Source organism: Watersipora subatra, chromosome 10, assembly GCF_963576615.1.
Source record: "Watersipora subatra chromosome 10, tzWatSuba1.1, whole genome shotgun sequence".
Lineage (NCBI taxonomy): Eukaryota > Metazoa > Bryozoa > Gymnolaemata > Cheilostomatida > Watersiporidae > Watersipora > Watersipora subatra.
This window is the reverse complement of record NC_088717.1, coordinates 46993205-47137383: the sequence shown is the minus strand read 5'-3', so window position 1 is coordinate 47137383 and position 144179 is coordinate 46993205. Positions and strand designations below refer to the sequence as shown.

The 144179-nt window shown below is 34.4% G+C and overlaps 8 protein-coding genes across 8 annotated transcripts in view; 4 read left to right on the top strand and 4 right to left on the bottom strand.

The window, feature by feature from the left end:
- LOC137405952 (uncharacterized) overlaps window positions 1–18936 on the top strand; it is a 24873-nt gene extending 5937 nt beyond the window's left edge. The window contains exons 5-17 of the mRNA XM_068092434.1: window positions 404–568; window positions 862–908; window positions 4595–4757; window positions 5310–5471; window positions 6230–6412; window positions 8909–9073; window positions 9606–9652; window positions 10534–10693; window positions 11323–11487; window positions 12317–12499; window positions 15735–15902; window positions 16634–16680; window positions 18789–18936. Of these exons, the coding sequence (XP_067948535.1) occupies window positions 404–568; window positions 862–908; window positions 4595–4757; window positions 5310–5471; window positions 6230–6412; window positions 8909–9073; window positions 9606–9652; window positions 10534–10693; window positions 11323–11487; window positions 12317–12499; window positions 15735–15902; window positions 16634–16680; window positions 18789–18857 (1724 nt within the window). The 3' untranslated portion in view covers window positions 18858–18936. The remainder of the gene's footprint in view (window positions 1–403; window positions 569–861; window positions 909–4594; window positions 4758–5309; window positions 5472–6229; window positions 6413–8908; window positions 9074–9605; window positions 9653–10533; window positions 10694–11322; window positions 11488–12316; window positions 12500–15734; window positions 15903–16633; window positions 16681–18788) is intronic.
- Window positions 18937–25064: 6128 nt separating this feature from the next.
- On the top strand, window positions 25065–58027 carry LOC137406265 (uncharacterized). The gene is made up of 17 exons (XM_068092804.1): window positions 25065–25165; window positions 26562–26689; window positions 27748–27909; window positions 28176–28358; window positions 29638–29805; window positions 30546–30592; window positions 31371–31530; window positions 34537–34698; window positions 37376–37558; window positions 40528–40692; window positions 41097–41143; window positions 43745–43904; window positions 46811–46966; window positions 48656–48838; window positions 52145–52306; window positions 56110–56156; window positions 57784–58027. The coding sequence occupies exons 1-17, from the start codon at window positions 25122–25124 to the stop codon at window positions 57886–57888; spliced, it is 2262 nt and encodes a 753-aa protein (XP_067948905.1). The 5' UTR covers window positions 25065–25121; the 3' UTR covers window positions 57889–58027.
- Window positions 58028–64573: 6546 nt separating this feature from the next.
- On the top strand, window positions 64574–70166 carry LOC137406405 (uncharacterized). Its single transcript, XM_068092979.1, has 5 exons — window positions 64574–64711; window positions 65582–65692; window positions 66917–67027; window positions 67833–67974; window positions 69689–70166. The coding sequence occupies exons 1-5, from the start codon at window positions 64649–64651 to the stop codon at window positions 69769–69771; spliced, it is 510 nt and encodes a 169-aa protein (XP_067949080.1). The 5' UTR covers window positions 64574–64648; the 3' UTR covers window positions 69772–70166.
- Window positions 70167–72558: 2392 nt separating this feature from the next.
- Window positions 72559–79236, bottom strand: LOC137407151 (developmentally-regulated protein kinase 1-like). The gene is made up of 4 exons (XM_068093753.1): window positions 79174–79236; window positions 74350–74610; window positions 73896–74156; window positions 72559–72789 (listed from the first exon to the last, which is right to left on the bottom strand). Exons 1-4 carry the CDS (start codon window positions 79234–79236, stop codon window positions 72559–72561), a joined length of 816 nt encoding a protein of 271 aa, XP_067949854.1.
- Window positions 79237–96526: 17290 nt separating this feature from the next.
- On the top strand, window positions 96527–100081 carry LOC137407150 (snaclec botrocetin subunit beta-like). The gene is made up of 3 exons (XM_068093752.1): window positions 96527–96647; window positions 97871–98071; window positions 99852–100081. The coding sequence occupies exons 1-3, from the start codon at window positions 96527–96529 to the stop codon at window positions 100079–100081; spliced, it is 552 nt and encodes a 183-aa protein (XP_067949853.1).
- Window positions 100082–129567: 29486 nt separating this feature from the next.
- Window positions 129568–130554, bottom strand: LOC137407149 (uncharacterized). Its single transcript, XM_068093750.1, has one exon. It carries the CDS (start codon window positions 130552–130554, stop codon window positions 129568–129570), a length of 987 nt encoding a protein of 328 aa, XP_067949851.1.
- A 36-nt stretch (window positions 130555–130590) lies between these two features.
- LOC137407148 (uncharacterized) lies at window positions 130591–131550 on the bottom strand. The gene has a single exon (XM_068093749.1). The coding sequence runs from the start codon at window positions 131548–131550 to the stop codon at window positions 130591–130593; it is 960 nt and encodes a 319-aa protein (XP_067949850.1).
- A 157-nt stretch (window positions 131551–131707) lies between these two features.
- On the bottom strand, window positions 131708–133177 carry LOC137407147 (uncharacterized). The gene has a single exon (XM_068093748.1). The coding sequence runs from the start codon at window positions 133175–133177 to the stop codon at window positions 131708–131710; it is 1470 nt and encodes a 489-aa protein (XP_067949849.1).
- Between the last annotated feature and the right edge of the window lie 11002 nt (window positions 133178–144179).

Below are 144179 nucleotides of genomic sequence, written 5' to 3'. Positions count from 1 at the left end.
GTGGGCATGGTTTACGCAGGATTTGAAAACTTGTAACTGATCTGAAACTGTGTTTTATCAGTCCTGCATGGTTATATTCCTTCTAAATTCGTTTTCATATGTAAAACTGGTCATCCAATTTTCATAACAAATTAGTTTTTCTGTGCTTCTTGCTGATCGCTTGCTTGCTTATAGAAATATTTAAAGGTTAGCGCTAGAAAATAATTAATAAAATGAAACTTTAGCTAGAAATCAGTAAAATCGATAGCTGCCACTTGTTACTGCAAAACCAGTGCCGCATCTTAAGTGGAATACAGCTAAATGTTGTTTAAAAGTCAAATAGCTTTTCTGTATGCTGATTAGTTCTAAAAATATTGTTACGTTGGTGCTGATGTGAGAGCAGAAGGGTTAATTTGGTTCTCAGGTTCTGGCTTGATCAGCGAGGCAGAGTTTGTCACCTACTGGCGAAATAAAACTTTAGACACCGAAGACAGAGCTAAGCGTATGTTTGGTAAATTAAGTTTTGAGGGAGGAGAACTCGGCAGTGATACAGAGAAGTCAATTCTTTTTAACGCCTTTGATTACGGCAGTAAGTATCTCTACCATTCTTTTATTGATTCTCATTGATTCTTTGAACTTAACTGTTACGTTACGAGTTGGCTGTCAATCGACGTGTTAGATTAAATTGAATGATTATAAATATGAATATCTAAACAATATTGGAGGTATATAGTAGAAAAATGCTGCTAAAATGTCTTGAACATACTGAAATTATCATGGCTATCCCAATGTTTTAAACTTATTTTTAAGATAGCATGCTGTTTTGGTATATGGAGTGTATTGCTAATAACATGTTATTTTAATATACTGAATATATTGTAGACAATAGTCTTGTCAGCAAAGAAGAGTTTGAATTCTCAATGCTTGATGTAAGTTGGTATGTGAGCTGCTCTATGAATCACTCTCAGTCTATCAATTCTTCCATGAGTTACTCTATGCGTTCCACTATGATTTGTGCTATAAATTGGTCTATGGCTTACGCTATACTTTTGTTAAAATTGCCCTTAGTGTACCCTAGTATTATTTAAGGTTGGTCTATATCAGTATAGTAAAATTATAACTGTTTTAAATAAGCTTTGCAGCAAGGGCAAGTAGAAATGTTTACCAGCCATGTCAAAATTACAATAGTGCTCGGTATGCACATCAAATATTAGGTTTTTTTCCGATTTTTGAAAGGTTTAGGATTAAGGTTTTTAAAGTAAAAAAAGAAAGATTTTATATATTTTATATCTATATTGTTTTATTTACTTTGAAGATAAATTTACCAAAGTTTTAGTAAAATCTATCAAAAAACATCAGTATTTTTTCTCCTTTGCAATTGTTTTTTGTGTTTGCCTGGCCTGGCTGGCGAGAGATTCAAAGATTACAGTTGACAAAACTTGATCAAAATTGAAAAGCTCAGAAGCAAAACAGTAAACGTTCTTAAAATGTAAATAATTCATTCCAGGAATGTTTCCGCTATGGGGATTTTACGTAATTCGGACATTGAAATACATGTAAATTGTCTAATTTACTTTAAGATATTTGCAAATGCACCCTTTTACCCAATATAAAAAGCAAAACTAGACTGGACCTTATTTTGTTAGATGTATAGTAACTGCAGAACCACTTGTTTGCTTTGACAAATTGTTTCTTTTTTCTGGTCACCTTCACTTGTTTTTTGGTTCATGATTGGTGCAGTTTCACAATAAATTGAGCACATTTTTAACAATTTTTATAATTTTTATATTTTTATTAGACAGCATGGTCTTTTCTGCAAAAAAACCCATAAAAATATGTTATGTGTCCACAATAAAGTAAAACAGAAATATCTTTTTACAATAATACTCTGTATGTACTTGTCCATCGTTTATCTGTATCTAGGGTGGTCAAGGTTAGAATGAAAAATATCTTTTAACGGTACTCCAACTCGGCATATTCAGATTGGTAGAGCAACAATTTAACATCTGCACCAATTGATCGTCTTTAACACCTGCACCAATTGATTGTCTTTAACACCTGCACCAATTGATTGTCTTTAACACCTGCACCAATTGATCGTCTTTAACACCTGCACCAATTGATTGTCTTTAACACCTGCACCAATTGATCAACTTTAACAGCTGCACCAATTGATCATTTTTAACACCTGCACCAATTGATCGTCTTTACACCAGTTGATCGTTTTTAACACCTGCACCAATTGATCGTCTTTAAGTATTTCTAAACTATTGCGCAGCTACTTATTCTCACTGTTTTTTCGACACGTCTGACAATCCATTACAGCAAAATAAAATTTTTTGGTACTTTTATGTGTAACATAGATAATGGCATACAAAATTCTTTTTGTCTCACAAGTGTGGTGAAATAAAAAAGTGACGGTATAGGAATTTTTTATGATAAAAGTTCTTTTAAAGTGGAATAACAACTATGTGCGCTGGTTGTTTTTAAAAATTCTTGTGCATTGGCGCTGATGTTTAAAGACTAACTACAAAATTATAATTTTTCAAATCAAATTTTAAAACTTGTACTTATTTGACACCTCACGTTATATGAGTTTTTTTATGTATGCAAAGCAAAAACTTCACATAATTTTTTAGATGATTTGAAATTTACGTTGTAGGTTGTGTACGTTATAGGAGTGTCTACTGTATGTGTGAAATGAGGTCACCAGTTGTTATTATTACTATAATTGATATTAGCTATTTTATCATGCTAGTTAAGTTTCAGTGTTACAGGTTCCTTTTTTTGCTGGTTCCTTTGCTAGTATAGACGTCATAAGTATATCTTTGTTTTCTTACAGCCAAATCACAATCAAGTATTACTAATTTTAATTTTGAACCATTTTGGCAATCAAATCACTTCAAACATCAAAATAATCTCAAATGATAAAAAACTGATAATTTTTGATAAAGTTTACTAAAAATTGTGTAAGTTCATTTTCAAACATTCTATAAAAGCCTGTTATAATGTGGTTGACTAATTACTTTATTAGAAGCATTTCCACACCTGCATTCATTGATGATCAAGTTTTCACTTAATTATTTGTCTGACAGGTTTCTATATAAATGAAGAAAACATGGAGTAAACTGATAATACTCGGTGTATTATCAATTCAGAAATATAGGGCTTCATTATACTCTACTATCTTTATAGTGTAGAATTAGAAGTACTTCAGACACAGACCGTTATGTTGACAAACACACTGATTGAGATATGTTGATATATTCCTAGAAAGATCTAACTGAGCTTGTATTTTGCTCTACAACCAGACTTACCTATTCGTTTTCTTTGTTGAACCTCCATCAAATAACGAGGGGAATCTCTCCCCTTTTATAAAATAAAACAAGAAAGGTTCAAAAGATAGCGAAAAAAAAAACACATTTACAATATATTAATACAATATAATATTGGTAGGTCATTTGAACATTTTTGCACATCAGAAAAAATTCTCTCTTTATAATTCTTTGTATTATTCTAACACTTCCACACAGCAGACATTTACTTTTTTCTGTTAATAATCTTTGACTTGTATGCTGCCTCTTCTTTAAAAATTAGGCATATTTTCAACACATGGATACACTATGATATTGTAAGCTTATTGTAAGAAGAGTCCAATGATTGTAAACAGCAGCAACAGAAAAAAACCACTGACTTCATGTCTTTTCATGTCTTTTTGCCTTTTTGTTTCCTCCCTATCTTCTGATTAAAATGTGTTTTTATGTGGATGAGTAAAATTAACAGATAACTTTCAGGAGGAATGGTGTTACGATATATATTTTTGGTGCATAAAATAGATGAATAGTAAATAGTGGAGTGACCAAAGCAAAATATTGTGAGAAAATTTTTTGTGTCTTCACAATTGATTTTTGAACCTGTGTGAACATCGAACTGAGGTGCAAGCCAAACACTAAAACCAAACCACTTAAAGGATGTGAGCGCCGTAATCTGGAAGCCTTTCTCTATGAACGCTAAAAGTACTTAATGTCCTAGTTTTCTAACATCAGTCTCATAGAATTGAAAATTAAACAAACTAACAGCTGAAATAGTTCAAGTGCATTTAACTACTGACATAGGCCTAAGCAGTAAATACAAAGTACCTTCAACAGGTTCACCTAAAACACTAAATAAGACACGTTTTTTTATCTTTACATTTGATTTTTGCACCCTTGCAAACAACAGACTGTGGGTTCGAGCCCTCACCCCATACTCCACACCCCTAAGAAGTGTGGGCACAAAGTGCTCACACCTCATAGGGCCCACAACCCTAAGGAGTGTGAGCACTCCGAAAGTGAAGCCTTTCTCTATAACCGCTGAAAGTATTTAATTCCTTAATTTATCAATATCAGCCTCAAAGAAATAAAAATTAGACAAACTGACAACTAACATAGCTCAAGCAAACATGTCTAATAGCAGTGGTCTAAATATAAAATGCTTGTGGGTAAAAAACGTTTCTTGAGTTATATTAAAGATCACTGTGCAGAAAAGAAGCCTTTATCGTAAGAATTGGAACAGAGTTCTTTTGCTATGAATGTTCTTTCATTCCTCTATACCCGTTATATACACAAACTTGTAGCTCTTCAAGCGAGTGATGGTCGATGTCAATGAACAACTCGTCAGTGAATTTTATAGCCCAAACCTTGACAGAAACGCACTTTTTAGCAGCATTGATATCGATAGCAGCTCCATGATTTCTGCGAATGAGTTTACTCAGCACCGAAGTTCTTCTGACACCAACGGTGAGTCTCTTTTTTAACCTTTAGTTTCGTTGCAGCTTATTGGTGAGTCATGAAAGATTTTAGAACAAACTGGTTCAACCCTTGTTTTAACAGTTTTGACAAGATTTAACAGATTTGACAAGATTTAACATGTTCACACAGCATGTTCACAAATGTTGTGTGAACATCTTCAATAAAGATGTTCACACTGTACCTCATTGGTGTCATATAGCTTTAAAATGTGATACTTTCACAAAAGCTGTTTAGGAACAGCCTATCTGCTTCTTTTGAAATGTCAATGAGTGATAGACGGTTAGTTATCTATCATATAACTGTTTAGCTATGAGGCTATATTTATATAGCTTGGTATAAAGCTGAAGCCTATAGGCTAAATGAGTGTACCAGCAACTGTGGTTTATGTTGAAGTCTGATGAATTGTTGATAGTCTGTTTGTTTAGTTAGAAGGTTTGAGCTATTTAACTAATCGGCTTTCTATTATTTTTAGGTACAAACCTTTTAAGATGGCATCCATATACAATGTATAAGTGATACACAGATCTTCAAATGTTGCAGGTGATGGGATGTTTAGCCTAAATGAATTCGTGGCCTATTTAATGAGCCAGGGCTATAATTTGAGACCAGCTCTCTACCAATTTTTTTTCCTAGACTCTAACAGTGATGGTAAACTTGACTCATCCGAGCTCGCATGGTCCTTTAGTAATGAAGACCAGAATGGTAAGCAATCATTTCTTACTTACTCTTGAGTTGCTTTAATGCTCATTCCCAATGCTGTTCTAGAGTCCTACTACAGTAAATGCTTTCAAACAGTCTAATGCAACTTCGACTGATAGATGAAATTGCAAACAAACTTTTAGTTAATTTAATCAAAAAGTATTAGCATTTTTCTATCATTTGCAATTGTTTCTTATGCTTGAGGTAATCTGACAGCCAGGATGTTTTCAAGATTAAAATTGATAAAGCGTTAACACGAGTAAAATACTTACATCTAGCGCAACTGTGGCTATGACGCTTATAATTGCAAAGAGACTGACCGAATAGAAACGCGAAATGCTGCTCAATTAGAAATCAACCATAACAATAATAGCACTTTGTGAGATCATTTCCAGCGAATTTTCTTGTGGGCGTCTTAATTACTATCAAGTTTTATCAATGTTAATCTCAAAACTTCCTGGCAGTCAGCTCATCTCAAACATAAAAACAATCGTAAATGATTAAAAAATCCAATTCCTTCTGATAACATCTTCAAAAGGTTTGTGTAAGTTTATTTTTATTTTACTTGTTCATTTTTAACAAAGCATAGAGGCCGCGGCATTGTAAAAGCTGCTCTATCTTGCCACCATAACCACTAGTCAATTTTTCAGTAATGATATAATATACAATTATATACAAATATTAGACTCGCTGTGAAAAGATCAAGGGCGTTTTGGTAGCACCCAGTGTCAAACATGTAGTTCCGTTTTTGTATGTTACAGGGGATGGTCAGGTTGACATGGACGAGTTTAACAGAGCTATCAACTATCTTGAAGATGATATTCTGGTAGCAGCTAGAGCGAGTCCACTGATAGAGTCTCTGCTCTCCGCTTCTGATGTTGATGGTGACAATTACTACACTGCTGACGAACTTCGTAGCATCTTTGCTGCTGCTGATCAAGATGGTAAAGTCTATGTGTATTAACACTTTTTTAGTACAACCTTAGTTTGATTTACGGTTTCTTTATATCAGTAGTGCCCATTAAATCAATCGCGACTGGCTGGTCAATCGAAAAGGCAATGCCGGTAGGTCGTATAGCATACAGAAAAAACGTTTAAAAATGGTTGGAAATAATTTTACTAGTACAGTTGATATCAGGTTACACCTAACCTTGGAATCATTTGAAGGTACTTGTAAGTATAGCGCTACTGTGAAAAAAACCAATGGAACTAAATAGTTTTGTGAAACTGAGGTTGTTCTACAACAAATCCGCAGTGCATATATCATTGAAAGTCAACACTTTTCATGTCTATGGTGCATGCTATTCAGCGAGTAGGTTTCGGTTTTTTCTCTCACTTTTTATGACTAGTGCATCAATGCCGCGCCATTTACCATTCAAGTAAGAGATGCAATAAAAATGAGTGAAAATGATAAACCAAGGGAAAACCCGAAGACCTACCACTACCATACAGAATTGAAATATGGTTTTTCTTCACAATGTCAAGTTCAAAGTGCGTTTGACTCATCTTTCAATCTACAGTCGCTTTACCAAAGAAGCAATTGTCCAATATTAGAAAGTAATTTGCTGTACAGGTTTGATGAAATTAAGTGGGTACAAAAGCATATACTGTAAATGTAAAACAAAACTAGCAAAATTTCCGGCGTTGCACAAGTACTAAAATCAACTTGTAAACAGTGAGAGGTAAGGTAGTTGTATGCCACTTTTCATTAACTTGGCAAATTGCCAATGGACAATTTGAGTAACTTTACTAATGAGAGCCATGAGAGTAAGCATTAACTTACGATGCGCCGCAATGTAGAGCAGTAGCGTATTTTCATCCACATAACAATATATCGGTCGCATGATGAATTCATATATTGTAGTGTATTTGCTAAGGCATCTGCCTAACAAACAGAAGGTTCCAAGATCGAATCTTCTGCGATACGAATTTTTCATTCCTACATTTTAATAAATATAGCTGAACAAACGGAACTACGACCAGACAAACTTTAAGATTTGTTTTTATAAATTTTTAATTTATTTATAAATATGTGTTGCATGTTTAATATATGATAAATTATTTTGATTCAGTCATGTCAGAAGTAGCTCTCAGGCTAAAAAGGTGCACCTTACTGTATATAGTGTATTTCACATGAATTGTTGTAATGCCTATGCTTGTATATCTACTACAAAATATTCTAATAATTAGTAAATTTGTAGCGTATATACGTATTACATGTTTCGTGTACAGTAGGTGCTCCTAAATGCAAATTATTCATTCCAGGAATGTTTACGTTGTACGAATTTTATGTTTAAAAATAGTAAAATACATGTATGCAAAATGCATAATATGTTCAAAGATATTTTCAAACTCCCTCTTTTGGCCGTGCAACAAAAAAAACTTGACTTAACGTTTTTAATTTGTGGGCTGCGCCATAACTGCATTAATAATGCTTTGCATCGACAACTTTTTTCTTTTTCATGATCAATCTCTCTGTTTTTATAGACCATGTTTGAGGTATTTTTCTCAAAAATCCAATAGAGAAGGCACATCTTGGGCATTCGTTTATAACGATTTGCTCATTTTTTAAACAGTAAAGTCTAATCTGCAGAGCAAGACTAATAACAAATATTTCATACATATACAATAAAGCAAAACAAGAAAGTAATCCTACAAAAAATCGGTACTACGTGTTCGTGTTCTATCTGTATCTGGTGTTCAAGACTAGGATTAGATAGAACTTTTGATGATACACCAACTCATCACATTTAGAATGGTAGACAGATGCTATACTACCTTCACCGATCTTTTCTATTTGTATTTATGACCAATTGCGCAGCTATCCTACTCTCTGTTTTGTCGAATCATCTGACGATCTATCATGACGAACTAGAACATCGCAAAAGGTATATATATAATGGTTATAACGCTTCCTGCACATCATTTTTTCTTTCACAAATGCAAAAAAATAGAGTAGCATTCAAATCGACTTTAAGAACTTGCCCGTCTTGACATTGCATTATATGGAATTTTTTAACTAGTACAAAACTAAAACTTCACATAAGTTCCTTACGTTGTCTTGAGTTTACATTATAGAGGTATACATTTTAGGAGTGTCTACTGTAATAAGAAGTATACGTTATAGGAGCATCTACTGTAGTTGCTGTTGTGCTATAGTCTTCAATACTATTAAATTACTGTTATAAATAAGACAATGTGAGCTGCCACACCACGTCAGTACACTGCATATTTGGGCTCTCTAAAAATTTGACCTACGATTGGTTGGGTGTTTGCCAATCAGAATCAATTATTTAGGATGCTCACCTAACTAAAAGGATTCCATTTGCTAATCTCATTTTTGTGTGAAGTTGGTTCTTTTTTGAAAAAAATTACTGTCTTACAAGTTTAGAAAACAAGACAAAGTTGGTGTCATTAATGGCTAAAGTATTATTTTTTAGGTGATGGTAACATCCCGAAAGATGACTTTGTTGCATTTTGGTCACAGCACACCGGACTTGATAAGCTGGTTTCTACTCAACTGTTTAGCGCCATTGACGGTGATAAAAATGGCATCAGTTCCTTTGATGAAAGATTGGCAGCTTTTGCTCAATTCGATTCAGACAGTAGGTACTTCAGTGACAAATTTCAGCGAAAATTGAAGTTCCTAGTCTTTGCTGTTGATTTAAAGAACTGAGCAATTTCTTTGCTCTTCGTTATCCAAATATATTTAAAATGAGCTAATTTTGTTTTTTTCTATTTCAAGTACTTGAGTTTTAAGTTGAAGAGTTTTTTTAGCAAAATTGTTTTTGCTGCAATAGCACAGATTATGTTATGCCACACGCCTAGCCATCATTAATTTTTTGTAGGGCCTTTTAGGATTTAAAGCTTATATTACCGCATGTTTGTACTTCGTAATATTTGCATTCAAGTAGCACAGCGTTTGATAGCTTGATTCACTAGATTAAAGTAACACTAAAACAAGGGCTGGTGTTTGCCAACATTTCACAGTAATGATTGACATGGTTTGATAAAAGGAGATCAGGCATTAGACACCCTCGTGTTTCTAATGAGTCATGTATGAGTCTAAATTGGTCATTTTTTATTGACCTGTACTCGCACTATTATCAAATTATTCAACAGAAATGTTCATTGCAGGGAGTGGAACCATATCAGCAGATGAGTTCAGTAGCGGTTTGCTTCTGGTGAGTCCAGTTTGCTCTATTTCAGTTTTAAAGACAACTAGATTTTACTAATTTCTTTCTTCTGCACCCTAAACTCTATATTTTTCAATGCATTTAGCAACTGCATAATGTACTATTCTATTATTCTATTGACTTGTATTTTTTCTCATACCAGTTAATATAATTAAACTTATTGTCTCTCGCCATAAATTGGTTGCCTGACTCTTCTGAAGTTTCTAATACAGAGTGCAAGGAACTATTCTAAGGATCTTTAGTTTATAATTACTATAGAGAAGAATAAAAACACCTATATCTTTATATATATATATATATATATATATATATCTTTAAATATATATATATCTTTAAATATATATATATCTTTAAATATATAAGTTCTATCTGCTAAGAGAATGGATATAAGGTGAACTTTTTAAAATAGTTATTAGTTGTTGCATAAAATATTTTCATATCACGTAAGTTGAAGTGAACTGAAAATCTGTAACTGCCCTGAAAAAAAAGTGAATAGGTCTTGAAGACATTAATTGACATAAACAAATTTAGCAAAAGTAATGTGGGTAGAACAGGAGATTTTCAAAAAGCCTTCACTGAAATAAATATAGTAGAACACGATGTAGGTATTTACTCATTATACATATGAAAAGATCAAACACTCTGTTGAATTAGTTATACAGGATATTCACAGACAGTCATTTAGGCAGCTCATCAACCCAAATTGACTTATGTAATTTCTCGCTCTTTGTTTAATCAACATTTGTAAAAATCATAATAAGTTTCAGTAAGTACATGGGTTCTGATTGTATTTAAGAATGTAATATATGTTTTTGCAAATAACGATAATCTCAAAGCGATAGTTTGAATTTCTGTTTGCATTTATATAGATCTATGCCAGAATCATGCAAGGTAAACTAATACAAACATACCTGACACTTCAAGGCTCTTTTAATGTCACGAGATCATTCTATGACACCGATGTAAACAAGGATAACGTGTTGACAACTGCTGACACCAATATACTCTTCCATGCGCTAGACAAGAACGGTGAGTTGACTTGATATTGTTGGTACCAGTTTATAGTCATGTGCTGGGCTTGCTAATACCACTTTACTTTTTCTTTCATTTTGTTGTATTGTGATTTAATGTAGAATAAAACAAACCAACGAACAAGATTAAAATTGAGAAACTTGATTGCCATTGACATGCCCAGACATGCCTGACACGATCAGATGAACTGAAAAAAGGATTATGACACTTGTAGTTGCAAAGAGGCCAACACAATGGAAAAGCCTAAAGCTAAAATTTGAACGCAATCATCGATGTCAACGATATCAATGATAGCAACTACTGATGACATTTTTATGCATTTTTCTGAGCATTTCAGCCATAATCAGGGTTTGTTGATTTTGTTTTCAAAACATCCTGACAGTTGGATCAGTTCAAACATCAAAAGCAATTTCAAGTGGTAGAACAATATCAATAATTTCCGATTCAACTCTACTGAAATGTTATGTAAGTTTGTCTTCAATAAAATTGTAAAATATTTCAAAGAAAAACTGTTTTAAAAAAACATTTCTTTTTACATGTATCTTTTTAATGTTACATGAAAGTCAGTCAGCGATGTGTTATCTTCCAATGTCACTAGTTTGATTGTTCTAATTCTCGTGTTGTAGCCGATAACCTGATCTCAGCTGGAGAGTTTATCGATGCCTACAACAACTCAGGTCTGCACCCAACAGGAGCCCTCTATCTGTTCTATCGTCTTCTCACAAATCGTTTCGACTTTACCCTCAACCAGACAGCCTTTGATAAAACAATTACTGACTTAGACAGTAATGGTGAGGTTTTGCATTAGCTAGTAAATTGTTCTTTTTTAAGCGTTTGCTTGGAGCACTTTCATCTTGTGATACTTTATCAAATTTATAACATTTTAAAAACTTCAATTCGTGCTTTCGTTGATGGTTCTATTACCAGTTGAGAGTATTCCATAGTTTTTTGTATGTTTACTAAATCAAATTTGAATAATTACTGTCTTTTGCAACTTACACAATGTGTTTTTGAGGGCTGGACTTACCTTTTCACGCAGTGTCGTCTTGAGGTCTGCAATCTACAACCTACGCGATGTCCTTCTGTGAGCATATCAACTAGGGTGTTGTCCTTCTGAGGGCGTACCTCACAATATCCAAATATGCAGACTGTCAGCAAGTTGTGGTGTCAATTTTTGAACTTTTAAGTTTTAATGCTTTGCTGATATTGATAATGAAAAGGTAGTATTTAAAAAATACAATACTTTATTTAAATGTTAAAATGGAGTTATTTTGAAAGTCATTAAAAAGCATAATCAAACGATATGATCAAAAATGGTTTTTAGCCAGCCTGGTTGCGATTTGGAAAAGTGTTATAGTGTATTGAAATACTACCTGTCCTTGGAAGGTTTTAGCCACAACAACCATTTGTATATCTTGACTTATATTTAATCAGTTAATTTTTAGCTGCTTTTTTTGACACTGTCTAAAATCAAATCGCAACTGTCGGTGTTCTCTGTAAAAATAGATATAAACCAACTTAGGTTTGCAGTTCACATTGAGTCCCAAAAAAACCCTTAAACAAAAGAAAAGATAGATCGCCTTGATTTTATGTAAGCTAATAGCAGCATGGCTGTTACAGGTGACGACAGCGTGACCTTGCAAGAGTTCACAGCCAAGTGGGCACTCATCCTTAGAGAACTTGCTGAAGCGAGCTTTACAGGTAGCAGAACTGCTCTGCTTTTCAACAAATATGACACAGACAAAACTGGAAATCTGACATTTGGAGAGTTTAGCAACATCTTCAACATGGCCGACACTAACGGTGAGCAGACGTGTGATATTGGCTAGTAATGAACTTGTGCAATATTCTATTAGATTTTATCAGAAATTATTAGTATTTCTCTGTCATTTATGATTGTATTGGATGTTTGAGGTGATCTCACTGCCAGGAAGTTTTAATGTAACAATCAAAAAAACTTGAACACAATTGAGATGCTCAGACCAAAGTGAAAGTGCAAATATAGTGTCTATACAGTCATATCGCGACATATGAGAAAATTAAGAAACAATTTGAGCAAGCCTTTTCTTAGATACGAGTATTCTTGGAGGTGGAGCATACTAGCGAGCTCTCGACAGTCGCTATATAGTCAAATATGCAAGAGGCCACTTTCGGGAACAACATGTCTGTCTTTTCCCTCGAATCAGTTTGAAAAAAAGTTTGTAAATGGTTGGCTTTAAGTTACAGTGCTTAAAAAGCAAAAGGCAGCAAGCCATAAACGGATAATAAACAATTAAAGTATGTTTAGTAAAATATTGAAACTTGCGTTTAAGTGTGTATTTTGTACGCTAAAATCATTTACCGTATATACTCAATTATAGGACGCACCCTAGTATAAGACGCAGCATAAATTTCAGCCAATTATTGAAAATAAAGGGTAATTCAAGTATAGGACGCACTTCAATTGATTTTTTTCTCACTTTGAGGGCTCAGTTGACTGACAGGTAAGTTTGAACGCTAGAGTAAATTCAACTGAAGTCTGCCGGCAATCAATTTTGTACCGTAATTGGAATCAATAAATCTTTTCACATGCGCTGTTTTTGTGTTGTTTTTGTTCGTCATGAATATATCTTTTGAAAACGAATCTGGTTGTTATTTTCTTGTCAGTCACGTGACTATCTTGGAAGTGAGCAATCATTCTTAATCTTCCTTATAAAGGCGTCCGTTTGACTCAATAATAAAAAGCTACGAAAACGTGAAATAATTCCATTTATTTATCACCTCACTCAGACATAGAAATATGAAATTCATTGCAATTTTTACAAGTAATTGTATACATAATAAAGTGGCAAATGCTTATTTTCAATTGCCGTGGAATTCTTCTTCATCAGATGAATTTTCAAGGCGTTTCTTGGCTTGTTCCTCGGTGAGTACATCATCGTAGATTTCATTTTCGTCATCAGTTTCTTCATTTGTGTCGTTCACTTGATCAGTCTAGAGGATGTCGTCTTCTGTTCCGTCGAGGTTGTTACTGATAGAACATTAATTGAAGGATTTTTCGATCATTGGCGCTTTTTGCTCATCGGCGCATCATCTTACGTTTGTTGACTGAAGACATTTTTGCGAGCAATAAGTGGAGTTAAAAACAGTTAAAATCGCCGCGATTGTCTTCCGTCTACCGAGTGTCCGTCCCCTCTCGTGTACATGGTATACGGTATAGCAGTGGCCTGATAATCGGTGCTGCTTCAAAGAAACACATGGCCCCTCGTGGTATGTTGCGATTATAAGACGCAGGTGAAATGTAGGCCGATTTTCAAGTCAAAAAAGTGCGTCTTATAATTGAGTATATACGGTAAGTTAAATTCAAAGTTTCGGTTATGTAGCGTCACAAAAGTTTGGTGTCTCTCAGAGCGCTGTTGGCCACTATGTCTGTCGCAAAGGTAAAAAATTATTGTAACATTCCTTGTAATGTAGCATCTTATTGCATAGTTCAACAACTTAATAGGTATTTGTAAATTTGTTAGTGTCTGCGCTAAATTATAGCCGTTAAAAGACATTTTCCATTTTTCTATTATTTATGATCATATTTATTATTCTATTTGCTGTTTTATATATTATGGCTGATTAAAATGTATTTAGCTTTTTTATATGAGAAAAATTCTATATAAAAATATTTTATATGGGAAAAAACTCCTCGAAACACAAATTAATTGATTTACAGGCCGAGCCGCAAACCGTATTAAGCTCATATATTCAGGTAATATGACTGTAGTTGCAAAAGAACAGACTGCAGTGGAATACGTAACGCTGCCACCTGAACACAATAGCTGATATTATTAATGAGAGAGACAGGCTGCCATGCAACTAGTGATGTCATTTTGGCACCTATTTTTCGTTTGAACATTTTAACCACAATCTATTTTGGTCGATTTTATTCTTCTTAAAACAACCTGGCAGAAAGATCACCTCAAACTTCGAAAACAATAACAAATGATAAAAGAATACCGTTACATTCTGATGAAATGTACATAAATGTTATGAAAGTCTATCTTTAAAATGTAGTAGTATTCTTCAACGGTAATTTCTACATAACTAGCCTGAGATGTAGAAATCCCCGTTTGTAATGACTGCAACTAAATATAGATACTGGGTATATATTTACATCAACTGCAGATGTGAGGTGTCTGTACCCAAATGCTGTACTTGATGACTAAACTAAATTATATCTCACCGCTCATGTGTGATGATAAACTACTCAACGGTGTTTTACAAGTGTGGCACTTGGCGTGTTACTTGTATGATTTGTCCATGCATGTAACATGCAAAGTACATGTTATTTGTGTGTCTCCCTGCGTGAGGTACGTAGGGAGCCATAAGTCTACAGCTAGCATACCTCCTGTGTATTTCCGCAAGCTGTTTGGCCTGCATGACATCATCCTGCATGCCGAATGTCTGCTAATCCATATTGCAGGCATGTCTGATGTGTGTCAAGGCTGTTGGCATACATAGTTAAGGGCATATGATGGGTGAACCTGCATTCACATGGCATATGCAAATAATTAAGTTGTGTTTATATCATTACTGGATAGGAAAATACACTTTATACATATATAACCAGTTTAGTGATACAGTCCTAACATCTGATTTGTCACTTGTCACATGTCATTATTGGTCTGAAACTTGGCAGATCACTTGCCTCATTAATGTGTGGTTACTGTCCATGTTAATGTGGGGTCACTTGACATGGATGATTTGAGATATCACTAGTGTTATGCCTCTGTAACTTCTCAGTTGAAACACATGGTCTACAAAACATGATGGTTCATGCCTATTGTGTTTTATATCTACCTGCGGAGGATGAACTGGTCAGTGTTGTGTGTTATATCTACCTGCAGTGAATGAACTGATTGGTTTTGTGCGTTATATCTACCTGCAGTAGATGGACTGGTCAGTTTTGTGTATTATATCTACCTACAGCGAATGGCCTGGTCAGCCTTGTGTATTAGACCTACCCGCAGTAAATTGACTGGTCAGTGTTGTGTGCTATATCTCTCTGCAGAGGATGGAGTGGTCAGTCAAGAAGAATTTAAAAAAAACTGGATGAGGGCAACTCTTGAACCAGCTGACAGAACTGTGTTCTTGTTCAACGATATTGACCAAGATAAAGATGGCGTGTTTGGCGATGAGCAAGAGAAACAGACTCTTTTTGATGCGATGGATTACGGAAGTAAATCTATGATTTAACTATGCCTATTAGCTACCTTATAACAACCAACTGTTCTCATGCTTAGGATTAGGCTATGTATAGGCTGATTTATAGTTTGATGGTTCGTTCATTACATTTCTATATAGCTGTCATGAGTCGAAATTTTACATTGTTGAAGATGAAATTGCATAACATTTAGGAGATTTTTATTAGAATTATTGTTTTTTATCATTTGCGATCGCTTTTGTTGTTTGAGATGATTTGATTGCCAGGAAGTTTAAAGATTAACATTGCCAAAACTTGATAACTGTTAAAACACTCAGATTAAGTGAAAGCACAATTATGACGTTACAAAGAAATTGACGGAATAAAGACGTAAAGCTGTAACTTGAGCGCAATAGCTGATATCAACTCTATTAATGATAACAACTTGTGACATACTTTTAGGCGTGTTTTTCTTCAGAGAATTTTAATTGCAATTAAGTGTTGGCTAATTTCATTGTTAGTGCATCCCGGCATTCAGATCATCTCAAACATGAAAAACTATGACAAATGTTAGAAAATTTTTTATATCTACTAAAATGTTGTGTAAGCTCATTTTTACTCCCAAAACAAATGTATGAGGCACTAGCACTCTCTCAAGGAGAATACATCAACAGAATGTGTAGACTGATATTGGCTTGATCGTAATGCAGTTAACACATAGATTGGCTTACCCGCTCAAATTGTAGAGTATTTTTTTACACTTGCAGATAATGACCTGGTTTCTTATGACGAGTTTCAGAACTCCTTACTCAATGTAAGTAGCAGATCATAGTTTCAGCTAACCTGTGGTAATATATTGTTAATATTTGATAACACAAGCATATTTTGTTCAGGATATAGTGGTCTAAAAGAGTCTTGGTGATCAAGTTCTAAAATATCTTTCTACTAATTATATCACAAATATTAAACATACAGTATTTCTCTCAAGCTAATCGCTACTTAAAAATTGTTCTGTTCTTTTTTTGGCATGTCATTTTATCATGTTTAGTTTTTAGTTCATGTTGGTGCTGTGAGATGCTGCCAAACAGATAACTCATTTCCACTAATTACTGGTCAATAGTTTATGTACTCTACACACCATATGTTGTTTAGATCTCTTGTCAGAGTAGCTTTATCTGCGTAAAGGTAAACATAAGTACATGAATGAATACATGCCTCCATAAAAACCTGTATACATACAAATGTATATACATACAAATGTATATACATACAAATGTATATACATACAAATTTGTAATAAAATATACTAACATGTTTTCATAAAATGTGTAGATATACAAACATGTAGACATACTAACGTGTATACACACTAAAGTATACACATACAAATTTTATACATAAAACATTGTATACATAAATGCAAGGTTTTTTAATCAATTGTTTAATAAAATTCTCTGGAGTTGCAAATTTTTCTGTTTAGTGTCTTGCCCTCTTGGCTATATTGTACACTGCTGACCTTATAATAGAAACTATCATCAGCACTAGTGTGATATTCAAACACCTATATCAGGGTACTTGAGAAGCAAATAAGTGTGTTTTCTGAGATCGTCATTAAACCATTTAGAAAATTACTAGGAGACTTCCTGTCTGCTCTTGTCAGAATCATTCTACCAAGTTTGAGACACATATAAAGATGCTAGCTATTTCTATTAGTCAGACCAATTAAATGATGATTATATTGAATGCATTCAATTTAGTTGTCATACCAAATGTTATTGCATGTGCATATGATTTAAATGTAGTAAAAAATTTTTATTTGCTGTGATTAATAACTATTTATACAGTAGATGCTCTTATAACGTATACCTCCTATAACATAAATTCTATATAACGTAAAAATTTAGGTAAAATCTTTGCACCGCACTACTTAAAAACTTTCATATAACGTAAAGTGTCAAGTTGGTGCAAGTTCCCAAATTCTATTTGAGTAAAAAGAATTTTGTAGTTTGTCTTGAAATATTGGTCTGTCTCTCTCCGCAATTTAGAAAGAAAAAACTACACATTCATAGTTTTATCTCTATTATATATAAGTTCCGAAACAGTCTAGTTCGCCATGATGAATCGTCAAATGTTGACAAAACGCTGAGAATAGGTAGCTGCCAAAATGCTCAAAAATATTTTGAGGCAATAGATTGGTGCAGGTGTTACAGCGTTGGTCTACCAATGTAAACGTCACGAGTTTGATTAGCATCAAACGTCGTATTTTATCATAACCTTGATCTCTCAAAACAAATAGACGAAGGAAATTTAGACACCTGTCTCATCATAGTCAAATATATTTTTGTTTTACTTAATTTTAGACGTACGAAATACTTGTTGACGTTTTTTTTACAGAGCAAACATTGATGTCTAAAAAACAAACAAATCATTGTAAATTGATTTGGAGGGGATGCGTTTCCCTTAACCTGTTGTAAAATTGTCGCAATCAATAATGTCGGACAATAAAACGAATGAAAGTAAAAAGGAAAGAAGAACGTTGTCGATACAAACCGATAATATTGCAGTCATGGAACAGTCAATAAATTAAAAGCTTAATTCTAGTTTTTCCCTCTTGTAGAACCAAAGGAGAGAGTTTGGTTGAACCTTAGAAAGAATTAGACAATATACATGTACATGGTGTATTATAGTTCAAATAACATAAAAGTACTATAACGTAAACGTTCTCGGAATGGATTTCTAACATTGTAGGAGTGTTTACTACATTTTTAGTCACTAAATGATTGATAGCTATCAGTACGTACTAGTATTTACCTGTAGCTATTACTATAGTTACCCATAATTGCTGGTTGTTATTGAAAGTTACCCATAGCTACTAATATGTGATAGTTGTGCGTTCGCCTTAATATAACTCTCCTTTCACAGATTTTCGCTGTTTTCGAGAAATCTGAGGGACTACGAAAGAAAGCTGACGCAGTCATCGGATTCTTCTAAGATACACTGACCCGTATCTCTTTACTTCCTTAAACTTTCTTTGTAAATTTAAGCTTAATTTCCAATAAAAGGATTTTATTTGAGGCGAGTCACGCTTTGGTCTTTTTAACACCATTTATTAAAACCTGCATAATAGTAAAACTAATAGCTGATTGCGTTTGCTCAAAGACAACCAAATTTGGTTACCAATCTATTAGTGCAAACCTGAATAGGTAGTTTTTTTTCTGCCAATGGCGATTGATTTGAATCTAGTCTAACACAATTAATAAAACAATACTATAATTCGACTTTTGTTGGTCAGGAAATCTAAACTTAGATATTGTGTTAATATGTGAAATTATATGATTATCTGCTGATGGATGTTTTAAACAGTAATAGCTAATTAAAAAATTTTTTTTGAATTATTGAGTAAAACCGTCTAACTTAGTAAAAAGCTAAAATGTACATTTTCATTCTATTTATGTAGTAAAGCTTTTAAATCTAGAGTGAATGTATGCTAGGATCAACGGTGCTGAGCTAGTTAATTTAAAGTCAAACCACTATGACTTGAGAGATAAAGCTGTGAATGTTTTTATTTAAATCTCTTTAACTAACAACAAGCTATTTGTGAATTTGTCAGTTTTTTATGCTGTGATGTTGAGATGAATTTGTTTTTACGTAGTTATCCGCGCACACAAAAATACACATGATAAAATGTACACAGTTCACATTGATAACAGTTTTATTTAAATCTCATTAACTAACAACAAACTATTTGCGCATTTTTCAAATTTTTACTCCAGAAGGATGAGCTGAATCTTTTGTTACCCTGTTATTCACGCTGAAAGGTACACGGTTCACATGAACAACAGAACTACATACATGACAACAACAAAAGGTTTAATTGCGCTGATAGTATTACTAGCGCATTGGAAACTAGGATTAAAGATGTTGTAAAAATGAGTAGCCAAAAACATTTTCACATAGTTAAAATCTGTGCTACCGATTTTAATGGAATAGTGGACAAAGTAATACAAATGAACTTATGTCAGGTCAGATTTGGATAGCCTTTAAGCACGACCGGTATAGAATACACGTCTGCCAGACATCTAGGTCTTACAAAAAATAGAAATGTCAAGACTCTGGGTTGTGTAGTTCTATACTTGCTCAAAAAAAGCTTAAAATGTTAATTAATTTGTTTCAAGTAAAAATTTAGGTTGCTTTCAGTAAGTTACAATTTATCAGTAGAGAGTAGTGGTTCAGCGTTAGGTAAACTCTTTTGGCAAATTACACCTTAGCACACAAGAGAAAAGCAGCATCAGCTAAGCATTTACCTGCAGTTTACAGTGCTTGGCAAGATAATTGAGTTAACATTGGATCGCAACAAATGCACAGAGGTACTACATCTGTTTCAATAACTCGTGATGTCATACCAAAAATTAATTTCCTAAAAGAGTTGACGGATAACCACCTGCTAAGCACCTGCCAACTACAAGATTAAACGACTATATAAGGAAATGTTTCAGACTGAGTTGGAACCAATATGTTCAGAACCTATTGACAGCATCATCAACACTAGCTTCAGTATGTTGGTGTTTTATCAACACCTTTTCGCATTGCTTTTGTCTGATTGGTCAATAGTAGGCAGGTAGACAGAAATTTCATTGAGTTAGAGCTCAATCGTTAAAAATGTTTAAGATGTTTTAGGGAAATTACAAAATCAATATATATATATACATCTCAATGTTTGCCCATCTATTTGTCCGTGCTTCTGTTTGTCTGGGTATAGTATTAAAGTTTTAAAAATGAGAAATCCAATGCAATTTGCAGCAAACTGGATTGTAACTCCCAACCTCCAGTTCTACAGACCTTTATTTACCCATTACACTACACTGTCCAGCTTGCTACAGGGTGGTATAAATGTGGCACATACTTGGAATACATGCCAATCTTTCATGACTTCACATTAAAAGCTGCAGCTAGCTTTATGTACAAAGCCATACAGATGAACAATCTGTGAAGCCTTCCCAGAAGAGAAATTCATGCTCATAAGGAAAATGCTTAAATTACAGTATATAGCCAACAAGATTATTGCAATCGGTATAGATATGTAGTAGGCACTGCAGCTGGTATGGTATGAATTACACCGAAATAAACACGGTAAACATAAAGAGCACAGTATACATAAATAAACAAACTATTTGATTTAAAAGTTAGAATGGTGAATATTGATGCTGAATATGTGGATTAGAAGTAAATTTTCTGTACACAGATTTTTTTATTGTCCGTGCAATGCACGGCATTTATCTAGTTTACCAAAAACTGTAAAAAAAATAGAAAACGTTCATTTCAAAACCAATTTCATTTTAATTTATTTACTATCTTGATTATTACATTATAAATCACATAATCAAATATTTTAAATGGTAACATTATTATTGAAAATATTTAATTATTATCATAATATTAACCTCATATTATTTCCTATTTCTTTATTTATTTTAAACTTTGCATTCAGTTTGATTTAATATGTGTTTTATATTACTTATTTTTAAAAAAATTTCATAAACACTGCACTAAACATTAAAAATATATCATTTTCATTAGTGTTATTCTTAGTATGATAATTAATACAACTATGAAAGATTGGCTGAAAATAGCTGTCAAGGCACAACCTTAATGGACAATATGCTAATCAGGAATGCATTACCTATTAGAAAAATGAGTTTTTTGACAAAGCGCTGAGCTTGGATGAGTTGACTGTGTAGACACTATCACTATAACACCACATATAGCAACCATGAACATATGTAGCCAGTCCTTTGATTAGATTTTAGGTGCATTTAATAGAACCACTCCTCGAAGTAGCATATATGTGTGTTTTTAGTAGTGACTAGCCATATGCCTGGCATTGCTTGAGTAATAAAACATTCCCCCAATAAACTATTGTAACCTACCTTGTAAGCCAGTAAAGGTAAGCTTACCTTTACTATAACAATTAGCAGTGCTTGTAGACAGCTTAATAATCGTTATGCGTAACTGTTATCGAAACTGTCAGCCATGCTAGTTAATGACCCCAATAGCTTCAAGCGTCACTATTTAACTAATGTAATGAATTTGCTAGCAGCTATAGATAGCTTGGTTATTGTAGTGCAGCGGCTTAGATTGCTGGTCTGCGGACTGAGAGGTTCTGAGATCACATCATCTGGGATGCAAACTTTTCAAACAGCAAAAAATTAGACTGAACAAATGACAGACTGTCTAGGCTGATAACTGGCAGACAAATAATTTTAGAAATTATATATAAGCTTCAATGTAACAATTCCTTGAAGGAGTATGTCCGTGTGTTTTTGGTATCGATTAATCAATAGCTAAAGTGAGTTACCATTGCTTTCTTCTTCAAGAACTGCAAACAAAACTGAGATGAAATACGAAAAAATGATGTCTGTAGCAAGTGTGATTACAAACACATTTCATCCAATGAGAATCATGAAAGTGTTACTCTTCAAGTATGGTAAGAAGTACAAGCTGCTTCGCTCTAGCTAACCAAACTTCAATAGTATCAACGAGCTCAAAAATGGTGCACCACATGCTAATAGGTGAAATAGTTAAAAAGCAAAAAAACGGCTGTTGATGACGACTATTTTATGAATTTTATTATATTATATTTTATGAAATGAGGCTGTATTGGTAACTAAGTGCTTACCGACTTTCTCTCATCTAGCTACATTTATACTTAACGTGAATGCTTCATTTAATTTAAGTCTCTGATAGATGATTAGTTTAGTGAACCAGAGTAAGTATTTTTTTGCAGGGTGTAGATGGATTCAGTCAGATATTAATCCTATAAAATATTCAGTGTAACGATAGTATACCTTTAATTGCTACTGATTTTGGTTAATGGCTGTTAATGGCTGTAGTGAGATATCTTTAAAAGGCCTTTTTTTCTTTGTCAAGTCAAATGTCAGCTGTTAGACTGAAATAAATTGTTTTGAATAGTCAAACTAATCTGTCTGTATTGTCTTCTTCAGTTACTAAAACACCTCTTCACTATAATAAAACCTTCAATATTTATTACTAAATGCTTTTTAAAATAAACACTAGTCTACTGTAACTGCGATATATGACCTTTTGCAACCTGATCTTTGGTAATATGACCTTTTGTGACTCAACCTGTTGTGACCTGATCTTTGGTAATATGACCTTTTGTGACTCAACCTGTTGCGACCTGATCTTTTGTGACTCAACCTTGTGCAGCACAACCTTTTGGAACAACAGCTTTTTAGGTTGAAGTATATTATTGAGAGGATATAGATACTTGTGTAAGAAAGATTTGTGATATTAAATTTGTGTGAAAAAGCCATAATGTTAAAATATACATCTCAAAACTTTGGTAGGTCACTCAGATTATGCGATGTTCCAAGTAAAAAACTGTGAGAGTAAAATCTAGTGTTTTTCCTTACCGCCCACAGAGCACCGACCACAGCCAAACTAGTCTCAGGAATATTAATGGTGTCTCGCAGTTGATCAAGTTTATCAATAAAGCATGCATTACTGACATTTAACGAGAGCCCCAGCATCAGAGACATTCTGGCATTCTGGTGTCTCAACTCTAAGAGATTCATTTTAAAATACCTTCGCGCCTCCGTAATGCTTGGCCTGTCCCTAATCCCTGTTATAGATCTAACAACTTTTCTTTTAACACCTTTTGATAACTCTGTCTGAAATTACAAATTTGGTTCCTTTTATTATGAATAATCTTCTGTAATGCTTCAATCCAAGTCTAATAGTTGCATGCCAAGTACTTTAACGTGTAAGGTACACTTGCTTTTTTAGGTAGATAGAAACATAGGTAAAGCCTTTAACTTGTTTAGATAGCTGCGTCAGAGTCGAGTATAAACTAACTCCAGGCCTGATGTTCAATCACAAAAATAAATCAACAATTAATAAATAAAACTGTAGAAAAAATTGTTATTATAAATCAATTATTTTACTGACCCAACGGTATACGGTATTTATGAAGTTAATTGTTACCACTAATTTTAGCAATTTCATCAATATAATGACGAAACTAATGAACTCACACTTCATTAGTCTTTTGACAATAGTTTGGAGCACATTTAACAATGATCTTACATTATATTATGTACAGAAATCATTCATAACAGTTGGTAATACTAGAGGATGGAAATGAATAAAGTGAAAATTTTATATCTGTGTTCAGCTGCCCTAAATGCAAGTAAACTTGAATAAAAATATACTGTTTTTTACCAAATAAAAATACTTCAGCATCGGCGTTCTATAAATTGGGGTGCTGACTCGTGATGAGTAGGCTAGTGATTCGAGCCGCGCAAGAACTGTTGAGGGTGTTACAAAGGGCATCTAATCCAATTACTTCTGTGCCAAACTTTTAAAAGAGTAGCTAAAATAGATCCTATACCAAGAGGAAAACCATTTTTGGGGGCAGCGCCTAATGAAATTTGACATAAAAAGAAAAAAAGGATTTCAGCAAACTAAGAATGCCTCAAAGACTTTTTTAGGTTTTTTAGATGAGGAAAACATATATTTGCTGTTGGAGAGTTCAGCAAGGCATGTTTGTGTAAAGTTTGAGATGTTAATTAAAATCCACACAACATTCCTTACATAGGTGTTAATCTCTTTTTTACGTAGTATTGAAGGCAAATTTTTTTGACAATCTAAAACTGGAAAAGAACAAATATCTATGCTAATAAATCAGACTTTGCTATTGCATGGTTGCATGTGTGTATATATGTGTGCTCTGTCTGTCTGTGAGTCTGCCTAAGTGTTATGCATTTACACATTTCAAAAAGTGAAAGAAATCCTAGGCATCACCCGACTTATTGCTAATTTAAAGACAAAGCTGTTATCACCAGAACCAGTTTCTTCCTACGCAGTCAGTTAAGAAGAAAAGCCGATTAATTTTTGTCGCAAGCTGACACAAATCAGCAAATTTGAGCGACCAGTACCAAGCCAAGCGCCCCAAACCAAACAGAAGAGATAAGATTACAAAGCATTAGCCAATGCATGACCAAGCATAAGCAAACATCACTTCTTGTTTATCTCTGCAATGAGGCTTTCTTTTGCCTAAAATCTTAACGAATGCGATAAAAGTGAGAGACATTCCTCACTGCCATGAAGCCTGATGTTAACGCTGAGGCTAGGGCTTGCCAACCAAGGGTGTTTTCATTTAACCCATTACTTTATTACAGCAACCCTTGGTGCTCACACCTGCATACACTTGCCCAGCTCGTCAAATAGGGAGCAATGAAGATTTTGATATCCATCTGCACCTTCTTGGTGCTTGCCATGTAAGTGGGTAAAAAGTGTAGAGTACGTAATAAATAACCCTTGATAGTTAAACTAAACATTTATTTACTTGAGATAACCCGCTAATTTTAAAATTAAACTTACATAAAATTTTAACTGATTTTATTCGAAATTATCAATATTTTTCCATCATTTGCGATATTTTTGTTTGAATCTGTTTGATTGTCAGGATGTTTCAAGATTAAATTTAATAAACTTGATTGTAGCCTACATGTATGACGTTTATGAAGTCTATGACAGAATAATTAATATCAACTATCAAATTGATAACAATTAGTGATTTCATTTCACACATGTTTTACTTATGAGCATTATAATCGCAGCCAAGTTTTATTGGTTTTAATCTAGAAACAACTTGGCAGTCATATCATTTCAAGCATAAATAAAATTTCAAATGATAGAATAATATTTAAACTTTCTGACATAATCTACTAAAATTTTGTGAGCTTATTTATAGATTAACCAAAAACTGAAACTGTTGTTCACATATTTTTTAAACTACCCAAAATTCATTTTCGCGTCAGAGGTTTTCTTTAGGCGTTGGTTTAAGTAGCTTCTGCCTCAACATGCTTGCTGATCAATAAATCTGTGATTAGTATATTTCAGAAAAAGCATTATGATAAATATCCCTTATCGTCTCCACAAAGTTATTGGTTTGATTATTCATCAGGAAATATATTGTAATAAGTTTTGCGAGATTAAAAAACTTAGAACTCGTTTTTCAAGTTATTTTTACCTTCTTGCTCACCTTATTTTTGAAGTATTCATCAACAAGTTTTATATATTCCACTTTTTGTAAGCTAAAACATTTGAGTAACGTTAAGTGACTATCACCCCATGGTTTGTATCATAAAAAATTATAAAAATTAATTCTGAATTTTTTTAGTTCATTGCTATATGCTAGGTAAAAAACTTTTTTTAGTTAGGTTTTCAAAGCTATTAAATGTTTAATATTAATTATTAACATTAAATTTTTTTTTAAACATTACCATTAATTATTTGTAACAACTATTAATTGCTACTAAGTTATCAAATTAACTATATCATATTGCATAATTACAAGTAATTAAAAACATTATTAGAATTAAGTTTTTTTGCAGCACTCACAAACTCTCTTCTATTGTTAAATATGATGGCACATTTCCCATAATGACTAGACTGTTAACAAACCTTTCACTATGGAATAATAACTAATAGACTTTTTGGATAATGTATGAAGTATTTTGTTTGCTGAATCTGTGTGAGCTCAAGAATGCATCTGATTGCTCGCTGCACAAAAGTTGCATACCTAGTTAGTTACAAGAGCTATAGGAACCTTGAACAGATTATCTTAAATAAGGTTTTAATACTGAACCAGCCTTTAACTCTCTGTTACAGCTGTCGTGATGCGCTGGCTGGTGTAGACCAGTTTAGAGATGACAGCTTTTCATTAATGGATTCTGACGGCAATAAACTGATCACTAAGGATGAGTTTCTCAGCTTCTTTAGAAAAATGGACTACAGCGGTAAACACTATCACTCTGTACAAATAGAGACCTATCTTGATTATCGTTATAATTATCATTATGTCGATCATATCTCAGTTTTTAGAAAGCTGGACAACAACAGTAAACATCATCATGCAGTTCCAATAGAGACACGACTTGATTAGCGTTGCTGTGCAAGAGTTTGATAAAGGTTTAAAAACTCTGCTTGATTTTTTTTAGAAAGATCAACTTATCCATAACTCTTACTATTTAACTTTTCTTAAATTGAGATGGTTTAGCAAACTAGTTCAGAGATAGTCATTTCAAGAGCAGTGCAAATACGATCCCTAATAAGAAGTATGTAAAGTTTTGTAATAGATTGGCTATAAGCCAACACGATTCTTCATGCCTGACAAACATTGCTGACTAAAAGCAAGATAACATTGTCTTGAGTTTGTTAAGTAGATTTAGATGAATAATGGATGCATTTGTATTAGATCCTGGTATAGCATCTTATAAATATGTTTCTGTAAAGTATTTTAATTTTCATAACTTTTAGCTTAGCATGATCATATAATAAGCCAATTTGATCAAAAATTCAACTGTTACACCTTATTTTAACGGTTTTGGCTAAATCGATCAGACATCATTTTTCGGAAATGCAATCAGTAATTCTAAAATTAAAATTTGAAAACTTAAACCGCAAGTTTATATTTTCATTTTTTTAGATGAAGATACATGAAAAACTTAGACAAACTACTACTGATTCAGAAGATCTCAACTGAATATTACAATTTAGACAGTATTGTCCGTTTTTCTGGGAATAGTTTCCTTGCTGTAAAACCTTTATTCAAGCGATACCTTTATTTGAACACTACCCCTAATAGAATGCCACTACAGAAGAGAGGCTACAAAACACAGCATCACTCTTTAATTGAGTACTTTTTTCAACTTTTCACCACTTTGAAATTTTTTGGTTTTTACGAAACTACCATACCAAAAACCAGAAGAAACACATCCACAAAATTGAACGCCATGGTGTTCAAATAGAGGTTTTACTGTAATTTTCTTCAAGGTCTCCAACTCTATTCATTAAGGTGACACTAAAGTGAATGCTTCCGAGTTCATCAGGGGCTATGAGGAAGCCGGTGCTGACTACTCTGATAGCCTGTACACCTTCTTCCGATTTGATTACACCCATGATAACGAAATCGACAAAGCTGAGCAAGCCCAAATCTTTGCCGTCATGGATGTTGACAGTATGTAAAAATTCTGCTCATAATCTGGGGTTTTAAACATTTCTTCCTAAAGCTGCAAACTATCTGTGTCCAGTTTGTTATCCATTTTAAAGTTTTTCTGAATTAATATGCATGCTTCCACTTGTCTCCACTTGCAATAGTCAGTACAGCCTTTACTGCCGCCCTACTTTACTGCCTTCCCAGTCTACCATTTTGTGTATCTACAGTTACAATGAATATCTCAAGTCTAGCTTTAATTTCTGTTTGTGTTTTTTTTGTAATTACAGAAGACGAGGCACTCAACTATGTTGAATACGCATCAAGTGTAAACACTCTTGGCACGCAGGTGAAATTGATGCAAAGAATTGGCGCTGGCGTAGAAAGAATCTTTGATTCAGCTGACAAAAAGCAAACTGGTTTTCTGACAGCAGACGACATGTTGTCTATTCTTGCTAAGGCCGACACTGATGGTAATATGTCTTGATGCTATTACTGTCAGGATTTGATGATAATAGCTGTTTACCTTCAGATCTATGGTTTTGTCACAAAAGTCACTGATTTTGGTATACTTATATATATATTACCTGCTATCGGTGCCATGTGCTCCGTTACAACATGTTTTATGACACTAAATTTTGGTTCTAGTTGAAAGTTTTACCGCAATAAAATTTTGTCAATTTTAATCTTAATATCATTTTCAGACATCAAAGGCAATTGCAAATGATGAAAAAAATATTTATGCATTTTGATAAAATCTTTTTAAAAGTTATTTTTGTGCAAGTTTATCTATAGAACAGCTTTTGTAACTCATGCTTGCGCTGCAGTCAATCTTCGCAGCTGATCAGCTAGCTGAGCTTTTTTCTGATCACAGTTGTGTCTGTGGGTGGTCACAAGACCACCCACAGACACTACGAGTAAAAAATACATTGCTACTTCTAGCATGCAGAATAGATGATGCCATTCAGGTTGACAGCTACACTGTCTTACAATTCAATAGTTAGTAGCAATAAGTAAATCAATAGCTGACATTGTAGCAGTGATAGTTCAAAGTAAAGATAATGATATGATCAATTCGTACACTCAGCCATAGTAAAAGAGGCTTTTTGCTCATATCCAAAATTATTTTGTCTATAGTGTCACTTAGTGAATCCACTCATGGAATAAGTGGGTGTGGCTTTGCAGCTCTATATCTCAGACTGATGTATCCATCACGGCAGGGGTCAGCATTAGATTCAGCATGTTAGCGCTAGTTTTAGATTCTGTTTGCTTGTGTTACTACATACCTAGAAAATTTTTTTAGTAATAAACATACCTTTTTGACTTGGAAAGTTATGAAAGCAAAAGGACAGACAATAGAATTATTCTGTCTATAAAAATTTAAAAGAGACAAAAGAATATTATTTAATGCATATCCTCTGGGTCAAAGCGTAACCAGCATAAGAGTTATGAGGGTTTAGCTTTTAGAGAAGAATGATAAGTTTGCACACTCGACATGGTTAGTCAGTAACTACTAGCAGACAGTCGGTTGAAGCTGTACCTTTAGTTTTCACTGCTCAATATTCGTCCGGCGGAGAAGTTTTTTCTTATTTTGTGACACAAATTCTTTAGCTACAAATTGTAGGCTTTCATCAAATGATAACCTAACACTCAGTTTTATAAAGGAATTAACTAAACTCAGCTGTTTGTTCACAGGCAAATGAGTGTGTCTGAAGAGTAAACATTTAACACATGTCTGCCTGTTTACTCTAGATAGTGGGCGTATCAGTGAAGAGGAGTTTGTTAGCAACTGGAGGAACGTGACAGGAGACAATGCGGACAGATCTACTAGATTATTCAAAATCATCAATTACAATGCAACAACTGACTTTGGATCTGACGAAGAAAAGAAAGGCCTTTTTGAGGCATTTGACTATAGTCGTGAGTAAATAACTGTATCAATCATATATTATCATTACACTTTGCATTTTTTATGGTTACTATCTGTGGAAACACCACTTACATTCTGCACAGAAGATGAACATACGAGTATAAATGCCTTCATACTCTCTTGCTACCATCATAAAATCACGATGGAACAAGTTCGTAAGACATAAACAGTTCTTTTCTACTGTAACACCAAAAATATGCTAAAAAAGAAACACAACAAAAATTCTCAAAACTTGGCTGCACTGGTTATGGAAAATATAAATTTTCTATACAACTTCGAAATCACTCATAATTACTTTTAAGATTATAGAAGTAACTTCATGAAAAGGCTTTTATCCTGTGTAAGCAGCTTTGACTCTACATCCGAGTGGCTCAAATATGTTTCAGAACATTATTTTTCTCTGTCCGTGTCTACTCGTTACGTTCACAGTAGTAAAAACTGGAATCATAGCAAAACCAAACCATAATATAATTCTCAATTCATCGTTCTTATTTAATTTGTATTTCATCGTTCATTTTGCAAACAGATTTTACTTGTCAAGCCAGAATTCAGATTAATTAATCAGTTTTTTAATAGGAGATGTTTTGCTTTTTAACTCTCTACTGTTTGCGGTTGGATATTACTTGTGTGACTCATCAGGTAAATATACACTTGGTATGGGTCAAAATAATTCTTCTGTCATTCTAGTGATTAGAAGGAAAATCTTAAGTTGGCAGTTTTTTCTTTGCAGATGATGGTGTAGTTACTAGAGTGGAATTTCTAAATGCAATGACAGCCGTGAGTATATGACTTGAGGTCTCATCTTGTCAGAACTTCATCATGTAGATAACACAACTTCAATATTCCATTTCATCAATTCGGCTTTCTTTTCAAAGTATACCACAATTAATTGCAATAATGATATGATAAACTGAATTGAAGTTTAGCTTTGTAATATAAATTCAGGTTTTTCTAAAACCTTTTTGATTCTTGCATGTTTGTTTAAATCTTAGCTGTTATTACACGTTTTTTGTTGAAGGTAAAAACTTTGTGAATGGTTTAATTTAAAATGGGTTAATAATTTTCCATATTACTTAGGTATTCTAACAACTGACACAAATTAAAATCGTGGTTGAAAATCTATTTGTTGAAATGTTCAAAATTGCTTCAATCAATGTTGAAATCATACAACTCGTGCAAGTCGGACAAAACCATGCCATGCGACCTTGGTGAGCTATACTAGTTTAATGCAAAGTTTCATTCAACTCGACTTGGTTTTACAATGCATGTCAATTTAGCATAAGCCCACAGGGTAATATAGTGTGCAGAACAAACAAGTTGAAATTAAAACAAAAGAAGCCAATTGAGGTTAAAAAATTGTTTAATTCCTGTCATAATCACTTGTAACTTGGTCTCATTAGTTGCGACTCGTAAACCTGTTTATCCTCCTCGTTTGTTAATAAGTATTTTTTCAAAATTTCACATAACCCTAACCAACACTTAATCATTTTTTAAATATTTATTTGCTTAAAAATGACCTTGACACAATAAATATGATTACTTTTAAAAATTTCAGATATTTGCAAGAGTGATGGACAGCTATGATACTGATGCATTCACCCAACTGGCCCCATCTAATATTAACCTTACGGTTATTTTTGTTTCTATGGACTCCAATGGTGATGGTATTAGCTTAGAAGAATACATGAATGCTGGCAAACAAGAAGATCTTGATGGTGAGTAATCTTGCACACGCACGTAACCCACCTGATCTTAGACCGCATTCCCAACATCCAATCGACTGTGAAAGTATTTACAATAGCAAAATTCTTAGATAGATTTTGAAGCTCTAAGCTTGTTAATGTCAATTGAAAAGCAAATATAGCAAAAAGTTTTTTTTGGACTTTTTTGAAGATGTGATAATTTAGGAGTACATCGAGTCGGATAGATGGTTTATTTTTTTATAAATAAAAAACCAGCAGTTTCAGTGTGAAGATCATGTTGCTGAAGAGATGCTTTTTAGCTCTATCTACATGTATATTTGACCTACATTATTAAAAACCGCAAATGTGTGTCGGTAGAAACTAATGCTTTGTCGGCAGCCAGTTTTCATTTCTCGGTCGATTAGAAGTGACCTCGGTAACTCAACAAGATCTTAAGAGTTAATAGCCCAAATGAGTTGTGGGTGTGTGATTATACTCAAAAAGTATACCGCGCTAAGCGACAAAAATCTTTTAATTCTATGAAAAGTGGAAGTACAGAAAAAGCAAAAATTTTGTTTACTTAGGTTTAGGATCTAGTGTGATAAAACCTTCTAGATTTGTCCTGAGCCCAGGCTTCAAAGTATTAAATTATCATATGCTGTGGCCCAGACATTTACAAGATATCACAGCTGAAAACCAAAAACTAATACTTCCTGTAATTATATATGCTAACAAAACTGATTGTATGAAGGCCGATGCACACTATCGCTCAAAATAACGTTTAATTGTGCAATCGACGTAACGATTAGCTGTTTAGATGTCATCCCAACGATAAGGTGTACACACTCTGAGCAGTTAATTGTGGGTGATTGCTAACCAACAAATCATGAAAACTACAAAATGGCATTCCTAATATCGCAGGTCCTTTTATTACTTTTTAATTATTTGATTATGTAAATCATCCTGAACATCTTATTTTGCTATGCTTGCTAAATGACATTGGCATCGATCTTCACAATAGTAGAAAATGGTTCCAATGTTTTCCACAACTAGCCAATCCAGATGCCAACAGCTGCGATCATAGGTGTCAAATTTCAAGACGCTGATAGTACATGATAGCTCATAATTGCAGTTCATTCTACAGCTATTTGCCGATTTGAGCAATGGCGTGCATGGTCATTTATTTAAAACTATGTAATGATAAAATGTAAGCTTAAATTTTATTTCTTAAGTTAAATAAATAATAATCAGTACAAAAGGATTTTGTATTAGCAATTTACTTTTGACTAACTTTACGATGTTTCGCTGTAAGGTTAGGGAATATAACTCATTTTACCTTGCTCTACATACACATTATATCAACATAACTCAAGTTGCTTTCTTATAGTCCATCCTTTATTAGTTTTCATCAATTGTTTCATCGCTACTTACCAAATTGCAAAATTTTGAGAAATTGCAGTCTTTGAACGTTTGAGAGAGTTTTGTCTGTTCTGACAAATAGCTGCCGAAATTCTACCAAAAACAAGATTTAACTGTAGCCTACATGTTTTTCTAATAGTTATGCACGATTGCAAATGCAAAACCACATTTGGGGAGTTATCATAAATCTGATAACCGCTTTGGTTAATGGCAAAAGCAAAATTAAATTATCATTGGGTTATAGCGGTTGGTGAAAATATCTCCGTTGGGGTATTTGCTGCTTTGAAATCTACGTCTTAAACAGTATTTGAAAAGGCTCTCGCCACTAAAATCCTAATCATCTCTTTGTTCTACGAGCATTATAATGCTCTGGATTCCAATTGCAAGCTTTCATTGAACTTAGAAACCTTCTCATGAGGTACTTACGTACTCCTAAGTTTTATTAATTTTCTTATATTAATATTTTGGCAGTCGGGTCTCCTCAAACAACACAAACAAACTTAAATGATGTAAAAACTCTGATACTTTTGCATAAATTTTACTAAAATTTGGCCAATGTCCATTTTTAAATGGTTCATTTTCTTTAAATTATACTATACTTGTCACAGGTAGCAAAGTCCAATAAAGAATAATCCTGCCGTCCAATTTTTTTATGAGAGAACTCCTAAGCCTTTGAAAAACAAAAACTGTCAGAGTGGTGTATGGATTTTAAACTAGATAAAAAAAAAATTTCTCTACACAAGCCCCTAATAAGGGTGGATCTTTGGATTAAATACTTTTTATAACTTTATTAGCTTGAAATTCTCCATGAAAATTTCAGTATAACTTTCGTTACTAAAAATAGTTTGGTTGTATGCCGCGTAAAAATATTTCTTTAATTATACTTTTAAAAATCCTGGATGATGTGGTAGATATTTATATTTAAGTATCTACATATATAATCTAAAATATTATATATTCAGATTTAAATTTACAGAATTAACATTAAAAAAAAATTTATAGATCTTATGTAGGAATTTAGAGTTTTAAATGTGTTTAAATATAAAAACCTCTAGATTTAAAGTTTTTTTATTTTAGAACTACTAGACACAGTGACTATGAACAGTTATTTCCAGCAGGTTATAAGATTGCCAAATAACTTGAGCAGATGATTTGTATAAATAAAATAGATATGACAAGCAAAAATTGCTGCCTTATTTCTATAATCTTTGGCAAGCTTTCATTAAAAACCTTAAAAGTAAGGCCTTCGCAGTAATATATCAAAAATGGAATTGAGAGTTGTTTCCTAATGTTTTTATTCAACATCATAACCAAGGTAAACAACTCCTAATTTTGCATGTTGTTTTCAAACTTTTTAAAAATATTTTAAAAACTCACAAGTTGCTGTGTTTAAACTTACGACAAACATTTTTTTCCATTGTTTACAAATAGAATAAAACTAGAATAGAACAAATAATTTAGCTTCAGTTCTATGTAAGGAACTGTCAGGAATTAAAGCTTGTATTAATGAGCAGATCAGCCAAGAGCTGGCTAACCAATCTGTTTAGAACCAACTTTGCAGCTATGTGGCATGAAAGTTGCAACTCGTAATTCTATTGGTATGCTATGTACTGTGTTTAGGTGATGGTTATCTGAACTATACAGAGTTTATGACTCCACAAATACGGAGTGGCATTGCTCCAAAGGCCTCTCTTTTCTCCTTCTTCCATACAGACCTCGATCACAGTGGATCGATAGATGAACATGAGATCAGAACCAGCTATCACGTAATGGATAGAAATTGTGAGTTTTATGGCTGTAATTTAAAACTAGTAACTTTAGCCAAAAGAGTTAAAAGCGATATAGAATAAAAACCGAAGTAGGTTTTTCACCAGAACAGGGGTAAAGCAAAGACTAAAAATTATTGAAACATTGGTCATTTTAGTTTTTTAATTGTGACTGTGTAATGGTACTCGATGCAATATTATTAGTATAGTTTTCTCCACCAGGTTATCTTGCTATTACCTCTAAGCTGGCAATTCAACGAAAAAAATGCATACCTATATGCACATCTACATGTATACACCTCTGTACATCTCCGCACATGTCTGTGCCTATCTATACATAACTAAACATTTCTGCAGCTATGGTCAGGTAGTCAAGAATACTTGACCTACAAGCCACAGGTTGATATTGAATTCCAAAAAAGGCAACTGGTGATGACAAGAATGACATCCAACCTTATATTGCTTTATGCAACTGGGCATGTTTCTAGTCTTTGAGGTTTCCTTGCTACTGGGCACAGATATATCTAGCAAAAATCTCAGAGCCATTGTTTGTGCAACCATGGCTCTTTAAAAAGCACAGACAGTGGGTTGTGCAACCTCTGGCGGCATCATACTTAATATTGCTTTATGGTCCGAATGCATCTATAAATTTCTATACATATCTATCTATCCCTATACAAACTTGTACACATCTCGCCCTTTTCACTTACATTATTCATTTATATGTATTTTAGTTGAATACTCGGGGCCGCTTGGGTAATAAAAAAAAGTTTTTGCACAGAAAACTTATTTTATTGGACACTTACAGCGTTTAGTATTTTAACTTTAATATGAAGCTGTTTATTTATAACTTTTAACATTTGTAGACATACGTCACTACCACACCACCCAAAAAGTAAATGATTGCAGCTTCTTTTTTTGAAGGCGTTAGATTATGTGTAACTTTTTAGAATGACTATATTTAACAGGTTAATTCAAAATAAAACTATAACTGAATATGAAAGTATTTTTGAATTGAATTATTATTAGATCAATGTCTGAAAAAAAGATTAAATGATAGATTAATATTCAAGATGGCAAACTATTTACCTGTAAGAATAATAGTGATAAGGAAGTTAACGGTTTTTAATTTTAAAACACTGTTTTTAAATTATGCTTTAAAATGTTACTGTGAAAAACAAATAATAAACCAAATTTTACGAACTTATATTATAGGCTTCTAAATTCATGAAAATTTTATAAATGTAGTAATTTGCTATTAAATATAAAAAAGTGAGAAAAAGCTGATAATTATAACCTTACATAATAGTAAATTTAATGGTCCTGTAACTATGTTAGTTCTGAAACAAAAAGTTGTAGGATTCAAACGAAAGATGTGTATGCTAATAGACAAGCAAGCAAGCAAGTTCATTACATAATGTAATGAACTTTTGTGATTCAAATGTTTAACAAACTTAATACTAGTATGTTGAGAAAAGGAATTTGTGCATGTTAATATACTATATCCAAATTAAAATTAACATTTAATTAAAAATAGGCAATATTCATACAAATAAAGATGTTTTAAAAAGAAATGTTTGAATATTTAATTTTAATTAAAATAAATAATGTAAAAGCCATAAATAAAAAAACAGCGGATTTTGTTCATATTTAATTAATGAAAGTATGTAATTTATGAAACTAACCTTCAAATTTGTCAATGTCTGAAATTTTATCTACTACATGAATCTGTTTTCCTTTTCACTATAACATACAATGACTAATGATCAACCCCTGCTTTATACGTTATGGAAAAGGTTTCGGCAAATAGCACATCAATAATTTTGCAGTAATCTGTACAGGGACTGCCAATTTTGAATTTGAGAAAAGAAAAAGTTTTATTGATCTTGTTTAACAGAAAAAAAATTTACCCTAATACAACAATGGCTATAAAGCATCGTATTTCATAAAGTTATGCAAAAACATTTTTATAACTCATGCAATTTTTTTAACCTCTGTTATCTCATACATAATTTAGTGTGTGCATTTGAGAAAAGGGTACACAGTATACGGTAAAAGCAATGTAATGGTAAGAACTGTGTAGCCTTTTGGTTAAATGTGCGTGGTTATGAACTTGCGGTTGCTATCTTCGTGAGTTCAAATCCAGCACGAAGGGAACTTTTAATATCTATATTATAGTAGCTATATTTAGACAGACGACAGCTTTGAAAGCTGATAGCCTATTGACCGACGGAAAACTTTAAGACTTATATACATACTATTTTATAATAATATTACTATAGATGTACAATATATATGTTTAATAATATATATACATATTATACAATATATATATATGATGGCTGTCATTGACCTCTTACTATACGCATATTGTTAGAGGTCATGTAAGATGTCAATGACAGGGATCTATTTTTTGGTCATACATTGATGCTGCTGGTTTTATGTCTAACATGTTTGTGTTTGCTAAAACAATTTTGCATATTTTTTGTTTCATCAGCTGACTTAAAAGCTATCTTTTATTTTTGAGAAATTCAATTAATTGATTGATATACTGCTAATGCTTTTGAAAGTTAGCAATTTTGTTTCGTACCAAAAATCTTTGTCTTGTAAAACTGATTTGTATAGTTCAACTTTTAAATCTTAAGATCATTAAATGGTACCATTTAACAAAACGATATTGTTTTTAATTTTAGCGGATAAAAAAGTGACCTTAGCAGAACTAGAGTTCAGCCTGCTGTCCTTCAAATATCTGACAAATCTTGCTGCTGCAGCAGCACCGAGAATACTCGCGATGCTTGCCATTGCTGACCAGAATGGAGATGACATATTAAACGGTGTTGAGACTTGGGCGGTTGTGATGGCAGCTGACAAGAATGGTAGGTTATGAAACTATTATACATGAACAAAGAAAATCAATTTAAAAAAATTAAACTACTAACATAAACCATGAAGTTTTCCTAATTTTGTTTTTTGATTAAATTTAATCTATGATTCTGAATTTATTCGATTATTTTTAAAACATCATCGCTGGCTGCTTCAACAATCTTCAACCTAGAATCTGTTCTCTTAGCAGATAAGAGTATTTTAACCACTGTACATCAAATTATTAATTTGGTTTTATTTGCCAACTGTTGACCTTTTTTATGATTATTGTATGGCATAATTTGAAAAAACCTGTTTGAAATAAAATAATTACCAAAAAATAATATAATGATCATACATATTTTATTAGCTAAATACTAAGTATTGCACTAGCAATAAAAACGTTTTAACACAGAAAATATATTTTCACTTGATATATACGGCATTTAACATTCTAACTTTTAAATTACGGTGAGTGTTTATTTGCGTGTGTGTGCATGCTTGTGCGTATGCGTGTGTGCGTGTGTTTGGCCAATGCATAATTCAAATATTCGAAAGCTTGAGGCATTATTAAAACAGATTGTTGACAAACATGTTTTGCTTCGTATGCTATACATTCATTCAAGATTTAAAGCAGCTTATAAACAGTAGCAGGTAATCTAGTGGGTATTGGCTGTTTCTTTATCTCATGAACTTGAGTAACTTAAGCTAGTAACTTAAAGTAATCTAAATTTTTATTACAATAAAAGTAGCGCCTGAACCTCTGAAGCCAGCATTAGAAAAAAGACTGTTACCTCACAAAAACAAAACCCATACATTTGGCAGATGCACAGTTGTGAAGGCAAGTGCACTACCACTAAACTAAGCAGCTGCTTCACCACGGCTTTGAAAAATTGGGATCATAGTCGTTACTTGTTGAGACCTATCACACAATAATGATTTTGGAGCATTTTTGTAGCAATCAACAGTATTTTCGCAAGCTCTGCCAACATGTATAGTCTAATCGGTATAATAACTGTAGCAAAAATGATTCCCTGGTATGTCTCATAGTATCTGGTTAGTGTAGTGGTTAGCGCCTGTCTGAAAAACGGATGTTTCTTAGTTCAATTCTAATTAAAAGATGGTTTTTTGTGCATAGTTTATTGCTAAAACTAGACACACGACAGACTAAAAGTTAAACAACATTTAGCTAGCAGACAGATGACAAACAAACAATAGATACACAACAGACAGACGACAGACAGACAAAAGAGAGACGACAGACAGGTGACAGACAGATGACAGACAGACAACTGACAGATGACTGACAAACAACAGACAGATGACAGACAACAGATAAACGACAAACAGATGACAGATAGATGACCAACAGACGGCTGACAAACGACTGATAAACAATTGACATGACACAGACAGATGACAGACAGACGACATACAGACAATAGACAGAAGACTGGCAGACGACAGACAGACGATTGACAGACGACAGACAACAAACGGACGACTGACAGACGACAGACAACAAACAGATGGAATACAGACAACAGACATATGACAGGCAGACAGAAGACATATGACAGACAGACGACACACACATGACAGAAAGACGACAGACAAACGCTTGCAGCTGTATATATACAGATAAACTATGTGAGATTGTGTCATGCTAGTAAAGCAGTTGTCTATTATAGAAAAATGGTTACAAATAAAATATTTTACTTTTATGTTGTTTCACACTAAATTTGTTTATTTTAGATACCCTAGGACACTTATATTTTGCTAGTATTTAGTATCGTGAGTAGCATACAGAGTAAACTTTCACTGCAACTTGATTTCGCAACTCTGATGAGTGCGAAAATATAATTATGTAAAAATAAATGCAGTGGAAAAAACACAATTATATTCCTCAGGCTCGCCGGTATGAAAAAAATTTCAATATGAAACTAGTTTGTAATTGTCAACTGCAGGTAGAATTGTATGGCCGAGATCGATAATGCTATTTGATCATTTGCTGCCATTTGTTTCTTGGACTACTGTAGCATGGAATTTAATTATGCTGAAAATTTCAACGTTTTTTGTCACAATTTAACGTGTTTTTATATTAACGTACTTCAATTTTAACGATCAACGGTGTTGTCTATATTAATTTTAACGTTTTCCCAAACACTCAACTGCTGCTAATAATTGCTGAACATCTTTATTACAGTAATTACAAGTTGTATACAAATACATAGATGATACATCTGCTAATAATACTACAGCTACAGATACTAGCACAGTGTACAGTTATTATAACTTCTTCTCTTCCTTTTTTATTAGTGTTATTTATCAGAGCTAACTCTTTCTCTATTGCCTCATCTTCTGAATTATTACAAGTTATTGAAGAGGTGTCAGTAGTGAATCCAAACTTTTCCAGAGCCATGCTGCTTGTGTAGCACTGTGGGTTTCAGTGTGTCTTATTTTCTTTCAACACGCGGTGCTCACTGCATTGATTGGTGTCCCCAACAAACAATAGCGCTACTAATGCGTGTGCACTGGCATCAATTTCCTATCATTATAAATCATTATTAATGGGAAAATAATAACGTAATAAATTTTTACAGTCAAATTATTTTGTTGGTTTATAGTTTATATTTTAACGATGCTATAGTGGTCGATAAAAACGTTAAAATAAATGTCGTTATAAAATTCAATTCTACAGTATCAATGATCAAAGCTATTTAATTCCGCATTTTCGCTTGTTCGTTAAGATAGTTTAGTTTCGCTCATGAAATCTTCGCGAGAGGATGACTCCGCGAAAACGCGAAAGTTAGATGAGACGAATACATAAGTGTCCTAGAGTAGTGACTTACTTAACCCAATTTTATTGATCTTCTGAAATACTGACAACATAGGGTGATTTGAGTCCTTGCGCTACGAATGATAACACTAATTGACAATGGTGAGATATGTAGCAGTAGATCGTTACTATACTGTTTCACAGCTGATGGGGTGCTAGCCAAGGATGAGTTTGCAAAGTACTGGTCAACTAACTCTGGACTTAGTGAAAGAGTTTCTCAAGACCTTTTTGACATTTTTGATGGTAATAGGGATGGCGCTATTGAAGAACCAGAGAGAGCTGCTATTTACCAAATGCTGGACTATGACCGTAAGTTTCTTTCAATTTAAAAAATTAAATGTTAAAACACCTTTGATTTACAATTTAATTCTTTTGCAGTTAATCAGATCTTAAATAGATTTCAAAGTTTATTGATATACATTTGCTCAGATTCACAGTACCAATTGAACATCATGTACTTTAAATATGAATTATCTTGTATCTCAAAACTCTGCCCAATGCAATTGAGTAATCTAATGCTCTCTTGTTTGTCGAAAGATACACAGAATAAAATAATCAGCTGATCATCCGTACTTCTAATAGCTAACAAAGAATAAAATAGAAGAATTAAAGTTACAATTATTAAATAACTGCAACTTTAATTCACAAATTTTTTGGATTAACTTGTAAAAAATGTTGCTTCGTGGATAATTGACTATTATATTCTTTGACAGATGATGGCTTTGTCTCGTTTGACGAATTTATGAACGCTATGTTGTATGTAAGTACATTCTTACACTGTTTTTATGCTGCAGTTAATTTTAATCCTAGTCAATACGATAGGGCTTTGATTTTAGGTTCAATGTATATATTTAAAAAAACTGAAATATAGACAATTTTTAAGCTTTAATCCAAATGATGTCAAAGATAGTACAAAATTTTAAATAATGGCTGTAATAAATAAAAAATTTGAGCAAAATTAGATCACACATCAAATTTATAAAATTAACAACTAAAGAAAACTGTTTAATTTTGTTACAAGCCTGATGTTCTTAAAGGTCTCCATGCAAAACAAACTCTTAACCTTTTAACTGACGACTATTTCATGTCTGTAATTGATACTGAAAAAAGGGATTGATCTCTTTGTTTTGCTTGTTTGAAAGGGAAATGCAGTTATTCGTTAGCGGTATTTATTGCGAGCAAAATTAAATATTGTTTAGCAATATTGATTTAAAGATAGGTGTTTAAACAAAGATTATTCCTGTATAACTGTTGCAATGATAATTTGAAAACTTAAGAACAGTTTTTCGGAAAAAAGATTTTAGACTTTGGTTGGCTCAAGTTCCGATTTAAGAATATATCTGATTTGAGGTTCAGAGTTAGGCTTAGGTTTGGGACTTAAAGGATTTCCTTTTATGGCTGACATGAAAAAATCAGCAGGCATAACTTTTACAAACATTTAAACAGTTGGCCAAAAATTGTTTCAAAATATAACAGTATATTAAAATGTGATAAACTCTGAAAAAGTTTATATTTTGTTTGTTTTGAAAAAAAGACACGAGAATTAACTAACAATGTTCAATGCCTGCTTTTTTGTGGTGAAATTCAGCTGTGAAAATTTTTGTTGTGAAATTGTTGTGAAGGTTTTTTTGTGAAATTCAGCTGAGTACTTATTAATTTATGCACAAAAGATGCATCAGAGTTTTGTTAACTTATACCTTTTACAATGTTTTTCAATTTTTATACGTTACTAGCTTTAAGCCTGGTGTTACCGAAGATTTTTTTCTCTTTTCTCTCACTCGCACAGATCTTTAAAAACAAACACTTTGGCGACTTGAAGTAAGGGGGCAAAGCATATGCGGGTAAAACTTAGATGACATTGGCCAAATAAAAATGCAGTAAGATTTATTAATATAGACCTATCTAGTCTCGTGAAATTTGTAAGTTTGGCAGCTGACTCTAAAAATTTAGTTGGTCATGGTAGAAACTCATAACTCTCTACATGTCCTTCGACAAAACACTATTAAAAAGCTGATAAAAATAATTTCTTTAAAATAGCAAAATGTTTGTTTTTTTAAAGGTTTCATACAAAACATAGGAGGATATGTTTTTTCTGCTAACAAATTTGCTGCGTAGAAAAACTTGTCCAAAAATTTTGATTTTGTTGATAGCTGAATTTATTAAAAAGTATCGGTATTTTTCGATCGTTTGCGACTGTTTTTGACGTTTGAGATAGTCTGACTGTGAAGATATTTTAATATTAGTATCAAAAACCTAATCGCAATAAAAATGCCCAGAATGAGCCAAAGTGTGATTGTGACATCTATAGTTGCAAAGAAACTGAAGAAATAGAACCATGTAGCACTCCAACTTGTACAGAATAATTCATATCAACTATAGCAGTGGTAACAACTAGTTTAATTATTTCACTCACATTTTCTGGAGCAATTACACAGAACAAGTTTTTCCTATTTTATCTTAAAATGTTCCAGAAGTCAGATCATTTCAGACATCAAAAGCAAACAATAAAAAAGCATCAAAACTTTTTGATAAAACCGACAAAATGTTATGCAATTTCATTTAAATAAGTCTTTAAATTACTGAGATTTAAATTATTTAAATTCAAATTTAAATTTATTTAAATTTGAATTTAAATAAATTCTCATGAGAAGAACATAGCGCAGGAAGAGAAAAATAAGGCTAAACCACCACTTGTCAGCGTATAATAACAAAGATGACTTAAAGATGAACTAACACAAAGTATAGGTATTTACTGTCATTTGAGATTGTTTATGATGTTTGAGGTGGTCTGGCTGGCAAAATGTTTTAAAATTAAAATTGACAAAACTTGACTGGTATCAACATATTGGATAATTGATAAATTTGACAAAAGAAATTGTTAAAATGCTCGGAAGAAAACTATGTGTGAGATGATGTCACTAGTTGTTATCGATGTAATAGTTGATTTCGGCTATTGTGTTCAAGTTAAAGCATTAAGTGCCTCTAATCTATCAATATATTTGCAGCTATACACGTCCTAATCACACTTCCGCTTAATATGAGCATTTTAACCATGATCAAATTTAGTCAATTTTAATCTTGAAACATTCGGGCCGTCAGATAACATCAAACATTGAAAGGATTCACCAATGACAGAAAAAATCAATACTTTCCGATAAAATCTACTAAAATTCTGTGCAAGTTTATCTCTAACATAACAGCAGAAAGTGACTCACATCAGCTATTTCATTCGAATTCTGTAGCAGCAGAAGATGTTTTATAAAACTACTAAAATTTGACATAAGAGTTTTTGATATTTTGATGTAGGATATATTATTGATAGTCATGACAGTTTTTAATTTATTGATGTTTGCTCGTTTAGAGCTTTGAGCTCATCACGACAAAAATCTCTGAAGAAATTAGAAACAACATGAGGAGCAAGTTTGACATAAACACAAACTTCGTCTTACTTGACATGGACAACAGCGGATATATAGAAATACAGGAGTATGAGAAAGCATTTGTGTATGTAGATGCAAACCGTAAGTGAACTACAACATAAAGTGAAAACTCAGCTCTCTAGAATCAGGGAAATCGCTTGGTTAGTTAATACCTTGCTTATCATGCTGGCCTAATTTTATTAATAATATACTACTAATATTCATTAATATTGTATTTATTTATAAATTATTATAATCTATAAAAAATATGTAGTAAATTATAACAAATTTATTATTTAATGTATAATAATACATATTTGTTAGTATTAGATATTATTATGTCTTTATAGAGTAATAGCCTTTATATGGTTGCTATGTATAAATGTAATTAATTATCTGTATTAGAACTGGCTTTATTGGGTGTTATGCGTGACAACAGTCAATTTGCTATTGTAAGCGCTATCGATAATTTGCACTTTTGCATCCACCGCAAGACGAAAACAGCAAAAATCTGCACGTCACACAAATTTGGTTACTCGCAAATTTTTATCAAATGTTTGATCCTGGCAAAACACAAAAACTTCATTTAAGAATGATGCGCAAGAAAATGACGCGCGAGCTATTCCATTTTAGGCATTTTTCAACCTTCAGTCAATTCTTCTTCAATTTGACAAGATACAGGTGCTTTGCCAGACCTCTGGCTTAAAATTCCTCATCATATTTATTAAAGTGCCTGTGTTAAACCGAACAATAAAGAGACGTTTAAAAGGCTTTAAGAATGACTAAATTAACTTCAATTACTATCAAAAAGTAATAATTCAGTTCCCAATCCTGTTGCATCAAAAGTTGTGTAGGAACCAATTCATTTCACAATTTTCAATCCAATACAATTCAATTCAATCCTCAATATTTTACCTACACAATTCTCAATGAATCGATTCAATTCAGTTCTTTCAAATAAACAAAGTTAATACTCTATTTATTCTTATCAAAAGTTGACTTGTGGTAATGTATCAAAATAACAATCAACCACAACAACTACCTTACCTACAATGTACAAACATTAGTTTAGTCTCTTAGCTGTTTGTACAGCAAATATCAACTCACTCATCACGGATTTCATTGCTTGATGGAATTAAGTCATGCCAACAATCTTTTGCTGGCATACTCTCAATATTGTTGTTATAAAAACAGATTTTCAGAATATCTGCTCAGTTTCTATCCTGGAACTTTAATTTGATGGCTTTTAAAACCAACAACAAAATTCAACGCTTTCAAGAATCAACGCATTTCACAAGCGAAACAAATGTTTAATACTTTTGTACCTTAGTGAAATTGGCTGCAAAAATAATGCTCTCATTGTTTCAGTTTCAACAAAACGCGAACACACATTGTTTTTTATAAAAATGAGTAGTCAGAACTATCGTAAGTCCTGTGTTGATGAACTTCAGTAAAAGAAATGTGTATGTTTAGCTAGATGTTTAAAAGATTTTTCTTTTCACCAATTCTGAACGGGAAATAAAGTTGGAAGCAGCTGGTTTATGGATTGTTTTCCTAGTAAAGGAAAATATAACATTTTAGTTTTTAGCAGAAGGATAAGTCAAGCTCCTAAATTTATTGTGGCGAAGTTTTTGAGTGAATTAGTTAACTTTGGGATCTTTGATCAGTGTTTTTACATAGAAAATTAAGGCGAGACATTATAAAAGCTTTTCGGCAGATTGAACGATATTCGTGGGCTTAAACATTATAAGCTTATTGTCAGTTTGCAGGCAAACCATGGAGCTTTAATATATTAGTTTGTAGTAAATTTAATTGAACAATAAAATATAACCAGTAATATTGAGCTCATGTGAAAAGGCGTGCCTCTGGCAACGATGGACTACACTTATAATCATTGCTTCGGTGCTCATCAACTAACAGCTTGGGTTTCTTAGGATATCACTGTAGGTAACGAATTTTTCAACAAAACAGTAATAATAATAAAGTCATGATAATAATAAAAAAGCATTTGAGCATTTTGACTTGAGTCGTTATACTTATTGAAAATATAAAATCTAGACAATGTATTTATGGTGACCGTAAAAGGCAAATTCGATTTGTGCTGATCGGAAGTGCTGAGTCCATACGATTTTACAGTAAAGGAAGTACTATACTAGAGAATCAGTTCTAGTCAAATTACTTGTGAGATGAGCCTTAAGACAGTCTCAAACAAGCATGTTAACATGAGTGCCCATCTCTGGCAACATGTGAATGTCAATTAGAACACTATTGCACAGTAACTAAACATGAGCGCAATTCTGAAGCCGCACCATCTACCCAGTGAAACCATAGTGATGGCTTGCCTTAAATGTTGTTCTGTCCAACTGTAACAAGCCACCTACATGCACACCAAACTTTCACTGTTTGGTATAAATATATTTAACCAGTTGTGGTCAAATCAGACTTCTCTGGTTGTTTGTGAATATAGTTAATCAGTCGTGTTAACACTAGCCTTCTGTTATTACAATGTAATAGTGAACAACCAGCACTATTCAATAGCATATTCATCATTCCATCCTGCATATAGTTTATTGGCAAGCATCTGTTAAGCCAAAGTAAATTTTAGCTTAATAAAGATGTACATGTAAGTAGACTACGTAGTGCACATTTTGTGCTCAAAAAACTTGTTCATTGCTGTGAATTCATTGTGCAGCAAGACTAACATCTGAGGCATCAAGTATACTTGATGCCTCAGATGTCGTATACAACACCCCCAATAAAGTACATCAACAAATCATTGATGAATGCTCCATTTTTAAGCTAGTTTGGCTAATTAAGGTGCAGAGTCCAGCTGGCAATCAGTAACAAGGTGTGGCTCTCATGGATAAAAAATAAAAATATAAAATAAAAAGACAGCCCAACGATGCAAAGACTACTTGAGCTTCGACAACAAGAAATACTTAGAGGTCTCCCTAAATATATTAGTAGGGCTAGTATTTGGTAATCTAAAAACCAATTATATTCTCTAGATGACGGGTCTATTGAGTACTATGAAAGTGCAAAGTCTCTTCCGTCGATAAGTCCCAATGGTGCCACCTACCTCTTCTACCTGAATGACCACAATGGAGATGGCAAAATAACAAGAGATGAGTATATCATCGGCTTTGAGTACAGCGATCTTGATGGTGAGCGTTTTGAAGCACAATGGTTCCTTCTAGTTACTAACTTCGGTTGCTACTCCGAAATAATATTTAAACCTAAAGAGGACCTTGCACAAAACTTTAGTAAATGTTATCAGTAGGTTATCAGTATTTTCTCTATTATTCACAATCGTTGTTGATATTTGAGGTGGTCCGACTGCCAGGATGTTTTGAGATTAAAATTCATAACACTTGATTGTGGTTAAATGCTCGAAGAAAACTGCATACCAGAGTGAAATTAATAGTTGCTCAGCTGCCTGTATCTCTTGTTATTAATATCAACTATTGCATTCAAGTCGCAAGATTAAGCCTCTCTACTATGTCGTTATCTTTTGTGTTGGATCCTGCGACCAACACGTAGAGGCGACTAGGTCGGCTTACTCTACCGGTCTGCATTCACTCTTCACAGGGGCTGTGTAAGGGTTGCCCGTGACCAACACGCGGAGGCGACTAGGTCGACTTACACCACCGGTCAACATCAACCACCTTACACCAGGAACTGCTCCCAGAGTGGTGTTATACTAGTTCGACAAGGTCGACCTGAGGTCGACGGGGTCGACAGTGTTTCTGTGGCTTTACTCCCACAGCACAGTCCATAGACTGAGTCTTGGAGTAAAGTAAGTGCTCGGTGTGGTTCTGCTATTGCGCAAGGTAACAGAAGAGTATGGTTCCAAATGCAAGGCATATATTGAACAACGTAAATGAGCCGAGGCTCTGCCTTAAATACAGCTGAATATGCAAATAAGGTAGCAAAGGCCGGCCTCCTTTAGGGGCGTGGTTACATAAATGAAAAGAGAGTACAACTCCAAATGATATAAAAAAAAGGAGATGGCAACATACGTTTCCATCACACTTTGCCACTCTAGACATCATAATCACACTCTTAATTTAATCTGGTAACTTTACCCGAAGTCAAGTTTTGTCCCTTTCAATCTGTCTGTGAGTGTGTCTGCCTGTCCTTCCTAAGCCACGGGTGGATGATAAAGGAAAAGGATTGTGGTGCATAGAATCGAAACTCAAACATTCAGTTTAGCAGCCAGGCACACTGCCACCTGCTAAGAGCACTAAAACATCAACCAGTAAGGGAATTGAGCCGAGCTTGTCAGATTCAAAAGCAAGCGCATAACCATTGCACCAATCGGGCACTTCAGTCTTTACAATATAACTCTCCATACTGATTACCTACAATGCTCTCTCACAGTGCAGGGACTGACAAGCGTACCAGTTACTATAGAAATTGCGGTGTATCTGTCTATCTGTTTGCTTGTTTAAAGCCAGGTCTAAAGGTTAAGATAAAATATTGTTTTTAACAAAACTCTTACTTGTGACATTTCGCTTAATAGACCAAAACTAACACCTGCGCCAATTGGCTGGTTTTAGATAGTTTGAATAATTGTGTAGCTACACGCTTTTTGCGCTTTATCGGGCTGTCTGGCAACCTCTCCTGGGGCACTAGAGTCTTACGAAACAAGTACTAGCTTAGAATAATTTTGCACATTGCTATTGACATTGCTATTGCACACTGCAACTTCTCACAGCGTACCGGACAGTCAGTGTAGCAGTAGCAGTTAAACAGGGAGAGAAAGTCTTTGAGGGAGTTGATGCATACCAGGTAAGTACACTCTTACGATGAAGTGAGTACACTCTGTATGTTGAACTGAATGGTTGTTTTAGATGACAACAGGATGAGCAAACAAGAGCATGAAAAAGTTTGGCAGTCGCTCCTCTACCAGTTCGGGGAGGTCTCTATGGCCCTTGATCGATTTGAAAAACTTTTTGCTGTTGTTGATGCTAACAAGGATAATTTCATTGATGAAAAAGAGCTAACAGCATTTGCCTCCCGTTTGGATACGAATGGTAAGATGCTCAACCAATGCATTTATTTCTTTTGCTAGGTTACAGTGTAATCAGCTATAGCACAGGCTGAGGCAAACAGGAACGTGAGCAAGAATTCGGGTTAAAGTCAATATTGTTAAAATTTAAAAGATTTGTTGTAAATCATAGATATTTTTCTATCATTTCAAGTTCTGTTTAATGTTTCAAGTTAACTTATTGGCAAAATTTGTCAAGATTAAATCAATAAAACTTAATCGCAATAGAAATACTCAGAAAAAAATAGCTTAAACTCTGACAAAAATGATGTCAGCAGTCATGCAAAATCTTATTAGACATAAACAATGATCTAATTGGTATTGTGTGCGCATATGTTTATGCAGAATTTAAAGGAGAACAGTGATACATTTTCTAACTAACCTATCTTTACATGTAAATCATTTAAAAAATCTACATCAAGGTAGTGAAGGCTATATTTCCAGGTTTCTTCTAACATTTATGAGCAAATATAAAATAAAATATTAATTAATAGAGACACGTAACACTGCAACTTAACTGCAGTAGCCTATGTGATAACGAGAGTGACAAACAGAAAGTTCAATTACTAAAGTCATTTTAGAGAAGTTTTTTTTCCTAAACATTTAATCCGTGATCCATTCTTTACCAAACTTAATCTTGACAAAATTTGGCAATCAGACCACCTAAAACCAAAATCCAAATCCGAAATGATGGAAAAAATGTATACCTTTTAATAAAATCTTTCAAATTGAGAGAGTTTGCTATTTAAGGTCAATATTTTCTTGGCTGCGAGATTGGTTTGATTCATGAGCTCATGGGATGCTACTTGTGTTTGTGTTTTATTTCATCAATGAGTAAAAGTTGAGCAAAAGCATTAAAGAAAAGGTTGATACAGCTGCCATTTTGATTGATTGGAAAAATCAATGAAAGCCTAGTTCTTACATATGTGACAGGTCAGGTCATTTTCAATACAAATGAGGTAAGATCACAAAATAGTTTTTTAGCCTAAAATAATAGAGAGATTTCTCAACTTTTCAAAAATGTTTGCGGAATTGAAAACGAAGCAATTCAACCTGAGATACAGGTTTTATCGAAGAAGGTGTATATCATACTTTAATATTATTTAAGTATGAGGCTGACAGGTGCAGTAGCACTACAGCTTGTTAAAGTGCTGAGCCCACAGAAGTTGGCTTAACTTAGCAATGAAGACAAAATTCACTATTTCACAAAAACTAAAAAAGTCGACTTGATTAGTCTCGGCTTAGCAAGCGGCTCTTGCATTCTCTTTTAAAGCTTGACATTTTAGGTGATACTATCGGAAGATTTCTGTTGTGACAGAACTCTAAAAAATAAACAAACACTTTCATTTAAAAGTTAGAATGGGAATGGTGTATATGCTGATTACAAATAAAAGTTTGATGCAAAAAACTTTATTATTACTCGTGCAACACCGTACATTCACCTAGTCTACTGATATAATTATAACCAAGTTTTATAATTGACTTTATTGGCTAACTTTGGCCTACTTTGTTCATGATTCCTGCATGGCTTAATTTGGAAAACATTTCTATTTGAAATGAAATTATTGCTAATAAATTGATATATATATAATATATATAATAAATCCCAACAAAAATTAAGTCATCTGATGGACCAACCAGGGAACAGTCTAACTCTCATTTGTCTAATTCATTTAAGTAAAATGAAATCTTACATCCAAAAATTTACATTCTGTTGCTGAGTCTTAAGTTAATGTTTATTCAAAAACTTGAAAAATGGTGGGAGCTCGACAAAATGATTTTTTAATGATAACTAAATTACGCTGTCTAAGTAACTTTGTAAAAATGACCATGTAATCAGGGCTGCTCGTTATCACGCTATCAACTTAGATCTGACCAATTAAAAACTCATGTAGTGAACACATGTCCATATTACTAAATCCCACTTTTTAATTAATTTGCATGTGTGCGCACATGTGAGCATGTGTGTGTGTGTGTGAGCACGTGTGTGCATGTGTGTGCGTGCATTTGCCTACGTTCGCGCATGTTCGCGCATGTGGATATGGACACATCTGCTGTTAATCGGCCCAAACAGCTTTTCACGTGTTTTGGCTAGTTTCATCCAAACTCCAAAAGCACTTGTTGCTCCGTGTCTTCCACCAAAGTACCAACAACTCTGCCATTAACAATCCATCTGGCTCTCAAGAACCCATCTTTTAGAAACCCAATGATTAGAAAATCAAGATGCACTTTCACACGCAATAAAATCAATTTCCCTCGATAAACTCATTCATGAATTGCTGCCATGAAAACAGTGTAATGATTCGCCGTTAAAAATCTACACACAAACTGCATACTATTTAATTAAGAATACAATTTTTTTAACAAAGAAAAACCTGCCAGTATGTTTGAACTTCTGCAAGTAAACCCATTCAATACTTTTGTTTGCGTGTATCTTTGACATGATGCCATACAGGTCTCTTAAAATTCTGGTAAAATTTGCCTTTTATGCCACTGGAAAAAGTTCACAGTTGAGTCTTGGTAAACTGTCACAGCTAGCTGACAGATGGTCTATGAACATAAATGTTGCTTTTTTATTATATATGTATGGGCCATTGGTAAGGGCTCAGATGAAACAGAATGACTGATACCCTGCCTCATGCGGATTCCATGCTATAATTTTACATTCAGAGACATGAACTGCCATTTTGTTTTTACGAATATGAAATTCTACTTCAATTTAGACATAAACCTTCGCTCCATCTTTGGAAAGATGAACTCCCATTCTATCTTTCGAGATGCAAAATTATAGTTTAATTTAGAGACATGAACTGCCCTTCTACCTTTAGAGACATGAAATGGTAGTTTAATTTTAGGCAAATTTTAGGAACTAACTCCCTAATATTATAAACAAAGATAGAGAAGGTAGCCAGTTTAAAAAAAACTTAATTTACATTTTTTAACAGGTGAATAAAACCTAATTACTTATAAAAATAGATCTTTATTACGCAATGACGACAAGCACGACGCCCCAAATAGCTATGCTAATGCGTACAATGGGGTTATCACTCTTCCAGCTTTTTTTATTTTGCCTAATTCTTTAATTCAATAGTTCTTAATTATTTTTGAAAAAAAATCTAGAATCAGAAATTTTAAAAATCAAATTTTGACATGAATAGCACTTTACTTTTAAATACATTAAGTGCTCGGTATTCGAGTAAAGCATTTTAGTCTTGACATCTTCTTGTCAGACTTTTGTTTGATTATTCAGCTTGAACTCAATAAATTATTTTAAATAATCATTTTCTTGCAGATGACCGAGCGCTAACAACGGATGAGCTGCGAAATGTGATGGTAAGCCAAGTGGGTGTGGCTGAGGAGCGCGCTGATATTCTTGTCAAGATGTATGATACAAATTCGGATGGAAAAATCGATGCCTCAGAGCAAAAGACGGTTTTCGACTCTGTCAGCAAAGGTAAGCGTAGTAAATAGTGCAGTAATTCAGCTCAAAGTTTAACGTTTTTGAGATACCTGTAAAATACTATCAGATACTTTTTGAGATATTTATGACTCTAATGTAAAAATAAATAACTCCAAGGATGGAATATTGTAGCAAAAGTTTTGTTTAAATTATTTTTAAACTTCTTTACTCAAGCTCCAGCTAATCACAAAACAGCGCAAAATATCACCTGATAAAGTTGCCAAAAGCTAAGGTGACATAACTCCAAAACATTAAAATTAGTTTATTTGTAAACAATTTGGAGATATCTATCATCTAAACTAAAACTTGAATTTTGGATAAAATAGTGAGTATAGATAGAGCATAACACATAATAAAAAATTTCTGTCCATATGTCTTGAAAAGGTCTCACAAGCCAATTGGCTAAACCTGCCAACCATTTGAAAAATCCCTGGTAGCTATCTGGCACAAAAACTGTCTGCTAGACAACACGAACCTGTCAGAACTACATAATTATGTAGGTACAATATTATGCAGCTGTGTTGATCATAATTCTAAGAGTTGTAATTGTGACCTTAAAACATAACTATTTCTATTGAGCTAGTAAACACATAAATAAAATAAATACAGATAAAAAACCACATTTTACGTGAGTTTTTGAAAAACGTAAGCGAAATAATATATATCATAACAAAGACTGTATAAGCGGAGTTATAATGCTTAAGGCAGCCGTTTAACCAAAGTACAGTTTGCTTGTACAAAAGTTATTTCAAGTCATAACCGGACACTAGAATAATTATTGGCCACTTTGCTACAATTTTACCTTTCTATGTCTTGAAGTGATGAATTGTCATCGGGTTTTTCGCCAACATCAACTTTGCCCTAGCGAAATTAAATAGCTTAAAACAGCTTTTCATACAACTCTATTTAAAATAATTTTGCTGTTTTTGCTTTAGTTTGTTCATAATTTTATGAAATAATATCTGTCACTGCCTATTTTATTAGAAATCAAAGCCTGCCAAAATAAATTTGAGCAACTGGATGTTGCATTATTTAAAACAATAATAAACAATACATGCTTTGTAAATTTAACATCTAAATGCATTACAAGTGCTCAAACAAACGTCACTTTCAAATGTTTTTTATGTTTTTCAAAACATTGATCAAATTAATTCTTTTGACAATATATGTAAAAATACCTCAATAATAACAAATTATATTATTATTAAATAATGTGCTGTTATCTCTGTTTGTTGGTAAAATATTTACTATAATAAGAGTTGTGATTGTCCATTCACTTTTCCGGTGTCGTCGGGTGTTGGAAAATAAGATTGCGTTATTCAAGATTTAAAATCGTGACATCCAGCTTAGTGCACCGACATTCTAACACCTGCACCAACCAACCACATTTCGAATTAATTATGCAGATCTTTATTACACCTAATGATCTATTCGGGTGTGCTGGCCAGCGGAGGTACTAGTTAAAAGTATGTATATTAATAATAGCAATAATAATAATGATAATAATAGTAATAATATTGATAATAATAATAATGGTACGCTCAACCAAATTCTTTATGAAGATGATTAAAGATGGAAAAAAAGATGAAAGGATATCATATTTTATGACTATCAATGGTATTAATGCAGCTAAAACTGTGCTCGTTAATTAACTAGTAAGCAAACAACTATTTACAGTGTACATTATTGCTATTCCTACGACCAAACAAGCGGAGCGAACGTTCGAGAGTTTCTATGATAAATGCATGTGCACACAACTTACGAAAATTATTCATCAACAACGTCGCAAACCCTTGTTTCGAAATCTCATCAACAAATTTAACCATTGTTTTGTAGAGTCGTTAAAGTATAATAATGATACAAAACACATTTAAGCCTATTTAAATATGTTACCAAGTCTTTGTAAATTGTCGACAGTATCTTAAAACTTACCCATCTGATTGGATTGTACACAAATAGACAGATTAATTTGGCCGAAAATCATTATTAAAACTGGCCAAGCCTTACTTTTATCAAAATTAAAACCGGCAAACGGAAAACCGAGCGACAGAGAATAGAACCATCAAGTCGTGCGCATTTTACGAAAAAGATAATGTGCACATTTTACCAGTCTATAGCATTGTCGAATTGCCGAAGGTTTCTGTAATTAACGTAGATGCACAGAAATCGCTCCTTTTTTGCCGATTTCAAAGTAACTGACATTTTGGAAACTTTTGAGTACTTTGGTATTCTAACTAATGTCCAAAGCAGTGAAAGTAAAGGAAATGACGATGATATTTTTTTAACGATTCTTATGAGATTATTGCAATATTTAATTATAAGTTTGGATGACTTTTGAACTGTAATAGTCACACTAACAACATGGATGATAGGCAATATGTTAGTGTTATTATTTTTTAAATAGTTTTGTTAAATATATTTTCTAAAAATCTATATAAATATCATAACTTATTGATATTGTTAGCTATGACGTTTTGAAATGTAAACAAAATTGTGCATTGGTTTTCTATTATTACTGTATTACTATATTAATAATATTGGTTATTCTAATAATATCAGTGCATTTTACTTCTAATATTGGCCAATATTGCACTCATCCTATTGCAGGGGAGAGATATAAACATATAATCTTTTTTTTCATTATTGATGTTTGTCATGACCAAACACTTTTTTAAATAGCTTTTCTAAAAATCTATATAAATATCACAACTTCTTGATATTGTTAGCTATTACGTTTTGAAATGTAAACAAAATTCTGCATTGGTTTTGTATTATTACTATATTAACAATATTGGCTATTATAATAATATCAGTGCGTTTTACTTCTAATATTGGCCAATATTGAATTTCTCCTATTGCAGGGGGAAAAATATAAACATATAATCTTTTCCTTTCATTATTGCTGTTTGTTGTATATAATAACACCCACAACCAGTACATTACAGCTACCATTGCAATTATCATATTGCACTGCAGTGCACTTTGACTGCTAATATTGCATTTCTCAACCATCAGTACCCTTTCTTTTTTCCAATATAACTTTGGTCGTGGGCTGTATGACAGGGGAATTCTTAGTAGTTATATACCGGTAGACTAAGTATTGTAAACCAACTCAGTAAAAGTTCATAATTTTGTTAGTTTTTTAATATTTTATTTGTTCCTAAAATATGCGCTCTACTTGAGTAACTACTATGAAAGTAACTACTTTCAGAAATGATGAGATATTAAATTCCATAAGCTCATATTTATAATTTTTAATGATTTTTCCAGCCCATGGCTTATAAATTAAACTCTGTGTGTTTCAATTTTATAGCTATCCAAAGGAAGAAGTGATAAAATAGCGTAAGAACATAGTTTTATTAATATTTATCAGAGCAATTTAAGTGATATAGTCAAGAAAATGATTATAAGCGTACAAATAGAATATATGAGTAAAAAATTATTTAACGATAAGTTTTGTACAACTTTTTGTTCCTAGCCGGTTGAGTTTGAAAAAATTGATGATGCGTCAATGTTAAAAAAAATTTCCAAAGCATTTTATTGATGTTCATATTGATGTTTGATTGCAGTTTATATTGATGTTTGATTTATGTTTATATTAATATTTGATAGATGTTTATGTTGATGAATAATTGGTTTGATTGCATTTTAATCCAAATCATCTCTTCTTCTCAAAGACTCATCATATCACTCATTTCATACACTCAAGCTTGGAGCGTGTTGTTCCTCACTAATTAATCCTCATAGCTTTGCATTTGCTGCCACAAGCTGCTAAAGATTTTGTTGGTTTATTTCAGGCAAAGATATGATAACCATGGATGACTTTACTGACGATATTCTCAAGGTGAGTGAAAAGCTTTCTTTTGTAAACTAAGAGTGAGCAAGAATGTTTGATCTATGCGAAAATATTTAGTTAAATCAATTCGGAACTCTTAGCATGCTTTGAGTAGCATGAAAGTTGCATTATTTTATGTTTACAAATAAGAAAAAATACACTAGAAGTACTCATTTGGTCTATGAATACTTTATACACCTGTTGTGCAATTGAAGACATACCACTTTAGTAAAAGGTATGTAAATAAAAAGGTTTTCCCTAAAATATTTGCATAGATTTTGAGCAAGAATCTCAATCATTTTGTTTCACTTTTTTGTGATTTGTTTTTCTCAAATATGTAATTTATTAGTGGGAACTTATTTTTGAATTCGAATTGAGCAAGTTTTACAGAAAGACTGATTTTTCTGTTGGTATTTCTTCAGCTAGTTGGAGCCATGTAAAAATTAAAATGAAGGTAACAGTAACTTTGGAACAAACAATCAATGACTAAAGACAAAAGAAAACTAGGAAATGTAAAAAAAATTGTGGCCAAACTTGGAGTCATTAGAGCTGCTGTAAACACTAGCAAATTTTTATTTTGGTGTATTGACTGATTTGTCATGATGGGTTAAACAATTGTCAAAAGATTTGTTTTGAAACAAAACTCACTAGGTGTATATACTATAAGACTGACTTGAAAACTTGATCTCTTTACAATAAAAAAACATGACCATAAACAATGATTTTTTAAATAATTTCATTAAAAGCTAAAGCTAAAAAGAGTATAAAATTTATATTAAGAACAGTGTAGAAAAATTTGAATTCTACAAATGTCTGGGTCAAAAAGTGTTTTCATGTTTTGGGCCATTAGTGTGCTTTACATAACTGTTGGGGCAAACCTGATGCTAGGACTAACTCTTTACAATTTCTTTTTATCATTTTGGTTTCAGTGTGCGTCATTTTTAAATTTTCGCTTATTGCATATAAAGTGATGACATAATATTCTACCACAAACAAAATTTATAATCAGGCACTAAAAATGTAACATCACAATACTAGTTTCACCATCTTTGTTACAAAATGAGGTTGGAAGGCTTTTGCTTTAATTAGCTGAAATAAGGAAATTTTTTTTTCACATAATGATTTGCAATATTTAGTAATTAAATGGGTTAGCATGGCTATAGCAAAAGTGGAAACATGAAAAAAGGAATGAATTATTTGCTGACCCTGTAATTTCCGACAGAACTAGATGTGGACTGCAGAAGCAACAAACTTTTAGACTCAGTATACTCCCAGCCTTATTTTTTTCCTTCCTGGTTATAGTTGGTGTACTTTTTAGTCAAAAACTTTGCAAAAGATTAAAATCATTTTATTTTTCAAATCTTCTATTGCAAATATTTAAAAAATACTGTTATATTAACTTTCTGTCAATATCACAGTAACTTAGATACCAGCAGGCCAGATAACCTAGATACCAGATATCAGATACGTTATCACTCACCATTTTTATGCTAACTAATTTTAATACTTGGATTATGTTACCAAGACCATGAATTCTATGATAAGAAAATTCAAGTAATGTTGGCCTAAGACTATGTGTTGTGACCTATCTTAAGTTCAACATAACCTTTCATATGAATTGGCTTTTGTTATCCAGAAGTATGGTCAGATCTTTGGACTGCTTGATTATAAGAAGTTAGAGGACACTAAAAAGAAGCATGGTGCCTGGATGAAAGCTCATCCTGATGCAGTAGTTGGCTAGCCTGAGGACGAGTGCCAATCAAAATATTTGCACGTGCTGACTGTATCACGCGATGCTGCTGGTTTAATAACTAGACGGTGCAACACTGCTTGCACCTAATGTTAGCATACTTGCAGCTCCTTTGTGTCGTTCTATATTATGAATTTTGAAATAAAATGTGTTAAAGCTTTCTTTTTCTAAACTTTTGATAACAGGTGCAATTCTTCCACAAGTAGGATGAATAATCACATAATTTTTGGGTTTTAGATCCCAGTCCTAGGCTACTCATATCTTTAAGAAAAATGCGTTAATCTCGTCTAAAATAGACTATGGAACATGATTATAACGTTGAGCAGGGTCTGTTGGCAGAGGGTAAGGGCATTCATAGAAATGTGGCAAAAAAATCTTTAGCCTAAAATCATTATAAGTATTATAGTCTATGATAACCAGACACTTGATTCATATGAATGGGTCGTGTGTATGCTAAAATGTTTCACTAGATTTATTTGTGGCACTTGGTTAGGGTAATTACTACGTTAGCCACATACTGCGGAAAGCTCTCTGGAGAAGATAACTCCAAGTTAATAGATATGGGAAAGACTGAACCAGTACTTATCAAAAAGTTAGGCACGCCTCTTTTTTATCTAGAAGAGAGTGCAAAACCTTCATTAAATGCCGCTCATTTCACCTCAGACCGCTTGTTTTTTTTGTTTTTTTTTTACCATCTTAGATTAAAGTGCAATCGCATTTCCACTTCTCTAAGAGGCAGTGGTGCTCTCTGCCATTTGCCAGAAAATGTGAGCTTTTGAATGTAAGGGTTCTGTTCGCAATGAGCATGCGCACAACATACATAACAGGTGTATGAAGTATAAAATACATCATGCAACAAACAATGAAGTCATTTTTTACTGCGATTTAGTCCTTATTTTTTATTCTATTTAACATTAATATAAACGCAGTGTTATGCAGATGTAGACTGATACTAATTTTTTAAACAAATGCTACTGTTTATGAAAAAATGAGGCGGCAATACGCTTTTTTTGTCTGAAGGTGCAGATAATGACAGCAAACAGTTGAGGACCACTGGAATAAGCAAAGAGTTATTGTATACTTATTTTCAAAATTTACGTTTCTCCAATTTCTTGGCAGATGTAACTTTTTAGAATACCTGTAAGGAAATCCGATGCATCCTATAACTGTCTCTGCATGCATGACATCATGAAATTTGTACTATCTTATGAATGTGCTTGCCCTTAGCTGCTTCTTTTCGAGAATCTTCACAACAGTATAAGTAGGGTGAGATAATAGGTTTGTCCTCTCATGCTCTTAACCCATACCCGGCCATACTTCTGCTTTGACTTCTATTTTGCCTGAGAGGTTCATCTCTTTTGATAGCCGGTATAAGTGAAATGAGCCAACTGCAGGACAATTTCTCAAACCTAAATGGCACGGCTTTAAAGAGACCGAGACAAGCTCTATCAAATATGTACTTTACTTGTAGTTGTAATCCGATTTAGTTTGATGATTTTTACTAAGTTTGCTAAGTCAAAAAAATGTTGGCCTAATCTGCATTGATTAAGGCGAATTTACATCCTAATCATTTATTGAAGTTGCTTCCACGCTGACAAAGTCTGTTTAGTATCAAACAAAAAATGGTTGTACAAATGGCTTTGTCTTAGTCTCCAACACAAAATCCAACATTAAAATCAGTGAAAGGCTGCATACTATGTTTGTCTGTTGTTGATACCGTTATTGATGAACTGCAACATGAAGTTGACCCATCATATCTCTTAATACCACTGAAAATACAAATATAATTGACTGTGTATTCTGTCCTCCCAAATGACTAGTTAACTAAAGTAGTAGTTAATTATTACTAGTACTATTATTACCAGTTAGTAGTTGCTAGCTACTATAATTATTACACATACAAGTGTGTGACACGTAGCAGCAGAGGGTCTATATGGAGTAGCTATATGGCTTGTAGACTATATTGTACCTCCATAGCAGTGGACGGAAGGAATATTAATGTTGTATTTTATTGGCTGAAACAGATGACCCATTTTGTGTAGTCAGAGTTTGAGTTGGGTTGGGCTTTGTAAATTTTTTTATTTTAAATCGTAAACAGATGAGAAGCTCTTTCAACTCGCCCTGTCTTAGCGGAAACACAACTCTGGCAAATAATGTTAGTTTAAACACATCTTTATTCTAGTGGTCTAGAACGGTTGACTTGCACACAAAAGGCAGGCGTTCATTTTCTAAAAAAAAGCCACTGGTGTTGAAAGGAATAACATTCCAACCTTAAATAACTCTCTGTAACCGGCCATGTCTCCAGTCATTGAGGCTTTGGTGTCATTAGACTCAAGACATTTGTTTGTTTAAAATGCTTTTAAAAACCACACACACCCTCTAGTTACTGTAAGCTAAGCCGACATCAGACACAATCTTCTTTTTGCTATAGTTGTAGAATGTTCACACACTCTTCAAAAAAAAAATAGCACTGGTGGTGCCAGTGTATCCATCGCATGATCACTTCAACTTTGGCAGTAGAGAGCACTCCAAATATTTGGCAATTTGTTAACATACAGTATGTTTATTTCTTGCATAGTTAAGCAGTGTAAACTATTCAACAGTTGCGTACAAGTCAACAAGAAAACCAAAAAAGCTTTTTTCAATTATTTGCTAGTGATCAAATGTAACCCAGTTCGCCAGTAATTTTAAAGCAACTAATCTGTTGTCGACAGCACCAAAAACCGCAGCTGTTTTAAATTGTTTTATTAATTTTCATGAGGTGAATAGTTGCAGAATGTGGGAGCATTCTACAACTGTAGCAGACAAGGCCTGTACAAATTTGATAAAATATCATAAACTTTGTATACCTTGTGCAGTCAGATAAATGGGTATAACCACACAGTCAGACATATTCAATATGCATCTGCTTTCTATTCAACCTAATTGGCTCAATAATAATGGCTGTCAGCATCATATGGGCCACGAACTAGAGTTGTTACACTCCTGAGCTCTTTGAGTTATGTCCTCTTGTACAGGCTCAAAAAAACTTCAACAATACATTTAAAAAATATTATACATCTCAGAGTATGTCTATCTGTCCAGCTGAAGCACTAAAATTTAAGGAACGTAAAACCTGCTTTGCACTTGATTTGACCTTGGAACTTCTAGATCTGCAAACCAACGAACTAATTTACAACACTACATTGTCAATGCCATAATATGGCATAATAAGGCACATACTTATGCATTGCTTGTAGAAAGCATTATTAGCTTGCCTAGAGTTAATGATTTTGTTATAGATCATAGCGTGTTACGTAACATTACAAGCTAGCGCCATGTGTAGGAAACAGCTCTTATGGTAGCAAGTTGACAGCTGCACTAGCTAAGTTAGTAAAATTATTATGGTTATTATTTTATTGCTTGTGCGACACCAGACATTCACCTAGTTTGTACCACAACAAGAGCAGAGTTTGTCCATCTGCTCAAAGTGCCATTAAGACCTTTTAAAAAAGGCCTGCTACGAGAATTGAACCCAGACCTTCTGTTTCACAGTGCTGCACTTAACCACTACACAACTCAGCTGCATTGCCCCTCGCAAATTAATTATGCATATAATTATTACTCATTACGATCTCTCATAGTACACAGGTCTCCCAAGCGCAATATTTATTAAGAATAGCATTATTTTGAAAACTATTCTTTGCTACTTTTGACTTTTGAGTGTCTGTTTTGGATACAAGCTCAAAAAATATGCTAAATAGTTTTTACATACCGTTATATTTTTCTTGACTCAATTTTATGAGAACTAAACATTTTAAATATTTTTAGTGACAAGCATTCATCTACCTGCTTGTTAAATTTTATTTGCAACTCTAAAATTTATTGCTTTAGTATTCTATATGCAAAAACTAAAAAGATACAGAGGATAAAAATAAGTAAACTTTTTACTATAAAATGGAGTACCTGGTAAACCTTTGCTTTGTCACATATGTATCAGCAAACTTGGAGTTATTCTCTCTATGCCTTTTTTGATATGTGAGTTACACAGTAATTATTCTATTAATGGCTGTAAATTAAACTAATGATGCAGTGAAATGTTGCATTGAATGCCTTGGTTGGTCATACTCCAAAGGTGATTGTAGCGAGTCAAGCATTCAATTATCATACCTTGAAGCTATGCGCAGGCCGAAGCTCTAAACAGAAATTTAAAACTAAATTGTCTATCAACTTTTAACTGATCAATAAAATAATAGTTCAAATGATATTGATATGAATGCTGAAGTTTTCAGACACAATGAAAAAAATGATGGTTATAGTAGCTCAGGTGATGATGAAGGAACAGACTTAACAACAGGGTGTAAGGATTGTGACATCAGTTTCTGTTCTGCTAAAAAATGTTTCAAAGCATATAATACATAGAAAATTGTTGTAATATATATGTAAACATATGTTTATGTACAAAAGAACTTGTTAATACAAAAAAATTTGAGTTCAAGTCACTTTTTCTTATAGATTACTGATTTTTTAAAATTTCCAACAGATAATTACACAGGCTTTATCCATTCAAGGGTGATTTTGGCGAGGTAAAAGGGTTATCATGCATCGTCATGCGTTCATCAATCTACTTCCAGTGGGCCCTGATCAACTTGATTATAATTGTGTACCATTATTTCTTCTAATCAAAGCAAAGACTACGATAAGATTCTTGAAAATTAAGGGTTTGTATGACTACAATTCTTGTATTTACAGCCGATGAGAAAAAATTATTCCAAATTCAAGTAAAACTGAACAAAGATCGGCAAAAATACTTTTAGATTTTGAACCATACTTAAAAAGTTTTGAAGTTTTAAAATATGCACCTCATAAAAATTAAAAAGATAATATTTAAAATGACTGCCATGTTTCAATGCTATCAAAAACAGCCTATAGCTGCTTTAAAATGACTTTCGCGAATTCGGCTACACTTAATAATTAGCAAATTATTGGAAAAAAACTGCTTGATTTTCTGTTAGCTTGTGCACAACTGTTAAATAGTTTACACTGCTCTGCAATGCAAATAAATAATCGCACCATATGTCAATAAATTACCATATATTTGGAGTTGTCCTCTACTGCTAAAGGTGAAGCAGCTTGCGATGGATACACTGGCACCAACAGTTCTATTTCGTTTGCTGTGATAAAAAAACTAAATTAACCAATAAACCGATCATGAAGACAAATTCGCTTTTTTTTCTAAGAAAAAACTTGAAAACATTTATAGCTAAATTCACTAAAAATAACTATAGCACTTACATGTATGTGTACAGCTCTAACTGCCATAGTAGGTTAACCAAATTTTATTTTTCACATTTACATCAATTTAGTTAAATAATCTACTAATTATAATTAAATGAAATAAATAAAAAAATGAAAGTTGTTTTTAAAGTTGGCATTGCTGTACAGCAAGAAAACCTAATATTTTTATGTGATAGGATTAGATTTAACAGTTATATGCAGGAAATACGTAAAGTAAACACCAAAATACTACTTGGTGTTTATAACACTGCTGACGCAAAATGGTTGCTCTTAATTTGAACTTTAAACCTGGCTGGCTAAGGTGTCTGTGTGTGATCTTACAGTAAGTTCACTCTCATAAATGTTCTGCCACATTCTTTTCATATTAAATTACAGCCACTCTCTTTCCACGACATAAATCAATTGAAGTGTTAAAGAAAATCAAGTAATTTGAAACACAGAAGTTTAAAACTATATGAAGCAAAACATGTAACAACAGCTTTGTTTGTGATATGAGAAGAGTAATCAGTGAAGCATTTAAAAATAATGAGTAACAAATAGTGTGAAAAAATAACATGTAGGCCTTATATGGATTTAACCAAATATTTGCAACCATATAAAAATGGCATATTTGTAAAATCCATGACTTAGTCCAAAATTTTAAACAGCTTGTTAGAAGTTACCCAATTGTTTTACTCAGAGATCATATAGAACAACAGAATTCAATTTTTGCTTTATCTAGATCAATTTGTTCCCTTTCGAATATCCCGATAACACTAGCTTATGAAGCTAAACTAATCAAAGCTATACAACTTTATTGAGCAAAAACCAAACTGCCTAACTCTGTTTTGCTTTTAAAAAAGTAGCAAGTTCGGAATGCTGCAATAACAGTAGCTAATATCTAAGCATTAGCTATATATTACCTGCGGCCCAAAAACTGGCAGCGGGCATCTACCTAAGTCAGCATCAGACAACTAATGTAATAAGCCTGAACTTACTCAGAAGGTTAAGCAAATCCACCATGCACAATGCATTGTATTGTCTGGGAGCTTATACAATGCACATGCTGTGATTGTTAAGGCAGCCTGTTTCTAATTAAGGTTGCTCTTCAGTTAAATATCAAATAACCAAAAAATAGCATCTCTCCAATTACATAATTGCCAAGTAAAATCACCTAGAAACAAATAGGAGGGGCTACTAAATTGTCCTATTTTATTCATGCAGTTTATGTAGCTAAGGCTAAGACAGGTTTTATAGGTATACCTGTGAGGTGAGGGCACTCTGCGAATAGGACCAATTAGCTACATTTAGTGATCCTCAGGCTGTGCTGAAAAATGTGGACAACAATAGGCAGTCCCCAATAAAACTGCATGCTTAAACATGGAGCTGAGGCTAAAGGTGTGTATAAAATAAAGTAACATAAGCCCTTGTGACCTTAGCTCACCGCCATCTACTGCAGTTAGTTGTGATTTTCTTGGCTCCGCGGATTATAGACATGAAGGTTGCAGTGATCATCCTCCTTTCTCTTGCAATGGTCTCAGCCATTGACCTGAGAATGGTGAGTGCTTTTATTTTAAACAAATTGTAAAATATAGATTACTTTATTGGCAATTATTATATTTCAAATAGAAGTGCTTCAAATTATTCCAGACAAAAAAGATAAAACAAATGAAAGAAAAACGACGACCGCCAATCAGATCAAATAAAAGGCTTTTTAAATAGCGTATAAAATCCTTTTCTCTGCTAAGAGAATAAATATTAGGTAGAAAATTGTTAAAATAGCTATCAATAATATTTTCAAAATAATTGTTGGATGTTAAATGCATTTATTCAAATCATCTAAGTTAAAATGAGTTGAAAGCCTGTAACTGTCATGTAAAAATGAAACAACAAACCATGCAAGATCTTGAAATATTGAATTGGCATAAAATGAAAAATGTATTACAAATAAAGTTTGAAGATGTAAAGACTTAAAGAGATCATATATAATAAATGCTTTGCTTAAATTGAACCATTTTTATGGTTTATAGTTAGACTGAAGATGCAAGTGCTAATACATCTTTAGATTAGTATCAATGAGAAGTCTAAACGAAAACTATTGCCATGGTTACAGCGTAGATGAAAGTAGATGAAGCTTAATAGTTCCTAGATCCATTTAATAAGGTGCATATTTTAGACAACATTTAAAAATTTTAAACTTTTTCCAAACTTCTAGATACTGATACACTATTATTTTAGCCTGCATAATAAGCCTAAAATGAATAAAATAAAATAAATTAAGCATTGAGTTGCGTGATGAATAAAAATAAAATAATAGTAGTTGTTCAAACAGAAACTTACACCTTTGTCTTGCAAATTATTAAAAATATTTCCCTAAATTAGGTTTTTAAACATTTTTCAATTAATACAATAATCCTTTGAAATTTAGTGTCAGAGAAACTGTCGAAAGAATGACCATTTCTGCAGATGGACGGGAGCTCCAGGTCAGATGGGCAACTTTTGTATGCAGAAGTACAACGAGTGTCAAGTTGGATGCATTGTAAGTATATAAATAATATACAATAGAAATGTATAGATAATATATAATATATATTATAAGTATATAGATAATATATAATATATATTATAAATAAATAGATAGATAATGTTTAAGATATACTATAAGTATATAAATAATATATAATATATACTATAAGTTTATAAATTATGTGTCAGCTATAATGTAATTGTATCGATAGTATACCGGATATAATTTAAGTATACAGAAAATATCTCATATATGATATGAGTACACATAAAGCAGCTAAGAGATAATGTAAGTACAGATACAGCATAATATATTGTAAGCACACATATGATAGAATATACCGTAAGTAAACATATAGCAGAATATATTGTAAGTACACATACAACATAATATATTGTAAGTACGCATATAGCAGAATATATTGTAAGTACACAGAAAGCAGCTAAGATATATTGTAAGTACATAGATAGCAGCTAAGATATATTGTAAATACATATATAACATAATATATTGTAAACACACATACAGCAGATAAGATATAATATAAGTACACGTGTAACATAATATATTGTAAGCACACATATAGCAGATAAGTTGTAATTCTCTAGATAGCATATCAGATGTAGTGTGATTACAGATATAGATGACTTCATTTTTACACGGTTTCGACTTCTGTACTGACTATATATCAGGCACTGAAATGGATTTATACACTTTACACAGCTTTACACCAGTTATGTTTAATGTGATTTGCAGTAACTTTTACTTCTAACTTAATTGACCAAATAAAATAGTACACTTGAAGTCCAGTGCGCAGAAAAAAATCGTCAGGTGTAACTACTAACTGCACAAGTAATCCTAAAATACTGGAAAAAGAACAATAATTGGTTGGTCAGATCTTGAAACTTAATGTGGTGAGTTCTACTCCCATACAATGGGATCATTTTTTCTCAACTTCAATTAATACTTTAGACAGACAGAGAAACAGATGGATGAAATTTTCATTTTTTTAAGATTGCGTTCTGTCATTCAGCTAGGAATGGTAAATCCAAACATAAATGAAACCTTAGCTTGTTGCTATTATATCGACCTTATTCTGTACCATAACACTCTGCTAAACATAGCCATTTCTAGTACATATTCTAGTTATGTCTGTCATTCTTGTGTAATGTTGTTATCTACAAATATGTGTCAATAGTTCGACACTCACAGAGCATTTCGTCTCTTTTTTCACAGCAAAACTGCAAGTCAAGCTGTGCTAATGCATACACCAGTGGCAGCTGCGTCACCGAGTGTCAGTACAGAGGAACGATGATGATTGAAATGAACATGGAATTTGATGGAAGGGTAAGTAGAAATAAAAGTATAATTATGATTAATGCCTCGAAGATTGAGTAGGATGTCTGCGTAGCTTCACGCAAGGAAGGTGTGGGTTCAAATCCTGAATGATGCAACCTTTTTCCTAACTTTCAGGCGTGGTGAAAAACGAACAAATGTAGGCTTTTATTGTAGTAAATATAATTGCATAAACCTTGGCTCCGTAATCTTAGCTAAACGTGTCTGCCTCCAGTGGCAAAGGAACCTTGACGATAAAAGGCATATCTGGCAGCCAAGTGTAATTTAAGTTTGGAAGAAATCTCTGTCACCACCGGTGACCTTTTGTGAAATTAAACCCCAGCCGGTTGTTTGTATGTCAGACATTAAAATGATTTAATGTAATGTAAAGCAACAATTATAGCTCTAGGTATCTCTTGCTTGGTTTCTAAACAACTCAAAGCATTGTAAATCATGCAGCTTTGATCTTTATGAACAAATCAGTTAAAGAAGTTTCCCTATCTGAAAAATCTACATCTCAACATAGCTTTTAAAGCTTTATATTAAGAAATAGATATACTATATGTTGCTTTGCTAGCAATAATTTTGTTCCAAACAAAGATTTTGTTTCTGTTTCGGCTTTTAAAAACTATGGATTTAATTGCTAAATCAACAAATTTATGGCTATAGAATCTTTGGTAGTTCTATACAAACTGCAAATATAAAGTAACTATTTGTTCCACTATAGCTTTTTTAAACATCAGTTTATAGTAAATAGTTTGTAAAAGGTGACGCTATTTTTAAAATGCTGTTAAAATGCTGTAACATTTGCACACAGACCTGCATAGACGACTGCCAACAGCAAGCAAATAACTGCAACAGAGTCTGTGATGACGCATTTAATAGGCTGTTCCTCCATCGTCCCCTTATGCAGTACATTTACCCTGAAATGAAAGCTGAAGATTGGACAGTTCGTACAGGTAAGCATAGAAGCTAAATAATCCTGACATTTACAGCTACGTTTCACCGGACTATAAATTTGTATTAATCTTCACGAAAAAACTTTGCACTCCGCTATTAAGCTGCAGTACACTCTAACAGGAAACATATCTCTTTTTTGAAATGGCCAAAATACTTTTTCTATGGGATTCAATCAAAGCCACAACAAGCAAAAACCTTTTCTAGCACAGATTTAAGATGCTAAACATAAATTCAAAAGTTACTACACTAGTAAATTACTAGAGTAAAATTAGAATATAACTATGATAGAAAATGATGGAGCTACATGTGGATAGAATTAAATAGAATTAGATATAATTATTATAGAATTAGATGAAATTATGATCAAGTTAGATAGAAATATGAAGGATTGTGGTAATAAGCATTAACAGACTGCTGCAATAAAACAACCTGGTTGTTTTATTGCAGTTAAGGCATGTTTTGAATTCAATTTTTTGTTGTAAGAATTATAGCATAAAGGAAACATATAGAATTAAATTATTAATTATCAGCTATTATATAACCGACTTTACTACGCGGACACCTTTTTGACACGGCGCTGACTAAACTGATCATTTTTGTTATAAACATTCTTTATTTTTATGAAATCAACATATACCGTATGAAGTATCATTAGCCCTAACTAGAAAACAATAAGGACAACTAGCACGATGATTGGGAATAAACTTCCATGCAGACATGGGTGAACAAACGCAACGCGTGGGTGAACAAAAAAAACGCACCAACAGAGAGACTCTTAAGAATGTGGTTTAAGGTCAGGCAACTCCTATTCTACAGGAGTAAAAAATGCAGCTGACAATCTTCAAGACATAAAAACTGGAGCATATAGTATTAAAATACCAAGTTCTTGTCAAATCAATATCCGAAACAGACTCAATGCTGCCTTTATTATATTTAAATAAAACACAAGTTGGAACGGACAAATCAGTAGTGGGAGCTCATTCGTTCACTACACACTAACAATGAGTAAATACAGCTACTACATGAATTCAATATTAATTTAATGCGTTTAATGCTAGTAGTAAGTTTATGCATAAACATAAGATATAATGATTTGCTAAAGTAAAAAACAAGTAAACATCATCAATATTGCCTGCTGCCTAAATACAGTAGTCAGCAACAAAGATGCTGAAAAGATTATGAAATAAAAACCTTGAAATCTTTGTGGGTAAATTCAACTTTGTCATTGAGCGTGGGCTTGTCTATTAATTTGTGTTAAACTCATGAATGTGTATATTTTTAGCCGAGTTTATTCAAATCTTACAAGCATACAGTCTGTGCATTTTGCCAGCTTTGTTAAATCGGGTTCAAAGTTATTCGGTTTGTAAAATTGTCTGCTTTTAAAACTCTGTCTGGTTTCTGAGAGTTAGAGTCGGAAGCAGCGATATAAATCCCAGACCTCACAAGGCCGCTAGTAGCGATTAGGAAGATCAAAAGTGTAAAAGGAACAGTCGTCCCTATAAGTAGGAAAATGCTTTGAGTAGTGGCTAGAACATTTTCAAGTTATCATGCAGTTGTTCTGACAAACAAATGTATGCTACTTACAAAACACCTCGAACTTAAATGTGTGCATGGCACCATTTGCAAGTTTATGCCCATCAATGACACAATTTGAGAATATTTAGCCTTTTACTGAGTTGAACAAATCAAACATAATCATTGTCTTAATTGCAGGGTTGATGGACAACCCTCACCGAGAGGTCGGCTATCAACCCCAGCCTCAGCCCCTACCCGGAGCATACAACAGGAGGGCATAATCATCAGAAGGAGACTGATCGAGGCTTTTGTGACCCATAAAGTTATTGAACTATTTATGTATTTGCCTATAAATAACTAGCTTAAACAAATCCTTGTTCTAAATATTACATATTATATATAAGATTTACTAGTTTTAATTTTTATTTGGGGTTGTGAAAGATTCTGAACATTTATTTTGAACAAGAGTGATATCATGAGATTATATTTTGCTATTATTCAAGTTGTGATGAGCTGGAGATGACTTTAGACAGAGGCACTGGCACTGAAGTTATGTGCTTTTAGCAAACCATTCTAATGTAAATAGTCCATCAATACATTGTAATAGGTTTCTACTTAAATATACTCTAGTAAAGAAATTCATTTCTAATAAATGAGCACAATTTAACGCAATGAATGTGGATTTCTTTTTCTCATTTAGGAGGAACTGAAATAGATATGAAAGGTCAACGCTTATCAAGTTAAATATGCACATATGGTAGTTTGAATAGTTATTTGCAATAAATTTTGCTACTAAACATCTGGTTTGTACTAGCACATGCAGAAAATAAGATATAATCTGCTGCAACTGAATATGTATGTACATGCAAACAACTCAAAAAGGTTTTATCTGTGTTTGAAGGTTGACAATAATTCATTCAAATGGATGCAAAACTTTAGTTGAAAAAAGTATAACAACTAAGTGGCAGCTGATTAGCAAAAGTAGCAGTTATAACAAAAGAAAAGAAGCCGAGATTCATAACTAAGGCAACTATCGTATCTTTAGGATTTTTAAAATTACAATTAATCAGTGACGGTTGATCAACAAAAATCGGAGTTTCAATCAAAATTTAATTTTGATTAGAACCTGATTTGTTATGATTTCAAGACAATGATTTTGATTCGTTCTTAGTAACTTTTAATCCGAAATCGTTAAGATAAATAATAAAATTTCAGCAATAAATTACCAGTAGAAAACTACTAATAAATATAATTTGAAGCAAAAATCACAAACTCTGGAGTTGCTATCTCAAAAAGGAATTACCTTTCAGAGGACTTAAGTCTATGCGAGTAGATCTAAAAATAATGTGAGAAAAAGGCTGAAGCACTAGCCTATACGTTACGTGATAGTCGACGGTACGCCGACTCTCACGTTACGATTATGCCAAAAGTTTTAGAGGTTACGCCATGTTTGACTACTAAGCAAATATTTTTAAAGGACTTTTTACACAGCCACTAATGTGGTAGAACACCAGACTGCCCAGCTGCTAATCTTAGATGGCAACTCCCCAATGCTATGCAGTAATCTTAGTAGCAAATAGCCAAAATAAAGCTAAAAAGTGGACTAAGAAAATGGCTAACTAGCAAATAGGCCAGCCAAAATAAAGCTAACAAATGATTTGGCCATTATAAAGCTAACAAATGATTTGGCCATTATAAAGCTAACAAATGATTTGGCCAATGTAAAGCTAATAACTAGACTAGCCAAAATAAAGCTAACAAAAAGATTAGCCGAAATAAAGCTAACAAATAGATTAGCCCAAACAAAGTTAGCAGATGGGCTAGCCAAGGTAAAGCTAAAAATAGACTAGCAAAAATAGAGCTGAAGGTAAGCAAGCAAAAATAAAGCTAACAAATGGACGAGCCAAAATAACTCTAACAAATAGTTTAGCCAATATAAATCTAACAAATGGACTAGTCAAAATAGAGCTAACAAATGGACCAACAAAAATAAAGCTAACAAATGGGCTAGCCAAAATAGAGCTAACAAGTAGACCGACCAAAATAAAGCTAACAAATGGGCTATCCAAAATAGAGCTAACAAATGGATCAACCAAAATAAAGCTAACAAATGGACTAGCCAAAATAGAGCTAAAAGTAGACTGGCCAAAGTAAAACCAACAAAGTGATTAACCAATATAAAGCTAACAAATAAATGTGTAATAGCTCTGAACCAAACAAGTTTTAAAACCTAACATATGGTATGACAGCATGTACAGCTGTTGGCCTTTGGCAGTAAAGGCTTTTATAAGAGGGTCGGTGTTGTTTGCTGCTACTATTTTGTATTGCCATTCCGGGCAAAATAAAAAAAACCTGCACTCCCAGATAAAAGTCTGATTCTTGCTGCATTTAAAATTTCAGCAGTTGCAGTTTAGAACTTGCAGCAGTCACAGTTGTGTAAAAAACATCAAAGTGGCTTTCAACTATAATGTTGTATTTGAGTACTTTTTACCAAGTTAAAATCAAATTTTGCAGAATCTCAGCTATATAAAGTAACAAAAGAAAATAAAATGTTATAAATAAATGAAAAAGCACTCATAAGGCGCTTGCATCAAGTATTAGCAGTCTATAATGTTAAACAGGCAAAAGTTAAACACTGTTTAGTGTTGAAAAGTGACAAAAAATAATTCCGTCATCATACAAAATGCTGTGACTGGCAAGCAACTAAAGTTGACATTTCTTTCTGGTCTTCGGAGATAAAAGCTGGTATTTGTTTGTCATATTAGTAGAATCACAAAGATGAAACATTTATACAGACTACAGGAAGTAGGACTAGAAGGACCACACAGTTAGTACTCATGAAACATTAACTGTATCCTTCTTACATACACATATTTTACATGGTTAAAACGATGCAATGGCTGAATTCGTATACAATATAATATTCAGTAATTTAAATAACCTATACATTTTATCATAGAAATGCACGATTTAACAACATAAAATGCTATTTAAAACATAAATCATTCAATAATTACTTAGTCATCTATTTTCTAATACAATATATATACGTACTACTACAAGGATGTCTAGAGTATATCAGAAAAGAAAAGGTCATCTATATAAGCACAAAAATTCTCTCCATTAATTGTCTGATTAGACATTTCACTGGTATTCTGTGCTGGGTAGTTGTCAGATCCACTTTCTTGAGGAGGGGGTGAATGATGAGGCAACATACAGTGTTTTGGACCAGAAGCTATGCTAGATTCTTTCTGTTTGTGATTACGGCTGGTATTCTGAAAGGAAGAAGTGGGAATGAACTACAATGGGTGTGAATGAAAGAATGCTTGGATACATGTGCTAAGCATTAGTGACATTGTCTATGCCCACACGTGTGTTACGTAAAATACAAAGAGAAAGAGCTAACACTATAGCGGTCATAGATAGCGATGCCTTATGCATTTACTACATTCAAGTGAAATGAGTATTTCAAAAAATATCAATGTAGTCACACACTAGTTCTGGAAAATTGAGGAATGCCATTATTACACTATCTAGTATGCTGGAAATCCCGCGCAAGATCATCTTGTTTATAAAGTATGTGCACTTTTATTTTTTGAAGTGGACTGGTGGCTGAGTGGTGCAGATGTAGGGCGCTTTGCTGGTAATCTGAATATCTGGGTTTGATTCTTGTGCAGAAGAATTTATTTCTAAATGCACTTCGTGTGGTGTCGAACAGATGGTATACAAACAGGACTCTTATTATAGTAGATATTCTTACTTAATTAGTTAAAATACTGATCAGAGGCTGGAGCTTTACGTAGTGAAGTGACATCAAATCAATCATACTTTATTTTTAGTACTAGTTTTAATACTACTAGTACTCTGACAATCTAGTGTGCTGCCAGAGATGGTCAGCTGTACTAATAAAACATAGAATATAATTACATGCAAAAATTATTCTGAAACAGCAAAAGCCGATTGATTTGTGCATGTGTTACAGCGTTGACCTACCAAGGCAAATATCATAAGTTTGAATACCATTCAAAGTAATCGTTTTTCCACCTCCGTTTGTTTCTTTTGACAGACAGCTATGGTTCTTATTGTAGTAGTGATTTTAACCATTTGAATTAAAAAAATGACTTGTATTTTTTGGAAAAAAAATGAAAAATGCAAAAATATGTAAATCTAATTGCTTATTACGATTACGTCTATTATTACGATATATTATATTAATATATTAATATTATATATATATTATATAATATATATAATATAATAATATATATATTAATATATTAATATTACTAATATTACTATTGCGATTCGACTTATTATTAACGAATATCTTAGCAGACCTTTTTTGGTATCAGAAATTCATGAAAAACTAACATATTATAGCACCATGCATGTGCGATCTACACACCTGTGAAGTAGCTGGAGATCCATTTTGACTTGAGTTCGTGTTCATAGAGTTGTTTCCACTGCTGATACTACTGGGTACTTTGTGGTCAATCCCTTGTTCCACTCCAGTAGTAGATAAGAACTTACTTTGGAATGATTTAAGAATATTCGGTGAAGATTTGCAGGCATTGTGACTAAGTTGGGGAGTTGAGTTGTGTACGCTACAGACATCATCACAGTTTCCAGAATCGCTGTCTGGCTCTTTCGACTTGTTTAGCGACCTCTAAACAAAGATTAAAAATAAAATGTTACATAATAATAAAAGTTTAAAAAACTTTGTGTATAGTTTAGAAATGAACTTACAAAAGATTTTAGTAGCTGTTATTTAAAATTATTGACATTTATTTTTATTTTATACTGTTTACTCATCAAAAGCTTTAACATACTATAACACCATGCATGTACAATGTACACACCTGTGAAGTAGCTGGAGATCCATTTTGACTTGAGTTTGTGTTCATAGAGTTGTTTCCACTGCTGATACTACTGGGTACTTTGTGGTCAATCCCTTGTTCCACTCTAGTAGTAGATAAGAACTTACTTTGGAATGATTTAAGAATATTCGGTGAAGATTTGCAGGCATTGTGACTAAGTTGGGGAGTTGAGTTGTGTATGCTACAGACATCATCACAGTTTCCAGAATCGCTGTCTGGCTCTTTCGCCTTGTTCAGCGACCTCTAAACAAAGAATAAAAATAAAATGTTACATATTGTTGAAAATTTTAAAAAACTTTCTGTATAGTTTAGAAATGAACTTATACAAAAATTTAATAGTTTTATCAAAACTCATTGGCATTTATTTGTTATTTTCAAGTGTGTTTGATGTAAGAGGTGATTTGACTACCAGGATGTTTAAAAAATAAAGTCGACACAGCTTGATTGTGGTTAAAACACTCAAAAGGAAAATGCATGCCAAAGGGATGCCATTAGTTGCCTGGCTGCTTATATCTCTCATTATCGACATTGGCAATGGCTTTAAACTTGCAGAGTTACATTCCTCTACTCTGTCAGTCGCTTTGCAGCTATAGATGTCGTAGTTGCACTTTTGCTTGATCTGAGTGTTTTAACTGCGATCAAGTTTTTTTAATTTTAATTTTCAAATATGTTTGCAGTCAGGTCATCTCAAACATCAAAAAAGTCGCTAATGATAAAAAAATTATGGGAATTGCTGATAACATTTACTAACAATTTGTCTAAATTCATCTGTAATAAAAGGATAACTTTGAGTAAACATCTATGTTAGAGCTGTTGCATGTTCAACGTCTGAAAGGTCTCAGCAGTGCAGGTAGCGATTAAATAGTAGTTTTGTAATGAGTGCAGATAATACTAAAACTAATTCAATACATTTTTAAATATTAAAATTGTTTTTGTAAAAACAAAAAAGTAACTTTAGTATTAATTATTATTTTAAAAAAATATTTAAAAAAATGTTTTTTCTTTATATATTTTTAATTTTCTTTATATAATTTAATTATATCTCTTTTAATTTTTCTAAAATATTTTTTAGAAAAAATGAAAGAGCTGTAAAGAGAATAATTTAACTGGATCGCAACTAGCTTGATAACTAACCTGCAATGAAGCTGGTGTTGGGACGGTACTAAGGTGACCCTCAGATGAACCCAAAGAATGTTTAGCCAAGTTGTTTTTGTCATAATTTTTAAGTGCAGCAATCACTGAGTTTTCAGGAGATCTATTGGTTAAGGTAGTCAGAAAGATTTGAAAGAGATTAATTCTACATTATGCAGCCTTAGTTCTTAGCTTACCGATAGTTTTCTGGTCCTCAGCTACAAAACCTACAATTTTTACCCTTTGTTTGAAGCATTTACTGAAATTATGAAATGTTGGAAATTGTATGAGGAGGTGTTGCAAATAAGTATATAATTTTTTGGGAGATCCATTGGTGAAAGTGGTCAGAAATGTCTAAAAGAGAATAATTCCACATAAAATAGCATTAGTTCCTTGATAACCAATAGTTTAGTGGTTCTCAGTTACACGATGTATTATGTCTAGCATTTGTTTCAAGCATGTACATGTACTTAAATTCTGAAATGTTGAAGAGTGTGGGAAGAGACCTTGCAAAGAAGTCTATACATGTGTGTGAAATAGCCAATCAATGAACGAATAAAGCGTTTTAAAACACATTGTAAGCAGTAAGCATGTGTTTAATGAGCTGAAAAAACAAATTCTCCTCATTTTGGTGATACGGCACGTGAATGTTGCACTTATATCTCTCATCCAACAAATATAATTTAATTTAATTTTGAAATTAGAAATCTTCAGTTTAAAATTTAACCCATTGTAGTGATGGAGTTAAAGGTTTTTATTTTACTAGATTAAACTTATTTGATTAGTTGAATGGAGTCAAAATGATGTCTGCACTTGGAGCTAAGCTGACATGTGAGATGAAAGAATTGTTCAACCAGCATCAAACGGGGAGGGAAGGTTGGGTGTGCGGCTTTAATGTTGAGTAATACTGTATAATTTAGTCAAATCTTACTTTAACTTCAAGAGAAAAGTTGGTCATATCGGTGAGTTGTCAATAGGAATGAGGATGAGGAACTTGGGAAGAAATATTATCACACTTTTGATGTCGTCGCTCGACAAAGGGAAGAAATGTTGATGGAAGTCTTTATGAGTTTGGTTGAACTATTTTGTACTCTTGATTTGGACCTTGACGACTAGCATCGGCTTTTAATGAAAGAGTAAATTAAATTACTGTTTGTAATTCGATCATGAGACGGACATTTCGTATTGTTCAATAATTAGTGCACGTCAAACACAAAATAAACTCCAGGCTTCAACAGGGTGGCCGTTGAAAATGGCGCTAGCTAAAACAATCTCCGGAAGTGAAAACTTTCAAATATTTACATTTTTGAACACAAAGTCGAAAGGGAAGGAAGAAGTTTATAATGATTAATAAAACATAAATTTATAGATATACCTTGCACATTTTCTTTAGACACATTGATGCAACAGACTCGTCCAAACATAACTTAGTGTTTCCGGTCAGTGATTTCACTTTGAATGTTACCTGAGTATTCAGAGGCTTTGCAGCATCACATTCAGTAGCAGTGCTGACTCTGCTAAACTCTGAACTTTGATCCGTTTAGGCAATAGCACCCTAGCTTGAGCCACAAAAAGGTTGCTACTGCTTGCTGGAGGGACCACTGTTGAATAGCTTGTGAGCTTCTGTGCGACAGTTACAGCTATGGTTTTTTTTGATCTGGAATGCAGAATGTTTAGCATTTTATGTTTGACAAGATGGCATCAGTGCTTCAGAAAGCTTTGCTAAAAATTGGCTTTAATATGAAAAAGATAATATTGAAAAATGTGACAAAATGGCTCCAGATACGTGATGAGGGCTTTGTTGTTTTTTAAGTAGTCCAGGCTTTGATGCAGTAGGATTGGATACCCCTAATTGCTGTAAGCTATAGAAAATTTTATTTCATGAGTTTTTTCCTTTTTCAAAAAAATGGATATTTATACGGCACAATAAGATAAATTTTTTATCTCTAAAATTATATTTCAGAGTTTAAACGTTTTTCAATTTTTTAACAACTAGATCAAGTGTTGCCTTTTTATGTATATATGTTTATTTGGCTTGTTAGTGATGTTTGCAATTTTGAGCATTGGTAATTGATGTACCATTGTTATGTTAGTTTTATTTATTTTTCTTGTCATTAAGATAGAAACTAAGAATTTTATTGTCATCGATCAATATATTGGCCAATGATTATAGCCTTTATTGATCATTATCAATACAGTTCAAAGCAAATTGGACACTAAAGCCTGATTCCGACATTGAATGCGATACTCCAATGATAACTTGTGCAGCAAAACGTTTGCGATGTTAGGCCCGGCAGCATGTTTTCACATATAAGCTGCATTGTAAACATAATCGGTAATCAAATATCATATTCACTCGCTATGTCGTTTCTATAATGGTGACCTTCACCCGTACAGTGCATTTCAAGGAGGTTTTGCCTGCAGCCTTTTGCAAAATTTGAATGGCGCTAAACTATTATAATGCCGCCGGCAACTACCGGTGGTCCTCGGCGGTACCCGGCGGTACCCGGCGCATAGGTTCCCATTTCACCGCTAATAGCCTGCGGTGCTGCCGCCTGTGCTTTGCGACGTATATGGGAACCAAGCTTATGACACAAAAAAGAATTGTTATATAACTAGTTTACTTAGCAATCAATATTGATAACTTTATATAAAAATGTTTTTACATAGATCAATACTTTATGTAAATAATGAGAGTACTGAATTAGACTCCTTGTCTTCTTATACAACTAATGCAGGACTGCTGAATAAAGTTTCTTCTGTAAATGGATTATTTTGCTGCAATGCCAACCTAGATTTTTGGTAATACTAGACAGATGGCAATTTAAGCAGATCGATACAATTATTTGCAATATTTATGTGTTTATAAAAAGCCGTCATCTCTTTAGAAAACTTCATCTGATTCAGCCAAGTAACAGTGAAACATGCCATTTTCATAAGCACACATAACTAACATACCACCTGTGTTAAACTGATTGCACTCCATACTTTCCATACCTGTCGCTTTATCCTAATGATGGCTGCAATTAGTATGAGGCTGAAAACTGCAGATGCTGAAGAGAGGACAATTACCACTGTAAATATTACGATATACCATCGCTTCACAACTAACTTGCTACTACTCCATTTTTGTCAGTATTTCTGCTGGTATATACATATTCTGCAGATATGAGGTAAATTTCATAAAAAGTTAGTAAAAATATATACAGTTGGACCCAACATGCTACTCACGTTTAGCAGATAGATTACTTGTTTACATTGATAACATAAATGCACAAAGCATTCAAGTGAAGGTTAACTTCCTCAACTTGGCTGCCAAAAACAAACAAATAGCTATAAAAATATTATTTATGGATGTCTAAATGAGTTATTAAATAGGTGCACAAGACAGACCTTGTAAGAAAAAGTTTCTACCTCTGCAAAAATTCGGCTTTCCAATGTGGATCAGATTATGCAAGAGTTATCATCTCTTATATTTATAAGCAGACAACTATCACAAAAGACAGCAAACCAAATTAGGCTGAGCCAGATTCAGATGCATACTGTAGACTTTTAATAGTTTTATTAGATACTTGACTAGTAACTACTATAACTCAAAATACTTACAGTGGTAACATCGGCTCCTACATAAGTCATTCCAGTGTTGGGTGAAAGGCCGTTGTCCTAGACTCCAACCATCACTGGATTTATTTTCTTGGCAACTGTTATTTCCCCTGTGAGCTTCTTTATGCCAATCATTCCATATTGGTTCCCTGCAATCAATATTTCTATAGGTTGTTTCAGTCAAACCCTAGGTTTTCTTTTCTTACCACGGATATCTTTCACAAGTACTGTGTTTTGTGAGGACGTAGATAATTATGGTTTTCCCAAATTTTTTATAACCATTATTTTTGTAACAGGTTTCAACAGTAGTTTGCCATAGCCTTCTGTTGGTGTTTTTACTGCTACATGCAACAGTGTATGTATCATGTAGCATGTCTAAGATGTAGCATGTCATATTTATCATGCAGCATGCAGCATGTATGCTAGCATCTAGCATGTATCGTATATTATGTATCACGTAGCATGTGACAAGCAGCATGTATCTTGTTCAGCTAGCAAGCTGTAGACAGGCAATGAAGTTTCTTCGCCCTTTGTCAGGTTTTTATTAATCCCGTCGGGGCGTTAGCCACCCTTTTAATCTACTAAATGGGTACCTGTTCAGTCTCGGAGGGCCAGACCAGATTTGGCACAGGAGCAATTGTGGTTGGATGCCCCCCTTAACATCACCGATGGTCAGGTGACTCGAACCACCAACGTACCGATCATAAGTCGACACACTAAAGAACAGCTGTTCCCATTGCTCAGTGATTAGGGGGCTGATCGCTACATATACATCATCGTTTTAATAATTAATTTTTGCACCCGCGGTTTGTTTTGGCTTTGTCATTATAATATTGATTTAAACTTAACAACAATTCATAACAGAAACCAGAACAACTCTAGATTAGATGCGTTGAACCTGCCTGTCACTTACGTACTTATGTCTGACGTCAGGCCATTTGGGACCGACTCTGTTGTTCTTAACTAGAATTTTAACTTGACCGCAATACATAAAAACAAAGAAAATTAATTTTGTTCTCAAATCAATCCATAATGCTAGAAACATTTTTTGGCAACACACGAGATAACCGCAGGTATTACTTTCCATGGTTGTACATGTACATGTATTACTATATTTTGGGTTGGAACACTAACAGCACTATAATGTTGACAGCCATTCAGCTGACATTGGCTTTCTGCGCAGTGGTAAGTATAATAAAGATACGCATGGAATTTCAGAGGCTCAGCTGTTAAACTAATCTATAATTATGTGATAAAAAAAAACAGTTTTCTATGATAAAAAATTGAAACTGTCTAAGAGTTTGTGAAATTATGTGAGTAAAACTATGGCAAAATTTTGAAAAAGTTTAGATGATTGCATGTAAGTTAAATGAACTGCTAAATAAAAATTACATGTAATGTACTATTAATATTGGTTTAACATTGTTTATGGTTACATAGACTCAAATAAGTCTTAACACATCTACCTGTATGTGCATGCCATGTTTGAGTATTTATAGCCTACCGGTATAAAATTGTGCGCACATTCACTTGAGTGATTCTCAATTTCTGCCGATATATCTAGATTTTTCTGCAACATATTTTAATATTATTAATTATTTATATTTTTCAGCTTAGCAATTTTAACAGCAATTTTTTCAAAGATAATTCCTTATTATTGGTTATATTTTTATATTGTTGAGATCCCCGATTACATCTAATAATATTTATTCTTAGCTTTAAACGCCTGCCTTTAAAACTAATTGCCGAAATCAAATAAATGCATGCTTTGTCTCAAGTGTATCTGTGAGCAATAGCATGTTATTGTGGAGATGAGTATAATATTATAAAAATGTTTTAGGCAGTATGTGCCACTTCGAGGCTCACGACTTTTACAAAAACGGAGTTGTGTCTAGACGAAGTGACAAAGACCACTCAACACGGTATACGGACAAAGATAGAATGTATGTCGATATGCCTTGCTAACTATAAACCGTGTAGAGCTGTAGCATTTGATTCTAAACTTGGATACTGCTACATGGCAAAGTATCTCGGAGAAAACTGCACAGCCCACCTACAGACCTACCACAGTAAGTTCAGCTATTGGTACCTTTTACTCATCTTATACTCAGTTGGTGAAAGTTAATTTTTGTTGAAGATAAACTAACACAAAACCTTAGTAGACTTTATTAAAAGTTATCAGTATTTTCTATCATTTATGATTTCTTTTATGTTTGAGGTGATCTGAATGCCAGAATGTTTTATGATTAAAATTGACAAGACTTGGTCCCATTAGAATGCACAGAAGAAAAATACATACCAAAATAGTTACTAATAGTTATTATTATTACTATTGATGCTATAATTCCTATATGCATGTGTGTACTTGCAAGGGCATAGAATGTTTTCATGAAATATATGAAAACACTATGCGTTTCATATTTTATCAGCTGATTCTATCCAAGCTTCACAAATATACTCTAAGCTTCCTGCAAAGTCAGTAAAATATTTGGTTTCAAAATTTCATCTGCTAATTGAAAGCTAGCCCATTAAACGCCCTCCTGTGCGCTATTTGACAAAAACGAAATAAATCATGACTAACGCTGCATAGGCTTACTACCAATAAAGATATTACCAGCTATTTGTGTATATAAACATAATCTTGAGGTTATTTCTCAAAATTTGTTTAGTTAGCAATGTGGTTGTCTAACATTAAACTATAATGGCTGAGCTGTTAAAGGTGAACTTATACATATCTTTGTAGATTTTATTAGGAAGTATTGGTATTTTTTATTCTTTATAATCGTTTTTTGATGTGTGAGGTGATCGGACTGCTGAGACATATTTGGATTAAAAGAAAAAATGCTAGAAGAAACGTTTAGAAGAAAAATAAATGCAAACTGACATCACTAAACGGTATCGTTGCTATAGCTGATGTCAGCTATTGCATTCAAGCTTAACTGTTATGCCCCTCTCTTCTGTCGGTGCTTTTGCGATTATAGGAATCATATTTGAACTTTCAATTAGTCGGAGTGCTTCAACCGAGATCAAATTGTTTGATTTTAATAATGAAACATCCTGGCAATCAGATCATCTCAAACATAAAAAATAATCATAAATGATAGAGAAGTACCGACACCTTCCGATGAAATCTACAAATACTTTGTGTAAATTCATCTTTTTACTGTACAATAGCAAGTTCTTTTATGATTATGCTCATATAAAAATAAATTTTCATGACCTCAGAAACATATCTGTGTTCGCTAGCTTAAAGGAATTCATGAACATGTACTAGGTAATGTTTACAATGTGAATCTTTACAGCTGAGTTAACCTGCGCTGATCCATACACTTACAACCCCATATCTAAGACATGCTTTCGTCTCAGTGAGACAGCTCTAAACTGGGACAACGCAGATGCTTACTGCAGAGCTAATGGAGAGTACCTGGTCACCTTTGCTACAACAGAAGCCTCAGAATGGCTGAGAGCTAAAGTTAAAGCAGACCTTTACCCTTCCAACTCAGGTAGATCTCTCTATTCCTGTCTGCCACTTGTCAAATATATTATTTAATCTGGTTTCCAAAATATGTAGATGTATATACTTTGGAAAATAGGTTTCAAAGTACATGTATATAGAAACAATAGTTAGTCTGGTGTCTCAATAGCAACCACTACAACACATTAGGTGTTGTTATGTAGCATTTGACACTTATTGATCTGGTGGTAACCTATACTGTAATAAAAGCCGGAGCGACACTAAAGGCTTTAGAAAAAAGAGTGCATCACATGAGAATTTTTTGTAATTGGTTTTATTTCATTGAAAAGGTACCTAGCAGTGAAATAAAAAGTTAGCACAATGAGGAGCCACGTGTGCATAAGTTTAGTTATTCATGGCACACGACCCTGGTTAACAGTTACATTATTAAGTTATTTGGAGAAGAAGAAATGCACAATGACTGTTCAAGTGAATCAAGGGTGTGTTGTTTGAGACTTGATTTGAAGTTTTTTAAATTGCTTATTTGTCGGAGATTAGTTGACAAAGAGTCCATCACCGGCAACGCCTGAGACATGATCCATCAATGAACAGGTGTTAAAAAAGGAAGGTGGCAGCGTTAGAGCCATTCAGGAATGACGTGTGTTATATGTAACCGACGAATAGATGTATTTAAAAGTATGGAAAGCTAAGAGAGAAATAAGCGATTTTCAAACTGTATGAATAGGTAGAATTCTAAATTTCTCAAATAGCTGATGGAAAATTAATTGAACCAGATATTCAGATTCTCAGCCAAGAACGTTATACCATCTGCATCACTCAACCCCATTGCCACATCTACTGTAAAAATCGTTGTGTGCATATTTGTTCTACATGATGATCTTTCATGGTGCATGAGCCTGCCAGAGCTTTAGTAATATCATATTTGTGCTGCACGCCTTGAGATTTTTTACCAAAAAGCAGTCACTTCTACATTCAGATGTTAGTGCTCCTCTTTTCTGCGAAGTATAATTCTATGTAAAAAATTTATCTTGATGCAGATACAGATAAATAAATAAAAATATAAGTTTAACATGAGCTTGCTGAATCCACATACATTTTAGCCAATAAACGTGAAAACAGGTTTCATTAAAACATTTAAAATAAACAAAAAAATTGGACTGTTAGGAGTGATCGACAGTTAATAGAATATTTTTCTAAAAGTTTTTTAGCATTTTTAAAAATAAATATTGTACAAACACTTCTCTATGTTAAGCGTTTTTTATTTAGTCAATATAATTATTAAAAATAATATGTTGTTCAAAGAGTTTAGTATTACTTATCTTTATTAAAATAGGTTTTGTGTTTGTCTGTCTGTCAGTCAATCCAAAGCAATAGGCAGATGTTGGTAAAAAAGGTTGCTTCGTACTTGCTGTGAACTTGGACATTTGGCTTAGCAACTACCATCTGTGCCAAACAACTAACTTTCTGCATTTCAGAATAATCTTGTCTGTATTTATTTTTTATGTTTTATTGACACTCTTGACAAAATTTCACAGCAAACTGGAGTGCGGGAGAACTTGTTTTATGAAGAACCCGCCAAGTCAAAAATATTATCGATAGCATTCCAATGTCATCGTAAATAATGACAATTTCTCAGCACACCGACTCTATAACTCCCTTAATCAAAAATAAGACGGCAGCTGAAACTTTGTAAATAATGACTTTTATTACCGCTTGCTATAATGTGCTGGAAATGAATTATGGTGTAGTGAAAAGAACAATTCTTTGAGCAAAAGATAAAAAACTAACTTCTAAAATGTGACTACATTGCCTTTTTCAGGCTGGGAGGGATATCCCACCATTGGTGGCCGGAAATATTTAACTGAGTTTGAATGGAAAGGAATAGTAACGGGAGTCATTCCTGAAAATGGTCAACCTAACTCTGACTGGTTTGTCAATGAGCCAGCACACAGTGACTCTCTGAAATGTGTGTGCATTCATGGGACAGGAGGAGGCTGGCATGACATGCCTTGCAGCAAAGTCAAACGATTCATTTGTGAATACAATTAATTGACATTGGAGTTACATGAATATTTATTGAACTACATATATATGAACTGTATATATTGAACATTATACGTAACCGTTTTAGATACTGTAAACCTAAAATAAATTGCTTAGTAACTCAGTGCACTGGACATCATCAGCACTATTAGTATTTTCAATAATACATTACTATTAGCATTATGTTTGCATTAATACATAACCGACAAGACTAAGGTAGTACCAAAATCACAAATGCAACTCTGTCAGCACTAACACAATAAAACTGATAGAAAACTCAAAAAACTGATACAAGATACCACCAGCTATGGTAGTATTTGGTAACAGTCTACTACCATAGCTGGTAAAGTCAATGAAAATGACCGCGCTAAAATTCTCTGGGACTTCCACATCCGGACTGACAAGCATGTCCTAGCAAACCAACCAGATATAGTGGTGGTGGAAAAGGAGAACAAAAGAAATATTATAATAGATACAGCAGTACCCAATGACTACAATATAGCCAGCAAAGGAAAAGAAAAAGTAGAGAAATATCTCCGTCTTGGAGAAGAGATTGAAAAATGCTGGAATGTAAGAACAACTGTAATCCCAGTAGTCATTGGGGCACTGGGCGCAATAACACCAGCGCATAAAATGTGGCTTGCCCAAATACCAACAGCAATCAACTCAGGTGAGTTGCAAAAAGGTGCGCTATTGGGAACAGCTAAGATCTTGAGCCGAGTGCTCAAACTCCCAGGTCTCTGGTAGGAGACCCGAGTTAGAGCTGAAAAGTACCACCCCATACAGGTTAACCGGGGTGAGGAAACAATTATATATATATATATATATATATAAAATTGTATGTATATATGTATATATACATATATATATATATATATATGTACATATATATATATATATATATATATATATATATATATAAATACCAGTTGTTTCCTCACCCTGGATACCCCGTATGGGTGGTAAACTCTGCTCTAACTCGGGTCTCCTACCAGAGACCTGGGAGTTTGAGCACTCGCCTCAAGATCTTAGATGTTCCCAATAGCGCACTTTCTTGCAACTCACCTGAGTTGATTGCTGTTGGTATTTGGGCAAGCCACATTTTACGCGCCGGTGTAATTGTGCCCAGTGCCCCAATGACTACTGGGATTACAGTTGTTCTTACATTCCAGCATTTTTCATTTTCTTCTCCAAGAGGGAGATATTTCTCTACCTTTTCTTTTTCTTTGCTGGCTATATTGTAGTCATTGGGTACGGCTATATCTATTATAGTAGCCCTCTTGTTCTCCTTGTTCACCACCACTATATCTGGTTGGTTTGCTAGGACATGCTTGTCAGTCCAGTCCGGATGTAGAAGTCCCAGAGGATCTTAGCGTGGTCATTTTCATTCAACTTACCAGGAGCTTCCCACCAGTGTTGTGGTTTATTAAGGCCATACTCATCGCATAGACTTCTATACACAACACCTGCAACATGATTATACCGCTCAATGTATGCGTTTCCTGCTAGCTGCTTGCATCCACTGATGATGTGTTGGATGGTCTCAGCTGCATCTTTGCACAGTCTGCATCTAGGATCGTCTCTAGTGTGATAGATTTTTGTTTGGAGTTGCCTTGTTGGGAGCGCTTGCTCCTGGGCTGCCATGATTAGCGACTCTGTATTGGCCGTTAGGTTTCCTTTGTTCAGCCACATATATGTCTGGTGAAGATTGCCAACCTTAGATATTTGTCGGTGGTAAGCACCATGAAGAGGCTTCGTGTACCAGTCAATTTCCTCATCATCAGGGCGTAGGTCCATTGTAAGAGCAGCCGCTTGAAATTCAGCTTGCAACTTACCTGAAGTGGCCATGAAGGCTGCATAGGCTTTGATGCTTTGCTCCTCCTCTTTCACTGTCTGCTGTACACTTTTGAGTCTCTTACGGCCATCTTTCCTTTCAAGATACAATCTAGTAGTATCAGATTTTAGGTGAAGTGCTCCATGCATGGTCAGCAGTTTACGAGTTGCTATATCTGTTTCCTTGAAGGCTTCCTCAGTCCACTTTATTATGCCTGCTGGATATCTTATTACTGGCATTGCGTAGGTATTTATTGCCATGATTTAGTTCATGGCATTGAGCTGGCTCCGTAGGACCTGCCGAAGGCGTTTCTTGTATTCGGTAATGGCTTTGTGACCTACTTCAGTGTTGTGGTTGATGTTGCTTTGCATAATCCCCATGTACTTGTTCCCTTCTTCTATATCTTTGATAGTACCATTTGGCATTCTTAGGCCATCTGTGAGCATAGAATGGTTTTTCTTAAGAATTAGCATTCCAGATTTCTCAATACCGAAGGTCATTCCGATGTCCTTGCTGTATACCTGAGTGAGGTGTATTAGCGAATCAATGTGCCTTTCTTTGTTAGCGTACAGCTTTATATCATCCATGTAGAAGAGGTGGTTTATCTTGGTGCCACTCTTAAACTGGTACCCGTATTGAGTTTCCTCCAGCATATTGCTTAGAGGGTTTAGGCATATGCAGAAAAGCAGCGGTGATAAGGAGTCACCTTGATAGATGCCTCGCTTAATTTTTACACTCGCCAGCTTTTTGCCATTAGCCTCCAGTTCCGTCTTCCATTTGGTCATTGACATCTTGATGAATGCCACAAGAGCAGGGTGAACATTGTACATACGGAGGCACTCAAGTATCCAACTATGGGGAATTGAGTCATAGGCCTTTTTGTATTCAATCCAAGCCATGGCAAGATTGGTGTGCCTTCTCCTGTTGTCTTGACAGACCGTCCGATCCACCAGTAACTGATGTTTGGCTCCTCGGGTGTTGCGCCCAATTCCTTTCTGAGCACTGGTTATATAGTGACTCATGTGCTCTTCCAGCACATGAGTAACTATATGACCAGTGCTCAGAAACAAATATATTTATATATATGTATACAAAATTGTTTCCTCACCCCGGATACCCCGTATGGGTGGTAAATTCTGCTCTAACTCGGTCTCCTACCAGAAACCTGGGAGTTTGAGCACTCGCCTCAAGATCTTAGCTGTTCCCAATAGCCCACTATACATATATATATATATATATATATATATATATATACATATATATATATATATATATATATATATATGTATATATATATATTTATATATATATATTTATATATATATACGTATATATGTGCATATATACATACGTGTATATGTACGTATATAAACATTACCTGCCACTGTGTATAAGCTGGTTTTTAATACCCATGCAACACTGGTCATTTAGATAGTATGTATGTATATATATATATATATATATACATATATATATATATATATTTATATATATAGTATATAGTATATGCTCCCTCACTTCGGTTTGGTTGAGCACTCTGTGAGGGGTGCGGCACTATTAGCCTTTGTGCAAAGCTCATCACTTTGGTGATTTGAGCACTCTGGTGCCAGCACATTGACTTTCAAAAAGTCTGTGAGGCAACCTAGTTGTTTCATGGCAGGAAGGCAACTCTCATTGGTAATGGGATTTGTGTCCCTTGCCTAAGCTCTGAGCTGCACTGATGAGGCTTCAATAGCCGAAACAGTACTGTCTGTAGCATGAGTAGTTATATATATACTTATATAATATATATATATATATGATTATATATATATATTTACATATATATAATTATTTATATATATTTATATATACAGTATATATATACATTATATATACACAGTATATATATACAGTATATATATACAGTATATATACAGTATATATATATACAGTATATATAATTATATATATATACAGTGGGCATTGCTAAAATGTAAATCATTCAATCCAGGAATGTTTACGTTGTAAGAAATTCATATCACACAAAAAGCAAAATACATGTAAATTACCTAATCCATTTTAAGATCTTTTTAAACTCATACCTTTGGCATTAAAAAAACTAGACCTAACGTTTTAATTTGTTGCTTGTAACGTAACTCCAGTATTATTGGTTTGCATCGACCGCTTTTCTCTTTTTTCCTGATTAATATTACTGGCATTTTAGACTGTAATGAATAGCTCATATGTTTGCAATAAAGCAAAACAACAAACAATTTTCTCTTGAACAGCGGTACTACCTGCTTATCTGCATTCTGGGATCATCGCTAGGATAAAAGATAACTTTTCACTATACGTTAACTCAAGACACTCAGTTTGGTAAATCGACCTTGTAACACCTGCACCAATCAATTGCCTTTAAGTATTTATGACCAATTGCACAGCTAACCTATTCTCTGTTTTGTCAAAACAATTGAAAGTTTATCATGACGAAATAGAATGCCACGGAAGTTGTATATATAGTAAATATAACGCTATACAGACACCATTTGTTTGCTCGTTCTGTGGAGTAGATTACCATTCAACCAAAATTTGTTTGTAACAAAATAATTGTGAAACATGCCATTCATATATTTGCAAACATGCTTGAGATACAACCTGTGTTAAACTGGATGCACCCAACGGTTTGGCACAGGAGCAATTGTGGTTGAATGCTCTCCCTAACATCACCAATGGTATTAATGTGACTCAAACCACTAACCTACTTATCTCACTATCTTGTTACTCTATCTTATGCTAAGCTAGCACCTTTAGCACTGGACAACGGGTGCTCTGGTTGCTCAGTGACTATGGCACTGGCCACTACGCATACATGTACGTCATCAGCTTAATAATTTATTTTTGCATCCTCGGTTTGCTTTGGCTTTTTCCTCATAATATTGATTTAAACTTTACTACAACCCATAACAGAAACCAGAACAACTTCAGTTTACATGCCTTGAACTTGATTGTCATTTACTTATGTCTGGCGTGAGGCCATTTAGGACCGACTCTTTGGTTCTTCGCTAAAATGCTAACTCAAGTGAAATACACAAAAACAAAGAAAACTAATTTTATTCTCAAATAATTCCATAATGATATAAACATTTTTGACAACCTGAGATAGTCGCAGGTATTAATTTCAGTGGTTGTACATGCATTACTATATTTTTGGTTAAAACACTAACACTGCTATAATGTTGAAAATCATTTAGCTGACATTGGTTTTTTGCACAGTGGTAAGCATAATAAAACTGTGCATAGAATTTTAGTGGCTTAGCTGTTAAATTAATCGATATATTATAAAAAAAACAGTTTTGTTTATTAAAACATTGAAGCTGTTTGAGAGTTTATGAAGTTATGCGCCTGAGAGTGTGGCATAATTTTGAAAAAGCTTAAGCGATTGCGCGTGAGTTAAATGAATTGTTACATACAACTTATATGTAATGTATCAATAAAATTGGTTGAACCCTGTTTCTGTTTACATATCCTCAAGTAAGTCTTCTCACATCTACCTGTATGCCCATGCCATGTATGAATATTCATCGGTTATAAAACTGTACGCACATAGAGTTGAATGAATCTTAATTTCTGCCGATATATTTAGTTTTTTGTGTAACATCTTTTAACGCTAAAAATTATTTACATTTCTCTGGTGTGGCATTTTTAACTGAAATTTTTACAAAGATAATTCTTTGCTATTGCTTATATTTTATACTGTTGAGAGCCCCAAATACTTTCTGATAATATTTATTCTTGGCTTTAAATGTCTTCCTTTAAAACTAAAATGCAAATATTTAGTCAACACATGCATTGGTTAGGGTGTATGTGTGAGCAATAACATGTTATTGTGGTGATGAATATAATATTATAAAAATGTTTTAGGCAGTATGTGCCACTTTGAAGCTCAAGACATTTACAAAAACGGATTTGTGTCTGGACGAAATGACAAAAATCACCCAACATGATACACGGACCAACATAAAACACACGTGCCTTGCTACCTATATAACATGTAGAGCTGTAGTATTTGATTCTAAACTTGGATATTGTCACATAGCAGGATAATTCAGAGGAAGCCGTAGAACTACCTATAAACCTACTCCAGTATGTACTGCTACTCACAGCTAGTTTGTACTGATCTGATTTGAAGTTAGTGAGATTATAAAATTTGAAAACTACCAAAGAGAATAATAAATGACAAGCAAAAGTGATTTGCTGCAATGAGAGCATGAATTCATACTATATACATTACGCATGATCTAATGGAACAGAAAAAATATGACAGTCAAAAGAAGCCCACATTATGTTCTCAAATATAATCTCAAAGGTTTCTTATGTACCATTCTGAAAAATCGCTAATCACTATTGACCAGCTCTGTTTTGCAACTTAGGTTACTGTAATATTTAACAGCTACCGACAGGCAAGCTGTAACGGTATATTTACCTGCGTTGATACAAGTTATTTACAAGCATCATGTTTAAAAAATATTTTAGAAAAAATTGTTACAGAGTTAAACATGATTATGGTAAACACAAGTTATTGACACTTGTATAATTGAAATAAGTCTTTTGTTAAAGCAGGCATTAGGTTTATTATAAGAAAAGAAAGTATGATGCAATTGGAGCAAATGAATAAAGAGAAAAAACTGAAAGAAAGACTTTTTTCAGGGAAAAAAGCAAAGAGAGAAAAATATTAGATAGATAAGAAGAGAGAGAGAGAGCGATACGAGAAAAAAAGAAAAGCAGAAAATGAGGAGAGAAGTAAAGGAATGGACAAAAAGGAATGTAAGAAAAAAGCTCGGAACTAATACTGTTAACCAATGCAGGATTGTGCCCAAAGTCTATAGCATGGCAAAGAAAATGGCTTTTGAGAGAAACCAGATCTTGCAGATTCGGCTCAAAATAAATCAGTAAGAAACAATTACGAAGTGAGTTTTTTAGCAAACAAAATGTATTAGGGTTTTCCTGCTGTGAGAACACTGTCAGCACTTGCTTAGGTAAACTTTTTGACTCGTACATCAGTGGGCTAAACGGACATTGTTTTTCTGCATACCGATAAATTCCTTAAATTATTGAACTAAGTATTTTTAAAGATTTTAACTGAGCTTAAAGTAAAACGGAATATGTCTAGTATATTTCAGAGACAAATTACCAAAACTAAAAGCATACATTAAGCTAAATTAAGAAGTATTACATGTCAATTAAATGCAATATATCATTATACTCAAACTACATCAGCTGTAAACTAAAAATCTTAAATTATTTATGCTTGTTTAGGTATTTATTACAAATCTACTGTATATGTATTGACATATATGCACAATATATATATATATCTATATATATATACGTATATATATATATATATATCTATATATCTATATATATACGTATATATATATATATATATATATATATATATATATATATATATATATATATAAAACTGTTTCCTCACCCCGGATACCCCGTATGGGTGGTAAATTCTGCTCTAACTCGGGTCTCCTACCAGAGACCTGGGAGTTTGAGCACTCGCCTCAAGATCTTAGCTGTTCCCAATAGCGCACTTTTCTGCAGCTCACCTGAGTTGATTGTTGTTGGTATTTGGGCAAGCCACACTTTATGCGTCGGTGTTACTGCGCCCAGTGCCCCAATGACTACTGGGATTACAGTTGTTCTTACATTCTAGCATTTTTCAATTTCTTCTCCTAGAGGGAGATATTTCTCTACCTTTTCTTTTTCTTTGCTGGCTATATTGTAGTCATTGGGTACTGCTATATCTATTATAGTAGCCCTCTTGTTCTCCTTGTCTACCACCACTATATCTGGTTGGTTTGCTAGGACATGCTTGTCAGTTTGGATGTAGAAGTCCAAGGAGATCTTAGCGCGGTCACTTTCATTCACCTTACCAGGAGCTTCCCACCGGTGTTGTGGTTTACTAAGCCCATACTCATCACATAGGCTTCTATACACAACACCTGCAACATGATTATGTCGCTCAGTGTATGCGTTCCCTGCTAGCTGCTTGCATCCACTGATGATGTGTTGGATGGTCTCAGGTGCATCTTTGCACAGTCTGCATCTAGGATCGTCTCTAGTGTCATAGGTTTTCGTTTGGAGTTGCCTTGTTGGGAGCACTTGCTCCTGGGCTGCCATGGTTAGCGACTCTGTATTGGACGTTAGGTTTCCTTTGTTTAGCCACATATATGTCTGGTGAAGATTGCCAACCTTAGATATTTGTTGAGGTAAGCACCATGAAGAGGTTTCGTGTACCAGTCAACTTTCTCATCATCAGGGCGTAGGTCCGTTGTAAGAGCAGCCGATTGAAATTCAGCTAGCAACTTATCTGAGATGGCCATGGAGGCTGCATAGGCTTTAATGTTTTGCTCTTCCTCCTTCACTGTCTGCTGTACACTTTTGAGTCTCCTACCGCCATCTTTCCTATCAAGATACAATCCAGTAGTATCAGATTTTGAGTGGAGTCCTCCATGTATGGTCAGCAGTTTACGAGTTGCTATATCTGTTTCTTTGATGGCTTCCTCAGTCCACTTTATTATGCCTGCTGGATATCTTATTACTGGCAGTGCGTAGGTATTTATTGCCATGACTTGATTCTTGGCATTGAGCTGGCTCCGTAAGACCTGCCGAAGACGTTTCTTGTATTCGGTAATGGCTTTGTGACCTACTTCGGCTTCGTGGTTGATGTTGCTTTGCATAATCCCCAAGTACTTGTACCCTTCTTCTATATCTTTGATGGTACCATTTGGCATTCTTAAGCCATCTGTGAGCATAGAATGGCCTTTCTTAAGAATTAGCCTTCCACATTTCTCAATACCGAAGGTCATTCCGATGTCCTTGCTGTATACCTGAGTGAGGTGTATTAGCGAATCAACGTCCCTTTCTTTGTTAGCGTACAGCTTGATGTCATCCATGTAGAAGAGGTGGTTTATCTTGGTGCCACTCTTAAACTGGTACCCATATTGAGTCTCCTCCAGCATATTGCTTAGAGGGTTTAGGCATATGCAGAAGAGCAGCGGTGATAAGGAGTCACCTTGATAGATGCCTCGCTTAATTTTTACACTCGCCATCTTTTTGCCATTAGCCTCCTGTATATATATATATATATATATAAAATTGTTTCCTCACCCCGGATACCCCGTATGGGTGGTAAATTCTGCTCTAACTTGGGTCTCCTACCAGAGACCTGGGAGTTTGAGCACTTGCCTCAAGATCTTAGCTGTTCCCAATAGCGCACTTTTCTGCAACTCACCTGAGTTGATTGTTGTTGGTATTTGGGCAAGCCACATTTTATGCGCCGGTGTTATTGCGCCCAGTGCCCCAATGACTACTGGGATTACAGTTGTTCTTACATTCCAGCATTTTTCCATTTCTTCTCCAAGAGGGAGATATTTCTCTACCTTTTCGACCTAAATATATATATATATATATATATGTATATATATATATATATACATATATATTTATCTATATATATATTTATATATATGTATTTCTATATATATATATGCATATATGCATTTAAGTTGCCTAATCCATTCCAAGATCTTTTTTAAACACCCCTTAGGCATACAAAAAAGAAAAACTAGAACTGACGTTTTAATTTGTTGGCTGTAACGTAACTCCGGTATTACTGGTTTGCATCGATCGCTTTTCTCCTTTGTCTGATCAATATCACTAATTTTTAGACAATAACAAATGGTTTATACGTCTGCAATAAAGCAAAACAACCAATAACTTTTCCCAATAAACAGCTGTACTACCTGGTTGTCATCTATCTGCGTTCAGGGATCAATGCTAGGATAATAGATAACTCTTTACAATACTTTAACCCATGACACTCAGTTTGGTAGATCGACGCTGTAACACTTGCACCAATCAATAGCCTTTAAATATTTATGAGCAATTTTCTGTATTGTCTAAACAACTGAAAATTCATCATGACGAACTAGAATGCAACGAATGTTGCATATATAATAGGTATAACGCTATACGAACGCCATTTTTTTCCAAGTGCAGCAGGGTCAATTACCATTTAACCTAACTTTTATAAATCACTCGAATTGACACTTTTTGAAAAACAGTTTTTTGCATGGCATGAAGCAAAAGCTTCACATAAACTTTTTACGCCATCCGGAATTTAGTTTATAGGAGGCATATGTTAGAGGAGTGTTTACTGTAATATTGTACAATGATATTTTACATAATGTAAAATATATATTATTTGATACCATGTATATAGTGCATACATTATGTACATTATACATATATAGATGAATGCTTACCATGACACGAGTAATGAAAGCAGCTCACAAACAGTGGCTGTTAATCTAATTGTCATTCGTTAATTTGAATAAGCTAGTATAGGTATTACTGATCTTATTAATAAATATATATATTAATATATAAATATATATATACATATAGATATTAAAAACAAACTTTGTCAAACAGCTGCAACCTTAAAACTTCAAATCATAAGGAAAATATTTCGTGCAGATCAAATAAATTAAAAACAATATAAGAGGTTTAACAGGATTTAAATGTAAGAGTGAAATGATTAGCAAGTAATAGCTAAACTAAGTCTGTTTTTTTCTACTATTACAATTAAATATGATTCAGTAATGACACAATTAATTTCAACTGATAAAAGAAAATACAAATCTTGAATATGATGAATTAATAATAACAATTATCGTATAGAAGTGTGTTTATAAAAATGGTTACTGTTCCACCAAAAGCTGTCCATAAAAGCTTTCAATAAGACGATACGGGTAAAAAAAAGGTATTTGCACAGAAAATTGATTTGTATTTAACATATGACAAAAATTGCCATTCTAACTTTCAAACTTTACATACGTCATCGTTTTAATAATTAATTTTTGCACCCACGGTTTGTTTTGGCTTTCCCATTATAATATTGATTTAAACTTGACTACAATTCATAACAGAAACCAGAACAACTCTAGATTAGATGCGTTGAACTTGCCTGTCACTTACGTACTTATGTCTGACGTCAGGCCATTTGGGACCGACTCTGTTGTTCTTAACTAGAATTTTAACTTGACCGCAATACATAAAAAACAAAGAAAATTAATTTTGTTCTCAAATCAATCCATAATGCTAGAAACATTTTTTGGCAACACACGAGATAACCGCAGGTATTACTTTCCATGGTTGTACATGTACATGTATTACTATCTTTTGGGTTGGAACAATAACATCACTATAATGTTGACAGCCATTCAGCTGACATTGGCTTTCTGCGCAGTGGTAAGTATAATAAAGATACACATGGAATTTCAGAGGCTCAGCTGTTAAACTAATCTATAATTATGTGATAAAAAAAGAGTTTCCTATGATAAAAAATTGAAACTTTCTAAGAGTTTGTGAAATTATGTGAGTAAAACTATGGGAAAATTTTGAAAAAGTTAAGATGATTGCATGTAAGTTAAATGAACTGCTAAATAAAAATTACATGTAATGTACTATTAATATTGGTTTAACATTGTTTATGGTTACATAGACTCAAATAAGTCTTAACACATCTACCTGTATGTGCATGCCATGTTTGAGTATTTATAGCCTACCGTTATAAAATTGTGCGCACATTCACTTGAGTGATTCTCAATTTCTGCCGATATATCTAGATTTTTCTGCAACATATTTTAATATTATTAATTATTTATATTTTTCAGCTTAGCAATTTTAACAGCAGTTTTTCCAAAGATAATTCCTTATTATTGGTTATATTTTTATATTGTTGAGATCCCCGATTACATCTGATAATATTTATTCTTAGCTTTAAACGCCTGCCTTTAAAACTAATTGCCGAAATCAAATAAATGCATGCTTTGTCTCAAGTGTATCTGTGAGCAATAACATGTTATTGTGGAGATGAGTATAATATTATAAAAATTTTTTAGGCAGTATGTGCTACTTCGAGGCAAGCGACTTTTTCAAAAACGGATTTGTGTCTAGACGAAGTGACAAAGACCACTCAACACGATATACGGATAAAAATAGAATGTATGATGATGTGCCTTGCCAACTATAAAACGTGTAGAGCTGTAGCATTTGATTCTGAACTTGGATACTGCTACATGGCAAAGTATCTCGGAGAAAACTGCACAACCAACCTAGAGATCTACCACAGTAAGTTCAGCTATTGGTACATTTTACTCATCTTATATTAAGTTGGTGAAAGTTAATTTTGTTAAAGATAAACTTACACAAACCTTAGTAGACTTTATCAAAAGTTATCAGTATTTTCTATCATTTACGATTTATTTTATATTTGAGGTGATCTGAATGCCGGAATGTTTTATGATTAAAATTGACAAAACTTGGACCCATTAGAATGCACAGAAGAAAAATACATACCAAAATAGTTACTAATAGTTATTATTATTACTATTGATGCTATAATTCCTATATGCATGTGTGTACATGCAAGGGCATAGAATGTTTCATGAAATATATGAAAACACTATGCGTTTCATATTTTATCAGCTGATTCCATCTAAGCTTTACACATATACTCTAAGCTTCCTGCAAAGTCAGTAAAATATTTTGTTTCAAAATTTCATCTGCTAATTGAAAGCTAGCCCATTAAACGCCCTCCTGTGCGCTATTTGACAAAAACGAAATAAATCATGACTAACGCTGCATAGGCTTACTACCAATAAAGATATTACCAGCTATTTGTGTATATAAACATAATCTTGAGGTTATTTCTCAAATTTTGTTTAGCTAGCAATGTGGTTGTCTGACGATAAACTATTTCTGGCTGTTAAAGGTGAACTTACACTAATCTTAGTAGATTTTATTACAAAGTATTAGTATTTTTTATTATTTATAATCGTTTTTGATTTGTGAGGTGATCGGACTGTCAGCGTATTTTTAGATTACAAGACAAACGCTAGAACAAACGCTTAAAAAAAAATAAATGCAAAATGATATCACTAAATAATATCGTTGCTATAGCTGATGTCGGCTATTGCATTCAAGCTTAACTGTTATGCCCCTCTATTCTGTCGGTGCCTTTGCGATTATAGGAATCATATTTGAACTTTCAATTAGTCGGAGTGCTTCAACCGAGATCAAATTGTTTGATTTTAATAATGAAACATCCTGGCAATCAGATCATCTCAAACATAAAAAATAATCATAAATGATAGAGAAGTACCGACACCTTCCGATGAAATCTACAAATACTTTGTGTAAATTCATCTATTTACTGTACAATAACAAGTTCTTTTATGATTATGCTCATATAAAAATAAATTTTCATGACCTCAGAAACATATCTGTGTTCGCTAGCTTAAAGGAATTCATGAACATGTACTAGGTAATGTTTACAATGTGAATCTTTACAGCTGAGTTAACCTGCGCTGATCCATACACTTACAACCCCATATCTAAGACATGCTTTCGTCTCAGTGAGACAGCTCTAAACTGGGACAACGCAGATGCTTACTGCAGAGCTAATGGAGAGTACCTGGTCACCTTTGCTACAACAGAAGCCTCAGAATGGCTGAGAGCTAAAGTTAAAGCAGACCTTTACCCTTCCAACGCAGGTAGATCTCTCTATTCCTGTCGGTCACTTGTCAAATATATCATTTAATCTGGTTTCCAAAATATGTAGATGTATATACTTTGGAAAATAGGTTTCAAAGTACATGTATATAGAAACAATAGTTAGTCTGGTGTCTCAATAGCAACCAATACAACACATTAGGTGTTGTTATGTAGCTATTGACACTTATTGATCTGGTGGTAACCTATACTGTAATAAAAGCTGGAGCGACACTAAAGGCTTTAGAAAAAAGAGTGCATCACATGAGAATTTTTTGTAATTGGTTTTATTTCATTGAAAAGGTACCTAGCAGTGAAGTAAAAAGTTAGCACAATGAGGAGCCACGTGTGCATAAGTTTAGTTATTCATGGCACAGGACCCTGGTTAACAGTTACATTATTAAGTTATTTGGAGAAGAAAAAATGCACAATGACTGTTCAAGTGAATCAAGGGTGTGTTGTTTGAGACTTGATTTGAACTTATTAAAAGTGCTTATTTGTCGGAGGTTAGTTGAGAAAGAGTCCCATACGGGCAACGCCTGAGACATGATCCGTCAATGAACAGGTGTTAAAAGAGAAGGTGGCAGCGTTAGAGCCATTCAGGAATGACGTGTGTTATATGTAACCGACGGATAGATGTATTTAAAAGTATGGAGAGCTAAGAGATAAATATGAAGTTTTCAAACTGTATGAATAGGTAGAATTCTAAATTTCTCAAATAGCTGATGGAAAATTAATTGAACCAGATATTCAGATTCTCAGCCAAGAACGTTACCATCTGCATCACTCAACCCCATTACCACATATACTGTAAGAATAGTTGTTTGCATAGCTATTACACATGATGATGCTCTCACTGCGCATGAGCCTGCCAGAGCTTTAGTAATATTATATTTGTGCTGCAGGCCTTGAGCTTTTCTACCAAAAAACAGTCACTTCTACATTTAGATGTTAGTGCTCCTCTTTTCTTCTAAGTATAATTCCATGTAAAAAATTTATCTTGATGCAGATACAGATAAATAAATAAAAATATAAGTTTAACATGAGCTTGCTGAATCCACATACATTTTAGCCAATAAACGTGAAAGCAGGTTTCATTAAAACATTTAAAAGGAACAAAAAAATTGGACTGTTAGGAGTGATCGACAGTTAATAGAATATTTTTCTAAAATTTTTTCAGGATTTTTAAAAATAAATATTGTGAAAACACTTCTCTATGTAAAGCGTTTTTAAATTTAGTCAATATAATTATTAAAAATAATATGTTGTTCATAAGAGTTTAGTATTACTTATCTTTATTAAATTAGGTTTTGTGTTTATCTGTCTGTCAGTCAATCCAAAGCAATAGGCAGATGTTGGTAAAAAAGGTTGCTTCGTACTAGCTGTGAACTTGGATATTTGGCTTAGCAACTACCATCTGTGCCAAACAACTAACTTTCTGCATTGCAGAATAATCTTGTTTGTATTTATTCTTTATGTTTTATTGACACTCTTGACAAAATTTCACAGCAAACTGGAGTGCGGGAGAACTTGTTTTATGAAGAACCCGCCAAGTCATAAATATTATCGATAGCATTCCAATGTCATCGTAAATAATGACAATTTCTCAGCACACCGACTCTATAACTCCCTTAATCAAAAATAAGACGACAGCTGAAACTTTGTAAATAATGACTTTTATTACCGCTTGCTATAATGAATTATGGTGTAGTGAAAAGAACAGTTCTTTGAGCAAAAGATAAAAAACTAACTTCTAAAATGTGACTACATTGCCTTTTTCAGGCTGGGAGGGATATCCCACCATTGGTGGCCGGAAATATTTAACTGAGTTTGAATGGAAAGGAATAGTAACGGGAGTCATTCCTGAAAACGGTCAACCTAACTCTGACTGGGATGTCAATGAGCCAGCACACAGTGACTCTCTGAAATGTGTGTGCATTCAGGGTACAGGAGGAGGCTGGCATGACATGCCTTGCAGCATGGTCAAACGATTCATTTGTGAATACAATTAATTGACATTGGAGTTACATGAATATTTATTGAACTACATATATATGAACTGTATATATTGAACATTATACGCAACTGTTTTAGATACTGTAAACATAAAATAAATTGTTTAGTAACTCAGTGCACCGGACATCATCAGCACTATTAGCATTTTCAATAATACATTACTATTAGCATTATGTTTGCATTAATACATAACCGACAAGACTAAGGCAGTACCAAAATCACAAATGCAACTCTGTCAGCACTAACACAATAAAACTGATAGAAAACTCAAAAAACTGATACAAAATACCACCAGCTATGGTAGTATTTGGTAATAGTCTACTACCATAGCTGGTAAAGTCAATGAAAATGACCGCGCTAAAATTCTCTGGGACTTCCACATCCGGACTGACAAGCATGTCCTAGCAAACCAACCAGATATAGTGGTGGTGGACAAGGAGAACAAGAGAAATATTATAATAGATACAGCAGTACCCAATGACTACAATATAGCCAGCAAAGGAAAAGAAAAAGTAGAGAAATATCTCCGTCTTGGAGAAGAGATTGAAAAATGCTGGAATGTAAGAACAACTGTAATCCCAGTAGTCATTGGGCACTGGGCGCAATAACACCAGCGCATAAAATGTGGCTTGCCTAAATACCAACAGCGATCAACTCAGGTGAGTTGCAAAAATGTGCGCTGTTGGGAACAGCTAAGATCTTGAGGCGAGTGCTCAAACTCCCAGGTCTCTGGTAGGAGACCCGAGTTAGAGCTGAAAAGTACCACCCCATACAGGTTAACCGGGGTGAGGAAACAATTATATATATATATATATATATAAAATTGTATGTATATATGTATATATACATATATATATATATGTACATATATATATATATATATATAAATACCAGTTGTTTCCTCACCCTGGATACCCCGTATGGGTGGTAAATTCTGCTCTAACTCGGGTCTCCTACCAGAGATCTGTGAGTTTGAGCACTCGCCTCAAGATCTTAGCTGTTCCCAATAGCGCACTTTCTTGCAACTCACCTGAGTTGATTGCTGTTGGTATTTGGGCAAGCCAAATTTTATGCGCCGGTGTAATTGTGCCCAGTGCCCCAATGACTACTGGGATTACAGTTGTTCTTACATTCCAGCATTTTTCAATTTCTTCTCCAAGAGGGAGATATTTCTCTACCTTTTCTTTTTCTTTGCTGGCTTTATTGTAGTCATTGGGTACCGCTATATCTATTATAGTAGCCCTCTTGTTCTCCTTGTTCACCACCACTATATCTGGTTGGTTTGCTAGGACATGCTTGTCAGTCCAGTCTGGATGTAGAAGTCCCAGAGGATCTTAGCGCGGTCATGTTTATTCAACTTACCAGGAGCAATTCCCACCAGTGTTGTGGTTTATTAAGGCCATACTCATCGCATAGACTTCTATACACAACACCTGCGACATGATTATACCGCTCAATGTATGCGTTTCCTGCTAGCTGCTTGCATCCACTGATGATGTGTTGGATGGTCTCAGGTGCATCTTTGCACAGTCTGCATCTAGGATCGTCTCTAGTGTGATAGATTTTTGTTTGGAGTTGCCTTGTTGGGAGCACTTGCTCCGGGGCTGCCATGATTAGCGACTCTGTATTGGCCGTTAGGTTTCCATTGTTCAGCCACATATATGTCTGGTGAAGATTGCCAACCTTAGATATTTGTCGGTGGTAAGCACCATAAAAAGGCTTCGTGTGCCAGTTAATTTCCTCATCATCAGGGCGTAGGTCCATTGTAAGAGCAGCCGCTTGAAATTCAGCTTGCAACTTACCGGAAGTGGCCATGAAGACTGCATAGGCTTTGATGCTTTGCTCCTCCTCTTTCCCTGTCTGCTGTAAATTTTTCAGTTTCTTACGGCCATCTTTCCTTTCAAGATACAATCTAGTAGTATCAGATTTTAGGTGAAGTGCTCCATGCATGGTCAGCAGTTTACGAGTTGCTATATCTGTTTCTTTGATGGCTTCCTCAGTCCACTTTATTATGCCTGCTGGATATCTTATTACTGGCAGTGCGTAGGTATTTATTGCCATGACTTGATTCTTGGCATTGAGCTGGCTCCGTAAGACCTGCCGAAGACATTTCTTGTATTCGGTAATGGCTTTGTGACCTACTTCGGCTTCGTGGTTGATGTTGCTTTGCATAATCCCCAAGTACTTGTACACTTCTTCTATATCTTTGATGGTACCATTTGGCATTCTTAAGCCATCTGTGAGCATAGAATGGCCTTTCTTAAGAATTAGCTTTCCACATTTCTCAATACCGAAGGTCATTCCGATGTCCTTGCTGTATACCTGAGTGAGGTGTATTAGCGAATCAACGTCCCTTTCTTTGTTAGCGTACAGCTTGATGTCATCTATGTAGAAGAGGTGGTTTATCTTGGTGCCACTCTTAAACTGGTACCCATATTGAGTCTCCTCCAGCATATTGCTTAGAGGGTTTAAGCATATGCAGAAGAGCAGCGGTGATAAGGAGTCACCTTGATAGATGCCTCGCTTAATTTTTACACTCGCCATCTTTTTGCCATTAGCCTCCTGTATATATATATATAAAAAAATTGTTTCCTCACCCCGGATACCCCGTATGGGTGGTAAATTCTGCTCTAACTTGGGTCTCCTACCAGAGACCTGGGAGTTTGAGCACTTGCCTCAAGATCTTAGCTGTTCCCAATAGCGCACTTTTCTGCAACTTACCTGAGTTGATTGCTGTTGGTATTTGGGCAAGCCACATTTTATGCGCCGGTGTTATTGCGCCCAGTGCCCCAATGACTACTGGGATTACAGTTGTTCTTACCTTCCAGCATTTTTCCATTTCTTCTCCAAGAGGGAGATATTTCTCTACCTTTTCGACCTAAATATATATATATATATATATATATATATATATATATATATATATATATATATATATATATATATATATATATATATGTATATATATATATACATATATATTTATCTATATATATATATATTTATATATATGTATTTATATATATATATATGCATATATGCATTTGAGTTGCCTAATCCATTCCAAGATCTTTTTTAAACACCCCTTAGGCATACAAAAAGAAAAACTAGAACTGACGTTTTAATTTGTTGGCTGTAACGTAACTCCGGTATTACTGGTTTGCATCGATCGCTTTTCTCCTTTGTCTGATCAATATCACTAATTTTTAGACAATAACAAATGGTTTATACGTCTGCAATAAAGCAAAACAACCAATAACTTTTCCCAATAAACAGCTGTACTACCTGGTTGTCATCTATCTGTATTCAGGATCAATGCTAGGATAATAGATAACTCTTTACAATACTTTAACCCATGACACTCAGTTTGGTAGATCGACGCTGTAACACTTGCACCAATCAATAGCCTTTAAATATTTATGAATTATTGCACAGCAAACTACATTACCATTTAACCTAACTTTTATAAATCACTCGAATTGACACTTTTTGAATAACAGTTTTTTGCATGGCATGAAGCAAAAGCTTCACATAAACTTTTTACGCTATCTGAAATTTAGTTTATAGGAGGCATATGTTAGAGGACTGTTTACTGTAATATTGTACAATGGTATTTTACATAATGTAAAATATATATTATTTGATGCCATGTATATAGTGCATACATCATGTACATTATACATATATAGATGAATGCTTACCCTGACACGAGTAATGAAAGCAGCTCACAAACAGTGGCTGTTAATCTAATTGTCATTCGTTAATTTGAATAAGCTAGTATAGGTATTACTGATCTTATTAATAAATATATATATTAATATATAAATATATATATACATGTAGATGTTAAAAACAAACTTTGTCAAACAGCTGCAACCTTAAAACTTCAAATCATAAGAAAAATATTTCGTGCAGATCAAATAAATTAAAAACAATATAAGAGGTTTAACAGGATTTAGGTGTAAACGTGAAATGATTAGCAGGTAATAGCTAAACTAAGTCTGTTTTTTCTACTATTACAATTAAATATGATTCAGTAATGACACAATTAATTTCAACTGATCAAAGAAAATACAAATCTTGAATATGATGAATTGATATTAACAATTATCGCATAGAAGTCTGTTTATAAAAATGGTTACTGTTCCACCAAAAGCTGTCCATAAAAGCTTTGAATAAGACGATACGGGTAACAAAAAGGTATTTGCACAGAAAATTGATTTGTATTTAACATATGACAACAATTGCCATTCTAACTTTCAAACTTTACATACGTCATCATTTTAATAATTAATCTTTGCACCCGCAATTTGTTTTGGCTTTCCCATTATAATATTGATTTAAACTTAACAACAATTCATTACAGAAACCAGAACAACTCTAGATTAGATGCGTTGAACCTGATTGTCACTTACTTATGTCTGACGTCAGGCCATTTGGGACCGACTCTGTTGTTCTTAACTAGAATTTTAACTTGACCGCAATACATAAAAACAAAGAAAATTAATTTTATTCTCAGACCAATCCATAATGCTAGAAACATTGTTTGGCAACACGCAAGATAACCGCAGGTATTACTTTCCATGGTTGTACATGTACATGCATTACTATCTTTTGGGTTAGAACACTAACAGCACTATAATGTTGACAGCCATTCAGCTGACATTGGCTTTCTGCGCAGTGGTAAGTATAATAAAGATACGCATGGAATTTCAGAGGCTCAGCTGTTAAACTAATCTATAATTATGTGATAAAAAAAACAGTTTCCTATGATAAAAAATTGAAACTGTCTAAGAGTTTGTGAAATTATGTGAGTAAAACTATGGCAAAATTTTGAAAAAGTTTAGATGATTGCATGTAAGTTAAATGAACTGCTAAATAAAAATTACATGTAATGTACTATTAATATTGGTTTAACATTGTTTATGGTTACATAGACTCAAATAAGTCTTAACACATCTACCTGCATGTGCATGCCATGTTTGAGTATTTATAGCCTACCGGTATAAAATTGTGCGCACATTCACTTGAGTGATTTTCAATTTCTGCCGATATATCTAGATTTTTCTGCAACATATTTTAATATTATTAATTATTTATATTTTTCAGCTTAGCAATTTTAACAGCAGTTTTTCCAAAGATAATTCCTTATTATTGGTTATATTTTTATATTGTTGAGATCCCCGATTACATCTGATAATATTTATTCTTAGCTTTAAACGCCTGCCTTTAAAACTAATTGCCAAAATCAAATAAATGCATGCTTTGTCTCAAGTGTATCTGTGAGCAATAGCATGTTATTGTGGAGATGAGTATAATATTATAATAATGTTTTAGGCAGTATGTGCCACTTCGAGGCTCACGACTTTTACAAAAACGGAGTTGTGTCTAGACGAAGTGACAAAGACCACTCAACACGGTATACGGACAAAGATAGAATGTATGTCGATATGCCTTGCTAACTATAAAACGTGTAGAGCTGTAGCATTTGATTCTGAACTTGGATACTGCTACATGGCAAAGTATCTCGGAGAAAACTGCACAACCCACCTACAGACCTACCACAGTAAGTTCAGCTATTTGTACATTTTACTCATCTTATACTCAGTTAGTGAAAATTAAATTTTCTTAAAGATAAACTTACACAAACCTTAGTAGATTTCATCAAAAAACATTAGTATGTTTTTATCATTTACGATTTCTTTTATGTTTGAGGTAAATTTGTTTAGTTACTGCAATGTGGTTGTCTAACAATGAACTATTTTTGGCTGAACTGTTAAAGATAAACTTACACAAAGCCTTAGTAGATTTTACTAGGAAGTATTGGTATTTTTTATCATTTATAATCGTTTTTGATTTGTCAGGCGATCGGACTGTCAGCGTATTTTTAGATTACAGGACAAACACTATAACAAACGTTTAAAAGAAAAACAAATACAAAATGACATCACTAAACGGTATCGTTGCTATAGCTGATGTCGGCTATTGCATTCAAGCTTTACTGTTATGCCCCTCTATTCTGTCGGTGCCTTTACGATTATAGGAATCATATTTTTTATTAGTCCGAGTGCTTCAACCGAGATCAAATTGTTTGATTTTACTATTCAAACATCCTGGCAATCAGATCCACTCAAACATAAAAATTAATCATAAATGATAGATAAATACCGACACCTTCCGATGAAATCTACTAAGACTTTGTGTAAGTTCATCTATTTACTGTACAATAACAAGTTCTTTTATGCTTATGCTCATATAAAAATAGATATTCCTGACCTCAGAAACATAATGTTGTTGCTAGCTGATAGTAACTATAGTGGTTGATATTTGTAAGGCAAACTTTTACAGCTGAGTTAACCTGCCCTGCTCCATACACATACAATCCCATATCGGAGACATGCTTTCGTCTCATTGAGACAGCTCTAAGCTGGGACAACGCAGATGCTTACTGCAGAGATAATGATGAGTACCTTGCTACCTTTGCTACAACAGATGCCTCAGAATGGCTGAGAGCTAAAATTGAATCAGACCTCGACTCTTCCAACTCAGGTATATTTCTTTACTCTTATTTATAAATTGTCATTTATATTCTTTAACCTGGTTTTGAAAGAGTATATATGCATATATTTTAAAAAATAGGCTAGTCATTAGCAACATTAGCTAGTCTGGTTTTTAATAGCTACAACACAAAAGGCCGATAGCTAATAGAATTTTTTTAACTTTTAGGATAACTTTTTGAAATTAAAATTTAAAAAACATTAAAAATCAGAATTTTTTAAAAATAAACATTATGAAACTCTTCCTTATGTTAAGAATTTTTTATTTATAGTCAATACGATTAATAAAAATAATATATTGTTCATAGGAGTTTGGTATTATTCATCTTTAATAAATTAAGCTTTTTGTTTGTCTGTCTGTCGGTCTATCCGAAGCCACAGATGGATATTGATAAAAATTATAGCATCGCACTGGATTTGAACTCGAACATTTGGCTTAGCAGCTACTATTTGTGCCATATGACCAGCTTCCTTCACTTCAGAATAATTGTGTGTGTACTTATTCTTTGTGACTGATTGGCACGCTCAACCATCTTTCAACGCAAACGTGAGCGCCGGAGAACTTAGTTTTACATAGAACCCACCGCTTTAGAGATATTATCGATAGCATTCCAACGTCATCGTAAATAATGACAATTTCTAAGCACACCGACTCCATAACTTTCTTAATTAAAATCAAAAAACCAACTAAAACTTTTTATATAATGACTTTCATTACCGGTTGCTATAATGTGCTGGAAATAAAATATGATGTAGTGACAACAAACAGCTCTTCAAACAAAAGATAAAAAACTAACTTCTAAAATGTGACTACATTGCCTTTTTCAGGCTGGGGCAGCTATAATTTCATCGGTGGCCAGAAAGACTTAACTGAGTTTGAATGGAAAGGATTAGTAACGGGAGTCATCCCTGGAAACGGCCAACCTAACTCTGACTGGTATGACGATCAGCCAAACAATTATGGTGGTCGTGAGAACTGTCTGGGCATTGCGCCTGATGGCTGGCATGACATCAGTTGCAGCACCCCCAAACCATTCGTTTGTGAATACAATTAGTTAAATCTGTAGTTACATTAATTTACATTGAACTACATATATGTGAGTTATATATATTGAATATTATATGCAATCATTTCCAGATACTGTGAACATAAAATAAATTGCTTAATAACGCAGTGCAAGGAGACCATTAGCACCTCTGCATTAGTATTTACAATAATGCATTACAAAAAACATTACAGATGTACTATTGGCAATAATACATTACTGACAAAACTAATGCACTACCAACAGCACTAATGCACTACCATCGGCACTAAAACAATAAAATCAGCGCTAAAACAAAACTTCAAAGTAATAGGATTACCATCACAGCTACTGTATTATTATTAACACTAGCATTATCAACAGGACTAATGCATTAGCATCAGAACTAATGCATTAGCAACATGACTAATGCTTTAGCATCAGGACTAATGCTTTAGCAACATGACTAATGCATTAGCAACATGACTAATGCATTAGCATCAGAACTAATGTAGTACTAACAGTGTTAAAGCATTATCCTCAACACCAATGCTTTACCATCAGCTCTAATACATTACCATCTGCACTAATATGCTACCATGAGCAATAAAGCCTTACCATCAGCACTAAAGCAATACCATCAGCACTAATGTAGCATCACCAAGACTATTGGGATGCCAGCTAAACTAAGGTCAGGTTAAGGACATCCATGCAACATAATTTGCAGCCAATAAGATACCGTCAAAACTAGATCACTATCTGGAGAACTCAATCAGATTTCTGAAAGCTGGCACAGGACTACCACAAATTATCAGGACCTAAAAGCAAAAGTGTAATCCAAACTTTATGACAAGTTTCTGAATATCAAACAAATGTTAGCGCAAGCTTTTTTAAAAAAATTCAGTGAAATTCATCACTAACTTGGCTTTTCACTCTTTGAAATCCTTCTAGAGTCAGTAATATATAATGCATTTATTTTTTTATTATGTCATTGAACAAGGAGAGAAAGTTTTTTTTATATATATCATGCTATATAATAATTAAGGTTCTAAAACCAGTTCAAACATTTGAGAAATTCCAATTTCGACTGCAGTGAATTGTGATAGCAATTGAAACCTTCAGTTATACATTTTTCTACCTGCTCTAACTCGGGTTTCCTACCAGAGACCTGGGAGTTTGAGCACTCGCCTCAAGATCTTAGCTGTTCCCAATAGCGCACTTTTCTGCAACTCACCTGAGTTGATTGTTGTTGGTATTTGGGCAAGCCACATTTTATGCGCCGGTGTTATTGCGCCCAGTGCCCCAATGACTACTGGGATTACAGTTGTTCTTACATTCCAGCATTTTTCAATTTTTTCTCCAAGAGGGAGATATTTCTCTATCTTTTCTTTTTCTTTGCTGGCTATATTGTAGTCATTGGGTACTGCTATATCTATTATAGTAGCCCTCTTGTTCTCCTTGTCTACCACCACTATATCTGGTTGGTTTGCTAGGACATGCTTGTCAGTTTGGATGTAGAAGTCCCGGAGGATCTTAGAGCGGTCATTTTCATTCACCTTACCAGGAGCTTCCCACCAGTGTTGTGGTTTATTAAGGCCATACTCATCACATAAACTTCTATACACAATACTTGTGACATGATTATGCCGTTCAGTGTATGCGTTCCCTGCTAGCTGCCTGCATCCACTGATGATGTGTTGGATGGTCTCAGGTGCATCTTTGCACAGTCTGCATCTAGGATCGTCTCTAGTGTGATAGATTTTCGTTTGGAGTTGCCTTGTTGGGATCACTTGCTCCTGGGCTGCCATGATTAGCGACTCTGTATTGGCCGTTAGGTTTCCTTTGTTCAGCCACATATATGTCTGGTGAAGATCGCCAACCTTAGATATTTGTTGGTGGTAAGCACCATGAAGAGGTTTCGTGTGCCAGTCAATTTCCTCATCATCAGGGCGTAGGTCCGTTGTATATATGTTGTATATATATGTATATATATATATATATGTATATATATATATATATATATATATATATATATATATATATAGCTCAAAGTTTAAACACTTTAATATTTTACCAATCAAGCAACGCAAGCTTATTTGATTTAATTGGCGATATATGTCGTCATGTGGGTGAAAATACCCCACCGCTCTACGCTCTGTATTACTGCACAACGTCATTCTATGCATTAGTAAGAGCCGTAGATCACTAGCTTACCTAAATTAGCCATTGGCAATGTGCCAGGCTAGTGGCAAATGGCAATGTTCATAAACTGTGTTTATAAGTGTGGTATTGTAATCACTGCTTTTAACATGATTGTTAATACCTGTGCAATGCCGGGTATTTTGCTAGTATTTACATGTACTAATATAAAGATGCACACAAAAGACTAAAAATGTTCTGGGGAACTAAGTGTATTTGGATGAAAAGAAGGATTCTTAAGCATTTATGGGAGTGCACGCCATGCAATTAATTTATAAATAGTATTTCTTTTCTTTTGAAAAAGTTTTATCGTACTGGTGCTTGAGTTGTGATGATAAAATTGATTTATAAACCAGCTTTTTACAATCTTTACCGGTTTGTGACATGACATACATGCTATCTAGTAAGACCATAGGTTTATATTATATACATTACACACAATCTAATACAGCAGGAAAAATATGAAAGTCAAAATATGTCTCAAAATTAGTTTCATGTTTTTTATGTACCTTTAGGAACAGGTAATATTCTTTAATGCCTAGCTCCATTTTGCAACTCAAGTTAATCTAACATTGAGCAAATGCCTACAGGCATGTTGCAAAGTAATATTTAGCTGCAGTGGTAGAAGTTATATACATATATACATATACATATATATATATATATATTTGAAAAATTATTGCGAAAAAAGTAAACTTTTAGTATTTGCGTTACAAATTTGTTTCGTGTGAATTAGTTAATATATGTATATTAACTTGCTTTTAGTTAATATATATATATATATATATATAGTTATATATATATATGTACATGTGTATATGTATATAACTTCTACCACTGCAGCTAAATATAACTTTGCAACATGCCTGTAGGCATTTGCTCAATGTTATATTAACTTGAGTTGCAAAATGGAGCTAGGCATTAAAGAATATTACCTGTTCCTAAAGGTACATAAAAAAAACATGAAACTAATTTTGAAACATATTTTGACTTTCATATATATATATATATATATATATGAATATATATATATATATATATATATATATATATACATACATATATATATATATATATATATACATATATATATACATATCAGTGCCCGTTAGTTGTTTTTTTTATTCCTGTGTCCAGTTTCGCAATGAAAATTTAGTCATGAAAAATCCACATCGTCTAAGATTTGATCCCTGCCCCTACCATACAAAAGGCGACAAGCCAATCATTAAGCTATGCAAGATAAAATTGGTTTATTGAGCAGATAGTCATTATTTGGGTTAAATTATGTATAACACTGCGTTAAACATACAATCATTAAAGCTTGGTATCATAGTTTTTTTTATTAATGTCCAGTACACATAGCAATACCTATGCTGGCTTATTCAAATTAATCAGTGAACCTACAATGCCAGCCACTGTTCACGAGCTGTTTTCATTACTCATGTAATGGCAAGCATTCATCTAGACATGTATATAGTACATAATGTATGTACTATATACATTATATCAATTAATTTATATTTCAAATTATGTAAAATATAATCGTGTAACATTACAGTAGATGCTCCTCCAACATGTGCCTCCTCTAAAATGAATTCCAGATAGCGTAAACAGTTTATGTGAAGTTTTCGTTTCATTCTATGAAAAAATCTGTATATCGAAAAGTGGCAAGTTGGTTGATTTATAAAATTTGGGCTGAATGGTAATCTATCTAGCAGCACTTGAGAAAAAAGAGTGACGCCTTTAAGCATTATATCTATACTATATAAACAACACCCGTGGCATTCTAGTTCGTCATTATAGATTTTCAGTTGTTTCGACCAAACAGAGGAGCACTTGCAAAAAAAAGCGACGTCCGTAATCGTTATATCTATTATATATACAAGTTCCATGGCATTTTCGTTCATCATTATAGATCGTCAGTTGTTTTGACAAAATAAAGAATAGGTTAGCTTTGCAATCGATCATAAATATTTAAAGGCAATTGATTGGTGCATGTATTACAGCATTAATCTACCAAACTGAGTGTCATGGGTTAAAGTGTTGTAAAGAGTTATCTATTATCCTAGCATGGATCTCTGAATATAGATAGATGGCAAACAGGTAGTACCACTGCTTATCAAAATAGATTGGTATCAAGAAGTATCAAAGAGTATATATATATATATATATATATATATATATATATATATATATATATATATATATATATATATATATATATATATATATATACATATATATATGTATATATATATATTTATATATATATATATATATATTTATATATATATATATATATTTATATATATATATATTGAACTCATTTAGTTCTATGGAACGCGATGCTGTTTGTCCTTGCGGTATTTAGGCTATTTTGTTTTCGGCAAAACAATGATATATATTTAAATATATATACATAAATATATATATATATATATTTATGTATATATATTTAAATATATATACATAAATATATATATATATATATATTTATGTATATATATATAAATATATATCATTGTTTTGCCGAAAACAAAATAGCCTAAATACCGCAAGGACAAACAGCATCACGTTCCATAGAACTAAATGAGTTCATAGAGTTTAAGTAAATTCATAACTTTGGTGGAAAAACGGAAATCGATGTATACGTTACGTAGTAAGAATGGGCAATTGTATGAGCTTCCGTGGTTTCGTGGTAAAGCAATAGATTATCAAACTGCGTTTGCAATCATTGTGAGTTCAAATACAGTTATATGTTGAATTTTTATTCCAAAGTTTTAATTGCTATAGCTGGACTAAGCGAAAGCGGAAAACAGACAAACAACATTGAGAATTATATATATAGATTTAGAGACTAGAAACGATGAAGCAGTATTTTGAAAAAGTACCTACTTTGAATTTTTTGTGTTATGTCCAAGTTACAATATAATTTTATTAAAATTGATAAAATAGCTTATCAAAACTTTATCATTGATTTTTATATCATATTTCTGCCAAAGACCAACTAAAATGCATCAGCTTAACATAATTGGTTGTTTTGGTATACTTGTAAATTACAGCATCCATGTCATTATACCACACATAAATCTAAAAATGTTTTCAGAGAGTGTGCATCCCGTTCGGCCATACGAAATTTACAAAAACGGATTTGTGTTTAGATGAAGTGGCAAAGACCACACAGCATGATATAGTGGCAGACATACATGTGGAATGTATGACGATATGGCTCGAGTGTATCTGTGAACAATAAAATGTTATTGCGGTGATGAAAATAATATTATAAAATGTTTGAGGCAGTATGTGCCACTTCGAGGCTCACAACATTTTCAAAAACCGATTTGTGTCTAGACGAAATGACAAAGACCACCCGACATGATATACAGACAAAAGTAGAATGTATGGCGATGTGCCTTGCTAACTATAAAACGTATAGAGCTGTAGCATTTGATTGTAAGCTTGGATACTGCTACATGGCAAAGTACTTCGAAGCAAACTGCACAACCCATCTACAGACCTACCAAAGTATATGTACTTCTATTCATGGCTTACACTCATTAAATTATATTTCGGAATTAAACTGTTATCAATTTTTTAACAAATATATCTAGTGTTGCCTTTCTGTTTATATTATTTGCTTATTTAGCTTGTGAGTGATGTTTCCAACTTGGACCATTGGTAATTAATGTACCATTGTCATGTTCGTTTTATTTATTTTCCATGTCATTAAGGTAGAAAGATATGAATTTTATTATCACTGGTCAATAATGGCCAATAATTATGGCCATTATTGATCATTATCAACACAGTTCAAAGCAAATTAGACACTAAGGCACAAAAACAAAACCATTGTCATATAACTAGTTTACTTAGCAATAAATCTTGACAACTTTAGATACAATTGCTTTTTACATAGATAAGTACTTTGTGTACAAGTTGAGAGTACTGAATTTGAAAGTACTGAGTTAGACTCCTGGTCTTTTTATTATACGACTAGTGAATAACTGCTGAATAAAGCTCGTTCCGTAAATGAATTTTAATGCTTCAATCTCAACTTTAAATTTGGGTGATACTAGACAAATGGCAATTTAGGCAGATCAAAACAACAATTTACAATATTTATGTGTTTATATAAGGCCATCATTCCTTTAGAAGACTCTATCTGATTCAGCTAACTGTAAAACATGCCATTATTATAATTACCAACAAGCCTAAAATACAACCTGTGTTAAACTGACTGCACTCAATAGTTCCCATACCTTTCGCTTTATCCTAGTAATGGCTGCAATTAGCATGAGGCTGAGAACCTCAGATGTTGAAAAGAGGACAATTACCACTATAAGATTTATGTCACGCATTCGATTCACATCTGGCTTGCTACCATCCCTTTGTGAAATATGAGATAATATGATAGTGAAAAGGAGATAACCCAAATATGAGATAAATTTCATAAAAATGGTTATAGATAGAATCATTTGGAACGCAATTGGTAGTGACTTTTAGCAGATAGATTATTCGTTCACACTAATATCAAAATTGTAAAAATATTCAAGGGAAGGTTAATTTCCTTAACATGGCTGTCAAAATAAATAAAAGAACATTAAAAGGACAATATAGCGATGCCTAAATGAGTCCTTAAACAATTGGAAAACAAGTCCTTTTAAGCAAACAAAAGTTTCCAATTCCACAGAAATTCTGCTTTTTGACAAAGATCTGCTCGTGCCAAAGTTATCATCCCTTATAAGTATAAGCAGACAACTCAAATAAAAAAACAGCCTGTTTTATCAAGCTGAGTCAGAATCAGATGCATACTGTAGACTATTTATAGTTTATCAAGTACTTGACTACTAGCTACTATAACTCAAAGTACTTACAGTGGTAATATCGACTCCTACACTGGTCACTACAGTGTAGGGTGAGAGTCCATTGTCCTGAACTCCTATCTCCAGCCTGTAGTATCCAACCATCTCTGGATTTATTTTCTTTGCAACCTTTATTTCCCCTGTGAGCTTCTTTATGTCAAACATACCATATCGGTTCCCTGCAATCAATATTTCTATATGTTGTTTCACCGAATCCGATTCACTTTAAATGATAAAACATGACTAACGCAATGGTGGTCCTTAAATAACTTAGCTAATGGTAGCAACTTTAGTTTTTATTTTACTAATACAAATCTATTTTGGAAGTAGTATGTTTTTTTGGACAGCGTTGATAATTAAGGTTCACCCCAACATCCTATAATGACTTTTTTAGCAGATTTCAAAAGTGGTTTGTCATAGCTTCTGTTGGAAGTTTTTATTGCTGCATCATGGCAAGCTAGCTAGCTGTGGGCAGGCAGAAAAGCTCCTTCACCCTTGGTCAGGTTTTTATTCGGCCTTCAGAGCGGCTAGCCACCCTCTTCGTCTACGCTGGAACATAGAAATAAGAGCCGGTTTAGTCTCGGAGGACCCGGTCAGATATGGCACAAAAGCATTTGCGGCTGGACGCCTTCTACAATATCACCAATGGTCATGTGACTTGAACCACTAGTCTATTGATCACAAGCGAACACCCTAACTACCAAACAATGGCTGCTCTCATTGCTCAGTGAATATGGCGCTAGCCATTACACGTACACCATCATTTTAATAATTTATTTTTGCATCTGCGATTTGTATTCACTTTGTCATTATAATATTGATTTAAACTTGACTACAACTCCTAACAAAACCAGAGCAAATTCAGCTAAGATGTGTTGAACCTGATTGTAACTCATTTACATCTGAGGTCAGGTCATTTGGGACGGGCTTTATGACTCTTGACTAGAAATTTAATTTGACCGCAATACATAAAAACAAAGAAAATTAATTTTGTTCTCAAATCAATCCATAAGGCTAGAAACACACGAGATAGCCGCAGGTTTTACTTTGAGTGGTTGTACACGCGTTTCTATATTTTGGGTTTGAACTCTAACACGACTATAATGTTGACAATCGTTCAGCTGACATTAACCTTTTGCACAGTGGTAAGTATAATGAAAATACACGTGGAAAATCAGACGCTCATCTGTTAAACTAATCTACACGTGTATATGTTATAAAAAATAAAAGTTTCCTGTAATAAACATTGAAGTTGTCTGATAGTTTGGGAAGTTATGCTCCTAAGACTATGACAAAGTTTGTGAAAAACCTAGGTGGATTGCACATGAGTTAAATGAACTGCTAAAAACAACTTACGTGTAAGATATCAGTAAAATTGGTTGAGTATTGTTTCTGTTTACATATACTCGAGTAAGTCTTCTCACATCTACTTGTATGTGCATGCCGTGTATGAATATTTATAGGCTATAAAACCTTTCGCACATAGACATAAATAAATCCCAATTGCGGTCTATATCACTAGATTTTGGTGTGATATTTTTAACACAAGTAGTTACTTACATTTCCTTAGCGTAGCGTTTTAAACTGCGATTTTCGTAAAGATAATTTCTTATTATTGCTTAGCAATACTTTTATATTGTTGAGGTTTTACCAAATACTTCCGCTAAGATTTATTTTTGGCTTCAAATATCTGCCTTTAAAATAAAAATTTAATCATTGCATACATTGGCTAGGGTGTATCTGTGAGCAATAACATGTTATTGTGGAGGTGAGTATAATAATATTATAAAAATGTTTTAGGCAGTATGTGCCACTTCGAGGCTCAAGACGTTTACAAAGACGGATTTGTGTCTAGACGAAGTGACAAAGACCACCCAGCATGATATACGGACAAAAATAGAATGTATGACGATATGCCTTGCTAACTATGAAACGTGTAGAGCTGTAGCATTCGATTCTAAACTTGGATACTGCTACATGGCAAAGTATTTCAAAGAAAACTGCACAACCCACCTACAGACTTACCACAGTAAGTTCAGCTATTGGTGGTTTTGTGTGCTATTTGTCAAAAACGAAATAAATCACGACTAATGCTGGGCTTACTACCAATAAAGCTATAACCAGCTATTTGCGTATAAAAACATACTCTTAAGATCATTATGAAGTCTGGTACATATGTAATCATTCTCAAATTTTGTTTAGTTAGCAATGTGGTTGTCTGACGATGAACTATTTCTGGCTGTTAAAGGTGAACTTACACTAATCTTAGTAGATTTTATTAGGAAGTATTCGTATTTTTTATTATTTATAATCGTTTTTAATTTGTCAGGCGATCGGACTGTCAGCGTATTTCTAGATTACAAGACAAACGCTAGAACAAACGCTTTAAAGAAAAATAAATGCAAAGTGATATCACTAAATAATATCGTTGCTATAGCTGATGTCGGCTATTGCATTCAAGCTTTACTGTTATGCCCCTCTCTTCTGTTGGTGCCTTTGCGATTATAGGAATCATATTTGAATTTTTAATTAGTCCGAGTGCTTCAACCGAGATCAAATTGTTTGATTATACTATTCAAACATCCTGGCAATCAGATCCACTCAAACATAAAAAATAATCATAAATGATAAATAAATACCGACACCTTCCGATGAAATCTACTAAGACTTTGTGTAAGTTCATCTATTTACTGTACAATAACAAGTTCTTTTATGCTTATGCTCATATAAAAATAGATATTCCTGACCTCAGAAACATAATGTGGTTGCTAGCTAATAGTACATATAGTAGTTGATGTTTGTAAGGCAAACTTTTACAGCTGAGTTAACCTGCACTGATCCATACACATACAATCCCATATGGGAGACATGCTTTCGTCTCATTGAGACAGCTCTAAGCTGGGACAACACAGATGCTTACTGCAGAGATAATGATGAGTACCTTGCTACCTTTGCTACAACAGAAGCCTCAGAATGGCTGAGAGCTAAATTTGAATCAGACCTTTCCAACTCAGGTAGATTTCTCTATTCTTATTTATAAATTGTCATTTATATTCTTTAACCTGGTTTCGAAAGAATTTATAAGCATATATTTTAAAAATTGGGCTAGTAATTAGCAACATTAGCTAGTCTGGTTTTTAATATCTACAACACAAAAGGTTGATAGCTAATAGAAGTTTTTTAAACTTTTAGTCTCTTTTGAAAATAAACATTTTGAAACTCTTCCTTATGTTAAGCCTTTTCTTATTTAGTCAAAAGAATTAATAAAATAATATATTGTTCATAGGAGTTTGGTATTATTTATCTTTAATAAATTAAGCTTTTTGTTTGTCTGTCTGTCGGTCCATCCGGAGCCCAAGATGGATGTTGATAAAAAGTATAGCATTGCACTGGGTTCGAACTCGAACATTTGGCTTAGCAGCTACTATTTGTGCCATATGACCAGCTTCCTTCACTTCAGAATAATTGTGTGTGTACTTATTCTTTGTGACTGATTAGCACGCTCAACCATCTTTCAACGCAAACTGGAGCGCCGGAGAACTTAGTTTTACATAGAACCCACCGCTTTAGAAATATTATCGATAGCATTCCAACGTCATCGTAAAAAATGACAATTTTTAAGCTTCGAAGCACACCGACTCCATAACTTTCTTAATTAAAATCAAAACACCAACTAAAAGTTTTTATGTAATGACTTTCATTACCGGTTGCTATAATGTGCTGGAAATCAAATATGATGTAGTGACAACAAACAGCTCTTCAAACAAAAGATGAAAAACTAACTTCTAAAATGTGACTACATTGCCTTTTTCAGGCTGGGGCGGATATAATTTCATTGGTGGCCAGAAAGACTTAACTGAGTTTGAATGGAAAGGATTAGTAATGAGAGTCATCCCTGGAAACGGCCAACCTAACTCTGACTGGTATTACAATCAGCCAGACAATAGTGGTCCTGAGAACTGCCTGGGCATTGCGCCTGATGGCTGGCATGACATCAGTTGCAGCACCCCCAGACCATTCATTTGTGAATACAATTAATTAAATCTGTGGTTAAATTAATTAACATTGAACTACATATATGTGAGTTATATAAATTGAATATTATATGCAACCATTTCCAGATACTGTGAACATAAAATAAATTGCTTAATAACGCAGTGCAAGGAGACCATTAGCACCAATGCATTAGTATTTACAATAATGCATTACAAAAAACATTACAGATGTACTATTGGCAATAATACATTACTGACAAAACTAAGGCATTGAAAACAACATTAATGCAATACCTTCGACACTAAAACAATAAAGTCAGCGCTAAAACAAAACTTCAAAGTAATAGGATTACCATCACAGCTACTGTATTATTATTAACACTAACATTAGCAACATGACTAATGCATTAGCAACAGAACTAATGCATTACCAACAGGACTAATGCATTAGCAACAGAACTAATGTAGTGCTAACAGTGTTAAAACATTATCCTCAACACCAATGTTTTACCATCAGCGTTGATACATTACCATCTGCACTAATATGCTACCATGAGCAATAAGGCCTTACCATCAGCACTAAAGCATTACCATCAGCACTAATGTAGCATCACCAAGACTATTGGGATGCCAGCTAAACTAATGTCAGGTTAAGGACATCCATGCAACATAGTTTGCAGCCAATAAGATACCGTCAAAACTAGATCACTACCTGGAGAACTCAATGAGAATTCTGAAAGTTGGAACAGGACTACCACAAATTATCAGGACCTAAAATCAAAAGTATAATTTAAATTTTGTGACAAGTTTCTGAATTTTAAACAAATGTTAGCACAAGCTTTTATAAAAAAATCAGAGAAATTCATCAATAACTTGGCTTTTCACGCTTTGAAATATTTCTAGAGTCAGTAATATATGATGCATTTAATTTTTTATGATGTCATTGAACAAGGAGAGAAAGCTTTTTTAATATATATCATGTTATATAATGATTAAAGTTCTAACAACCAGTTCAAACACTTGAGAAATTCCAATTTCGACTGGAGTGATTTGTGATAGCAAATGACACCTTTAGTTATACATTTTTCTACCAAATTCCTGACTAAAGAGTTTAAACGAAACAGTGAAAGTTTTAAAATTATCATGACAAAAACATTGCTCATTAATTTTAGCAAATGAGTCTAACACTTTATAGTATGTATACATGTTCTGTCAGTCTCAAAAGGCTTTTAATCTCTTCGACACCATTAATTTCTTTAACGTTGCTACTTGTTAAAAAAAAGTGATTTCCCGTTATCTATATATATATACATATATATATACATATATATACATATATAAATATATATATATATACATATATATATATATGTGTATATATGTGTATATATATACATATATAGATTTATATATATAGTTCAAAGTTTGTGTGTATTTGTTGGTAGTTCAGTTTGTCCAGCTATAGCTAATACAATTTAGGAATGAAGAACCTGTATCACAGTAGACTTAATCTTGGAACCTCCCATTCAACAGTCCAATCACTTACCAATAGAGCCACGCAAGCTTATTTGATTTATTTGGCGATATATGTCGTCATGTGGGTGAAAATACGCCACCGCTCTACGCTCTGTGTTACTGCACAACGTCATTCTATGCATTAGTAAGAGCCGTATATAACTAGCTTACCTAAATTAGCCATTGGCAATGTGCCAGGCTAGTGGCAAATGGCATTGTTCATAAATTGAGTTTATAAGTGTGGTAGGGCAATCACTGCTTATAACATGATTTTTAATACATGTGCAATGCCGGGTATTTCACTAGTATTTACTAAAATAAAGATATGCACAGAAGTCTAAAAAGGTTCTAGGGAACTAAGTATATTTGAATGAATAGAAGGATTCTTGAGCATTTATGGGAGTGCATGCCTTGCAATTATTATATAAATAGTATTTCTTTTCTTTTGAAAAAGTTCTATCGTACTAGTGCTTGAGTTGTGATGATAAAATTGATTTATAAACCAGCTTTTTACAATCCTTAGCGGTTTGTGACATGACATACATGCTATCTAGTAAAACCATAGGTTCATATTATATACATTACACACAATCTAATACAGCAGGAAAAATATAAAAGTCAAAATATGTCTCAGCAATAGTTTCATGTTTTTTTATGTACCATTAGGAAGCGGTAATATTCTTTAATGCCTAGTTCCATTTTGCAACTCAAGTTAATATAACATGAGCGAATGCCTACAGGCATGTTGTAAAGTTATATTTAGCTGCAGTGGTAGAAGTTATTTGCAAAAATAATGTTTAATAAATGTTTTGGAAAACTTTGTTATTGCCTTGAACTTGATCATGATAAACATATTTTACATTTAAATTTAAAATAATTAAAATTAAATTAAGTAAAAGTTAAATACTTAGTTAAAACAGGCAATAAGCACATTATGAGAAGTAATGTTTGAAGAAGATAGAAAAGAAAGTATGATGAAATCAAAGCAGAGAAACAAGGGAAAAGGTTTAACTGGAAAAAAGCAGGTCAAAGAGGAGCAAAACAAGAAAAAAAATAAAAAGACAGAAAATGAGGAGAAAAGCTAAGAGAGAAAAACGGAGTGTTGGAAAACAAGCTGAGAACCGGAAACAGGAAAAAAAGGAGAAAGTGAAACGGAAACATAAAAAAAAACAACAATATTTGATTAATCTATGGACAGACCAAATTAATTCAAAAATAAACTCTTTGAAGCTTTTTGATGAGACCAACAATCAAAACACAAAATAATAGTTTTTATTTTTAGATATCAACACTCTAATAACCTATTGCTATCAGCACCAAATCAATTCATGCCTAATATTGTAAATCAATGCAGAATAATGGCTGAAGTTTATAGTTTGGCGAAAGGAATTGCTTTGGCGGAAACATGATTGTGTAGACTTTTTTCAAATTAAATCAGCAAAGAACTATTACAAAGTCAATTTTCTTTAGCAAACAATATGTATTAGTGCTTGTCTGCTGTGCAAACACTCTCAGCACTTGATTATGTGAGCTCTTTGAGCAACGTGTCAGTAAGGGCTCATCTGGCGGTCTTTTTCTGCATAGTGGTAAGGCTACTAATTTGTTGAGCTAAGTATTTTTGAAAAAATTAACTGAGCTAAATGTAAAACAGAATATGTGTAGTTTATTTCAGAGACAAATTACTAAAACTAAAGGCATACACTAAACTAACTTAAAAACTGTTACATGTGAATTAAATACAATATATTATTATAATAAGACTGTAACAGCTATAAACTAATAATCTCAAATTATTTATTCTTTTGTAGGCATTCATTACATTTGTAATGTATATGTAATGGCATATATGCACAATATATGTATATATGCATGTGAATATGTTAGTATATATGCGTCTATTTATATGCAGCTATTTATATGCATCTATTTATATGCATCAATTTATATGCATCTATTTATATGCATCTATTTAAATGCATCTATTTATATGCATTTATTTATATGCATCTACTCATATGCATCTACTTATATGCTTCTACTTATATGCATCTACTTATATGTATCTATTTACAAGCATCTATTTATATGCATCTATTTAAATGCGTCTATTTATATGCATCTACTTATATGCGTCTATTTATATGCATCTATTTAAATGCATCTATTTATATGCTTCTAATTATATGCATCTATTTATATGCATCTATTTATAGGTATCTAGTTCAATGCATCTATTTGTATGCATCTAGTTATTTGCATCTATTTATATGCATCTATTTATATGCATCTACTTATATGCATTTATATATATGCATCTATTTATATGCATCAGCTTAACACAATTGGTTACTTTGGTATACTTGTAAGTTACAGTATCCACGTCATTATACCACACATAATTCTACAAATGTTTTCAGAGAGTGTGCATCCCATTCGGCAATACGAAATTTACAAAAATGGATTTGTGTTTAGATGAAGTGGCAAAGACCACACAGCATGATATAGTGGCAGACATACATGTAGAATATATGACGATATGCCTTGCTAACTATAAAACATATAGAGCTGTAGCATTTTATTGTAAGCTTGGGTACTGCTACATGGCAAAGTACCTCGAAGAAAACTGCACAACCCATATACAGACCTACCAAAATATGTAATTCTATTAATGGCTTACACTCATTAAATTATTTTTCAGAAATAAACTGTTATCATTTTTTAACAAATATATCTAGTGTTGCCTTTCTGTTTATATTATTTGCGTCTTTAGCTTGTGAGTGATGTATCCAACTTTGAGCATTGGTAGTTAATGTACCATTGTCATGTTAGTTTTATTTATTTTCCTTGTCATTAAGATAGGAAAAGATATGAATTGTATTATCACTGGTCAATAATGGCCGTAAATAAATTTTTATGCTTCAATCCCAACTTTAAATTTGGGTAATACTAGACAAATGGCAATTTAGGCAGATCAAAACAACAATTTATGATGTTTACGTGTTTATAAAGGGCCATCATTCCTTTAGAAGACTCCATCTGATTCAGCTAACTGTAAAACATGCCATTATTATAATCACCAACAAGCCTAAAATACAACCTGGATTAAACTGACTGCACTCAATAGTTCCCATACCCGTCGCTTTATCCTAGTAATGGCTGCAATTAGCATGAGGCTGAGAACTTCAGATGTTGAAGAGAGGACAATTACCACTATAAGGTATATGTCACGCATTCGATTCACATCTGGATTGCTACCACCCTTTTGTGACATATGAGATAATGTGATAGCGAAAAGGAGATAACCCAAATATGAGATAAATTTCATAAAAATGGTTATAGATAGAAACATTTGGAACGCAATTGGTAGTGATTTTTAGCAGATAGATTATTCGTACACACCAATATCAAAATGGTAAAAATATTCAAGGGAAGGTTAATTTCCTAAAAATGGCTGTGAAAATAAATAAAAAAATCATAAAAAGGACATTTTAGGGATGCCTAAATGAGTTCTTAAACAACTGGAAAAAAAGTCCTTGTAAGCGAACAGAAGTTTTCAACTCCTCAGAAATTCTGCTCTTTGACAAAGATCTGCTCGTGCCAAAGTTATCACTCCTTATAAGTATAAGCAGACAACTCAAATAAAAAACAGCCTGTTTTATCAAGCTGAGTCAGATTCAGATGCATACTGTAGACTATTTATAGTTTATCAAGTACTTGACTACTAACTACTATAACTCAAAAAACTTACAGTGGTAACATCGACTCCTACACTGGTCACTACAATGTTGGGTGAGAGTCCATTGTCCTGAACTCCTATCTCCAGCCTGTTTAGTATCCAACCATTTCTGGATTTATTTTTTTGGCAACCTTTATTTCCCTTTTGAGCTTGTTTATGTCAAACATACCACATCGGTTCCCTGCTATCAATATTTCTATATGTTGTTTCACCGAATCCGATTCACCTTAAATGATAAAACATGACTAACACGATGGTGGTCCTTAACTAACTTAGCTAATGGTAGCAACTTTAGTTTTTGTTTTACTAATACAAATCTATTTCGAAAGTACTATGTTTTATGACGACGTTGATAATTAAGGTTCACCCCAACATCCTATAATGACTTTTTTAGCAGGTTTCAATAGTGGTTTGTCGTAGCTTCTGTTGGACGTTTTTATTGCTGCATCATGACAAGCTAGCTAGCTGTGGGCCGGTGGAAAAGGTCCTTCACCCTTGGTCAGGTTTTTTATTAGTCCTTCAGAGTTGCTAGCCACTCTCTTCGTCTACGCTGGAATATAGAAATAAGAGCCGGTTTAGTCTCGGAGAACCCGGTCAGATTTGGCACAAGAGCAATTGTGGTTGGACGCCTTCTATAACATCACTAATGGTCATGTGACTTGATCCACTGGTCTATTGATCATAAGCCAACACCCTAACTACCAAACAATGGATGCTCTCATTGCTCAGTGACTATGGCGCTAGCCATTACACATACGCCATCATTTTAATAATTTATTTTTGCATCTGCGATTTGTATTCACTTTGTCATTACAATATTGATTTAAACTTGACTAAAAGTCATAACAAAACCAGAGCAACTTCAGCTTAGATGCGTTTAACCTGATTGTCACTTATTTACATCTGAGGTCAGGCCATTTGGGACGGGATCTATGACTCTTACCTAGAATTTTAACTTGGCCACAATACATAAAAACAAAGAAAATTAATTTTATTATCAAATCAATCCATAATGCTAGAAACATTCTTTGGCAACACACGAGATAGCCGCAGGTTTTACTTTGAGTGGTTGTACACGTGTTTCTATATTTTGGGTTTGAACTCTAACACGACTATAATGTTGACAATCGTTCAGCTGACATTAACCTTTTGCACAGTGGTAAGTATAATGAAAATACACGTGGAAAGTCAAACGCTCATCTGTTAAACTAATCTACACGTGTATATGTTATAAGAATAAAAGTTTCCTGTAATAAACATTGAAGTTGTCTGATAGTTTGGGAAGTTATGCGCCTAAGACTATGACAAAGTTTACAAAAAACCTAGGTGGGTTTCACATGAGTTAAATGAACTGCTAAATACAACTTATATGTAAGGTATCAGTAAAATTGGTTGAGTATTGTTTCTGTTTACATATACTCGAGTAAGTCTTCTCACATCTACTTGTATGTGCATGCCATGTATGAATATCTATAGGCTATAAATTTTTCGCACATAGACATGAATAAATCCCAATTGCTGTCTATATCACTAGATTTTGGTGTGATATTTTTTAACGCAAGTAGTTACTTACATTTCTTTAGCGTAGCGTTTTAAACTGCGTTTTTCGTAAAGATAATTTTTTATTATTGCTTATTAATACTTTTATATTGTTGAGATTTTACCAACTATTTCTGTTAATATTTATTTTTGGCTTCAAATGTCTGCCTTTAAAATTAAATGGTAAAAATTTAATCATTGGATACATTGGCTAGGGTGTATCTGTGAGCAATAACATGTTATTGTGGAGGTGAGTATAATAATATTATAAAAATGTTTTAGGCAGTATGTGCCACTTCGAGGCTCAAGACGTTTACAAAGACGGATTTGTGTCTAGACGAAGTGACAAAGACCACCCAGCATGATATACGGACAAAAATAGAATGTATGACGATATGCCTTGCTAACTATGAAAACTGTAGAGCTGTAGCATTTGATTCTAAACTTGGATACTGCTACATGGCAAAGTATCTCGAAGAAAACTGCACAACCCACCTACAGACTTACCACAGTAAGTTCAGCTATTGGTGGTTTTGAGTGCTATTTGACAAAAACGAAATAAATCACGACTAATGCTGGGCTTACTACCAATAAAGCTATAACCAGCTACTTGCGTATGAAAACATACTCTTAAGATCATTATAAAGTCTGGTACATACGTAATCATTCTCAAATTTTGTTTAGTTAGCAATATGCTTGTCTAACGATGAACTATTTTTGGCTGAGCTGTTAAAGGTGAACTTACACTAATCTTTGTAGATTTTATTAGGAAGTATTAGTATTTTTTATTATTTGTAACCGTTTTTGATTTTTCAGGCGATCGGACTGTCAGCGTATTTTTAGATTACAAGACAAACGCTAGAACAAACGCTTAAAAGAAAAATAAATGCAAAATGATATCACTAAATAATATCGTTGCTATAGCTGATGTCAGCTATTGCATTCAAGCTTTACTGTTATGCCCCTCTATTCTGTCGGTGCCTTTGCGATTATAGGAATCATATTTGAAGTTTTAATTAGTCCGAGTGCTTCAACCGAGATCAAATTGTTTGATTTTACTATTCAAACATCCTGGCAATCAGATCCACTCAAACATAAAAAATAATCATAAATGATAGATAAATACCGACACCTTCCGATGAAATCTACTAAGACTTTGTGTAAGTTCATCTATTTACTGTACAATAACAAGTTCTTTTATGCTTATGCTCATATAAAAATAGATATTCATGACCTCAAAAACATAATGTGATTGCTAGCCAATAGTACATATAGTGGTTGATGTTTGTAAGGCAAACTTTTACAGCTGAGTTAACCTGCCCTGCTCCATACACATACAATCCCATATCGGAGACATGCTTTCGTCTCATTGAGACAGCTCTAAACTGGGACAACGCGGATGCTTATTGCAGAGCTAACGGAGAGTACCTTGCTACCTTTACTACAACAGAAGCCTCAGAATGGCTGAGAGCTAAAATTGAATCAGACCTCGACTCTTCCAACTCAGGTATATTTCTTTAATCTTATTTATAAATTGTCATTTATATTCTTTAACCTGGTTCTGAAAAAATATATATGCATATATTTTAAAAAATAGGCTAGTCATTAGCAACATTAGATGGTCTGGTTTGTAATAGCTACAACACAAAAGGTCGATAGCTAATAGAATTTTTTTTAACTTTTTGGATAATTTTTTGAAATTGAAATTTAAAAAAAACTTAAAAATCAAAATTTTTGAAAATGAACATTATGAAACTCTTCCTTATGTTAAGCATTTATTTATTTAGTCAATATGATTAATAAAAATAATATATTGTTCATAGGAAGTCGGTATTATTCATCTTTAATAAATTAGGCTTTTTGTTTGTCTGTCTGTCAGTCCATCCGGAGCCTGAGATGGATGTTGATAAAAAGTATAGCATCGCACTGGATTCGAACACGAACATTTGGCTTAGCAGTTACTATTTGTACCATATGACCAGCTTCCTTCACTTCAGAATAATTGTGTGTGTACTTATTCTTTGTGACTGATTGGCACGCTCAACCATCTTTCAACGCAAACGGGAGCGCCGGAGAACTTAGTTTTACATAGAACCCACCGCTTTAGAGATATTATCGATAGCATTCCAACATCATCGTAAATAATGACAATTTTTAAGCACATAACTCTATAGCTCTATAACTTTCTTAATTAAAATCAAAACACCAACTAAAACTTTGTATGTAATGACTTTCATTACCGGTTGCTATAATGTACTGGAAATCAAATATGATGTTGTGAAAACAAACAGCTCTTCAAACAAAAGATGAAAAACTAACTTCTAAAATGTGACTACATTGCATTTTTCAGGCTGGGGCAGATATAATTTCATTGGTGGCCAGAAAGGCTTCACTGAGTTTGAATGGAAAGGATTAGTGACGGGAGTCATCCCTGGAAACGGCCAACCTAACTCCGACTGGTATTACAATCAGCCAGACAATACCGGCTCTGACATTTGTCTGGGCATTGCGCCTGAGGGCTGGCGTGACCTCTATTGCAGCACCCCCAGACCATTCGTTTGTGAATACAATTAATTAAATCTGTAGTTACATTAATTTACATTGAACTACATATATGTGAGTTATATATATTGAATATTATATGCAACCATTTCCAGATACTGTGAACTTAAAATAAATTGCTTAATAACGCAATGCAAGGAGACCATTAGCACCTCTGCATTAGTATTTACAATAATGCATTACAAAAAACATTACCGATGTACTATTGGCAATAATACATTACTGACAAAACTAAGGCATTGAAAACAGCATTAATGCAATACCATCGACACTAAAACAATAAAATCAGCGCTAAAACAAAACTTCAAAGTAATAGAATTACCATCACAGCTACTGCATTATTATTAACACTAACATTAGCAACATGACTAATGCATTAGCATCAGAACTAATGCATTAGCAACATGACTAATGCATTAGCATCAGAACTAATGTAGTACTAACAGTGTTAAAGCATTATCCTCAACACCAATGCTTTACCATCAGCGCTGATACATTACCATCTACACTGATATGCTACCATGAGCAATAAAGCCTTACCATCAGCACTAAAGCATTACCATCAGCACTAATGTAGCAACACCAAGACTGTAGCAAATTTCGTTATGCTTTTAGGAAATGGAGGTTCAGCTACGTTGTAATAGATTGTTCAAAGAGTGCTGCAGACTACTGCAATTTCGAAGCTTGGAGAGGTTATTAATTTTCACTGCTGTTCATTGACACCGTGAAATCTAAAATAGTGTAATACATTGTGATTACATAATGCTTTAGATAGAATGGGGTAAAAATACGTAATAATAAGTAATAAAAGGTATACAACTGTTGACATAAAATATCGCTATAAAATCCATACCTTTAATTCTCTCTTCTCTTATAGGTTTAAATTGCAGCAACATTTAGAAAAGTAGGTAAAGTTGTAAATGAAGAATTTGTACCGACTGATATTTCAAACCTACTAACAGGCATTGACAGAGCGCGCCAAGGTGAGCGCGCTAATAAAATTTGACGGTGCGGACCGTACTCATTGGCTGACAGATCACGATACCACTCCCGTCGGCCAATGGCCCCCACGCAGCACAAGGGCCGTCAGCCGTGACCGCCAAACAGCCGGGCAACGAACAATGCCGCAAACTCAACACAGACAGCCGGCCTCCAACAACACCAATTAGTGGTTGATCCCAGCCCATAGCTAATACGAACTTGCATGATTTATTGTATATTGCTAATCTACTAGTAACTAGAAAATAAGTGGAACAAGGGTGTTGCTGATTCAAAATTATACTATATTTATTACACTCCCACCTAATTTTGCTATAATAACGGAAAATTAATGAGACGATAAACATATTAATGCTAAAGATACACAAAAATGTATATTCTAAGAAGTGTGGATACGATACCCACAACAAAACAAAACTTGGACTACTACTACTAGCTACTATGGAAATATGATGCTAACTACAATGTACTCTACTGTAATGCTACAAAATGACTATTCTGATTCAGACGGAAGGAGCAGAATCAATTTCTGTATGGGGCGTTCCAGTATGGTGGCCTTTTCTAGCCTCTTTCCGGATTTGTCTAGGTAACGACTTGCGACTCTAACTTTGGCTCTTTTCGGTAACTCGCTCTTTTCATTAATGGTGTCTTCGACAATTGCCGTGAGCCACTGATTGCGCGGTTGGAAATCATCAACGATGAGCACCAAGTCTCCTGCTTGTATTTGCCACTTTACTTGTGTCCACTTTTGCCTCTTGGTTATATTCGCGATGTATCCGGCTTTCCACTCGGTCCAGAATTCCTCGGCAAACATCTGTACTTTTCTCCACTGCTTTCTACCGTAGATTTCTTGCTTGTCGAACTCTCCAGGTAGCAATGGTGCTTGCCTAGGTTTCATCGTAATTAGATGATTTGGTGTGATTACTATTTCGTTTGGTTTGTAAAGGTTGTCCACAGTGAGTGGACGACTGTTTACCGTACTCATTGATTCATAGAACGCTGTTCTTAATGACTCTGTGGTCATCCTACCTTTGTATGTGGTTATCATTCCATTGAGCACTCCTTTTATGGTTCGAGTTTGACGCTCCCATGCACCGCCTGCATGACTAGCACCAGGCGCGTTAAATTTAAATTCAATCATTTCATCCTTCAATGCCGCCTTCAGTGTACAGTTCATTGTCTCAAACTCTTTTGCCAATTCGTTGTCCGCACCAACGAAGTTGGTACCATTGTCACAGTATATTGTCTTAATGCCTCCTCTTATGCATATGCAACGTCTTATGGCGTTGATGAAACTGTCCGCTGACATTGCCTCCAATATTTCAATATGCACCGCTCTGGAGTACATACACGTTATAAGCAGACCCCAGCGTTTCAGCTCGGTACGTCTGTCTTTCACCGTGTATGGCCCAAAGCAGTCTACTCCGACGTGAGTAAACGGTGGGGATGGCTCCACACGAGTTTGGGGTAAATCTCCCATCAGTTGTGTTATTGGTGGACCTCTTGCAGCTTGGCATTAGACACACTTGTATATGACGCTTCCCACAAGTTTACTTGCACCCGTAATCCAGTATCCGGCGCCTCTTATTGCGCCAACGGTAGTGGTCAGTCCTTGATGGTGTATTTTTTTATGGAAGTGCGTCACAAGTAGTTTGGCGATTGCGGATGCTTTCGGTATGAGTATTGGGTGTTTTTCATTGTCTGTCAGCGCTAGAGAGTATTTAACTCTCCCACCAACGCGGAGTAGTCCGTCTTCATCCAAATATGGCCTCAGCTTTAGAAGGCTGCTCCCTTTGTGTACTTCTTTTGACTTAGACAGCTGTTTTATATCTGCACTCCACTCTTGAGATTGTGCCAGTTTGATTATGATGATTTCGGCCTGTAGCGTATCTGCTGGCAATAACTCAGGTTTACTCAAGCTTCTGGCGCTCAGCATCTTTCTTGCATTTGCTATAGCCTTGACTAGTCTCGACCAGGAACTGAATCTCTCAAAACAAAGCGCCAGACTGTCAACGTTGATGTTTGTGCTAAGAATGTTTTTAAGCTTTTTGATTTCGGGATCGTTTACGGCTTTGGTCTCGTTGCCTGTCTTATCATCCAGGTACACTGCGATGTCCAAGTTGCGCAGAAATTCTGGCCCAGACCACCAAGTAGACTGTAACAATTCAAGGAGGCTTGCGCCCCTCGACAAGATGTCAGCTGGATTTTCCTTGCCAGGTACGTGGAACCAGTGTTCGCCTCCAGAATTCTTTCGAATAACTTCTACCCTGTTTGCTACAAACATGTGGTACCGAGCCTCACTATTCTTGATGTAGCCCAAAGCTATTGCTGAGTCTGACCAAAAAAACTCTTTTTCTATGTTAACTTTCAATTCCGCCTTGATTATGGAGCTGAGTTTGACTGCTTCGACGGCGGACTGCAACTCCAATCTTGGAACTGTTATTTGCTTGAGAGGAACCACTCGTGATTTGGCCATCAACAGTGCTGTGTGGACTTCCTTGTGGTTGTTCACCAGCCTCACATACGAACAGGCTCCGTAACCGTTGAGACTTGCATCACAGAAGTGGTGTATCTCGGTTTGCGTTACGCAGCCAAATTCTTCTGGTACGACGCATCTTTCTATTTTTACACTCTCAAGTCTGCTTAGCTCTTTTTTCCAATTTTCCCAATCGGATTTCAGTTCTGGCGAAACTTCTGCGTCCAAACTCGCCTTTTTCTCCACAGGCCTTTTGAGATATTTGTCGTCCTTTAAAGATGAATGGTGCTAGCAACCCTAATGGGTCGTAAAGTTGTGATATGACCGATAGGATCCCTCTTCTAGTAGATGGCATAGACTTCATGCTGTTTTGGAATTGTATTGTGTCATTTTCAACCGACCACTCTAAGCCTAAGGTCCTCTCGGTGGGCAGTTTGTCTCTGAATAAATCCAGATTTTGGGCTTCCTTTACTCTTTCTGATGCTGGTATGTTGGCTAATACTTCGCGGTTGTTGGTTAGAAACTTGTGAAGGCGTAGATTGGCTTTTCCACATATCTCTATGGCGTTTTGAATGAGGATTGCTGCTTCTTCTACTGTGTCTACACTTGTTATGCCGTCATCGACATAAAAGTCCTCTAGAATGAAATGACTAGCTATTGGCATTTCTTCCTCGTATTCTTTCGCGATCTTTCGTAATGCAAAGGTGGCGACACCAGGAGAAGAAGTTGCACCAAATAGATGTCGGGTCATTCTGTACTCCTGAGGGTTTGCCATACTATCGTTAGCGTCCTTCCACAGGAAACGTAAAAAATCTCGGTGGTCTGTTGTTACAAAGAAATTGTAGAACATTTTTTCGATGTCGCATGATATAGCGATTCGTTTTGTTCTAAATCGTAGGAGGATTCCTACCAGACTATTCATCATGTCGGGTCCTGTGTGTAGCTGGTCGTTAAGCGATTGACCCTTGTACTTTGCGCTGGCATCAAACACAACGCGTAATTTATCCTTTCTGGGGTGACGCACCCCAAAATGAGGGATATACCATGTTTTTCCTTTAACGGGTTCATCAGGTGCAAGTTCAGCGTGCCCGTTATCAATCATTTCTCTCATAAACTGATCGTATTCTTCTTTGTATGTTGCATCTCCTTTGAGCTCATTTGCTAGTTGCTCGAACCTTTTCTCTGCTTGAGCTCGGTTGTTAGGCAACAACGTTTCATCTTTGAATGGCAGCGGAAAGCACCACGATCCATTCTCCAATTTTCTAGCTCCTGTTTCTAAAATTCGTAAAAACTGTTTGTCATTCTGTGACATCTTTGTGTTGGTGAGACAGTTAGCATCTTCCAGTGGGTTTTCGATTTTAGCGTAGCTTTTCTTTAGAATCTCAAGAGATGTTAAATCGGTCTGTAATGCTCCTTTGATTGTTTCGCAGCGTTCTGTGCTTGATTGAGTTGATTGGATACTGTGTACTGTATGCTTGGTTGGAAGTTTTTTCACTTCACCACATAGGGTCCACCCAAACACTGTACGCATGGCAAATGTTTCTCCCTCTTCTCCGAGAATGACTTTTCTTGGTGCAAGGGCTGTCGCGCAGTCTACTCCGATAAGAATACCAACGGGTATATCCATTTCTGGGGGAATCTCTTGCTGTAAGTGTTTCAGATGTGGAATATCTGATACGTGTTTTTGTTGGGTATCTGATTTCTATTGCACGGTAATGTACTTTGTTCGTAAGCTCGTACTTCTACTCTTTGTGCGTCTTGTAAGCCATAACCTCTGACGCTAATGGTGTAGCGGTTAAGTCTCTGTGTTGTCTCTCCGTGCAGTGTGGCCATTGTGATTTTCTCTGTGGTGTAACTGGGTTCAATTTGACTAGCCAGACTAGAAGTTATAAAGCTGGCGTCAGACTGTGTGTCTAATAACGCATAGACAAGCTGTTCACTTTTATCTGATGATACATGGACTGGCACTATCATATTGAGCAGATTAGATCCCTTCCCTTGTTTCACAGTGTGTACGTTTTTCTTGGTTTCACCGTTGGGCTTTTCTGTTGACGGTTTGGTTCGAGATGCACCAGTCTCGGTCCTGCTAGATGTTTCTTGCGTGGTTCGGAAATCTTTATGAAGGACCGTTGGGTGACGTTTACCACATTTAGTGCAAGTTGCTCGATTTTGACAAGCTTTGCTGAGGTGATTAGACCTCAAGCAACCGTAGCATAGCCTGTTTTCTTTGATGAACCTTTCTTTTTCCGGTTCACTTTTAGCTGCCAATGATCTGCACTCTGCCACAGGATGTGTACCTTTCTGGCAGTGTGTACAGTCACTCGGTTTACTGGCGCTTAAGCGTAAGTTGCGAACCCTCTCTCTTTTAGGAGGAGTGGGTTTAGGGTGAGGTTGAGCATCTTCTGTGTCTCGAAGATTATTACTTGACACCCTTGCTTCATGAGAGATGAACTCCACATATTTAGAGAATGGTGGGAACCCTTTCTTTTCTTCTTTGTCAGTGACGTAGTAAGTCCAGCGGTTCACCAGCCAAGCTGGTAAAACCTTTATGTACTTCTTGTTTTCTCGTTTGTCGTTGAGCGCTTGAAGGTTAGGCATGACTCTTTGTGCTGCAAGGCACTGCTTAAGAAAATATGAGTATTTCTTTAAGGCGTCATGATCTTTATTTGCGATTCTGGGCCAGCCTTCCAATTTGTCCCGGAAGCTGTTCTCTACCAGATCCTCCCTACCAAACTCCTCGTGTAACGTAGCTAAGGCTTCTTCATACGCATTTTTTGTTTGAAGTCTGAAGTAGCCACATATGGCTTCTTTGGCATTGCCACTTACATATTTCTTTAGTCTATGGAGCTTCTCTATGGGAGATCCTCGTTTTGAGTCTATGAGACTATCAAAGGCTACTCGCCAGTCAGCGTATTCCAAGGGATCTCCCGAGAACACATTCGGCTCAGGTGGAGCAAGTAATGATACGTGCATATGCTCTGTGATTTCCTGTGCCAGATGAGACGCTTGATAGTCTCCCTGTGTTGATTGTCTGGAATCTGCATCAAAACGGTCAGGAATTGTGTCTCTCGTAAAAGAGTCACTCGTTTTCTTGAGCCATATCGGATGCTGTTGAAGAACAGCCTGTGGAGAGATTGATTGAGTAGCTTGTGCTGGATCTGTAAATCTTGTGGGAGGTGCGGCAATTACTGGTGGACTATTCTGTGAAAAATTCTGTCCGGTGAGTGTCGTCTGCTTGGTGTTTAACCTTTTGTACCTCTCCTGTAGTCTTGCACGCCGGGCGGCCATGCGAGTTTCCAACTCTTCCATCTCTTCTTGTAATTTCTTCTTGGCTTCTTCTACAGCTTGTTCAGCTTCTTTTAGCTCCTCATCTAGCTTGAGCTCTGATTCTTTGCGTTGACTGTAATAGTTTTGCACTAGCTCTATATCGGCAATGAATTGATCAAACAGAGTTTGTGTGGTTGGATTTACTTTATTATCACTGAGTACCTTTATTTCGGTAAAAATATCAGTAACAGAAATAGTACATTGCTCTACTAACGACATAAATGTATCTACACGATCGTCTGGAAGAGCATCAGCTTCTCCCAAAAAATTCTCATTCTCTTCCAACTGCTTACTTATGGTTTTGACCAGCGTTTGTGATAACTCTATAACTTTGTTCTCTTTAGCTTTTAAAGCTAGCTTTTTATCTCGATTTGATTTTCTCTGATGTTTTTCCTCAGAATTGTCATCAATGGCCTTAGATTCAGCACTGACTGCGCTACTTGATTGTTCTGCGGAGTTAGGCCCACTAACCGGACCTTTTGTGTGTGACTCGCTGTCACTATTGCTATTGGACTTTGTCATGACTATACTTATTTCGATGATATTGTTAATGACGATAAGCTGAACTCAACCACCAATTAATGCAACTAGACCCAGCCGAACAGTCCGAGAACGCAACACGCTCGCGTCCAGATGCCCGCACGACACAAGCCAACAGCACCGGCGCCGCCAAGGCACGACAGAACCGCATAAGTTATACCAAACCTACCAGCCAGGCAAGCCCCGAAACAGCGACCACCAACCTGTCACCCAAGGGCACTCTGTCAATGCTAGCTAGTTTACAAGCAGTGATAAAAAGGTGTAGTCAAAAAACAAAGTCTTACTATCTTGGTAATACAAAATAACAGTTTAATCACTATATATTTACGGTATAAGTTTAGGCCAGCAAGTAATTTTACTCCCTATATTGGCTAACGAGGCGATGCTCTAACTATTGAATTGTCTGTTTAAATCTACAGCCTGTTATAATTGTCACTGGTCTACGTAATAAACTTAGTAGGCTTATTCTATATAGATACTTAGCTGATGCTGAGAGCACTTTGACTGTAGATTGGACTTTGCTTGAACTTTACTACTAAAGTCTGTGTGGCGTCTGTGTCACTGACTACTTCCAGTGTAATACGAAGACGATTCTGAAGTTTCGGCGGTAGTTCGTGTGTCTGTATCACTAGTTACGTCCAGTGTAATACGAAGACTATTGTTTATGCTGACTTAGTTTGCGTGTGGCGTCTGTATCACTGACTTCTTCCAGTGTAATACAAAGATGATTCTAAAGTTTTGACGGTTGTTCGTGTGTCTGTATCACTGATTACGTCCAGTGTAATACAAAGACTATTGTTTATGCTGACTTAGTTTGCAGCCTGTAGGTGAGATCGCTGAAATTAACGACGCTTTCTTTATGACTTTGCCATCTGGCAGTTCGGTCAATCAAAACTATGCCAAGAACTTTCAGGACTGTTACGTTAGCTTTCCGTATCGTCAAGCTTACTTTTACTTAGAATGGTTTGAACCTCCGTAGGGCGTAGTGTTTAAGCGAGTAAAGATTTCACTGTAGCAAATTTTGTTATGCTTTTAGGAAATGGAGGTTCAGTTACGTTGTAATAGATTGTTCAAAGAGTGCTGCAGACTACTGCAATTTCGAAGCTTGGAGAGGTTATTAATTTTCACTGCTGTTTATTGACACCGTGAAATCTAAAATAGTGTAATACATTGTGATTACATAATGCTTTAGATAGAATGAGGTAAAAATACGTAATAATGAGTAATAAAACGTACACAACTGTTGACATAAAATATCGCTATAAAATCCATACCTTTAATTCTCTCTTCTCTTATAGGTTTAAATTGCAGCAACATTTAGAAAAGTAGGTAAAGTTGTAAATGAAGAATTTGTGCCGACTGATATTTCAAACCTACTAACAGGCATTGACAGAGCGCGCCAAGGTGAGCGCGCTAATAAAATTTGACGGTGCGGACCGTACTCATTGGCTGACAGATCACGATACCACTCCCGCCGGCCAATCGCGCCCACGCAGCACAAGGGCCGTCAGCCGTGACCGCCAAACAGCCGGGCAACGAACAATGCCGCAAACTCAACACAGACAACCAGCCTTCAACAACACCAATTAGTGGTTGATCCCAGCCCATAGCTAATACGAACTTACATGATTTATTGTATATTGCTAATCTACTAGTAACTAGAAAATAAGTGGAACAAGGGTGTTGCTGATTCAAAATTATACTATATTTATTACAAAGACCATTGGGATGCCAGCTAAACTAATGTCAGGTTAAGGACATCCATGCAACATAATTTGCAGCCAATAAGATACCGTCAAAACTAGATCACTATCTGGAGAACTCAAGCAGAATTCTGAAAGCTGGCACAGGACTACCACAAATTATCAGGACCTAAAATCAAAAGTGTAATCCAAACTTTATGACAAGTTTCTGAATATCAAACAAATGTTAGCGCAAGCTTTTTTAAAAAAATTCAGTGAAATTCATCAATAACTTGGCTTTTCACTCTTTGAAATCCTTCTAGAGTCAGTAATATATAATGCATTTATTTTTTTATTATGTCATTGAACAAGGAGAGAAAGTTTTTTTTATATATGTCATGTTATATAATAATTAAGGTTCTAAAAACCAGTTCAAACATTTGAGAGATTCCAATTTCGACTGCAGTGAATTGTGATAGCAAATGACACCTTCAGTTATACATTTTTCTACCAAACTCCTGACTAAAGAGTTTAAACGAAACAGTGAAAGTTTTAAAATTATCATGACAAAAACATTGCTCATTAGTTTTAGCAAATGAGTCTAACACATTATAGTATGTATACATGTTCTGTCAGTCTTAAAAAGGATTTTAATCCCTTCGACATCCATTAATTTCTTTAACGTTGCTACTTTTTGAAAATAAAAAGTGATTTCCCCTTACTCTATATATATAAATATATATATATATATACATGTATATATATACATATATATACATGTATATATATACATATATATACATATATATACATGTATATATATATATATATATATATATATATGTATATATATATATATATATATATATATATACATACATATATATATACATGTATATATATATATGTATATATATATATATATATATATATATATATATATATATATACATATATATATATATATATATATAGTTCAAAGTTTAAACACTTTAATATTTTACCAATCAAGTCACGCAAGCTTATTTGAATTATCTGGCGATATATGTCGTCATGTGGGTGAAAATACGCCACCGCTCTACGCTCTGTGTTGCTGCACAACGTCATTCTATGCATTAGTAAGAGCTGTATATAACTGGCTTACCTAAATTAGCCATTGGCAATGTGCCACGCTAGTAGCAAATGGCATTGTTCATAAACTGACTTTATAAGTGTGGCATTGTAATCACTGCTTATAAAATGATTGTTAATACCTGTGCAATGCTGGGTATGTTGCTAGTATTTACATGTACTAATATAAAGATGCACACAAAAGACTAAAAATGTTCTGGGGAACTAAGTATATTTGGATGAAAAGAAGGATTCTTAAGCATTTATGAGAGTGCATGCCATGCAATTATTTTATAAATAGTATTTCTTTTCTTTTGCAAAAGTTCTATCGTACTGGTGCTTGAGTTGTGATGATAAAATTGATTTATAAACCAGCTTTTTACAATCCTTACCGGTTTGTGACATGACATACATGCTATCTAGTAAGACCATAGGTTCATATTATATTCATTACACACAATCTAATACAGCAGGAAAAATATGAAAGTCAAAATATGTCTCAAAAATAGTTTCATGTTTTTTTTATGTACCTTTCGGAACAGGTAATATTCTTTAATGCCTAGCTCCATTTTGCAACTCAAGTTAATATAACATTGAGCAAATGCCTACAGGCATGTTGTAAAGTTATATTTAGCTGCATATATAGCTGCTAACATAAATATATATATATATATATATATATATATATATATATATATATATATACATATATACATATATACATGTACATATATATATATATATATTTATATATATATATATATGTATATATATATATCTATACATGTATATGTACATATATGTATATATATCTATATATATACATGTACATATATATATATATATTTATATATATATATATGTATATATATATGTATATATATATGTATATATATATACATATACATGTATATATATTTATATCTATATATACATATATATATATATGTATATATATACATATATATACATGTACATATATATATATATATATATATATATATACATATATATATATGTACATATATATATTTATATATGTAATATCATTTTGCCGAAAACAAAATAGCCTTAATACGGCAAGGAAAAAAAGCATCGCGTTTCATAGAACTAAATAAGTTCATAGAGTTTTAATAAATACATAATTTTTGTGGGAAATCGATGTATACGTTATGTAGTAAGAATGGGCAAATGTATGAGCTTCCGTGGTTTTGTAGTAAATCAATAGTTTGTCAAACTGTGCTTGCAATCATCTTGAGTTCAAATCCAGTTATATGTGGAATTTTAATTCCAAAGTTTTAATAGCTATAGCTAGACTAACCGAAAGCGGAAAACAGACGAACAACTTTGCGAAATATTTATATAGATATAGAGATTAAAAACGATGAAACAGCATTTTCGAAAAAATAACTACTTTGAGTTTTTTGTGTTATGTCAAAAGTACAATAGAATTTTATTAAAATTGATAAAATAGCTTATCAAAGCTTTATCATTGATTTTTATATCATATTTCTGGCAAAGACCAACCTAAATGCATCAGCTTAACACAATTGGTTATTTTGCTATACTTGCAAGTTACAGTATCCACGTCATTATACCACACATAATTCTACAAATGTTTTCAGAGAGTGTGTATCCCAATCGGCCATACGAAATTTACAAAAATGAATTTGTGTTTAGATGAAGTGGCAAAGACCACACGGCATGATATAGTGGCAGACATACATGTAGAATGTATGACGATATGCTTTGCTAACTATAAAATGTATAGAGCTGTAGCATTTGATTGTAATCTTGGATACTGCTACGTACCTCGAAGCAAACTGCATAACCTATCTACAGACCGACCAAAGTATGTACTTCTATTCATGGCTTACACTCATTAAATTATATTTTAGAATTGAACTGTTATCAATTTTTTAACAAATATATCTAGTGTTGCCTTTCTGTTTATATTATTTGCTTATTTACAGTAGCTTGTGAGCGAGGTTTCCAACATTAACCATTGGTAATTAATGTATCATTGTCATGTTAGTTTTATTTATTTTCCTTGTCATTAAGATAGAAATATATGAATTTTATTATCACTGGTCAATAATGGCCAATAATTATCGCCATTATTGATCATTATCAACAAAGTTCAAAGCAAATTAGACACTAAGGCACAAAAAAAACCATTGTCATATAACTAGTTTACTTAGCAATCAATCTTGACAACTTTAGATGAAACTGCTTTTTACATAGATAAGTACTTTGTGTACAAGTTGAGAGTACTGAATTTGAAAGTACTGAATTAGACTCCTGGTCTTTTTATTATACGACTAGTGAATAACTGCTGAATAAAGCTTGTTCCGTAAATAAATTTTTATGCTTCAATCCCAACTTTAAATTTGGGTAATACTAGACAAATGGCAATTTAGGCAGATCAAAACAACAATTTATGATGTTTATGTGTTTCTAAAGGGCCATCATTCCTTTAGAAGACTCCATCTGATTCAGCTAACTGTAAAACATGCCATTATTATAATCACAAACAAGCCTAAAATACAACCTGTGTTAAACTGACTGCACTCAATAGTTCCCATACCCGTCGCTTTATCCTAGTAATGGCTGCAATTAGCATGAGGCTGAGAACTTCAGATGTTGAAGAGAGAGAATTTACCACTATAAGGTTTATGTCACGTGTTTGACTCACATCTGGCTTGCTACCACTCCTTTGTGAAATATGAGATAATGTGATAGCAAGGAGATAACCCAAATATGAAATAAGTGTCAAAAAAATGGTTATAGATGGAAACATTTGGAATGCAATGGGTAGTGAATTTTAGCAGATACATTATTCGTTCTGTGATGGAAACGTTATGTTGCCATCCCTTTTCTTTGTATCGTTTGGAGTTGTGCTCCCTTTTATCCTTTATGTAACCACGCCCCTAAAGGAGGCTGGTCTTTGCTTCCTTATTTGCATAATCGAATGTATTTAAGGCAGAGCCTCGGCTCTTTTATGTTGTTCAAATATATGCATTGCATTGGGAACCATACTCTTTCTGTTACCTTGCGCGATATCAGAACCACACCAAGCACATCACTAAGTCCAAGAGACCTAGTCAATGGACTGTGCTGTGGGAGTAAATTCACAGAAACACTGTCGACCCCGTCGACCTCCGGTCGACCCTGTCGACCTAGTATAGAACCACTCTGGGAGCAATCCCTTGTGTAAGGTGGTTGATGTTGACCGGTGGAGTAAGCCGACCTAGTCGCCTCCGCGTGTTGGTCACGGGCAACCTGTACACAGCCCCTGTGAAGGGTGAATGCAGACCGGTAGAGTAAGCCGACCTAGTCGCCTCTACGTGTTGGTCGCAGGATCCAACACACTGGTGGCAGCAGTGGGATCTGACTGCGGTAACTCGGACTTATAAGACAACCCTTGTAACCATGCCAAACAGCCGACGGAATGCTACCAGAGATCTGGCTGAGGCAGAATTACAACATGTTGACCTGATTGGTCAGCTGACAGAGGCTATTACTAGAGCCTTACAAATGCCTAAGAAGGAAGCTAGCTTCAAGCCACCGAAGTTCGATGGGAGTGAAGATGTGGAGTTGTTCATCTCCCAGTTCGAGGAGGTTGCGGAAGCTAATGAGTGGAATGAGAAGGCCACTCTCCTCCACCTGCGTGAGACATTGAAGGAGGGAGCCAGAGGTTGTAGTCGAGGAGATTCGCCTGCCTCCATCTTCTCGGCCTTACGCACGAAGTACGGGCTCTCCCTGAGAGAGGCTAAGAGTAGGCTCCACCTCAAGAGGGAACCAAAGCCTAGCCTCCAAGAACACGCAACCGAAATGGAGCGTCTAGTGAAGATAGCATACGCTGACCTTCCGGACTCCTACCAAGCCAGTATGGCCATGGATGCGTTTTCCCTGACCCTGGGAAACACGCCCCTCCAACGCCATCTTCTGGCAATAAAAGCCCAAAGCTTAGAGGAAGCAGTGCAGTCAGGGAATGAGTTCCTGCAAATTCAGCCCACTCTTCCTCGGCCTGGTGCCCGACCCATAGTAATGACAGTGGAGGAGGAGGAGACTACCCCTGCTACAGTCGCCCCCGTCCACTCGGATCCCCCATCAGCCACCCTGAATGACGTCCTGATGGCTATAAAAGGATTAGCGGATGGACTAAGGGAAGGAAATCTGTTGGGACAACGGGGAGCAGAGAAAAGGGGACCAAATTGTTGGGGTTGCGGCCAGACAGGGCACACACAACGCCGGTGCCCTCAAGTCACCCAAGGACAACCACCTCAAGCCACAAGGTCGGGAAACGGTTCCCATCCACAGCAGTAGGGGGAAGCGCTGACTGTGGATCTACTGTACCAATGCAAGGCCAGTGGCAACGGCCACGACGGACTAGGCGACACAGGCTCCCCCCCTGCTCGTCACCGGTCCCCTTGCATAACCAGTATCAACCCTTACCTGAGTGTGCAGGTCTCCCACCCTCAGAAGCCAAGGACGAGACGTACGTCTGGCCAAAGCCGTCTCGGCCTTCCCGAAAAGGCCCCCAGAGAATGAGCCAAGCCAGACGAACTCATGGAGATGAATTGTAGAAGCCACACAATAGCAGCTATTTCTTGCCAGGTCGCATCGGAGGTCAGCCCGTCCAGTTTCTCGTGGACACCGGATGCACCTCTAATCTGTTGGGACGACATGTCTTTGAGCGCTTACCCAAGGATGTCAAGAGCCAATTAGAGGTTCGAGAAGACTATGGGCGGATGGCAGATGGTACCCGGCTGCAGTTTCACGGACTCATCACTCTCCCAGTCAGAGTCAGGAGTGTCCAAGTCACTGTATCTCTAGTGGTGTGTGCCCTGAAGGAAGATGCCATCCTGGGCATGCCCTTCTTGGTCGACCACCACTGTGAGATGAACTTTCAGCAACCCACGTTGGTGTTAAATGGGCAGAAGTTGACTTGCACTGACAGAGAGGGTCGACCCCTGACAAGTGGAGTTCAAATAATGCGAGCCACAACGCTTCCCCCTCGAACCGAGGTCCTGGTTGCCGGGCGTCTCACGTCCTCATCCTACCAACCAGTCGGGTTGATCGAGGAAGTAAGAAGCGGTTATATGGTGGCCGCCAGCCTACATCAACCCGGTAAGAAGGGGAAAGTGGCCATCCGCTGCATGAACCCTACCGACCATCCGGTCAGCGTGACGGCAGGGACGATTGTGGGACAATACACTGGAGTCGGGCCGGACGAAATAGGGGTCCCCTGGACAGCGAAAGAAGATGCCGAGATTCCTAGGGAACCTCCCCCTTCTCCTTCAAACGTACCCCCCCCACATGCTGGACTTGCTCCAACAGGTGGCGCCACATTGCTCGTCCCCTACCGAGCACCGAAGGATGGAAGACCTTTTGATCCGTTATGCGGATGTGTTCAGCCAAGGAAGCGAAGACGTGGGGTGTACCACCCTGGTACAGCACGAAATCCCCCTTCTCCCAGAGGCGCAACCCATCCGTCAACACCCATATCGAGTAGGACATGAGAAAGAAGCCGAAATCGAGCGACAGGTTTCGGCCTTGGAGAAACAAGGCATGATTGAGCCCGCTCACGGGGCCTGGAGCTCTCCGGTGGTCTTGGTGAGGAAGAAGGACGGGGCGTGGCGATTGTGTGTGGACTATAGAAAACTCAATAGTGTCACTCGCCAGGACGCCTACCCCCTCCCCCGGATTGACGAGAGTTTAGACGCCTTGTCCGGCAGCAAGTTTTTCAGTACCTTGGACATGATGAGCGGATATTGGCAGGTACCTTTCTCTGCCGAGGCCCAGGAACGGTCAGCGTTTGCCACACGCAGTGGGTTATGGAGATGGAAGGTGCTCCCCTTTGGGCGGACCTCCGCCTCGGCTACCTTCCAGCGGCTGATGGAACGCGTCCTCCAAGGGCTACACTGGAAAACTTTGCTGTTGTACCTGGACGACATCATCGTCATG

Coding starts and splice junctions, on each gene's coding strand:
- LOC137406265 (XM_068092804.1), top strand. CDS start 25,122: ATGAAGATTTTGATATCCATCTGCACCTTCTTGGTGCTTGCCAT. Junction 30,593..31,370: donor TTCTAAATGCAATGACAGCC/GTGAGTATATGA, acceptor TAAAAATTTCAG/ATATTTGCAAGAGTGATGGA. Junction 40,693..41,096: donor CCAAATGCTGGACTATGACC/GTAAGTTTCTTT, acceptor ATTCTTTGACAG/ATGATGGCTTTGTCTCGTTT.
- LOC137406405 (XM_068092979.1), top strand. CDS start 64,649: ATGAAGGTTGCAGTGATCATCCTCCTTTCTCTTGCAATGGTCTCAGCC. Junction 64,712..65,581: donor CAGCCATTGACCTGAGAATG/GTGAGTGCTTTT, acceptor TTTGAAATTTAG/TGTCAGAGAAACTGTCGAAA. Junction 67,975..69,688: donor AGATTGGACAGTTCGTACAG/GTAAGCATAGAA, acceptor TCTTAATTGCAG/GGTTGATGGACAACCCTCAC.
- LOC137407151 (XM_068093753.1), bottom strand. CDS start 79,236: ATGATTGGCATAAAGAAGCTCACAGGGGAAATAACAGTTGCCAAGAAA. Junction 74,157..74,349: donor GATCTCCAGCTACTTCACAG/GTGTGTACATTG, acceptor ATCTTTGTTTAG/AGGTCGCTAAACAAGTCGAA. Junction 72,790..73,895: donor GATCTCCAGCTACTTCACAG/GTGTGTAGATCG, acceptor CACCCATTGTAG/TTCATTCCCACTTCTTCCTT.
- LOC137407150 (XM_068093752.1), top strand. CDS start 96,527: ATGATGTGCCTTGCCAACTATAAAACGTGTAGAGCTGTAGCATTTGAT. Junction 96,648..97,870: donor CAACCTAGAGATCTACCACA/GTAAGTTCAGCT, acceptor GAATCTTTACAG/CTGAGTTAACCTGCGCTGAT. Junction 98,072..99,851: donor CCTTTACCCTTCCAACGCAG/GTAGATCTCTCT, acceptor TGCCTTTTTCAG/GCTGGGAGGGATATCCCACC.
- LOC137407149 (XM_068093750.1), bottom strand. CDS start 130,554: ATGGGAGATTTACCCCAAACTCGTGTGGAGCCATCCCCACCGTTTACT.
- LOC137407148 (XM_068093749.1), bottom strand. CDS start 131,550: ATGGCCAAATCACGAGTGGTTCCTCTCAAGCAAATAACAGTTCCAAGA.
- LOC137407147 (XM_068093748.1), bottom strand. CDS start 133,177: ATGGATATACCCGTTGGTATTCTTATCGGAGTAGACTGCGCGACAGCC.